At 40.6% G+C, this 144179-nt stretch overlaps 4 protein-coding genes and 1 long non-coding RNA gene across 16 annotated transcripts; 3 read left to right on the forward strand and 2 right to left on the reverse strand.

The window, feature by feature from the left end:
• Positions 1–7853: 7853 nt before the first annotated feature.
• cldn10e (claudin 10e) lies at positions 7854–10388 on the forward strand. The gene is made up of 5 exons (XM_072683929.1): positions 7854–8085; positions 8390–8551; positions 8649–8727; positions 9680–9793; positions 10087–10388. The coding sequence occupies exons 1-5, from the start codon at positions 7854–7856 to the stop codon at positions 10262–10264; spliced, it is 765 nt and encodes a 254-aa protein (XP_072540030.1). The 3' UTR covers positions 10265–10388.
• A 6777-nt stretch (positions 10389–17165) lies between these two features.
• Positions 17166–19634, forward strand: cldn10d (claudin 10d). Its single transcript, XM_072683933.1, has 5 exons — positions 17166–17409; positions 17552–17713; positions 17795–17876; positions 19121–19228; positions 19373–19634. The coding sequence occupies exons 1-5, from the start codon at positions 17181–17183 to the stop codon at positions 19632–19634; spliced, it is 843 nt and encodes a 280-aa protein (XP_072540034.1). The 5' UTR covers positions 17166–17180.
• Positions 19635–24067: 4433 nt separating this feature from the next.
• On the reverse strand, positions 24068–49456 carry dzip1 (DAZ interacting zinc finger protein 1). 12 transcript variants are annotated; one of them, XM_072683889.1, is made up of 19 exons: positions 49434–49456; positions 43990–44140; positions 43122–43730; positions 41061–41145; positions 40852–40982; positions 40497–40655; positions 40218–40352; positions 39561–39617; positions 39352–39474; positions 37667–37715; positions 37294–37341; positions 31611–31670; positions 30975–31126; positions 30435–30594; positions 29707–29863; positions 29228–29598; positions 28889–29028; positions 26639–26801; positions 24068–24377 (listed from the first exon to the last, which is right to left on the reverse strand). In XM_072683889.1, exons 2-19 carry the CDS (start codon positions 43990–43992, stop codon positions 24295–24297), a joined length of 2685 nt encoding a protein of 894 aa, XP_072539990.1. In that variant the 5' UTR covers positions 43993–44140; positions 49434–49456; the 3' UTR covers positions 24068–24294. The 12 variants fall into 12 exon arrangements, with proteins under 12 accessions (XP_072539990.1, XP_072539993.1, XP_072539988.1 ...); XM_072683892.1 differs by lacking the exon at positions 49434–49456 and adding an exon at positions 44852–44941 and having other exon boundaries at positions 43122–43691; XM_072683887.1 differs by lacking the exon at positions 49434–49456 and adding an exon at positions 44852–44941.
• A 31-nt stretch (positions 49457–49487) lies between these two features.
• LOC140560001 (uncharacterized) lies at positions 49488–59291 on the reverse strand. The gene is made up of 3 exons (XR_011979943.1): positions 59268–59291; positions 49691–49777; positions 49488–49542 (listed from the first exon to the last, which is right to left on the reverse strand). It is a non-coding gene; the product is annotated as an uncharacterized lncRNA (long non-coding RNA).
• Positions 59292–65512: 6221 nt separating this feature from the next.
• Positions 65513–79271, forward strand: fam210b (family with sequence similarity 210 member B). Its single transcript, XM_072683928.1, has 3 exons — positions 65513–66114; positions 76049–76221; positions 78376–79271. The coding sequence occupies exons 1-3, from the start codon at positions 65635–65637 to the stop codon at positions 78590–78592; spliced, it is 870 nt and encodes a 289-aa protein (XP_072540029.1). The 5' UTR covers positions 65513–65634; the 3' UTR covers positions 78593–79271.
• Positions 79272–144179: the final 64908 nt, after the last annotated feature.

Genomic DNA, 144179 nt, shown 5'->3' on the forward strand with positions numbered 1-144179 from the left:
AATCAGACACAAGGTGCAATTTCCTGTGACATATTTATTAGGGGACTATTAGGGGTCTGAAAATACGTTCTTGCCTCAGACACATAAATAGCGCCCCCTTGTGACTTGGTCAAAATGTATTGAACCACAGAAAAATAAACATAAGAGTTGAATTGACAATACAATGCCCATGGGAATAATGTAAACAAATGGGGGGGGGGTCTTTTCCCTGTTGTCTACTATTGTTATTTTCAACCAATGCGCCACACTCTCTTCCACAAAATTTAAGGTCATCTGACCCTTCTGAAAAATGTCTCAACTCTTACATTAACATACTTCTGCAATGTTCCATGGTCTCCAAACGTTAACCCCAGGTGTGACAGGCTTTGTTACCTGAGTCTCAGTGACCTTGCAGTCTCTGTGTACCAAGAATAGTTTTCCAAGTGAGTAATAACTGAGCATGACTGGTTGCTGCCTGTCATGCAATAGAAAATAAGATGAATACCCAGTTGCCTCGCCTCTTGCGCAATTGAATGCATGCACAACGCCAAAGATTTATTTCAGTTTGCTTTGTTCTTAACTGCAAGAGTCCGAAGCATCAGTAATAATGTCTTGATTAAAGCTTTCATCTTGCCCATTTCTTTGGTGGTGTTTGGACACAGACCTGTCAGGAGCCAGGATTCCGGAGAGCGGCTGTGCATGCGCACTGCAGCCACATTACCCTCGTTAACCTCATGCACAACACCTGGGACTGTGGCTGTGGCTATCTCTGTGCAGTCAAGAATTCGTGGAATCTTTTTGGGTCCAGAGTTTTTACTTTACAGAAGGATAGTCCTTCAGTGCCACATCGCTTGTGCTCTGTTTGGTTTTGGGTAAACCTGCTTCTTTAGTTTTGTTGTTTTGCTATTTATCACTGTTTGGAGTTTTGTTTCTCCCTGTCGGTATCTGAAGTGTTGCTTCGCAGTTTTTTGTTATCCTCCCATTTTTGTACACTTAAGCCCTGCTTGTGGTTTTGTTATCCTTGCCAAGCAAATGTTCTTGCTATCTCCTTCGAGAACTCACTGGTCAGTCCATCTGGTGTAGTCATGGATGATCAGTTATTGTTCTTGACTCATGTTCTAAATCTGACTCTGTCATGCACATCTCATTTACAACATCCAAAGAAATTAGACATTTCTCTCGAGAGGCCACCCAGGTGCTTGTTTAGTTTCATGTCATTTTAAAACATTCATTTCTGGCTGGTCTTCCTACTGGCACCATCAGGAACCTGCAATTGATCCAGCTGCTGCACGATTTGTCTTTAATGTTTCTAAATTCAGCCATGTAACTCCTATGCTGCATTCTCTTTAATGACTTCTTGTAGCTGCCTGCATCAGATTCAAAACCTGAACAGCTGGCCTTCAAAGCCAAGAATGGACTAGCACCTCTGTACTTGATGGCATCTGTCCCAAGAGCCCTTCAAGCTTTAAGGACGGCTCGGCTTGACACAACATCCATAAAGATCCTCGGAATACAAGCACCCAGACCTTTTTCTGTCCTGGCCTAAGTGTAGTGTTGTGGTATCCATGCTGACTATACAAACTAAACAGTGAAGCACTTATGTAAGTCGCTCAAACGATTTAGCGTCTGCTAAATGCCTTAAATGTAAATGAGGTCTTCCCTTCAGAAAGGTTTGAAATTCAGACAGAGATTGGTTAGAATTAAGTTTGCCAGGGATGGTTCTGTTAAATGCTGGGCTATGAATATTTTTGTCTGAGTGAGAGCAGTGTAAACTGTGAGGGCAACGGTGCAGCCAATCAGAAATAATTACTGAACTGTGCTTCTGTGCAGGTTTGGATGCTACCATAAAGCTACCATAATTACCCACTGTCTTTCAGTGATATTGATTTACATTACATTTTCTACATTTTTCCATGTGGGGAACTTATGTTGTATTCGTTCTAAGCTTAAGCTGCTTGTTATGAACAAGGTGAAATTGTTTGTAAATCTTTTATTTAAAGAAAGCTATCAGCAGGCTACTTTCTACACACATGCTCCTTGCCACTGCTCCCTTTACAATAACGTCCACATCAGCAACATTGTCAGGAACATGGCTTACTATATCTCTCCTTTTAAATGAGGAATAAAACCCAAAATGAAACGTAGTTGCAAAACAGCAACTGCATTTCATTTACATGATTTGAGATTTTTAGTCACTGGGACAAGGAAAGCTACAACGTGGTGAGTTAAGCTTGTGCATGTGCATGCTAAAGCACACAGCTGAACAGTACAGGGCTTTTTAGGCTTGCACACCAAGGGCTTTGAAAAGTGTTACCACATGCATGTTCCTGAAACTTTCCTACTGGCTCGTGGCATCATCTTCTCTGCACCCCTTCACTCACCACCAGCATGTAGTTACTCCCCCAGACTACCATCTCTTAGGCATGCAGTTGTATTTTTATGTTGTGGTTAACTTCCTGGCCTCAGTTTTAATTGAGTGCAGTTACGCTGGCTGAGTACAGTGTGCAATGTTCACTCTTGCAACTGCAAGTTTAACACAATCATTTGCGGAACAGGAATCTTAACCTGAAACTCTTAACAGCCTGGAGAAAAAAAACCCAATATTGTTTAAACAAGCAAATCTAATACGGCTAAACAAAGAAATCTTCATAAGAATGATAACCAAATCATCTTAATTACCTTGTTTTTTTTTTCAACTCTGTACTTGTAAATTAAGGACTATTGTTTCCAAACACCTGTTTAATGACAAGTAGCTCTTAACTGGCTACGGGCACTAGTTGTAACTGTTGGCATGCAATTTAAATAGTAGTAATAGTAGTAATAGTAATAGTTGTAATCCAAAACAACCAGGTAGTTTTGCTTATTGCGTTTACACTGGTCTATGTTCTCTTCCTTGTCCTATCTAGAAGCGGTGGGATCATCTTAGAAGACCGTTTTGACAAGACCGTTTTCAGGAAAATATACAAGGCCATTACACTGAGATGTAATGCATTGTGCACAGACAGTTCACTACTCACAGAAAAAAACTCAAACAAGTGTGTGTGCTCTTATTGTGCTCTAGCCACCCTGACTCTGCACCTACTCAGATTTTGCAATCTGTTATCTGCAGCAGTGACCGCACCGATGCAGTCCATTTTCTCTTTTGAAATAATGAAATCAAATGGGGATTGAAGTGTAGACATTGAGCATTAATTTAAGGGATTTGCCATAATACCAATAATGCATTAACCATTTAGGAATTACAGACATTTTTTACATAGTCCCATAATTTTGACAATTGAGCAATTGGACAAACTAAATAGAATAATTATTTTTAATACTTGGATGTAATGCTTGATGTGTGGAACCCATGGACATCCCAGGGAAGGAAACTCATTTAGTGATGCTTTGTCAGGCCTTACTATAGCCACCTTCAGTTGTTTGTGGGTCTTTCTTCCTTCAGTTTTGTCCTTCGTTGGCATGCTCAGTTGGGTTAAGGTCAGATAACTGATGCCATTTAATGGCATTAATATATTAGTAATAAAATGGCATAATAATGCAGTTTCACTCAATAAAACTGACTATTTATACTGTTTTCCTCATGTGCATTATACAATTTATTTGCTTCAGTATTTCAAGAACGTACATGGCGAAATAGAACAACGATTTTTATCACCTCAATTCATGAATTTGTTTATGTATTTTCTAGTACACCCTTGCGACACCTTCTGATAGAAAAAAGTATTGCAGACTTGAAAAGCAGGAAGCAGCACGTCTGAACGTGATGGCTGCAATATTACACGACCAGGAGCAACACTTAAACTACTGTTATACAGGTGTGAACACAATTGCAGAATTGTACAACTGTAGGAAAAGGCATGAATGGAGGTTTCTATGATTTGATCGAGGGTGCAAAAATATTTCATAGACGCTGTGAGAGGGGGTTTCAGTCCCTAATCTGGCACCAGAAAGTGGCCAGTGTGCCGTCTGGAAATGGCAACCATTGGCACTTGCCACTTCACGAATAGTATTTGACAGCTCCGTGAAACGAGGAACAGTTGCTGGAAAGTCATGTGATTTTTCCGTCAAAATAAAAGCCAGCTTGTAAAATCGTATATTCCAACAGAAAGAATTCGCTATCGAAAATAATTATAGCGGCAGGATGAGGAAAACGTCAGGTTGAACTCGTTGGCTCGAGTGGCTTTTACTATTACTCTTAGTGTTTTCTTATAACTACTGTTGATTCGCTAATTTTATTGAAAGCTCTGTATTTTAAGTTTGAGCAGAATAATGTTGGCAAATAAAAGCATTTTGCCACTCTGCTTAAGCACCGCCTTCTCACTGCCACTACTGGTCTGCTTGTACCTCCGTCTACATGCAGCCATTGGTGAAACTGGTGACTTTTTAATTTTATTTACGTATTTCTTATAATTGGCATGAAAATCAAAGTCAAACTTTGCTTTTTTATTATTTTACTTGAGAGACACTCTGAAACTGAAAGAAGATAATTTGGCCATATAGGCTGTTTCTCTGTCTTTTATTAATCACTATTTATGTAAAGCTGCTTTGTGACAACAGTTGTAAAAAGCGCTATACAAATAAATCTGACTTGACTTGACTTGACTGTTGTACCACTACTATACTAGTACTAGTAGTCTTGGTAAATGATAAATGTTTGTATTAATGTTTATTGACAAATCTTCCTGATTTTTAAAGATCACAATGTGTAACCATTTAATGTCTGTACTAAAACTAGTGTTGCTGGGAAATACAGTTTTGCGCTGGCACTTTTTGAACAACCACTGACACCATGTTTTATACTAGGCAAATACACAAAATCAGTGAATGTCTGACATTTTCATTGTAATGCCTGTACTAAAAATAATTTAAAGAACGTTGTCATTTCAAATGAACAATGACCAATCACTTGTCCCCCCCCCCCCCCCCCCCCCCCCCACATACACACACACACACACTTGATCCACAGCCATCTCGATGCCTTCTCTGCAGCATGAGATCTATGGCTTTTCTGCTGTGCAACCCTCTGATCCCCAACCTATTGAGAGCCCTGCAGAATGCCTGGCCTACGAAGTCTCTGCACCCGACTTCAATAAGATAACACCAGTTCTTCATTCCCTGCTTCGGTACACATTTGCCATCTCCTCATACTTAGCCCTCTTTCTCTCAAAAGCCTCCTCCATCCGAACTTTAGCCGTTAGCTCCAGTAGGCCCACTTGTCTTGTTGTTTCAGACATCAGTACCATATATTGCCAGAGTGTGGTAGGAAATTTGAGCTGCCTGCCTAGGTCCACCTTCAGCTGCCAGTCCCTTGCTGTTGCCAGAAGCCTCCCTGCCTGGCTTGGACGTTGTTTTTCCTTCTCCCCGGCTTTATTAAAGGTAATGGAATGCTTTGCTGGTTGTTGTTGACTGCTGAAGTAGATGCCCGTGCTGACAACATCTGCTGTGACCCTCAGCACCTGGTCATGGTGCCAGCTATAGCGCCCTTCTCCCAGGGCTTTAGGGCAGCAGCTCAAGATGTTGTTTAGCGATCCTTTTCTCTGGCACAGTGGGTCGTCAGTGTTTCTGCCAGGCCCCAGCAGAAGAGGTTGCATGGACTGGGGAGGACCTCATAGACTGACTGAAATTTTATCTGGTGCGGCTGTGCCCTCCAGAGCTCTGACCATGTGATCTTCCGGTCATGCTCCCATCGCATCCATGCTCTTCAGTACCAGGGATCGGGACTTAGCCGGCTTAAAGTCAATCCAGGCCCAGGTGATGGATCCTTTAAGGCCTGGAACGTCTCATCTGCAACATGGTATTGATGTTGTGGTCACCATCAGATTGTCCATGTAGGCTCTGATGAGGGTCTGTCGTCCATAGCCAGCACAAACAAAATCACTGAAATGGTACATCCCGTGATGATGCCCGTCTCCAACAGATGAACCGCAGATGTTGTTGTTTCAGACTGAAACAGTTGTAATAGTCCAGAATGAGGTCCCTGATCTTGTCTGAGACATGGTGCCGAAGTTGTTCTGATTGGCATTGCAAGTCTACAGTGTAGATTATACTCAAAATCAGACATCTGAAATTTTGAATGTAGAAAGAAAAGAAGGTAAAAATAAAACATATAAATAAAAAACAATAATTTGCCTTGACCTTGAGAGGCAGTTAGGCATCACCAACTCTTGGACATGTAAAAGATTAAAATATAAAGTTAGGGAACTGTCACTGTTGGAGATGCCATCAAAAGATATTGATCCAAATTGCTGAATGTTGAAAGATATAACATCATCTTTATCATCTTCATTTCTGTGATTACTGTAGAACCCAAAATAATCAATTGCAGTTTAATGAAACTGAACATAGTTTTATTGACCGTAATCAGATCAGTAGAAGTTACCATGCAGTTATCCAGAGAGACACTGAGGATTCACCAAATATTGCAAATACCTTCATCATCATCCTCAAACATTGCTATTTTGTTGTGATGGTGTAAAAATATGTAGTTTCATCTGCCCTGTTCAAGAGTTAATGTAGTTGAAATCAATGAGCATTTTGTAATAATTGTAGTAGTAGTAGTAATAATAATAATAATAATAATAATATCAACTTAAGAACCAATTCATGTTTTTATTACATTTAAGTTAAGTTTAAGTGCAACTGGAATGTTAATGACTGAATTGGAGTAGCAATATGAGAACAAAGCAGGGACTGGATTCTGTAAGGTAAGCTCCAGAAGCAGCTTACCACAACAGTACATATGTCTGCCAAATTGCAAAAAATAAAAAATAAAAATAAATACTAAAGCTAATAAAATAACTAGGCATTACTATAAAATAAATCCAAAAATATACTTAAAGCGGATGAATTGTCCAAAATCCTGTTTAATTATTCAGCAACATTTACTGTTAGCCTAATACAAAATGTGGTTCCAGTTATTCAAAGACCTAAAAAATTCAGACATCAAATCCATGTATGAAATCATAAAACATGGTGCCAGTGGCTGAAATCTGCATATTTTCCTTCATCATGCCACTTTTATTAAAGTTTATTAAATGTTAATAAAGTACCAGAGCAAAACTGTATTTCCTAGCAACACTAAGTATAGAATAATTCCTCCCTAATATCTGTTTTGATTTCTAGTTACTAATTTGAGAATTTTAATAAACTTTTAAATTGTTGTTAACACACTTTTTGTAAAATACATGAACTGTGTTTATCCAGTGGTCCATGAGACCGAGCAGCCTGTCTGTGAATAATTTAGTCAAAGGGGCTGAGGGTCCCAGCTAATCATGCTAATCTTTTCCTGCAGTTTCATACCTGGTATTTTTCTTTTTTTTTCCGGCAAGTTGTGTTTTCAAGCTCAAAGCAAAATTTGGAGTCAATTAAAGCCCCACTTTGGTGTCCACAATTCCTCTCACCTTTTACCTTTTTTGAGACTATCTGAAATAAAAACTTATTGTCAAAATACGTAATGCTTTTGACACAAAATATGTTATTTATAAACAACGAGAAAGTGTTAGTGCAGCAGAAATGTGAGCTATATGTCTACATAAGCATTTTTAGTGCAACACATTTCTTATCAGCATGGCCCTGGGAATGTGTACTGAGACTTGCTCACACTAACTCTAAAGGATCACACATCATTTTTCAGTCAGTTCTGCTTTTGGTGGTTTGCAGAATGATCTGACAAGGACTAAGGCAGGAATTGGACTAGGTGATGTCTAGACCAATTAAATGAACCAAACTACTGAAAGAGCAGGGTCAGTAAAACAGCAAAGACGTAGACAAGTACATAGACGGCAATAAATGTAGACAAAAACGGAAGATTAAGAATTGAAATTTAGATTAAGATTAAAAATTGTTTAGATACTTTCAGAGAGCGGAAGGTGAATATGAACATACGTGTGCTACAGATTTGGGGTTTCCTTCAGACTGTTTTGGGCTGGATCTTCATTGCCAGCTCATTAGCCATGGAAGGGTGGAAAGTGGCTGCTACTGGCGGCCAGGGCGGTAGTGCTGTTGTCACCGTGGCCTGGTATTGGTCCAGTCTGTGGAGGGCCTGCTCCACAGATGCTAATGCTGTCTCCAACTGCTACGACTTTCCAGTGCTCTGGTCGGTGGAGAGTAAGTGGTTCTACTCTGCAAGTTCACAAAATTATATATGATGATAAATTGGCTGTTCATACTATATTTGTGCGTACATTAGGTTTTTATCATGTTTTAACATCTAATTGAATTTGTACTGTAGATGTTAGCATGTAGTGCTTTTTTTAGAAGGTTCATGAGTATTTAGAAGTTATTTTTGTTTTTTTGTTGTTTTTTTTTCTTAAGATTTTCTTGTCCATTAATAGGACTCTTTTGTGAGATGTTAGACAGTTCTTTTTTCAGTTATGATACCAGTGCAAAATGAAAAGCATTTTATGTGCAGATCATGTCCAGATTGTGAGGGCCCTGCTTATGAGTGGACTAGCCATTGGTGTGTTGGGGTTTATTCTCAGCATGGTGGGAATGGAATGCACTTATATTGGAGGAAAAGAGAATGAGAAGAATAGGGCCATCTTCTTTGGAGGCCTCTGTCATACCACCAGTGGTATGTTTATCATTCTATATAGAATAAATTAGTGCACTGACAATAATAATGATTTATTAAAGAATGTATTGTTTTTCCTTTTTTTCACTTTTCTAAGGTTTGTTGGCTGCATCAGGCTATGGGGTCTATGCTTGGCATGTCTCTACAGAGTACGTCAGCCCTGGTTTTGAATTAAAGTATGTACTGTTTGTAGTCTTATGCAAACGGTTGGGCACCCTTGGTCATGCTCTTTTCGTCTTCAGGCATTTAACTGATGGTTTGACATTTGTATCAAGGACTTGCTGGTATTTTGTGGAATCCATTCCTCCCTCCATCCATGCAACATTGCCAATGTGACTGGCAGCAACAACACAGTCAAGTCAAATTTATTTGTATAGTGCTTTTTACAACTGTTGTTGTCACAAAGCAACTTTACACAATCAGTAATTATAAACAGACAGAAAAAAAACATAAAAAGACATGAAAAATCTAAGACCCCCAATGAGCAAGCCAACAGCGACAATGGCAAGGAAAAACTCCCTCAGAGCTGGAGGAAGAAACTTTGGGAGACTCGCAAGGGGGACCCATCCTCCTCTGGTCAAAACTAATTATAAATTATTAATGAAAGTTACCAAACCATCTATACTGTTGAACTGCTCTGGGGTGCAACATATTCATAATAATATTATAATAATCAAGGTGTAGCATAACTTAAAATAGTTATGGCAGTGTTGGTAAGAGTAATGAGAATGATAGTTAAAAGTGTCCATATATATATATATATATATATATATATATATATATATATATATATATATATATATATATATATATATATTAGTGGCAGATAGGTAAGCACAACAGATCTTCCCAAAACTCATCTGGCTTGTCTTGATGTCCTATAGCAAACTTCAAATGGTACATTTTGTGATAAGTTAAGGTAACACAGGTATGGTAAGGCCTTAGTGCCCCTGAGTCAACACAAAAAATTATGTTTGTGCAAAAATGCTGCATAAACATAAATACCGTCATTTTGCCAAGGGTGCTCTAACTTTTCAGTTAATAGTGACATTTTGTTATACAACAACAACAGTTTAATATTATATCTCTTGTTTTATTCCCATACTCTCATTAACGAATGATTTTAAGGTATGACTTGGGAGCACCATTGTTCCTTGGATGGGCTGGATGTTTATTTCAGGTCACTGGAGGACTATTCTACCTGGTTTCAGTTAAAAAGCTCTGGTCGATGGAGAACAGCAAGTGAGTTCATATTTCGAGATTCTTCAATATGCATGTGTTTCCACACATAATGTCATCAAATCAAAAAAAGAAATACTATAGAAAACTACACTCATCTATGTTGTGTGGTGCCAAAAGCATCTTACTGAACTTTGCAGAGGCTTTTAAAATGGTAAACGGTACAGTACAGTTGTAGTTCAAGAACTGAAAAATTGAAAACATGATTAGTACATGTGACACAGGTGAAGGACTATTTACTTTAATGATCATGTGTTTTATTATACTTTAATTGTCAACCAAACCTGTCTCTACAGTACTCTGGATCTGATGGTTTCTGCTGAAGAAAGCAAACATTTGCACTCCAGTCCCACGGATCTCTCCATCATCTCTGATCTTTCCACCAGATCCAAAGTGTCCACTTTGTCTGCCCTTTCCATACTGTCATCTTCCACTGTGTCCAAAATCTCACACAAAACTCCTTCTAGTGTTTGATGTAGCTTGAGATTTGAATGAAGTAAACGAGTATTTTTTCCCATCCTTGATATTCCATCTGGGCTTTCATGTCCTCCTAGACAAGTGATTAGGGCAGACAAAAGACAATGACTGGATAAAATGTGCTCCCTAAGAACTTGGAAGTAATTCAGTTGTGGTTGCTATTGGCTAATCTTCCTGTTGCAGTACTCATTCTTTAGTACTCATCATTGACTATTGACAAGGTGCCCCATTGGAGTTTCTGACGGGCCTTGGATGTAGCATGATGAGCATCATTAGTACATTAACAAAACAATCATTAATCATAATAATTAATCATACCATGGCACATCTACATCCTGTACATCCTAATAGCTTTTATCTGCTAATGCAGATGATAAGCAAAACAAAAGAAACATATGGCTATATTAATATGTCTATATTGATAATCTAGTATTTCTTTTGTTTTTGTAACAATCAAATAAAAATGTGAATATCACAATACATGAATGTAAAGGAATGTGGACTTTCATGATCATTATTTCTTAATTGACATTAAATTCTCGCACTCAGCTACTTTAAGTTGCACCTATTGCTAAAACAATTGTGCAAATGCACACACACAGCTTTTCTTGTCCATGTAGTAAAGTATAGTCAGCACAATAGGACTCTCTGAAGAGATAAACATGAACATATTGCCATTATGCCTAATGCAAGGTGTGGGGTAGAGGGGTATGATGCCTCCCTCAGGACTGAGCAGTGGAGCAGTGGAACTGTGTTATATCAAAAGATAGTGCTCCATCCAGTACTCGTGGGATAAGCTGGGGAATTGTGAATAAAGCAGTGTGGTTATGGTCCAACATCCTGGCCTCACTCTCAAATCTTCCCAGCAATAATCCAAATGTAGTAGGAAGCCTTACCTGGACAGTAGAGAGAGTTATTTCAACCATTTTTTAAAATTGATTTTGGAAACACCAATGAATGAACAGGTGTTCCAGTACTTTTGTCCATATGGTGTACATAAAAATGTCAATACTTTAATATTGATATATTTATATTTCAAAATATATGTAGTTACACTTAGTTTAGAACTTTGAGTGTTTTGGTATGATTTGGTATCTGAGTATTGAGTCTAGAATGTTTTTGGTTTATTCTTTTTTTCCTGACCATTCTAAGAACAAAAGAAAACAATGTCCGGTGATCTGTTTTTATATTACACCAATCAGTGCTAACTAGATTTGTAGTTTTCACTAATATTCCAAGGTATGCCTAATATAGCTACAATTTCAAAATATATTGTTTAGCAGAAGAGTCATGGATGATATTAATTATCTGAATACTATATTCTGTCTGCCCATGCCCTGCCTGTAAAAGTTATATGTGAAACATTGATTAATGAGACATGTCAGTGCAGTACTGCACTTAATATGATAGCTGGTACCACGGTACATTTCATGGTTGGTGGATATGAACAAATGCATTAAAGGAAAATACACCCCCTTTATAAGAAATCACAGCATACAAAGGCTTTGTGCAAGTAAGTCTTATAGTTATTGTTTGCAGAAGGCCTTGATATTCTTTGATTATCTTTCATACACACTCATTCAAGTTCTATGATTCAGAATCAGGGAACTGTGCCCTTTCACACGCTTGAGTTTGTGTCTCTTTAGGTAGCTCATGGTGGATTTTGAGGTATATTTGGAGTATTTAATCTGTTGTAGACAGTGTCTACAGACAGTTGTAGAAATGTGCTTTGAAAGGTCCAGGAAGGTTTTGTTGCTTCCTTGGAGTCTTCAAAGTGTATCTCACTTCCATGGCTAGCAATGTGCCTTAATTTATTTACCTTAACCATGAGCAATAAAATATGAAACATGTAAACCAGGGGATGGTTTTCATTCCAACTAAGCAGTAGCACACCTGAAAAGACTGAAACCAACTGACTAAACAAGTGATATCAGGTAAGCCCCTGTTTGTTTAGTATGAAAACTTGCAGCCACACTCACTTTTTGTGGTTAACCATGGACACCACTGACTGAAACTGCCTATAATCTACTTGTTTGTTATACAATGTTTAACATGTTTTTATATTGCAGAAATTATATCATATTAAAGGGTAAAAAACATGGACCGTCTCAGATAAAGGCATAATGAGTCTCAGATAAAGGCAAACACACGCTCCTACTTTCATCTTAACACAGCTGCATTTCTCCTTCCAGAAAAGGGATCTTTTCTTCTGTTTTTTTGGGCTTAAGCAAGAGCTTGACATCCTCATCTGTCCCCTGAAAAGAAAACAATAAGTTAAGTGCCTAGGATAATATTAGATAGCTAAGCATTTCATAGCTTTGGATGTGCTTTTGGGTAAATGTTTTTGGCACTCCACATTTTAGCCAAAAGTTTGTGGACATGGCTCTGTTTGCCAAACATAATGATTGAGCTATTGGACCTGATTCCATTGGTTACAGAAGAATTTGTAAACTACTGGTTCCAGTGAGCACTGTTGGGGCCATAATCCAGAAGTGGAAAGAACAGAATCTTACCATAAACAGGCCATGACTAGGTGCTCTCCACAAGATTTCAGACTCAGAAGTGAAAAGAATGATCAGAAGAGTTGTCCAGGAGCCAGATGTGGAGAGCTACCGAAAGACTTGGAATCAACAGGTACATTTGTTCCAAAGAAAACTAAGTAATGCACACCATGGCCTGTATGCACGCTCACCACGCAAGACTCTATTGCTGAAGAAAAAGCATGTTCAAACGCGTTTAAAGTTTGCTCAACAACATTTAGACAAGCCTGTGAAATTCTGGGAGAATACTGTCTGGTCTAGTCAAAAGGCACTGCATATCACCCGAAAAAACCCATACCAACAGTGAAGTTTGGAGGTAGGAACATCATGATGTGGGGCTCTTTCTCAGCATACGGCACTGGCAGACTTCAAATAATTGAAGGAAGAATGAATGGACAAATGTACAGAGGTATTCTTATACATTCTTGATAAAAATCAGCTGCTATCTACCAGGATGATGAAGATGAAACAAGAGTGGACATTTCAGCAAGACAATGATTCCAAATACACAGCCAGGAAACTCTCAGCTGGTTTTAGAGAAATAAAATAAAGCTGCTAGAATGGACCAGCTCTATAGTTTCACAAGATTTATGAATGGGAGGTCATAAAAGGAGCCCATAGAATTTGAAGAGTGTTTTTTGTGGAATCACAAAATCACACCTGAGTAATGCATGCGACTAGTTTCTCCATACAGGAGGTGCCTTGAAGTTGTCATACCCAAAAAAAGGCTTTTGTACTAAGTATTAGAAAAATGTAAGTAAGCATGTTAATACTTTTTTTCCCTGTCCTTTCTCATTATTACATATAGTTACATATTTACATATGTTACATATATTATATACATAGTTATAATTTAATTTATGTACATCTATGGTTTGATTTCTTTACGTATGTGGATTGGATGGGTTGTTACCGACATCTGGTAAGAATGTAATGTCTATAGCATGTGTTCAATACTTATTTCACCTGATATATACATATTGATGCAGTGAATTCAATTGTCGCTGAGAAATCCGACATCGCTACAAAATGGCACTCTAAATAGAAGTCTAAACAATAAGAATGCTGAATTACACAATAATATAATAAAATGAGCTATGTTATATCGTGGATAATGTAGTTGTAGTAAAAGCGCTAAAGACTATACCACAGTTCTGGTAGTCCTGAAAGTATTAGATTTTTAAACAGACTCGTGATTAACTGAAGACAAAAAAAGGTTTATACAGCCCTCTGTTCTCCTACTCCTGGAGAAACAAGCTCTGTCAAAACCAGTGTTCTGCAGCTGGAGCTGTTATCATGCAATATTAGCACTTATTGAATGTCTCTTAGCCAATTACATTGCAAGATTACAACTGTGGGATAACTTGTGAAAAACCTCCAAAATATGTTACTTTTTTTTCTACTAATATGTATGTTTTATTTACTTTTTTATATATTGCATTGTTACGCTCAACTGTGTAATAATTGTGTTCTCATACCTATAAGTGAAAGACATTTCTGTCTCTTTCTCATTGAGAAAAATCATTTATTAAATTATAATTAAAAAATATTTTCTAATAGCACTTTTGATGAGAGTAGGCAGTACCAAAAGCATAGTGTTTTGTCTCCCAATTTGTACATATTTGTCCTATTTAATTTGATAATCAAAGCACTGACACAAAGCAATCAAAAAGCACATCTGTGCTGTTATTTCCCCGTTATTTATACACTTAAACATGGTGCTATTCTTGTTCTCACCTAGGATTAGTATCAATAACTAAGGAGATTAAGTATGACTATCAATCCTCTATACCCTCGACCAGTATCCTTTTTGTCTGCATCTACTGCCAGAACAGGGGGCCTGGGGCAAACCCTGGAGCCAGGACCTTGGGCATAGACACTGGAACCAAGACCCTGGATGCAGACATGGGAGCTTTGATGGACTCCTCTGGTGCTATGGGTGCCTGCATAAGAAAGTCAAGAAGGTCCCACAAGCTAGGATACTCATAACAGGCGCCCCGGTTAGCCTTGCCTATATTGCCCTCAGACTCAAGGCTAACCGCACCAAGCCCCATCTCTCCCTTAAAGTCCTTCCCATTCCATAGGGGAAAGCCTTCAAATGAGGGAGAGACCTGGGAGCCTCAGGTAAAGGAGGGATCTTTCTCCTTCTATACATACCCAACAAGGGGCCCCGGAAGATGGGTCCGTCTAAGGGCACATCTGGCCCAGGGATTACCCACTATATCCATTATGTCGGTCTGTCCTCCTGTCATGCGGCTTGCTGAGGCAGGAGGCAGAAGCGGACATACTCGCAGGTACTTTATTTACAGATACATGAACTAAGGCAAGACAGGAAACAACAAAACACAAACTAGAGGACTTCTACACACAAACCAGACAAACCCAAGAACATAAACCTAACAAGACTAAGACAAGAAAACATAAGGACAAAAACAAAACAAGGTAACAGACAATGACTAGATACAGACATGAACTGAGCAAGGTAACAAGAACCACATCAAGGACATGCACCATGTGCAAGGACAGACAAAGGCAAGTGTGAAACACAGGGGTAGATATACACAAGAAAGGACGAGGGACACCTAGAGGGAACAAGAGGGCTTGGCAAGGAACGGGGTACATGTGTGAACACTTGTACAAAAGGGACAAAACAGGACAGGTATTACAGGAATGTTAGAAAAAATATTGTTGTAATTTAAGTAGCATTTGTCTATTATACAGGTCCTTATTTGATCTGATTGTGAACAAGAAAAAAATCTAACTTGCTAACACTTTACTGCAGGGGGATTGAATAATTTTGAACACAACGGTATTTATGGCATTTCCAGTACATCTATCAGTACATGTAACTGTGCACACAATCTTACATTTTCATTGATAGAGTGAATAGCAGCATAGGCAGCTACAGCTGACCCTCCCCCAACATTTCTGCAACCAAAAGTATTCAGACACCTGCTTATTCATTGCATTCAATGCATTCCGAAAAGGTATTAAAAAGAGTTGGAGTAACTGTAACTGTTTCTATTGCCCATGAAAGGCATTCTGCTAGACTTAGAAGCACTGCTGCCAGGATTTGACTTCATGCAGTTACAGAAGCATTACTAATGTCAGGATGTTGGATGATCACCACCCCTTCACACACCTCACCACCACACCTTCATGTGTTGTCTTGTGTATTATACAGGCAGTGACTGTGTGGTGGCTCAATCAATCAAATGTGTATTAAAAGTATTAAGTACAGTGTTTTTTCATTCTTCCGGCTCATTATCATTAAAAAATATCCAGGAACATGCTACCATTAATAACATGATTTTGCCCAAAAAGCGAAATATGAAAAGGATCTTCCTTCTAAATATTGAAAATGTAAAGTTAGACACTTGGAGTGAGAAAAAGGCCCCTGAAAATATTATTTGCTAAGATCTTTATTATAAAAAGATTTTTCTCACCAGAATTTTACTGACTAGCTAGCATTCACATTACATGCCAGCTGTCATGACTGTTTGCGAGAATCATGCAATATTTTGGGCAAATGAGTTAGTATTAGAGTTTTGTGAGGTTACATCAACACTTGATAAATTTTGTCATGTGCAACAAATATTTATACATTTTAAATTATCTACACGATACATGCATGTAATATTCACCAGGGGTACCAAAGTCTGCTGTTACAGTTTATTTCCCTCAAGGTACCATAATCACCTTGTACATGCCATCCTTTTGCTTAGATGTTGTTTAGCTTTACAGTAAATGAACAATGCTTTTTGCCTCCCCCAATTTAAATTTGTAAATGTATGGCTTTAACAAAGGAAAGATATCATGGCATTTCATACTGTACTGCTTTCAGTCTGATGAGAGCTGAGAAACAACTACAATATAAGCAGCAGGTATTTTACTGTTTAATGTTTTATTTTATTTTATGTACTCCTATGCAGATAAGGATCATCAGTATTTGCTAGTTTCTTTTAAAGAGCTGAGGCTCTGGGAAAGGACAAGATACAGAATCTTTAGGTTGTTTTTGGTCACAGCTTCAGCCCTTATTACAGGCTGTGCTATAGGGGTAATGTCTTTTTGCACAGTAAACAAGTCCCTGAGTGAAATGGTAATTAGAGAAACTGCCCCCATTTATGAGCTCAGATATAGTAACTTAACCCCCCAGCACTAAGAAGCGACTTACTGTGCAAAACCAACTGCTTACTGTGCAAAACTGAAATTGAGGAGAAAGCTAAGGGAGTGAGAAGGAGTGACCGTCGTCCAGTTTTGGGAATCTTGTCTTTTTTTTTAACGTTAGCCTTGATAGCAGTTTGTGCACAATTGTTAGCATTTGTTTTTACATAAACTATTACCTATTTTGGTTGTACTACAAGACTTGAAAAATGAATCACACAGAAATTATGTATATGGAGATTGGATGCTTTATTTGTTGTCTTTGTGGCTGGATACTGAATTGTTCTACTCTGCCCACTGAGTACTGGAATTTTTCTGAGGTGGGGGAAGCTGTTGTTACCACAGTGAATTATTTTTCCAATCTGTGGATGGACTGTGTTTCTGACACTACTGGTGTGTCCGACTGCAAATATTACCCATCCATGATGGCACTGCCAGGTAAAAAACAGTATACTGTTTGACCTCCAATGTCAGAGGTTTTTAGATTGAATAGGAGGTAAAACAGAGTTGTGAAGTTCAGCAACTAAGTAGAAGCTGAATTTTGTGACCTTATTGATTAAGCTCTGCACTGTTTCTTAAGTTTTCTTGCATGTGTGCCGTGCCCTGGCTATTGTCTCTGTAATCCTGGGATTCTGGGGAGCTGTGCTTGCTTTGATTGGAATGAAATGTACTAAGATTGGAGGTTCCGAACTTGCCAATGCCAGGGTAACTTTTGCAGCTGCCCTGACCTATATGGCATCAGGTAAGATGCCTCCAAACTTCATTCTTGTTCAATTCATAGTAAAATAATTCTAGAAATGATGTAATACTTTTTGTGCCATAGGGTTCAGTGGTATGATACTGTATTCCTGGTGGGGGCATAAAACACGGGTGCAATATGTGGATCCAAACTACAAGCCACAGAAGTAAGCTATTTGTACATGTGGTGAACATTTCTGACTAATATGTTTTAATGCTTTCACACAGAAAATCTAAATTGTTACTTTTCATGAGATAATTCAAAGCTGACTGAAAAGTGATATGTTCAACACATATACTAAATCCATTAAAACAGAATTGCATTTACAGATTGCCCTCATTATATATATATATATATATATATATATATATATATATATATATATATATATATATATATATATATAAAACACACACACACACACACACACACACACACACACACACTTACACTTTAGCAGGCTTATCATTAATAAACACCCTTGAACCTGAAATTGCTCATCATTTATTGATATTTGTTGTTGTTAGATAATCTGTGACATCTAATCTGGTGTGATTGTTTGACCAAAAATCTAATGCAGTCAATAAGCACAGAATTTTCTTTTAAAGTTTGCTGTATATTTTATGTGATCTACTAGTTTAGAAAACACATAAGCAAGTCTATTTATGATTGCATAAGAACTGAAGATTTGAGGTAAATGTTGATATTTTAGGCATGCAGTTTGTCTGCGGGTGAACTATTAGTTATAAGCTTATTATGTTTTTTATTTCCTATACACTGGCATACACATGTTTGGGTTCACCTGCTTAATGTCTGTGCACAGTTAAGAAAGTTATAAACAAATTGTAATTTATTTATTTAAGCCAGATTACTTTTTATTTAGTTTTTTTACCATTTCAAAAAGGTAAAGGCCCGATACAAAGGTTTGGACATCATGCATGGTCTGTACTTAGTTCCCATGACACATCTTCTAGATCGGTCACTTTTTCTCCAGGCAGCAACTTTTCAGGTCCTAGGCATACTACAGCTAAATCCAATTCAACATTTTAGAAGAGCTCAGAAGCAGCTGGTATTAATTTAACTTCAAGTTCTTTGGCTTTTTGACTGTGATGTCCTCCGTTTAACTGTTTAAATCAGTGCTTGGTCTAGCTTGTCTCCTTTCACATTTGTCATTTAGGAATGCATGAAAACCAAAATACGTCTGTTTGCTCGCTAGAACACAATAGAATAACACACTGTTTTTGTTTGTAGTTATGAAGTTATGAAGTAATTTGGGAGAGAGAAGTTTCTCTCAACTTTTTTGTTTTGTGTCATGACATTTTTGCTTCACATCATTATCTCATCTCCTCTCCTTTCTTAAAAGCACTGCACATGGAGAGGTGAGGGCTGAAGATTTTGTTCATTCTTCAGATTTGAAATAGGTGCAGCAGTATTCATAGGCTGGGGAGGGTCATCTCTGATTATAGCTGGAAGTGCTGTTATGTGTTACTTCTCTGGAAAAGAGGGACTCCGCTCCAGGTAAGCCCTGTGTTACTTTGCAATCTTTGAATAATAAATGTACAATATCTACAGACTACGAGATGTAGCAGGTCATAATGATGACAAAATGCTATTGATGACCTGTGACAGAAAGAAAAAAAAACTTTGCAATTCTCTCCTCAGTTCAAATCAAAGACAGCAGTGGACAGAAACTTACAAGAGAGCTCGATCCAGAGGTGGCTACATGACTGCTCAAACCAGAGGGATCTATATGATGCCTGCCTCCTCCAAACATACCACAGCTATCCTGCCATCTGTAGTCCAGACAAGCAAAGACGGCAAGAGGACAAGAAGGACACAAAGGCCACAAACAGAAATCCACAGAACCAACACAAACAGGATAACCAGAGCCTCTATGCCACTGAATATGGATTCATATGTTTGAGCCTACTGCTGGGAAAATGCACAGTGACAAAGCATAAAAGAACTGCTTAAAGATGTCATAAAAGGATCTTGACAGTGCGATCCATGCATATTGCACAAGATCAATTAAATAAACTGTGCAACAGTCTTGGTAAAACATTTTTGAAAGAAATACAACTGTGAATAAGACACACACACACACACACACACACACACACACACACATATATATGTATATACAGTCATGCCCGAAAGTATTCATACCCCTGTCAAAGTTTGACTTAAATTTACTTTTATTTAACCAGAAGTTATATTTTTGCCTTGAAACGACACAGGCATCTCCCAGGAGATAACACGATGATGTACAAGAGGCATCATTGTGGGAAAAAGTATTTCTCAGCTTTTATACACATTTGAACAAAAAGTGGCATGTCCAAAATTATTCATACCCTTTGAAAACTGTCACAGTATATGGGAAAATCCAAAGTTCTATACCATTCCAAATAGTCCAAGCTGTTTTAAAGCATCCTAATTACCCTGATTCATTGGGAACAGCTGTTTTAATCAACTCAACAGGAGAAAAACAGCAGCTCTCTACAGTTGGTTTGTGGACAGTCATGGCTAAGACAAAGGAGCTCACTAAGGACCTGCGGCTGTGCATTGTGGCCACTCACAAGTCAGGAAAGGGCTATAAAGCCATATCAAAATGTTTTCAAGTTCCAGTGGCTACAGTGCAAAGTATTATTAAAAAATACAAGAAGTTCCGCACTGTGGAAAATCTCAGAAGATGTGGTCGGAAGCCAAAAGTGACACCTGTGCTGGCCAGGAGAATAGTGAGAGAGGTGAAGAAAAATCCAAGGATCACCACCAAGGCCATCCTGGTGAATCTGGACTCTGCTGGTGGCGACATCTCAAGGCAGACAGTTCAACGGACACTGCACACTGCTGGGTTCCACAGACGCAGGCCAAGGAGGACACCACTTCTCCAGAAAAGGCACACAAAAGCCCTTTGACCTTTGCAAATGCTCATCTGGACAAAGAAGAAGACTTCTGGTGTTCTGTTTTATGGTCAGATGAAACAAAAATTGAATTGTTTGGCCACAATGATGTGTGCACCATTTGGCGTAAAAAAGGAGAAGCCTTCAACCCTAAGAACACCATCCCCACTGTCAAACATGGTGGTGGGAACCTAATGTTTTGGGGGTGTTTTTCAGCCAATGGACCAGGGAACTTGATCGCAGTAAATGGCACCATGAAAAAAGAGCAATACATCAAGATTCTCAACAACAACATCAGGCAGTCTGCAGAGAAACTTGGCCTTGGGAACCGGTGGACATTTCAGCACGACAACGACCCAAAACACACAGCCAAAGTGGTGAAGAAATGGTTAGCAGACAAAAACATTAATGTTTTGCAGTGGCCCAGCCAGAGTCCTGACTTGAATCCAATTGAGAATCTGTGGAGGGAGCTAAAGATCAGGGTGATGGCAAGGAGACCCTCGAACCTCAAAGAGTTGGAGCTCATCACTAAAGATGAATGGGCAAAAATACCAGTGGAGACATGCAAAAAGCTGGTCAGCAATTACAGGAAGCGTTTGATTGCTGTAATAGCCAATAAAGGCTTTTCTATTAATTATTGAGAAGGGTATGAATTAAATTTTGGACATGCCACTTTTTGTTCAAATGTGTATAAAAGCTGAGAAATATTTTTTCCCACAATGATGCCTCTTGTACATCATCGTGTTATCTCCTGGGAGATGCCTGTGTCATTTCCAGGCAAAAATATAATTTCTGGTTAAATAAAAGTAAATTTAAGTCAAACTTTGACAGGGGTATGAATACTTTCGGGCATGACTGTATATATATATATTTTTTAATTATTTATTTATTTAAAAAAAAATTATTATTATTTATTTATTTTCATCGAAAACTGTCGATGCCAGTCCCCACTTTGACCCAGATGTCTTAGCTTGGACACAGTGCTAGCAGGTCCGGTACTTGAGAAAACATTAATTTTCGTTAAAGTACTTTTCTGTCTACTCAGATGAGGGTAGTAATTTTATTGATGCAAGAAGGGGAGCAGAATCTAAATGCCATTGAATTTCATGCTTTTAGACACAGTTAGCCCTTACAAACCCCTCGGTTAATGAAAGAAAAAAAGGTCACAGAAATAACTTGAATCTGACAAAAGTAATAATAAATAAAAATGCTATGAAAATTAACCAATGAAAGTCAGACATTGCTTTTCAACCATGCTTTAATAGAATTATTACAAAAAATAAACTCATGAAACAGGCCTGGACAGAAATGGTGGTACCCTTAACTTAACATTTTGTTGCACAATCTTTTGAGGCAATCACTGCAATCAAATTATTCCTGTAACAGTCAATGAGACTTCTGCACCTCTCAGCAGGTATTTTGGCCCACTCCTCATGAGCAAACTGCTCCAGTTGTTTCAGGTTTGTAGGGTGCCTTTTGACACACAGCTCTATATATCAGCCAAACCTGACGATAAATTTAGATTAAAGAAAATGGAGGACTGTCTAAAGGATATTTGACTTAGACTTGGCTGATGCTTCCATTATTCCTGGTCTAGCAGCTAAAAACCTTGCCGTCATATTCGATTCAGATTTATCATTTGAGCAACATATAGCTAATATTAGTAGGACAGCCTTTATGCAGCTTAGGAATATCGCCAAACTAAGAAACTTAACTACCTTAAGGCTAGATTACTGTAATGCACACACTGTCAGGTTGATCCAGCAGGAACCTCAATATACTTCAGCTGCTTCAAAATGCAGTCCTTACTAAAACTAGAATGTGACCATCAGTCCAGTTCTATCAGCATTTCATTGGCTTCCAGTTAAATTCTGTATTGAATACAAAATTCTTCTATTAACATATAAAGCCCTACATGGCCTCGCTCCTGAGTACCTGCGGGATCTTATTACATATTACGAACCATCAAGATTACTTAGATCTCAGGGTGCTAGCTTCTTAGTAGTTCCCAAAATTCAGAAAACCTCAGCAGGGGGAAGAGCCCTTTCTTATAAAGCCCCCCAACTCTGGAATAACCTTCCAGATAATGATCAGGACTCAGACACAGTCTCAATCTTTAAATCTAGGCTGAAAACTCATCTGTTTAGTTTAGCTTTTGGCAATTAATGTTTCCTCTTAGATAAAGGTTGTAGGTCTAGGGGTTCGCGGACACAGGGAAATGTAGTACACGGAGATGCTGGAGCTGTCGTCTCGCTGCTTGCACGCGATCACTCAGGTTTGTGGACGGTGGAGCAGATGGGCGCTAGCGTTTCAGGGAGCTCCCGTGTCTGTGTTACCTTCTGGCTCTCTCCTTGAGTCGTCAGACACACTCTGATACTGCTCAACATTTTCTGCTCTCCATAATATCCTCTCAGAACTAACTTTGTCTCTTTACCTTCTCCGAGTAAATGGCCACCCAGCCCGACCTGCTGGAAGATTGTGCACTGAGGTCCTCTCAGACCAGCTGCCACCTACCAGTACAACCAGCAGGCCCTGCCCCCACCACCACCCATGCCAGACCAGCGGCACACCCTCCAATCACTGCTACCTGTCTAATGACCATGTTAAAATCTAATTGGACTTAACTATGTGCCACTATTAATATCACATCACCACTATGATTAATGATTAATATATTATGATTATGATCAGAGCAGTTCAACAGTATAGATGGTTGGGTAACTTATCAATAATTTTTAAATAGTTCTGCCCAAAATTTCTTCCCCCAGCTATGAGGGAGTTTTTTTCTTGCCACTGTCGCTGTTGGCTTGCTCACTGGGGGTCTTGGATCCTTCATGTCTTCTTACATTATTTCTTTTTTTCTGTCTTTTACTAATTATGTAAAGCTGCTTTGTGACAACAGTTGTAAAAAGTGCTATACAAATAAATTTGACTTAATTCTAATTAGTGGACACACCTTGATTTAACATGTCCCTTTGACCAGATTATTTTCAGGGGTACCATCATTTTTGTCAAGGCCTGTTTAATGAGTTTCCTTTTTAAAATAATTCTGTTAAAGCATGGTTCAAAATCAATGTTGGATTTTCATTTGTTCATTTTCATGGAACCTTTGTCAGATTCAAGTTATTTCTGTGACCATTGTGGGTTTTTCTTTCATTAACCGAGTGGTACCAACAATTTTGTCCACGTGTGTACGCACCATACATGCCTCAGAGAGGTCTTTGGATCACGTGCAGTAGTAATACATGTGGGTGTGTTCTGACTTTTTCCTCACAAGAAGACTGCGTTTATATCAATTACATTTTACATTTGAAAAAGGCATTTCTTCAGTTTTATTTGTTTAGTTAGATGACTGCCTCACTCACTCACTCACTCAAAAAATACATGTAAAGGTCAAAATATGGTACAAAATTAATTGTTCAACATTGAATATAAACACACTGTCATATACAAGGAATGAATGGTTATTGCTTTTATTACCCTGAACAGGCCATAACTACACCAGAGGTTCTATGACAGCTGCGTTACAGTTGCTGCCATGTGTATAACCAGTGTATAAAATACAGTAAATTAACAAAGAATCTGACACTTTATCAGCATTAAGATTGTAAAAGCTTGCACATTATTCTTTAAATGCAAGTTTTTAAAGTATATATTTGTTACTGCCTTTAAATACTACTGTTTTTAAATGTCATCTGAATCATCCCAGTCACTAACTATCACAATACTGCTCTTCAGGGTGCTGCCTGTGCCTGCATCATTGAGACCTGGAGAGAAAGAAAACACACATGCAAATATGCACAAACATCAATGTCTATAAAAATAAAAGTTTTGATTAGCAAATACATAATAAATTACATATAACTGACATGGCAAACACAGGTCCAAATTACACGAGGTCTAATATAAAGGGGGCCTGACCAGTTTTTTTGGAAAGGGGCATGAAGTAATTATAAAATGACAGCGCCAAACAAAGCAAAGCAAACCTGATTTTTAAGCCCTTATTTAAATTTTTCCAGAAAGAGAGTGCCCATGTGCTCATTCTCATCCTTCATCCTCCAGTCTCAATCTATAAATCTCTTCTGAAAACTCATCTGTTTAGTTTAGCTTTTGGTAATTAATGTTTCCCCTTAGATAAAAGGTTGCAGTTCCAGGGGTTTGCGGACACAGGGAATTGTAGTACACTGAGATGCTGGAGCTGTCGTCTCGCTGCTTATTAATGACTAATTATGTAAAGCTGCTTTGTGACAACAACCGTTGTAAAAAGCGCAATACAAATAAATCTGACTTGACTTGAATTAAAGATAATGTAGAACAATAGTAATGGCCATTTTGATGACATTGCCATAAAGAGTTTGTTCCTACGCAACGATGAGGACTGAGATATGTAAAAGTGGCATGAGGTCACACTGCTGTGTCAGACACACTGAATTTCAGTTCTACATATGAAAATGGGCCACATCTAACTAAACAATGTCACACTTTTTCATCAACATGTTTTCTGCTGATCCCACAGTTTTGAGGCATAAGCTGCAAAAGCCTGGTCCCCCATTTGATTTTAGTTTGGAGGACAACTAATAGCCCCTGGTTTGAAGACAAGCTGCAGACACGCCACGTCTCTCTGACTCAGACAGGTGAACAGGGTATTACAATACTCCAACCAGGAGTAGACAAAGGCATGAATGAGTATTTCAGTGTCAAAAAATGGTCCTTGTCCAACCTGAGAAAGTTAATACAATTGGTACGACTGACCAGTCTACAAACGTCATACAGCAAGCTAGTGTTGCCAGCATAAAAATAAAAGAAAACTACAAAAAACTCTGTAGAGCTGGGTCAGTGCTGCGCATTGGACTAGCCTTTACAATATGCAGTAGACAGGCAGGGGTTAAAAAAAAAAAAAAAAAAGATGGGTTGACATCAAAAGGACAGGAGAAGTATTACAAGGGGGAGGGAGCACAACTGAGCTAGTATCATGTAAAAGAAAACTCTAGTTAATAGAGTGTTTACTTTGCTTACAAAAAAGAATTGACTGTAAAGAAAGTCAATTTCAGAGGCTGGAATAGCAAAGGAAACACCATTTATGAGACAATCAACGGTGGAAAACAAAAATCTAAGATTATGCTTACTAACAGCAATATATTTTTATTAGCCCCTCTTGCATCCCTATCATATGAATTAAAAGCAACTAATAGATTAAATCGTGATACTGAACTTGCAGTTTATAGTGATTACACCTAAGTTTCTTCTTCAGCACTACATTTTATTGTTTAACCAGCTATTTAACTCTAGTTCTAATGGGGGCAGTCTCATCGAAAACAGTGGTGCACAAAGTATTAAAGTATTATTAAAACAGCTCATCAAATCATTTAGCTAACTAAAACTTCAGCTAACAAAACAGGAGTCTTCTGCATGGACAGCCAGACCCAAAGTAAAAAAAAACAGATTTAAAGTATGCCCTATATTCTGAGGTTACAAAAATGTAAAGACACTGTTACTTTAAACCTCTAGGACAAACACAACAGTGTCTACATGCACATTAAAACCACCAACTAATAAAAGCCTTTTGGAGGGGGGTAAACAATAATACATTAAACTGGGTTGGCATGCATAATCCTAAAAGCCACAATTTTACATCTTAAATTCTCCAAAGCTTAGAGAATAGTTTATGCAGTTTCTATACAAGCAGGCTATTTTCTCCTACTTTAAGACAGGTTTCCATAAGAAATAAAAAGTCCTGGGAAAATATGAAATCCATCACTACAAATGACTTATTAAAGATTTTACATTAAACAATGCCAGCTTGCAGTGTTTTTTCCCCAAAAGGTTATATGCAAGACCTCACACCAGTTACTAAAATATTAACTTAAAATTGTTAAACTAAAATTGTTTACATACTTTTTCAGACAACAATATTTAATGTTGGATCAATTACCTCAATATATATATGTAAACAATGTTTTTGCATCATTTGTTTAATTGGGCTCTCTACTAGCCTCTCTACTTTGAGAACCTTGAGCATCCTAAGTACCTGGCTTCTGTCCTTTGCCTGTGGATGTGTCCCACACACTAGTGCTGGAGTCAACACTCTTGTCTGTGCATTTCCTCACAGAGGCAGGACTGGGTTTGAGTGCAGCAGGAATGTCCTCCAGAAGGGAGATTTCCCAGTCGTCGTCTTTATCAATCTCTGTGTACTAAAAGATCAGAACAGTCCCACAGTGTCTTAATCATGCATCCACTTCAGTTTCAACAAGTGTACCATTAAAATTTAGATTTCAAGTCTTGCAATCTATTTAAAAATATTCCATAAAATAATTGCTCTACACATCTGTAGTATGTCAATACACAGTTTTTCAATTTGATGTGTGAATGCATTGGCTACATTTTATTGCATTTGTAAGCTTTTAAAAATACATTTTTCATTATTATGTAATGGGTACATACACACGTGGACAGAATTGTTGGTACCCCTCGGTTAATGAAAGAAAAACCCACAATGGTCACAGAAATAACTTGAATCTGACAAAGGTTCTATGAAAATGACCAAATGAAAATCAAACATTGATTTTTTAACATGCTTTATCAGAATTAATTAAAAAAATAAACTCATAAAACAGACCTGGACAAAAATGACTTAATATTTTGTTGCACATGGTCAATGAGACTTCTGCACCTCTCAGCAGGTTTTTGTCATCAATTTTCCTCCTGCGGCCACGTCCAGGGAGGTTGGCTACAGTCCCATGGATTTTAAATTTCTGAATAATATGTGCAACTGTAGTCACAGGAACATCATGCTGCTTAGAGATGGTCTTATAGCCTTTACCTTTAACATGATTGTCTATAATTTTCTTTCTAATCTCCTAAGACAACTTTTTTCTTCGCTTCCTCTGGTCCATGTTGAGTGTGGTACACACCATGTCACCAAACAGCACAGTGATACCTGTAGCCCTATATATAGGCCCACTGACTGATTACAAGATGTGATGCTAATTAGTGGACACACCAGGGGTACCATCATTTTTGTCCAGGCCTGTTTAATAAGTTTACTTTTTAAAGTAATTCTTTTGAAGCATTGTTCAAAATCAATGTTGGATTTTCATTTGTTCATTTTCATAGAAGTTTTATTTATCATTACTTTTGTCGGTTTCAAGTTATTTCTGTGACCTTTGTGGGTTGTTCTTTCATTAACCGAGGGGTACCAACAATTATGTCCACGTGTGTATATGTTATATCAACTATTGACAAATACAGTTGTATGCAATGTCTGGGCACCCATCTCAGACCTCAGACCATGATTAACATTCACAGTCAAACATAAACTAGGCTTGCAACGGTATGAAAGTTTCACCATATGATAAACGTCTCAGAAAACTTCATTCTTTGTAATAAGGTCTGGGTGTTGATCGAAGTCTAAAAATAAAGCACATGCCAAAAAAAACTAAGGTGGGTTGCAAATGAACTCTTTAGTCACAGTAAAGTCACGGCCTCTGAAAGATCTTTCTTTTAGCTCTTGCACCACATTGGTTGTTTTAAGGACTTCTGTATGTTTCCCCGAGATGGTGTTAATATATCCTGCTGTTTTTGTCGGGCCTCGCCCTGTAAGTTGTTGCTCCAGATTCTTGGTCAGAACAAAGCACTAGTTGAATTGCTATTTATACATCAAGCGTTTGAAATGGCCCTCACAGTCTTTAACCTAAACTAGGGCTGCAACGGTATGAGATTTTCAGAGCATGATAAACATTTCAGAAAATAGCATATTTTTTACATTATCACAGAACACATTATTTCACAATTCTTCCTCTTCTTCTTCTTCTTATATTCCTTCAAGGAATGAAAACAGGTTTCTGTAAATAAAATATGCTGTGGTGTACGTACTTCTCTACTGCAGGACAACAAATTCTCAACAACAAACAGCTTAAAAGATCAGATAATGACATGCAGAATCCCTTTAGAAGAAGTGACATGCCGTCACTTCTTCTAAAGGGATTCTGCATGTCATTATCTTTTAAGCTTTCATTCAAAGTCAGCCTAAGTGGACAGTGTTTAGAAATCTGACTTCATTAAGTGAATGAAGAAATTCAATCATTCAACAGAAATCATTTAACAATCATTTTGTTTTGAAGATACACAATTTGTAGTCATTCTTTGTAAAAACGAGTGTTGTTCAAAGGCTAATAATAAAGCACATACAAATAGAAAATTAAGTTGCAAATGAACACAGTCACTTTACAGTAAAGTCACCGTCTCAGATTGAAGGTGACAGGAAATTAACAGATCTTACTTTCAGCTCTTGCACCACATTGTTTGTGTTAAGGACTTCTGTACGCTTCCCTGAGATGGTGTTAATACTTTCTGCTGTTTTTTTCAGGCCTCGGTCTGCAAGTTGTTGCTCCAGATTCTTGGTTAGGATTTTTACATTACCTAAGGACAAAGCAACACTAGTTAATTTGCCATTTTTACATCAAAGAACAACTTACTAAACTCAATAAATGCTTCCTATGACACTTTTAAAAAACAAGGAAGGACACTATGGACTGACACTGAAACTAGAAAAATAATCACTGGTCATACTGAACTAAGATAACATAGCACTAATGAACTGAGGAAACAAGCTTCTTACTGAGAGATATCTTCTGAATATTTACATTCTGGTCTGTGTGCTTCTGCAGCCGTTTTACAGAAATCTCTTCCATTTCACTGCCTTCAGTCCACTCGCTCTCACTGTCCACCACAGTCACCTCTGTTCTGTTCACACTGACCACAGGGGCCTGGTAAACTCCAGGGCGCTGGGCTGAAGATTGAGGGGCCGCAGAGCATGGTGCTAGAGCCTGAGGGGAATCTACTGCTTGGAGGGTAGTGAGCAGCTGGGCTCTCCGTGGCTGAGATTTCACAGTGGTGGTTTTCACCTGAGGGCCTTTGTTATGAGAAGCATTCTGTGCCTGAGGAGATTCTTCCTCAGACTCTTCTTCCTCTGAAAAGTCTTCATCTGAACTGAATGAAGAGGTTGAAACAGCAAGAATAATGGGTTCAAAAATAAATCTCTTTGGATAATATAAAATAATTTTGCGCAGAAAAAAGCGGAAACATTTTTTTGCTTACTTTTGGTATAGCACTAGTGTGGAGGTCCTAGACAGAGTGCCAGTCCGATGTGCTGGTTGCGTTATGTGTTGTTGTCTGGAGGAAGGGCCTGAAGCTACTTTTGTGACTGTGGTGGGTAAACTACTAGACCACGGCCTAGACTGAGCTACTGCCATGGCTGAAAGAGAAAAAATATGTTTAATTGGTATGTTAAGCTCTGTCAAGAGCCAAATATGGAGCACTGCTAATACAAAATAATTGATAGGTCAATCTGCTGGAACTGCCAATAATAATAATAATAATAATATCACACTGACGAGGGTTGCACAATAAATCACTTGCTAATTGATATTTTGTGATATTTGTTATTGACAAATAGAGGAATTTAAATAATAGACATTCAGAATTTAAAACATTAAATTCTGAATCAATTACATTGATTTAAAATGTTACCTGCAAGATATTAAGTTCTATATGCAATATCACATAAAGATTTACATCTGATGAAAATGTGCAAAACATTCCAGAACTGACTGCTAATGCTCCTGCCCTCCCTCTCCTTTCTTACTTACTTTCTACCCCAGAGGAATTCAAAGAAGAGTGCAGGAGCAGGAGGATAAGGGAGAACAAGCAAGCTAAATACAGGCTGAATCTTTATCATTTAACAACTGTGCCAGTTGAAAATAATTAAAGCTGACACAGCAAATTACTTGCCCCACTTATCTATAAGAAAAATGCAGTGTGCCAACCTTGTACTACTTGTGGCTTGGTGAGCCTCTGCTCCAGATTTCCCCAGACCACCTTCTGCACCTTGCTGTATACTGGATTTTCCCTCTGTTGCTGCTGCCTATTCGAAACCACATGGGCCATGGCACTCTTATAGGCTGTATTAGAGAGCTCACAGACACCCTGGACAAAACAGAATTCAAACATTGGTCAGACTTTGGTGCTTGATGGTAACACACAGAAATGCACCAAAATAAAGATATAATAAAAAGAATAATAACACATGCAAGCTGCATACATTGTCTTATCGGTTTCTTTCTAGTCAGGGTCACAGTTCCTGAGCCTACTTGGAATCATTAGGCACAAGGCAGGAATATCACATGGACAGTGTGCCAGTTCATCGCATTATACCACATTATACCACCTATTCAGTTACACCTACGGGCAATTTAGCAGATCAATTTCACCGTCCATGTGTGTTTAGGAATGGACATGGCACCTGTCACTCTGCCTACCCTCATGGGGCCTTAGATAGCATACAAGTACAAGAATGAAGAACTTACAGGATGAATGCCTAAGCTGAGCATCTTGCCATGGAGGCTTTCCTGCACAGCCATTCGCATGTCCCTCTTGAGGCCAGGTTTCTTTAGCAGATCAGCCACTTTCTTCTGCCATGACTGGGTGTCAGGAAGGCTTTCTGAGATGCTTGAAGAATCTGGAGAAAGATCAATTACAACTTCCCATTCCCATTTTTATGTCTAAACGTGACGTAGGCACAATTCAGAGAACAGCTTGAACAAGGATACCACTAATACCTCTCATTACAGCATCTTTTTATAATATACATTAAACATGGAAGGCAAAAAGAAATAAACAACACTGAAAAAACAAACAGTACTTAAATAAAAATCAGTAGTGCTGCATTTAAAGAAGGCTATAAGTAAAAAAAAAAAAAAAAAGTAATACTTTCTTGTCAAGTCCAAAAAAAACTGATAATAAAATTTCAATTTCAACAAATAAAAGAAACGTGGAATGTTGATCTAGAGTTCAGAATCACACTCTACATATTTTATCTCCCACTCTTGCCAATGTAGTTTGCAATTACTGCAACATGCTCACTGACTGGTCAAGACAGAGAGACACAGCATCCATGCAGGGTATGTGCAGGCATGCCACACATGTCTACAAGCATCTTTTACCTTTGTCCTCCTGTGATAGCTCCATTATAGGATCCAATTTATGGACCGAACCGGACTGCTCTACTAGGAAATCACAAAATGGGTCAAACAAGAGAGGACACTGGGAGAAATCTAGATTTGTTTTTGGGGTACAGGCACTTATATGAGACCCAAAGGCAATTTGTGTGTTCTAGTTCATTTCTAACTTATTTTATGCAAGTATACTGTTTAATCAGGCCAATCCCTTGCAAAGCTCAAAAACAGCTTGCATTTAGAGTTATCAGAATACAAGACTGGACAAAGCCTTCCAGTTACATATAAGCACTTTTACCTGTTCATCCCTATGTAGGCCATGTATTGGTGCTGGGCAAATCCGAAAGAAATAATGCAGTGTTTGTGTATTAACTTTGTCAAATCTTGCTAGAAACTCTTTTTTTCTGAAAGCTGAAACTACAAATCCCATTGCAGAAACAGAGGTTGAATTAATTTAGAAATTAATAAAAGGTACAAACGTTTACCAAAAGGTGCCCAACTTTACAAAAAAAAAACAACTTAAATATGCATAATACAGCACACCAATCATACTGTAAGTAAGCTTTAAATGTTACCAGTTATTAAACATAAGGTTAAGATTACAACTACTGTTCCCTGAAAGAGAGGAACGAAGTACAGTACATACTGTATGGAATATCACACCCTTTAAAACATGCCAGAAGACAGCAGAAGACTTTTACCGAGGAGGGCAGGTGCCCTTATTTCAAGTGTCTATCCTACTTCTAAGACTCTGCTCTTCACAAGCTCCTAAATTAAGTCCCTGCACCCCTAAAGATGATAGTAAAAAAAAAAAAAAAAAAAAAAAAAAAAAAAACACCAAACCCAAAAACATAGTATATGGTTAAACCAATTATTTTAATACAGCATATTAAATAAATACAGCAGCCCCCCTCCCCGCAAAATGGTATGATCCAGATTCTCCTTCTCTCAGTGCAGCATCACATACACACAGTGTGTCAGTGCTGTTTTTGACTGTGTCGTGTGTCTAGTAAGTTTTGCAAAGGAGTATTTTTGTACTTTATCACTCAGAACCAACACATTGCAGTCATTATCAGCAGTCCATATTTCTGATGCACTCTTTATTGTTATTGTTAGCTAGGAGTGACTGATCTGATTTTTTTATGTAGCAGGCTAATGATGCAGATGGTCTGTTAACTGTTTAAAAATGTATTTGCTAATTAATGTTACAAAATAATAAGATATGAACACTACGTAACTCCGTGTGTGTGTGTGTGTGTGTGTGTGTGTGGTCAGCCAGTCAGGATGGATATTCGATTCTTTTTCCAGAAAAAAGAGGTAGGTTCACCTGAGAGAGTAAGGCCAACTTGATCTTGATCATATGCCCAGAATCCGTTGATAATCGTAAAAATATTGATAATGGATTATTATTATTATTATCAGCAATTTTAGTTAAATATATCATATAGCAGACGAACACAGTGATATTTGAGAAGTGAAATGAAGTTTATAAGATTTACAGAAAGTGTGCAATAATTATTTAAACAAAATTAGGCAGGTGCATAAATTTGGGCTCCCTTGTCATTTTATTGATTTGAATACCTATTGCACCACAATTTTTTTTGTAAGCTCATTCACTCTTGACCTACATACACAGGTGAATCCAATTATGAGAAGGAGGATTAAGGTGGCCAATTGCAAATTTTCCTCCCCTGTGCATTATTTCACAGATTTTAGCTGTCAGTTTCCACTGTAAGGAACATGGTGAGGAAATTGAAGACCACAGGCACAGATCTAGTTAAAGCCTGAAGTGGCAGGCCAAGAAAAATCTCAGATAGGCAGAGGCAATGAATGGTGAGAACGGTCATAGTCAACCCACAAACCAGCTCCAAGGACCTACATCATCATCTTGCTGCAGATGGTGTCACTGTGCATCATTTAACTATTTAGCGCACTTTGCACAAGGAGAAGCTGTATGGAAGAGTAACTCAGAAGAAGCCTTTTCTGCGTACACGCCACAAACCGAATCGCTTGAGGTATGCTAAAGCACATTTGGACAAGCCAGCTTCATTTTGGAATAAGGTGCTGTGGACGGATGAAATAAAATTTTAGTTATTTGAGTTATTTGGACATAACAAGGGGCTGTATAAATGGTGAAAAAGAAAACAGCATTCCAAGACAAACACTTGCTACCCACATTAAAATTGGGTGGTGGTTCCATCATGCTGTGGGGCTGAGTGGCCAGTGCAGATACTGGGAATCTTGTTAAAATTGAGGGTTGCATGGATTCCAGTCAATATTGGCAGATTCTTGAGAACAATGTTCAGGAATCAGTGACAAATTTGAAGTTGCCCGGGCTGGATACTTCAAGACCCTAAACACTGCTCAAAATAAGATAAGATAATCCTTTATTAGTCCCGCAGTGGGGAAATTCTCAAAAAATCTACTAAGTACAACGTTCTGGAATGACAGAATCTCAGTCCCAAGACCTGAATATTACTGAAAATCTGTGGTGTGATTTAAAGCGGGCTGTCCATGCTCGGAAACCATCAAACCTGACTGAACTGGAGATGTTCTGTAAAGAAAAATGGTCCAAAATACCTTCAACCAAAATCCAGACTCTCATTGGAAGCTATAGGAAGCATTTAGAGGCGGTCGTTTCTGCAAAAAGAGGATCTCCTTAATATTGATGTCACTTTTCTGTTGGGGTGCCCAAATTTATGAACCTGCCCAGGTTCGTTTAAATAATTATTGCACACTTTCTGTAAATCCTATGAACTTCATTTCACTTCTCAAATATCACTGTGTTCGTCTGCTATATGATATTTAACTGAAACAACCAATGATTTATAAAAAAAACTTTTTCATACGTCAAGTCAAAAGTTTAAATACATTTCATTACTATTTGGTACCGTTGCCCTTAAACTGTATGACTTGGGTCGGACATCCTTTCACAAGCTTCTCACAATAGAAATTCGGGCCCATTCCTCCTGACAGAACTGGCATAACTGAGCCATGTTTGTAGGCTGCCTTGCTTGCACATGCCTTTTCAGCTTTGCCCAATCAATAGGATTGAGATCAGGGCTTTGTGATGGCCACTCCAAAACATTGACTTTGATATCTTTAAGCCACTTCGGGTTATTGTCCATTTGGAAGACCCATTTGCACCCAAGCTTTAACTTCCTGGCTGATGTCTTGATGTTGCTGTAGTATTTCCACATAATGTTCTTTCCTCATAATACCATCTATTTTGTGAAGTGCACCAGTCCCTCCTGCAGCAAAACAACCCAACAACATGATGCTACCACCCCTATGTTTCACAGTTGGGATAGTGTTCTCATGCATGCAAGTTTTCCTCTTTTTTTTTTCAAACATAATGATGGTCATTATGACCAAACTTGTATATGAAATTTTAGTTTCGTCAGACCACAGAACATGTCTCCAAAAGTTACAGTATTTGTCCCTGTGTGCATTTGCAAACATTATTCTGGCTTTTTTATATTTCCTTAGAAGTAATGGCTTCTTCCTGGCAGAGTGGCCTTTCAGCCCATGTCGATACAGTACTCATTTCACTGTGGATAATGACACACTCTTACCAGCGTCAGCCAGCATCTTCACAAGATATTTTGCTTTTGTTCTTGGGTTGATATGCACATTTTGGACCAAAGCACATTCATCTCTGGGACACAGAACCGATCCTTCCTGAGCAGTATGGCTGGACATTTCCATCTTGTTTGTACTTGCATATAATTGTTTGTACAGATGAACGAGGCACCTTTTTGGCTCTGTCTTTTATTAATCACTATTTATGTAAAGCTGCTTTGTGACGACAACAACAGTTGTAAAAAGCACTATACAAATAAATCTGACTTGAATTGACTTGACTTTAGGCATCTGGAAATTGCACCCAAGGATGAGCCAGACTTGTGCAAGTCCACAATTCTCTTCCTAACATCCTGGCAGATTTCTTTCGACTTTCCCATGCTGTTACACAAAGAAGCAGTGTGTTTCAGGTGTGCCTTAAAATACATCCACAGGTGTTTCTCTAATTAATGATGTTGCCAATAAACCCTGTAGAAGCTTCCAAAGACATGACATCATCATATGGGCTGTCCCAAATTGTTTAAAAGGTAGAGTAATCTTAGTGTATTTAAACTTTTGACTTTAAAGAAAGTAATAAAAATGCCTTAAATTCCCTCTCTCATTATTTTGGAATTTAGCAAACAGAAACCATTTTGGTAATCCTAATTGACCTAAAACGGGAAATGGTTATTTTAAATTCATTTCAGACAGTGAGAAAAAAAATGCATGTGTGTCTTTTTATATAGTGCATGTAAACTTCTGGTTTCAACTGTATAGTGTATTTTTTTTATGAGCTGTTCTCATTTAGGTGCTCAGCACATCTAAACCTCTAAGCCTACAATCACCCTTGCTCAGCTATACAGCAAAGCTGGGCAACATGTGTGCACAATTATTAGGCAAGTGAGTATTTTGACCATATTATCATTAGCATTTCTAACTCCAAGCTGGATAAACTTGAATGCTTAATAGATTTTAGCATACCAGGTGATGTGTGTCTGTGTAATGAGGGAGGGTGTGGCCTAAGGAGGTCAACACCCTATATCAAGGTGTGCACAATTATTAGACAGCTTTTTTCCTTAGGCAAAAGATAGATATAAGATATTGGGGCATGATAACAGAATTATCAAACATTTTGTTGCAAATAGTCAACAGGGTCGCAAGAAACGTGTTGAGAAAAAAGACGCAAATTAACCAAGGCTTTGAGAAGAAACGAGCGTGAAGCTACCAGGAACCCATTATCTTCCAGTTCTGTCATATTCCAGAACTGCAGCCAAACTGGAGTACAGAGAAGTACAAGATGTTCAGTGCTCAGAGACATGGCCAAGGTAAGGAAGGCTGAAACCCGACCACCACTGAACAAGACACATAAGCTGATGCGTCTAGACTGGTTCAGGAAATATCTGATGACAAATATCAAAAGTTTTATGGGCAGATGAAATAGGTGTGACTCCTGACTGACCCGATAAGACATGGGCACATATGCTGTATTAGGGCACAGTGTAACCTTGGTGTCCCCTGGTGCAAGATGAGTACATGAAGGATGACAGAAACCTCAGGCTTACTAGGGGGAGCTGGCAATAGCAAGTCCAATTCATACATTTCCTCCAAACTCTCCATGTGCTCAGCCCAGTTAGGGCAAGGCTCCCCTTCATATTTAGCTGAGTGACGTCTAGGTGGGATTGTTCAGACTTTTCAGAAAACATGGAGTCACAATCTTCCTGTCCAAGATGTTTTCTGCCTAATGCCTATTTTTGCCTACTGGAACAGTAAAGTATTTGAAGTTTCTTTGCTAAAAAACTGGACTAGGTAGCTTCTTAGCTGGGTAAAGAGCATAAAAACTAAGGAGAGACACTGGTGATGAAAGGTTATAAGTAGGGGGCAGGCTTAACTGCCATCATCACTTTGCATCATCTGCCTTGCAAGTGTCTTCAGCTAGAAGCACAGGGGTGTGATATCACATACAGTATGTGTTGTATTGAATAAATTAATAATGATCCTGGCACCAAGGACATATGAGGAACATTTGAACATGGGGAAGGACAGGTCACTTTGAGAAGGACTATGGTAGAAGGAAAAGCACATGAATGAAAGTCTTTGAGAGGTTACGTACCACTGACCACCACTTTGAGTTTAGGCTCTGGAGCTGGTGGAACAACCACTAAGACAAAACAAGATAAAAATGTTATTGAAAATTAAACATCATCAAAACTTAGTAGTAACATTAAAACAAATAAGCAACCACCAAGGACTTTATTAGGAATTCTCTACTTATACTGGGTAGGGACTCAATTTGTTCTTAAAACAGCTTCAATATTTCATGGAATTCTGTGTTGGAAATGTTGGAAAGATTCCTTTAAAACATGTTGACATGACTACATCACATAATTCCTGCAGATTTTAATCACACAATAAGCTGATTAAATATGTTAATGTATGAGTAGGTGTACAGGTGCTCAGTGAGTGTACAAACGAATCCTTCAAACCTTCTTGTTGTACCACTGCAGTAGGTGGATTTGAAGAGCTCGGTCCCATCTGCAAGGCAAACAATTTCACACTGTTAAGTCAAATACATGCTGGGACCGGGCACATCATGATGTGGCTTTTGTGTGCTTTTCAAATTAAACTGAAAGAGACCCTGTGAATATTTCCAATACTGTATTCGGAGTACTGACAGAACTGATATTAAATTAATTTCTTCTTCCAATAACAAAATTGCTGCTAAATTTACCACAATTTTAAATATACAGCCTTTTGTTTAAAAGGCATGTTTATTTCATTGCAAATACCGATACAACAGTTTTGTGACACCCCAAGTAAAACAGAAGAACAGGTAAAACTTAATATAATAAGTTATAAAATAATAATACCTCTGCTATTATAATCATTAATATGCACTCTTCTCCTATTCATTGCCACTGGTTAAACTATTAAAGCGACACTATTTTGCATGAGTCATGTTTGTGTAAAATCCTGTAATATTACTCCACCACCTCACTCCACATGCTTCTTTCACTTTCAGTGACTGTTCACCTTCAGGGAAGCGCCCCAGAAAAACTTTATAGGAACCTCATGGCTACAGGTTCAACATAGCTTGAAGGCGGCTGTGACTGATGACATTAATGAATGAAATGCGCCAGTCCAATCCTCTGAAAATGAGCCAGCAACAGATTTGGCTGCTATTGACAAACTGACTCAACCTAAACTACAGTTGATCCTGGGAACAGTAGTTTCAGACAAGTCACGCTGTTTTTTGGTGAAATTCAACAAATTAAACGACTTGAGCACAGCCCAGCAAAAAATGCAGTGTCAGATGAGCAATCCAGCAAAAAACACAAATGATTATTATTACAGCTGGATAGTTTTTTCTGGGTACTGTTCTATGCAGTCAAATACAAGCAGGATTAAAATGTATATATATGAAAGTGTTAAGTACTATAGGGTTTTACCCAGTCCCATAGCTGCAACCTTTTTAGGAAATGGTCCTAGCGCTTGCTTGACTTTCTTGGGCGCCGTAAAGCCTGCAACTAAACCTCTCGAGTCTGCTCTTCTAATCAGCATGACAGAGCGACTGTCCTCGTTAACACCTCCTGAACTAACAAGAATATCACTGAAGTGATGTTAGCAGGCCATGAAATGGTGTTTTGTGGCAGGGCTGAAATGCAGTGAATAGAATGCAGTGATTTTTAGTTTTTAGTTAGTTAGTGTTAAATTTTGTTGTGCACTTTTTTTATTGCATACCATTATGGTATACATGATATATTATGGTATATAAGAAACACAGTAGGATTCATTTTAAAATATTTACAGAATGAACTGGCATACTCCCCAGCACATTCTTAACTAGGTGTTTCCCTGTCTCAGGTCATTGTATTCCCTGTTCTAACAATATTTCTGCAAATGTTTCAGGTTTACATAAAAAGGAGAACACAACAAAATGTGCATTATATTGCCACAAAAAAAAGAGTTTAATTAATTTTCAAATTGCCTTCAATTGCTGTAGCAAAAAGCAACAAAACACATTTGAAGTCACTTTATGATACACTCAGAAGTCTTCAAACTCACAACCAAGTAAGTCCAAAAAGCTAATTCTCAAAGACTGCACAGGCGCTGCTAATTCATGAAGTCCCATACAAGTCTCGGATATCTTGTGTTGCGCTGCAGTACTGACCTGCTTGCTGTTGAAATTAATTATTTGCCGCTGTTCCTGGAGCATGAGCTTCAGTTCTTGAATCTGTCGTTGCATCTCTGCCTCCCTATCAAACCTGGAAACATTGGCCTGAATGGCTTGGAGCTGAGTAGAGGGGACACAGGTGTCAAGACAACACACTGGAACAGACATGAACAGGAACAAAGTCAACATATGGTTCTCAAACCTACTTGACTCTTCTCGTATTCTTCTTTCATGTTTTGCATTTTAGCTGCCCACTTAATTTCCTAGGAAACAAAACAATTTTAATATGATAATGAATTATAATAGGCCTCAGCAACAGGCTGATTTAATCGGATATTGGCCATGATAGACAACTAACCCGATAACAATGCTTTAAAGGCAATTACTGTAGAATTGATGTTAATGAATTTTAATTTGGCAAACTTAAATAATAACAAATATTATAACACTGCACATGATTTTTTCATTTCAGTGTTGCCCTGCCCATTTCACCAAAGTTACCAAACATACTGCAGCTGGTCGGGTGCTGAGCCCAGAGTAGCAATGACAGCAATTCTTGTTCTTCTTATTACAGGTCAGTGAAGCATCTCAATGATTTTGTAACTGTTATTGCAAGTAGAAAATGCTACATAATTTTGCAGTTCAAGTCCAGTTAATAACCTAAATGAAGTCCAGGGAAAAGGGGGTTACAAGTGAACACAGATGGTCCTCATAGCAAAGTAAAGTGCAGAAAGTCAATGTATTTTTTCTGGGATAATATCAAAGCTCACCCTGCAAAATAATTGTGCAAAAAAATAATCATTTGTCTAAATTATATTTTGGCTTTAAGTATAACTATACTTGTTTCCATTGAAGAGACTCGCCTGTTTGTGGAGTTTCTGCTGGAGCTGGAGGGCCTCCTGCAAGGGCTGCTCCTCACTGTTCTGATTTGAATTCACCTGTGCCTGTATAGTCTGCATGCCCTGTGTCTTACTGCTCTGCTGCAACATTAGTATTTCCTGAAGTGCAAAAGCAAATAGAGCATGTTCTGCATTGACCTGGGCAGTTTAAGAATAATTATATACTCTTGTGAGGAAAATTATGTTCATACAAAGAACGTATTTCCTCAATATTGTTTCCTTATCACAAATATATAAGCTCACTTTCTCTAGATTTCTATTCCTCTGGTGCAGGGAGTCCATCTCTCTCTGGCAGGCCTGCTTGACTTTATCTATTTTGCTGTTCATGCATACCCTCTCATCCTCCTTCCAGATTTCCAGCTGTTTCATAAACTTCTCCTCTTTTTGAGTAAAATCCTTTTCCTGAAGAGCAGTGCATATGATTAAATATTAATATAATACATAGCTGAAGAAATCAAATTGAGCCAGGTGGTAAACTATAAATTTGATATGAAACTATCATTAAACAATGATCATAACAACAACAACAACAACACTTAACACCATTCACCTTACAAGAACAAAGGCTTAAAGAAAGCAGAGTGTTCTCTACTCTGACCTGCTTGGCAGAACAGTCTTTCTGCTGCATCTCCATTTGGGACCTAGCCAGGGTCAGCTGTTCCTGGAGTCTGTTGATCTCTTCCTGTAACTTTATAGTCTGAACTTTCTTCTGATTATCAGTCATCACCTCTGTGAATAGTGAGAATATAAATAAATCTGAATATCAATTTACATGTTGAAAAGCTTTAGAAATGCACAGAAACTCACTGAGGTCATACTCCATAGGATGTCTGCGTTCCATGTGACTTTGAAGAAAAGAGGCATTCAAGAAGGCTTTTTCACAATGATGGCACTGGAAAATAAGTAGAATAAAAGTAACAAAATGGCTTGTGTCTCTAAAACAGCTTTATTAAAAAAATACTTCAGTTTCTGTAAAGGCAACTCAACTACAGCATGGGCGTTGCTAATTAAGGCCTAGCTATGCTTTTTTGGCTAAGGCAGCATTCAGGAATGTGATACCTTTTTTTTTTTTTTTTTTAAAGTGGTCAAATACCGACTAGAAAAAAAAATGTATTAATTAGAGGGTATGCACATGATATCAGTGGAGGCAGATGTCACTGCAGCCACACCCACTGAGTGGCAAAAAAAGACTTCCTGTGTTAATGCCACTAAAACACAAAAACAAGAAAAGAGCTATTGTGCGACTAACTGTGCAAACAGATTTAGCAAGAATTCTGAGCCATCCTTTTAGAGACTTTTAAAGAAGAAAAGAGAAACAAATGGATTGATGCAAGTCTGTAATCCAGGCACCGAAAAGTGTGGGAGTTCAATGAGTGGGGAAGTCACGGGGGGGGGGGATATATTTAGGATATATTAAAACAGGCTGAAAAGCCACATTGCTAAAATGATACTCTCTGTCGTCCTGCCAGGTCTTTGACCTCCGCCCCTTGCCCCTTGCCTGTGCAGTTTGCTACAGGGCTCTTCAGGGGATAAAAGGTAAGAAAATCCAGAGACAGTCTCACCATACACTTTAAATCATTGCTGTATTTAACTAGAGCTCTGTTTGTGGACTTCAGCTTGGCTTTTAAAACAAACTTTCTGAGCTGTCAGTGCCAGATTCCATCTGCCTGTGGATCACAGATTTCTGTTGACAGCAGACACAGCTAAGGAAATGCATCAGACACATGGACCCTACACTACTACTAGCACAAGACTGTGAGCTGTGAACCATTTTTCTCAGCCTCTACACCAACAACTACATCTCCAGCTCAGCATAGCAATCACTGCGATCCTTACATCATCCACAATCATCTAGTTTGGATCTTCATCCTCACAAGAACAAGCCAAACTAACCAGGACAGCAGAGAAAATCATCAGGTGCACTGTGCTTAATGACAATACCTAAAGACATATATCAAGCTAATGAAGCACACTGGAAATCTGCTTACTGTGGTCCAAAACTCCACTCTATGCCAGAAATACACCTTTGCTGTTGCCATGGAAATGAGCAGTGGTACTAGTGTCTCCTCTGACCTCAACATTAGCAGGCTTCAGTTAACAGAGATACAGACAAGAGATGTAAACCAGACTGTGTTTGCCAGACTGCCTCCATAAGACCCTGTTTGTGTGACATAACTGAGTTGCTGGTCTTCCATAGAAACCCAAATGTGAACTGTAATTATTTGTTTGAAGAATCTTTACAGCTAGGGATTCACATGCATTCACACACTCTCTGTGTAATCATTAATCATTAATTAAAAGGTAAAGGTCTATTTGTATGTCACTGTACAGTGTACACTGTACAGCGAAATGTGTCGTCCGCATTTAACCCATCTGGTAGAAAACACACACCCAGGGGCAGTGGGCAGCCAACTCCAGCGCCCGGGGAGCAGAGAGGGTAAAGGGCCTTGCTCAAGGGCCCAACACTTGCCAAGCCCGGGAATCGAACCCACAACCCTGTTATCGATATCCCGGCGCTCTAACCGCCGAGCCACCACTGCCCCATTAATTAGAAAGACAGGGACGGGGGAGGGTGCCTTTGTTTTGGCAACCGCTCTTCAGGCTTTTTGTAAGTGGATTGAGAAAAGTCATTGTAAGCAACACCATCTGTTTAAGCTCAAAATCCAAAAAAATGCCTCCAAAAGGAGCGATTTGTGAGCTAAACAATTCCAAGGACACAACAGAGATACTGTTCCTTCACACTACAAAAATTACATAACACCCATCTTCCTCTCTAAACGGAGACAATAATTGGAGGAGGAGACAGCACATCACCAATGAGAATCATAATAAAGGCATCCTTACATGTCAGAATAACGTCACACCAACCTTATGGTAATTAGCTATGCCTGCAGTGATCATGGCTTGTTGACAGGCAATGATCTTCTTCCTTTGCTTCAGCTCTTCCTTCAAGGACTTGGCATCCTGGTTCTGTTTCTGCAGCTGCGCCCTAAGCTGGTCCCTCTCTTGTGCTTCAGCATGAAGCCGCTCCTCAGCTGCCTGCAAGCTGAGGGTCAGGCAGTCCTGGGAGTGCAGCAAGTATTCCACAGTGAGTTGGGCGAGCCTGAAGAGCTTGAGCAGAGCTGGGTCCACTTGGCTCTGGCAGCAGGGGCACCTTTCACCCTCTATGTTGCAGAATGTCACTGCTGTGATGTGGGCTTGCAGTGTCTGGAAATCTAACTCACAGGCCACTTGGTTCACATCAACGGTGTTGATCTGACGCCAGTCCACTCTCTCGCGACGGGCACGAAATTTAAATGGTGCAGGGACAGCAGCAGTTCCACAGCTGAGGATTCTGAACATGGCTGAGCCAGTAGGTCTGCTCTGGGTGAAGGATGGCACACTCTGGGGTGAGCTCAGCAGGGATGGAATCCCTGCTGATGAATGAGCCCCCTGGGCCTGCATTGGAAGAGGATAGTAGATGTTGTTGTAAAATGGCTGAAAAGGACAAGAAATAGTTGTCAAAATAATAAACAATGAAATGCTAAACACAATGAAATACATGAATGAACTAATAAATCCATCAGCTACAGCAAATCAGGCAAACGCACGGTAATTGCAGAGAAAATCACCTCTAGATCAATCATATAGTAATGCAGCATTTAAGGAAGCAATGTAGCTAGTTTAAATGTCAAATTCTGCCATCGACAGCAATCCACCTTATGATGCGGGTCCGATGTCACCTTTCTGTCCTTACCATGTTGCGCTTTTGTTCTTGAGAAATAAATTGGAAGAACTCTCAGTGGTTCCTCCTCCCTGCGTGTGGCAACACCGAATCAGGGCGTCCTTGCAGTATCCATGGAAACAGTGCCGCGTGCCCCACTTTGTTAGCTGTTAGCTAAGGTAAGCTAAAATACAAATAAGAATTACGCAACGGCTGTACCTGACAACTAACACAACCCAGTTTTTAAAACATCATAGTGGACATTCCACTTCGTGGAAACTGTACTGATACGTTCTGAGGACATTGCACAAGCCAAGCTTTACGCTGAGCTAACGTTAGGTTAGTGTTAGCTTATGTAGCTAGCTAGCTATTTAGCTGTTTATTTGGCTAGCTAGCTAGCTGACTGGTTGATGTGAGAAAGCAGTTAAAATTCCCACGTGTACAAGTATAGCTAAGTGTATTGTACTATTTTATAGAGATGTTCATTGTGATTCACGCAGCCACCACTAGCGCTAGCTAGCTAGCTTACATTCTGATTTGAATGATTTCGACCTTTAACTAGCTAGCTATGATTCCGTTTTTTTCTTAAAACCGGTTTCTTTAGTGTGTTTCTGTTTATAATCTATAACCCTGAATGCATACATTAAAGGAACAGTTTCAGTTTTGCTCTAAAGAAAGCTGTACAGTTACCTAAAATCCCTGCTTTTATGTAGCTAGCTAGCCCTAGCTGCTGTTCACTACCGCACTGTAATACTCATTCTCTAACCAAGTACGAGGTAAGATAACGGAGATGGAAAACAGCATAAAAAAATCTGACCTAAAACATTTCTTCGACGCCAAGCCAAATGATTATGTGACGAGAGGAATTCAAAAGAACAGAAGAAGGAAAACTCACACTTTTCTACTTCGCTAGCTAGCTAGCTACTTCTTTTCGAAAGAAGCGTATTGTGCCCGACCGCGTTACGTAGTACATTCCAAAAGCGGCTCATCATTGCAGCGAGAGGGGGTAGATAGACTGCATGCTGCACACCGCAGTTGTCCTTCATGTACCCTTAAAACAGTGTTTCAACAATTCAGGCTTTTTAATGTCAACGCTCGTTTTATTATGCCCGGCACCGACTGTCAAACGGTAATTTCAGATTTAAAGCATGATTAAATATAGACTTTAAGAATACTATTACCTTGGTATATTTAATTATAATGAGCAAGCGCTTGACTGAGATGTAGTTAGCTAAGTTTTTTAGTCTATAGCGCCTCTCAGTGGAAATATCAAGAGGCCAAACTTATTTTTCGGTTTTGTGCGAACCAGAAGGGAATGTAAAATAGTCAACATCTTAAGGAAAGGTACTAGAGGCTAAAACGCATTTAAAACAATTATGTTTGAAAATGCAGTAATTAAATAGTTAATGTATGGATCAATACCTAACGTATCTGTTATATATGTAAATATACATGCATATATAAATATATGTAAATACACATGCATAAACGCATATGTGGCATATATTTTAAATTATTTGTACACATATTGCAATTATACATGTAGGTAGGAATACAATACACATACAATATACAGACACATGTGTTCTATGTGATTATTTTGTTGCACCATGGGTCTGAGAGTAACCCAGTTTTAAATTCTGTGTATGTCCTGTACATATTACAGTTTTAACAATAAAGCTGTAGATAAAGCAAAATATTTTTCATTTGTAAGTAAATACATACATGGATATATATGCAGTAAACATAAGTAATTATCAATTATGGAACATAATTACATGGATCATATTTAGTTTAAAAAATTGACTGTCACTAGTAGTTTTCCTGAAAACATTACCATTTTGTTTAGTTTTGTGTTCAAATGTATGTTCTGGTGTGGTTAGATGAGTGTTGTAGGGCAGTTCTGAGTGGTCAGCGTCATGGTGTCCACACACCGTGGGGGGATGGGGTTGTTTTAGGTTGGGGCTACTTAAGTGTAAAGGTTCCAAATGAAAATGTATTTTTCAATTGTCTTTGATAGTTCATAATTTACTACTAATAACTACATGAATAATATGTAATTTTGTTGGTGACAATGTGAATTTGGCAGTTGTTTATACAGTGCATCCGGAAAGTATTCACAGCGCTTCACTTTTTCCACATTTTGTTAGGTTACAGCCTTATTCCAAATTGTATTAAATTAATCTCTTTCCTCAAAATTCTACACAAAATACCCTATTATGACCATGTGAAAAAAGTTTTCTTGAGAGTTCTGAAAATTTATTAAAAATAAAAAACTAAGAAATCACATTTACGTAAGTATTCACAGCCTTCGCCATGAAGCTCAAAATTGAGCTCAGGTGCATCCTGTTTCCACTGATCATCCTTGAGATGTTTCTACAGCTTAAATGGAGTCCCCCTGTGGTAAATCCAGTTGATTGGACATGATTTGGAAAGGCACACACCTGTCTATATAAGGTCCCACAGTTGACTGCATGTCAGAGCGCAAACACCAAGCATGAAGTCAAAGGAATTGTCTGTAGACCTCCGAGACAAAATAGTCTCGAGGCACAAATCTGGGGAAGGATACAGAAAAAATTCTGCTGCTTTGAAGGTCCCAATGAGCACAGTGGCCTCCATCATCCGTAAATGGAAGAAGTTTGGAACCACCAGGACTCTTCCTAGAGCTGGCCGGCCATCTAAATTGAGCGATCGGGGGAGAAGGGCCTTGGTCAGGGAGGTGACCAAGAACCCGATGGTCACTCTGTCAGAGCTCCAGCGTTCCTCCGTGGAGAGAGGAGAACCTTGCAGAAGGACAACCATCTCTGCAGCAATCCACCAATCAGGCCTGTATGGCAGAGTGGCCAGGCGAAAGCCACTCCTTAGTAAAAGGCACAAGGCAGCCCGTCTGGAATTTGCCAAAAGGCACCTGAAGGACTCTCAGACCATGAGAAACAAAATTCTCTGGTCTGATGAGACAAAGATTGAACTCTTTGGTGTGAATGCCAGGCGTCATGTTTGGAGGAAACCAGGCACTGCTCATCACAAGGCCAATACCATCCCTACAGTCAAGCATGGTGGTGGCAGCATCATGCTATGGGGATGTTTTTCAGCAGCAGGAACTGCCAGACTAGTCAGGATAGAGGGAAAGATGAATGCAGCAATGTACAGAGACATCCTGGATGAAAACCTACTCCATAGCGCTCTTGACCTCAGACTGGGGCGACGGTTAATTTTTCAGCAGGACAACGATCCGAAGCACACAGCCAAGATCTCAAAGGAGTGGCTTCAGGACCACTCTGTGATCTGAAAATGGCTGTGCACAGACGTCTCCCATCCAACCTGATGGAGCTTCAGAGGTACTGCAAAGAAGAATGGGCAAAACTGCCTAAAGAGAGGTGTGCCAAGCTTGTGGCATCATATTCAAAAAGACTTGAGGCTGTAGTTGCTGCCAAGGGTGGTTCTACAAAGTATTAAGCAAAGGCTGTGAATACTTATGTAAATATGATTTCTTAGTTTTTTAATTTTAATACATTTTCAGAACTCTCAAGAAAACTTTTTTCACATGGTCATAATGGGGTATTTTGTGTAGAATTTTGAGGAAAGAGATTAATTTAATACAATTTGGAATAAGGCTGTAACCTAACAAAATGTGGAAAAAGTGAAGCGCTGTGAATACTTTCCGGATGCACTGTATATACTTACTAAACACAACATATACACATAGAACATACTTAATCAAAAAAGACCTTTGAATAGAGTAATAATGAATTAGGTTAAAGTCATCATAGTGATATGAAAGTGAATGATAATCTTGCAGAATCATCTTTTTATGGGGGGTGAACTCATACAGTCAAGGTCATAAATATTGGCACCTCTGCACTTATATCAGAAGACGCACAACTTTTTAAATAAATTTGTTGCAATTACAAATGTTTTGGGATTCACATGTTTATTGATTTAGTGTAAATTGGAAAAAAAAGCTAAGGAAAAAAAGTTAAATCAGACACAATTCTAAACAGAACCCTGGAAATGGACAGGACAAACTTAGCTTCCATTCAAAAGGTAAGGAAGAATTTTTTTTTGATGCTTCCTATTTTTGTATTTGTGGCAAGTACCTGGGGCCGGTAATATATACATCACACATTCTAACATCTAGTAATCTTCAAAGATCTTAATGATCCTGTGTTTACTGTGCACAATTTCATTAACAGTGCCCATAGCACTCTAGCTAAACTCTCTGGATATGGATGGCACAGAAACATTGATGGAAGAATGCAATAAAGAGTTGTTTAAATTGTGCCTAAAGAACCTCAGTCTACTGTCAAACAAATTTGAGTTGCCCTGCTGCCACTACAACTCTGTCAGTTCAAACTGTCGCCTTCTAAATAAAACAGGGCTCTATGGTAGTAGAGCCAGGAGGCACAGAGTCATAGAAAATGCCAGACAGACCATAACTGAGGAAGCCAAATTCCTTCTGGATGATGTGGACAGATGAGATAAAAAATTTGGTAAAGCACATCATTGTAGCATTTACAGAAAATATAATGAGGCCTTTAAAGAAAAGAAGTATGTGCATGGCATTATGAAATCTAAATAAGTAGCACCCAGTGTCAGAAACTGGGTTTCTATCAGATATCATGGGTCCTACAGCAGGACAATGACCAAAAGCATACCTCAAAAAGTACCCAAAATGGTTTAAGACAAAGCACTGGAGAGTTCTGAAGTAGCCAGTGTTACGACCCTTGGTTAACACTTTACAAAACTAGGAAAAAATGATGATGTAAATGCTTATATTAAGCAAAAAAAACTGCCAATTGGGCAAGCAAATTTTACTTTAAGATGTCTTAAAATAAGCAATAATATCTTATTTTAAATCTTCAAATCACACTAAATGTTTTAAAACTAGGATGGACTAATAAGAAATATGGACTCAATATAATATATAATAATAAAAGAATGCACTTCATACTCAAATTAAGCCAGATTTGCAAAGTAGAAATAGAAACAGAAAACTGTGCTGTCATTAGATTTTTTTAAATTAAGTTTAACAAGTGTTATCAAGACTGAATCTGAATACACCACAAGCGCATTAACATGGCAGCTATATGCAAATACAAATTTAGGCAGCATCTGTGATTGTATCAAAAAACATAAATCCCAGATTTCAAGGCTCATAACAAGTCTCTTTGCTGAAAACTAAAACTAATTAGAAAACTTTTTGCAACAGAATCATGCTAACACATTATATCACCTAACAGTTTGCAACATAGCTTAAAGGGTGACAATTCACTAAACATGTAAAATGTGGGGCATAACATTATTTAATATTCAGTCCTCTTTGCTGAATATTAATTTGCAAATGTTTTCCATTTTGACAGTGCTCTCTTGTAAGATGCAGCACATCACCTAACACTTCAGTCTGCAACACCGAAAGAAGTGTAACAATGCACTTGGGATATGTCAAATGTAGTGCAGAATAGTAGGCCAAGACATACTATGGGAAATGTTGTCACTGTGGTTTTCCCAATACTGATCATCTAGTTCTCCTGGTCAATGAGAAGAAGGGGGGCTTCACAGAGGGTGTCTACCTGCATTTTCTGAGGGCTGCAAAAACCCAAAGGCACGATAAACCACAGGCATGGACAGAGCAAATTATATTCAATGACAATGTTTCTTTGCAAGCAGGTCAGTTTTTACTCAACGAACTATAAAACAATAAATAAATAAATAAATAACATTTGAAAACACTTACCATGAGAATATGGAACAGAGCCTCACTTGGCTGCCCCAGTTTCTTTGGTGGTGGAATTCCTGATGGGTAGAGTGCTGGAAGGCTTTTCTGTTAAAAAAAACTACTACTAAAACTGAAATCGCACAACAGATATTTCCATGTTTTTGTTCTAGCCCTTCAGTCACCAAAGCCCCCAAAACCTCAAAATTCACACAGAGAAAAACACACATATTGAACATGGTTTAAATCTACAAGTCTAAACCAATCGAAGATCTCACATAATTTCTCAGGAACAAACTGACTTTAGACAGGGCTTAAGACTAATGCTCTCCTGTTGATCCAGGAACAATGAGGCTATATTTAAACCATTTTGGGATACTACATGGTCAATTAACTTAAGTGCATAAACTTAACACTCAGTGTCTGTACAACAATCATAATGCCAGCCATGACTTGAGTTTTACCGTGTCTCTGGAATACGGTCAAACTTGGTACTATTCACAGACTGCAGTGGAATGGTTGTGTTCAGTGATCAGCTGACGATTTGTAGCACCAAATGTTTTACCATTTTAAAACCCAAATTAGGCTCCAAGGCACAAAACAAAAATGAACTATTCTTTTTCTAAACTCTCTTCTAAATGCTAAATCAAATGTTAACTGTTTAGCTATTCATGATGTCCAATACAATTCATACTGATTTCAGTATTTACATGTAGTTATTTTAAGAGTTACTAAAAGAAAATCTGATCCCAATTTGTATTTACAGAGAAGTGTTCTGCATAATAAATGCAGTTCATTATAAATAATAAAAAAGTTTTGCTTTAAAACATATTTAGTTAGAGTATTTAATATATTAGAGTATTTAACAGACATTCTCATACACATAAATACATTTTTAAATCATACATTGTTTGTATGTTGAGTGCATGCTTTTGTGTGCTTGTGTCCGTGTTTGGCAGTCAGACATTTATCATTCTTGGTCATATTGTTATTCAACAATTCCAAAGAAAGTCATCTAAACAAAGCAGTTTAATATGCTGGACAGTTGATTTTCACTTTGGTACGGAGGAGTGGAATACTGGATTATATACCCTCCACACACAGGATAATTTGGAAACTTAATCTTTAAACAGTGGTTCCTTGCCCTTCACAGGGCACATATTTCCACAACTCATATCCTTGCCCTTCACATAACTCACATATTTACTACTTCATTCTCTTTTAGCAAAGAATATGACAAATTAGAGTGCTACTAGAACCGAACTAGGTTATTATGTGCATCATCAAAAGGGATGTAACTAGTATGGAATCACAGCAGCAATCTCTCAAATGTACACACATTGAGGCATGCTTGTAGCCCCAGTCGATGTCTTTGGTCACTTGAGCAAAGCAAATAAGGGGAACCGCATGCTCAGTATTACACAATTGTTGTCAAAAGTGCAGAGGCTGCATTATCTATGGTATTTTTTATTTAAACTGCATTACGAAAATAATTTAAATACTAATAGCCTTAATAAGCAGTAGGCAAAGCATATTTTAAATGTTCTGTATATTAAATAGAGACCTAATATAATGAACAGGTGAGCATGCTCTTCACCAGTGTAACAGTATCCTTAACAGTATCCAGTATCCTTATGATATGCTTAGAAAAGAAAAATTTTTCACGATATGATAAAATCATCGTCATATTGCCCAGCTCTAGTTGCAAACAATAAAAATAGGATGTCTTCAGGATATTCGAATGAAAATAGTAAGGATGCACAATATCAGAATCACATTGAACTCAGCCAATATTTGCTTTTAAAAAAAACATCGGCATCAGGCCGATATTTATTTATTTATTTATTTATTTATATATTTGACAGATATTTTAAACCAATATTTGACAATGCATTTATTATATACAGAGCACCAATAACGTTTAGGCAACACTGACTGCGCTACGACAGCACAGTTCAATGGTTTCCGCCACACTGTGCACACACAAACCCTGCAGCTACTCAAGTAGGCAGCTCCATTCATAAAACTCTAGATAGAATGTTTTGATAGCTTCAATCTCCTTATTTATATATATATTTTGATAAGGCACCGGGAGGAAGAGCTGATAAAAGCTCGCTTCAAGTTCATTTTTACACTGTGCTTGTATAACCTGAATGTCCAGAGAGAGGAACATAGTCTTCAAAGCGCAGCAAAGAATAAAGGTGAGATCATGAAGAGAGACTGTCCGCGATCACTAGCTCATTTGCTTGAGCAAGGTAGGGAAAGTGTATAACAAAAATTCTTAAAGAAAAAAATAAGATTGCCTTGATGTAAGATTATTTGACTTGCTAAGATTTATTTATTTTTTGTATTGAAGTCTTGGGGAGGTTGGGGTTAGTTGATGTAAAAAGTGTGGTGGAATATTCTCCCCAAAGTCAACTACCTTTTTGCCATGACACCTGTTAACCCACCCCTGGACTGGTTTCCCTTTCTGAATTTAGAAAAAAAACCTGGATCAAATTAACCATCCTTCAAAATCCAAAACAGTATGGCAGACTAAACATTTTTAGTCAGTTAATAAAAGAAAACCCCACAATGGTCACAGAAATAACTTGAATCTGACAAAAGAAAAAATTATATGAAAATGAACAAATGAAAATCCGACATTGATTTTAAACCATGCTTCAACAGAATTATTTTAAAAAATAAACTCATGAAACAGGACTGGACAAAAATGATGGTACCCCTGAAAATAATGTGACCAAAAGGACATGTTAAATCAAGGTGTGTCCACTAATTAGCATCACAGGTGTCTACAATCTTGTAATCAGTCAGTGGGCCTATATATAGGGCCACAGGTAGTCATTGTGCTGTTGGTGACATGGTGTGTACCACACTCAACATGGACCAGAGGAAGCAAAGGAAAGAGTCGTCTCAGGAGATTAGAAAGAAAATTATAGACAAGCATGTTAAAGATAAAGTTTATAAGACCATCTCAAAGCAGCTGTCCCTGTGACTACAGTTGCACATATTATTCAGAAATTTAAGATCCATGGGACTGTAGCTAACCTCCCTGGCTAACCTTACAATATATTTGGCAAAAAATAAATGAAATTGCAATGTCAGGTTTTTTTTTTCTTTTTCATTATAGTGCAGCCCTACTGTAGTACAGCTCTACTCCTCTACAACTCTGTCTGTCCCTCCACAGCTTTACATCTCTCTGCCTGTATTTGGCAAAACAGTCCCTTTGCAACTGCTTCTGTGTCTGTCTGTCTACTTATTCCTCTACCACTTTGTCTGTATATGCCTTTCAACTCTCTATCGGTCTGTCCGTCTTACTGTACTGTGTATAGTTGTTTTGCACAAATTTTTTTTGCTAAGACTCCCTCTACAGGTAAAGGGGTGTTCCAAGATCTTTAATGCATCCAGCAATCAGGATTCTTCAACCAAGAACCCAAAAGGCTTCAAGTACTTCACCAGTAAGTTCATTACATGAATTTAGAGTTGACTTTTATAGCTAGATAAATTGATCCATTGATATTTTAAATACTGATGTGGACTGGGAACACATGGAAGTGGAACATAGGCTCTGTTTTGTGCTTTATTGGGGATTTAGAGACCTTTCTGGTGAGAAAGTGTAATTAAGTATGCGGAGGAGAAATGTGGAAGTGTGTTGAGGTCCGGTCTTCTTTTAGAGCAGATGAATCAGTTAAAGTGTTTATGGGAATTGTTGACCATACTTCCAGAAGTGCATTTGTGAGGTCAGATACTGATGTTGGATACTGAAGACCTGGCTCGCAGTCTCCGCTCTAATTCATCCCAAAGGTGTTCTATCGGTTAAAGTCAGGACTCTGCACAGGCCAGTCAAATTTTTCTACAGCAAACTCTCTCATCCCTGTCTTTGTGGACCTTGCTTTGTGCTCTGGTGCGCAGTCATGTTGGAACAGGAAGGGACCGTCCCCAAACTGTTCCCACAAAGTTGGGAGCATAAAATTGACAAATTTCTTGGTATGCTGAAGCATTAAGAGTTCCTTTCACTGGAACTAAGGGAAGCATATTTCGTCACTCCGGAGAACACGTCTCCACTGCTCTAGAGTTCAGTGGTGGGTGCTTTACAGCACTGCATCAGACACTTTGCATTGCTCTTGGTGATGTAAGGCTTGGATACATCTGCTCGGCCATGGAAACCCATTCCATTAAGCTCTCAACGCACTGTTCTTGAGTTAATCTAAAGGCCACATGAAGCTATAGATAGTACTGTACAAAGCTATATCAAAACATGCATGTACATGTCTGTGCTTTTAAACCATCATTTTTTTCAGCAATGAAGTCTTGAGTGGTGTGCATGCATACAGGCCATGGCGGTTGAGTGCACTACTTTTTCAAAACATTTGTGCCTGCTGATTCCAGGTCTTTCTGTAGCTCTCCGTAGGTGGTTCTTGGACAATTCGTCTGATAATTCTTCTCACTCCTTGGCCTGAAATCTCCAGGGAGCACCTGGTTGTGGCTGGTTTATGGTGAAATAATTTTCTTTCTAGTTTTGGATTATGGCCCCAACAGTGCTCATTGGAATCTTCAGTAGTTTAGAAATTATTCTGTAACCAATGCACTTATGTTTTGCAACAATAAGGTTGCAGAGGTCTTGAGAGAGCGCATTGTTTCTACCCATCATGAGATACTTTTTGTATGGCACCTTGGTAATGAGACACCTTTTTATAGGCCATCAGTTGAACCAGCTGATATTAATTTGTACTAAGTGACAGGATTGCTTTCTAAGTACCGATAGATTTTAGCTGGTGTCATGCCTTTCCATGGCTTTTCCCACCTATCCCTATCTTTCTTTGTGTTTAATACTTCAATAATCCTGTGTCATTTCTCATTATTACACATAATTAATAGACATCTATGGTTTGATTTCTTTGCATGGGTTACCAATATCTGGTGAGAATTTAATGTCAGTAGCACACATGTTTTGGAGCATTTATATTGGTAACGAGGAGTGTAAAATATGCAAAAATATGATGCATGTTTATCTAGATCACACCAATATAGATTTCTGAAGGGTTGCTGTGTAGGATGTATAAATAAATTAAAATGCACTTAGTCTGAGAAGAAAGAAGGTTAACAAAAAGTAGGAGTAAGAATATCAGTATATTTACAACATTTAAAAACTGTTATAAGTCACATTTTATCCAACTTGTATGGATCTCAGGGTCTCTAAAAGCAAAGCTCCTTCTCTGGCAACATGCTGCATCAGGATGAACAGAAATCGCTGAGAGAGGTGTCAAGAAGTCAGATAAATCTTCATTGAAGGTCTCTTGAGTCTTTATCAATTTGATACCAGTTATTCCCATGTCAACTTAATCTCAGCTGAAAATGAACTGCGAATACAAAAAATAGAGCTTATCAGGTGAGTTAATTTCAGAAGATGCGTTAGGACCTAGAAAACTGGGCAACGATCACTGAAATTTTAAAGTTTACCTCCCCACTTGGATTCTTCTTGGGTCATTTGGTCTCATTGTTTGTTCTTCTCTGTAACCCAGTTTCAGAACTCTGCCTCTGCCTCAACATCAAAACAGTTCTTTGCAGGTTTGGGATGTAAGTGTAGTCCTTTGCTATTTTTAGTGTATGAACATTCCTGCATTTTGACTTCAACAAAACAAGTAGAAAATGCAATTTACTCTTAGGAATAAATAATATTGGGCATGCACTTTTAGTCAGCATAGTTGGTGTGTTGAATTCGAAAAATGAATTGCCTTCAGAACTCACTACTTGTTTCCATCGGCATAACAACTAATAGTAAGGTAATCATGGTAATTTCCTATACTGAACAAAAAGTCAAAGGAAAGACCTGAATTTTAGATACTTGTGGACTGTTTTCGACCATTTATAATCAAGAACTACCTTCATCATTGCATGAAGTACAGCAGAGCGCCCATTCTTTAATATGACTGCCATGTTGACATTTTCCACAAGTCCAGGTATGCAACCACATGGTGAAACACACCAGTCCCAAAAACACCGAAAATATAAATGAATGGATGCATCCATAACACAACTTGCGCAACTGACGCAATGCAGGTTTAAGTTTACGTATTACTATGAACTGATCTTTGTTCTCAGTAGTCTTACAGCAGTACCAAAAATGGTTCACTTAATATAGACCAGGATGATGTGTTGGCCAGTACAACACAACATTTGCTTAAATGTATTTTTATATATTTTTTTATATATTTATCTCTAATGTTGATTTTCAGAAACATTCCTGCCTCAATTATATTTAAGATAAACATGCTACAAAAAAGAAAAGTTAAATGTGAAACTAATCAAAACACTCACAGCATGTAGATGTGGATCACACTCCATTCCAGTTGTGCTGTTCTTGTAATTACATACTTGAAATGAAAACTGTAGAAAATTAGGAAGCTGCCTCATGTTGTCATCATAAACAACTGAAGCCAATAAGGTCATCCTCACAAGACACACATTGCTGTTCAGAAAAGGTCAGAACTGGGCAGTCAATGTGATTCTCATGCTCAGTTTCATCAAGCCCGACTACAGGCAAGTTCTCAATTTGGACTGAATTCGGTAACAAGACGTAGAGACATAATTTCTCTTTAGCCTAATACAAACAGAAATGACCTGTGTGCCTTTTATCAAAAGAAATTTAATATGAGACCAAAGACAAAAACAATGTGAACTAACCTTTCATGTAATGCCTGCTAGTCATCACAGCTCTCTAACACACAAATCCCAGGTATTAAAAATGGTTCCTTCTTGTATTGTGTAAGATGAAAATTTACAATGATTACTGCCATTAAAGAAATCTAATGGCAGACATACATAACAGTTTATATTACAGTTAGATGTGAAACAAGGCATCATCTAGAGACATATAAATAGTAAAATCACTGATATTGGTATATCACATCTACTGAAAAAAACATGAGTAAATCATATATATACACAAATAAAAACATTACTGATCAGATTCAGCTCCAATTTTTGACAAAGGTGGAGCAGGAAGCATATGTAGCTATACTGGTATGGAAACAACCATTATTTATAATGTACAGCTGATTAGCACAAGTCCAGTGGCTAGTGCAAAATAAAGAATCCATTCAGTCAGCTATCCATTTAGGTGGTCATATAGGTTCTGTTTACAAAACAACAATGATAATTGCATTTGAAATGGTCTGAGTATATTAACTAGCTCATTACATTATGTTACAGGTAACAAATTCCAAAATATTTTAGTAGCTAGTCATAAAAAACTAAATATTATATTTGTCCAGCAGGATCTGCATCACTTTTAAACCCATTCAGGTCATGGAGCTCTTGCTACCTTTCAAAAGCCAAGCCAATGTCAGCAGACAGGATCTCAGGAAAACTGTTACAGAATGCTCCTGCACGTTTTCTTTCTAAAGAGACATTTATTTTAGATTTTTGAAGAGGAGACATTTTATACATACCTGTCATTAAAAATGGTTTTAAAGTTTACAAACATCAAACAGCTCATTTTGCTACTGACACTGGTTTTGAGCTTCTGGTACCAGGTGCTGTCTGATTGGCACCTGATTGGCTGTACCTGTGAGCTGCTTCGAGCCGTGTTGCTCTCTCACATGAACTGCTCCTTAAATACCTCCCATTTCCTGGAAGATACCATCTTAAGGGACCACTCAGAGAAACTATTCATAATATTACTACTCATAATATTATTTACAGTATTTAAATCTTATACAAATTAATTAGATTTCTGTGTACATATTTCTTACCAATATGTATGTTAAGATTATTATTATTCCGACTCATAAATCTTATCAATAAGAGTGTGAAAATGAGTTGGTGATGAGTCTGGCGCCTTGACATCACCTCCCCCCCACTTAATATTTTGTTGCACAACCTTTTGAGGCAATCACAGCGATCAAACAATTCCTGTAACTGTCAATGAGACTTCTGCACCTTTCAGCCGGTATTTTGACCTACTCCTCAGGTTTGAAGGGTGCCTTTTCCAGACGGCATGTTTCAGCTCCTTCCAAATGATCTAAATCTTATTGAGCATCTGGGTCAGGGCTCATAGGAGGCCACTTCAGAATAGTCCAGTGTTTTCCTCTTAGCCATTCTTGTTTTTTTTTAGCTGTGTGTTTTGGATAATTATCCTATTGCAAGACCCATGAGCGACTGAGACCAAGCTTTCTGACACTGGGCAGCACATTTCTCTCTAGAATCCCTTGATAGTCTTGAGATTTTATTGTACCCTGTGCCAGATGCGGCAAAGTAGCCCCAGAACATAACAGAGCCTCCTCCATGTTTCACAGTAGGGACAGTGTGCTTTTCTTGATATGTTTCATTTTTCCATCTGTGAACATAGAGCTGATGTGCTTTGGCAAAAAGTTAAATTTTTGTCTCATCTGTCCATAGGACATTCTCCCAGAAGCTTTGGGGCTTGTCAACATGTAGTTTGGCAAATTTCAGTCTTTTTATGATTTTCAACAATGGTGTCCTCCTTGTTCATCTCCCATGGTGTCCACTTTGGTTCAAACAATGACGGATGGTGTGATCTGACACTGATGTTCCTTGAGCTTAAAGTTCACCTTTAATCTCTTTAGAAGTTTTTCTGGGCTCTTTTGTTACCATTCGTATTATTTGTCTCTTTGATACGTCATCAATTTTCCTCCTGTGGCCATGTCCAGGGAGGTTGGCTACAGTCCCATGGATCTTAAATTTCTCAATAATATGTGCAACTGTAGTCACAGGAACATCATGCTGCTTGGAGATGGTCTTATAGCCTTTAACCTGCTTGTCTATAATTTTCTTTCTAACTCTTTCCTTCGCTTCCTCTGGTCCATGTTGAGTGTGATACACACCATGTCACCAAACAGCACAGTGACTGATTACAAGATTGTAGACACCTGTGATGCTAATTTGTGGACACACCTTGATTTAACATGTCCCTTTGGTCACATTATTTTCAGAGGTACCATCATTTCTGTCCAGACCGGTATCATGAGTTTATTTATTTTTTTAAATAATTCTGTTGAAGCATGGTTTAAAATCAATGTCGGGTTTTCATTTGTTCCTTTTTAAAGAATTTTTATTTATTATTATTTTTTGTCAGATTCAAGTTATTTCTGTGACCATTGTGGGTTTTTCTTTCATTAACCAAGGGGTACCAACAATTTTGTCCACATGTGTACATGCCATCCACTGCAGTGCGCTGTGGTTTGTTTCATGAATAAACTCAGCCCCTTTACTTTAAAGAATCTAAAGCCCACTTTACAGCTAGCGCCTCCTTCTTGAATATCTAGTTTCCCTTGGGAATAACTTCCGATTGATATACAAGATAGTCTTTTGCTGTTCACCGCAAAACCCAGCGCCTAGACCTCGGCCAGAAGCATCAGTTTGCACTGTGAAAGGTTTACTGAAATCTTGGCTTTTCAGTACAGGTTAAGAACACATACAATTCTTGATGTCCTGAAATGCAGTTTCACTTCCTGCATTTCCACCTTACTTACTGGGACATGTCCTTATTTGTGAAGTCTGTTAATACCGCTGTGTGACTGGCAAAGTCCGGTATGAACTGTCTGTACCATCCAACTAACCCCAGAAATGACCTCACCCTTTTCCTGGTTGTTGGAACTGGGCTTGCCCTGATGGCTTCAACCTTGTCCACCTGTGGCCTAATGACTCGGTTTCCCAGCACATACCCCAAGTAGGAGACCTCAGACTCAGACAGCTGCAAGTTTCTGGAAAACATTAGTTTCAAATGGCCCTCCCATGTCATACTTTAAATAATTACATCAGCAATATAACATGCAGTGTATTCTTTTATGCCTCTTAATATTTTGTCCATAAGTCTCTGGAAAGTTGCGACAGAACTGTGAAAACCAAAAGCCATAACTTTAAAATGGTACAGTCCATCCAACAGGACATGTAAATATACTTTACATAAATTCAGGGTGATAAGAAAACTTGCCTTACCCAACCTCTCACTGATGGCTCAACCCATCTCCAGCGCTGCCTTCACCTCATTCTTGAGGTCAGGGATTAGACGTGCCGGGTCTCTGCTATCTGCCCCTGTTGTTCCTCACTGAGGTATGACACATCAGGTATAACTGGTGCTGTACTTAGGCTTTGGGAAAACTGCTTTTGGTGCTCCGCCTCTTCACCACCTTACCCACAGGTTGTGAGCTGTCCTGAGCATGTTAATATGGAAACTCTGCATCCCCTTCTTAAGATCCGCCATCAATATTTCATGATCTAATTGATTTTGATTCTAATTGATTTGGTGGTGAGCCGCCATCCAAGAAGAGACGTCGGCGAGGCATGCTGAGATGCGGGCAGAAACCTGTGTGTCAGACGGGGGGAGAGAGAGCATGAGTTGAGTGTCATCGGCGTAACAGTGGTAAGAGAATCCATGGGAGGATATCACTTTACCAAGAGAGCTGGTGTAACGTGAGAAAAGAAGAGGACCAAGAACCGAGCCTTGTGGAACGCCAGTGGAGAGACTACAAGGAGCGGACATGTCGCCCTGCCACGTTACCTGGTATGAGCGTCCCTGCAGGTATGATGCAAACCATTGCCATCCAGAGCCGGTAAGGCCGGCAAGGATAGACAGGAGGATCTTGTGGTCCACTGTGTCGATGGTACCTGACCTGACAACAAAGAGCTGTTTATGATAGAGAAGATGAAAGGAAGGAGGTTTGGAGCGATTGTCAACCTTTTCTTCAAAGAAGGAGACAAAATCTTCTGCAGACAGGGTGGGGGAGTAGGAGGGTTGAGGAGAAGATGGTGAAAAGTTTGCGTGGGTCAGATGCGGATGATTCCAATTTCCCCCTGTAGTAAGATGCTTTAGCGGCAGCAACTTCCGTTCTAAACCTGGAGAGAAGAGTGATAGGAGTGGAGGTCGAAGTCGTGTTGTGACTTCCGCCCATTCCTTTCAGCCAGTCTTAGCTCTCTACGGATGTTGCGGAGAACATCTGACAGCCACGGGGAAGGTGGAGAAGAATTTGCTGACCTAGGGGAAAAAAAGGCAGAGAAGGTCGACAGAGTTGGAGATAGATGAGAGGAGAGTGTCTGTAGCAGTTTCAGGTGGGAGAGAGGAGAAAGATTCAAGATGAGGAAGAGTGGTCAGGACAGCTAAGGCAAGAGCTGAAGGGGAAACAGAGCGAAGATTGCGGTGAAGAGTGGAAGAGCTTGCAGAAGTGGTGGTTGAAGGAGCAGAGAGGGGGAGTGAGAAGGAGAGAAAGTGGTGATCAGAGAAGTCCAAAGGAGTCACAGCCACATCCAGAGCAGGGACAGGTCTGCTGAAGATCAGGTCCAGAGTGTTCCCAGCTCTGTGTGTTGGTGCAGACTGGTTGAACGCAAGATTAAAAGAGGATAGGATTGGGAGAAGGCATGATGACTGGAGTTTCTCTGATGGAAGGTTGAAGTCGCTGAGTAGAATAAGTGGGGTGTCAACAGGGAGTCCACTCAAGAGAACATCCAGTTCATCAACGAAACTGCCCAAAGGACCAGGACGATAGAGAACAATGATGTGAAGTCTAGTGGGAGAAGAGACAGCATGGTATTCAAAAGAGGAAATGTCAAGATTAGAAAAAGATAGCGGGGTGAATCGCCACAGAGGAGAGAGAAGTAAACCGGTGCCGCCGCCCCTGCCAGTCCTTCGTGGAGAGTGGGAAAAGGCAAAGGCAGACGACAAGGCAGCTGGAGTTGCAGAGTTGTCCGGGGTGATCCACGGCTCAGTCAGTGCCAGGAAGTTTAGAGACCGAGCAGAAGCAAAAGCTGAAATGAAATCTGCCTTCTGCACTGCAGACTGGCAATTCCAGAGTCCCCCAGTCACCATCACATTGGTATTAGAACAAGGTGGGTAAATGAGGTTACCGGAATTGCGGCGTCTGCATCGGTGTCTGCACCTCCGGCTGCTGTCAGAAGTGTGGACAGGAATTGCAAAGCACATCTTCAAGTACAATACAAATAGAGTTAGGTAAAAAAAGTTGCAACTGATATTCTAGTTAGGAGTCATAACGTCTAACAAACCCGTGCACGTCTGTAGCGGCTCCACACCTAATTTATCAAGATTGGAGGCACTTGGCTCCTCCTCTGCAATTCACACTTCTAGCTGGCCTGAAACTACATCTGAATCAGCACCTCAATCAACTAGTGAGCACCAAGCTTCTATGTTAACCTTAAGACAAGAGTGTTAGCAGAATCTAGTTAGAAGTATATTTAAAAACCAGCCTACCTTACAAGCTAAAGATGACCCCAAGTAAAAAGCAAGCACTCTGATTTCTGAGTGGCTCCACACCTAATTTATCAAGATTGGAGGCACTTGGCTCCTCCTCTGCAATTCACACTTCTAGCTGGCCTGAAACTACACCCGAGTCAGCACCTCAATCAACTAGTGAGCACCAAGCTTCTATGTTAACCTTAAGACAAGAGTGTTAGCAGAATCTAGTTAGAAGTATATTTAAAAACCAGCCTACCTTACAAGCTAAAGATGACCCCACGTAAAAAGCAAGCACACAAATACCCATCTATACACATTTCACTGTGAAGTTCCAGTGCCCTGGTCTGTAAGAATTTCTCTTAAAATTCCTACTCTTAAAATGAGCTGAATCAGTGCATTGACTATTTGCCTGGCTTTAACCTTTTTGAGGGGTAAAGCTTCAAGATACCTAGTAGCATAATCACATACAACTAAAATGTAGTGATTACCCTGTCTGCTTCTGGTTAAAGGGCCAACTATGTTCATAGCTACTCTTGAGAAAGGTATGTCAATTATTGCCATATTAATCAATGGTATTACATCTGACTTTCTGGTAGGATCAGTTAGCTGACATTCATGTTCCTATATTGGTGTGGCCAGTAGAATCTTCTACCAATCCTGCTCAGAGGGTCTGAATAACATCATTTTACAAACTTTTTCTATTAAGCAAGAAGGGAAGACTAATTGCTCTATTAAAATTTTCACTCTGTACAAGCGGTCACCTTTATTCACTCGCCTTTTTGTACACCATCTTTAGGACTATGAACCATGGCAAACAAAGGTTCCAAAGCTTTATCTTGTTTCTGTAGCATAGCTCTATTAGATGGAAGTTTCTACAACAGATTTTTGGCTCCCTTCCTGAATTTTGTGCCACTTTCACCTGTCTAGCTACTTAACTGAGCTGGTTTCACTTGTTTTTTATGAAGTCCAGTTCTGGGAAGACTGCACAGAGTTTATATGACATGTGCTCCCCTGTTCCAACACTTACAGTTTGTTTTTGGTTTGCTAACGATACTCAACTCACAAGAAAATAAAACCTATGTGACTGCACTTCCACACTATATAATAATATAAACTGTTCAGTGACAAAAAAAACTGAAACATAACTGATTTGGCCAATTTATTTGCTATAACAAGTCTCCAACCGTTACCATGGAGCAAAGAAACAGAAATATCCCTAGAGAGGCGAAAACACAGCTCTTCATTCCAGTCTCTCCCTCTGCTCTCTTAAGCCCACCCATCCACATTGCTGATTGGCTAGTAACATTGAAATCACACTGTAAGGTCACCAGAATGGAAAACCACCAAATAAATGGCATGAAATGAAAAAAATAATCTGGGAAATTTAGTTCTGAAATGCATAACATGAAAAACAAAGAAAGAAATACATACATGGTATTTTTAGGGGGCCTCTACTCTTTTTAGTTGTCATACTCTCACAAACTAAATAACCAGCATGTCCCCATGCTGGGCTCACATTTCTCAAAAATAAATCCTTTATACACTTGTCAAAGGTAGCTTACAACAACTGTACGATGAAATACTACAAGTATGTGCATCTACAGATCATGTATAAAGCTTGGAAAGTACCATGTGCGATAACTATTGAAATGCAAGGGAAAACACATGTTCTCATCTTTTGGCAATCTGGCAATCTAGCAAGCCAAAGGCAACAGTTGCAAGGACAAACCCAGAGTTCAGAGGAGGAAGATACTTCAGAAGGAACCAAGACCAAGAATGTTAAACAGTATCAGAGTGTGGCTGACAACTCCAACAGGTCTGACTATAACAGCCTAATTAAAAGGAGAGAGCCAGAAGGTAACAGCAACGGGAGCACCCTGAAACACTGGCATCCATCTGCTCCACCATCCACAAACCTGAGGGATTGTGTGCAAACAGCTGTAGGACAGCTGCAGCATCTTAGTTTACCACAATTCCCTGTGTCAATGAATCCAGGGATCTGCAACCTTTATATAAAGGGTAACATTAATTACCAAAAGCTAAACTAAAAGTTGGCCACACTCTGATACTATTCAACGTTCTCCGCACACCATTTATCCAAACAGAACTGATGGAAAATGGACAACTGGTCTCCCCTGCCACCTTCATCAGACCAGCTGCCCAACCACCAGACTGTTTGCCGGGTTCCCCTACTATGTGCAGCAAACCAGCAGGCCACCCTCCTGCCACTGCTATTTGCCTAAGTTTACATGGACTCAAACTATTTCCTATTATCATTACCACCATTAACAATGAGTACTTTCATTATTTTCCCACCTGTACAATGATTATATTAGTCACATTATATTATAATTATATCAGCAGAAGAAAGTGGCCAGTCACATTCACCACAAGAGATGATTGTGGGTCCTCTTTTCAATCTGCAACAGACTTCAGCTTCAGAGATTCACGGACTTCAACAGGCAAGCTGGCATCCTGGACTGCATTAATTCCATTAAGTCCAATCTTTGCATACTGGAGTCTCATTTGCAACCTGGCTGTGCAATTCTGTATAAAAACAGCTTAACAAATGTCACAACAATTTAAAAAATTGCGTTAAAATTTAGACTGGACATTCTGAAAGAGTAATAATATAAAAAAAACTGCACTGTAAGCAGTGAGCCAGCAGAGTGATCAGACCTGTACTGGCAGATAATGTATGTACTCATTTAATACTGGTAATGATAAACCGATTAGCTACATTACAATAACCTGTACATTCTCAGCAACATTAACTTCTCATATTTCATACCATCAGTTAAACTGTGGCTAAGGCACGAACAATTCGTGACCGAATAAATATAAAAATAAAGATGCACATCAAATGCAACTAAGGACTGAATCGTATCAACAACGAAAAAACATCGACGAGTTTCCTGCCGTGTGAATGTAGCCTGGACTCAATTGAAATCTCTCATCGCGCGTTTCTTGAAAGACGATGGCATAAAACGGCGACGAATGAATCTGTGCTCGTTTGCTTTTCCTAAGTACCCGGATGTGTCGTTTACTTGAATCTGAATTTGATTAACTGAATTTGAAACTCCACTGTGTATATTTTTCGTTAGAATTGTCCACAATAGATTACTATTTTACTTAAATAAAACTTACATTTAAAGTCGTATATATACATTCAAATTATGCAAAGCATGTTCAGACAGACCTAATTTAACATCAAACCTTCATATTCATATTCAAATTAAATTCAGATTTCTGATATTTAAATTTAAATATAATTGGCACAAAAAAAACCCGAAATCTATAAATATGTAACCAGACATTACTTTTTTGATTGTGGGGACCAAAAAAATAACATACAGTTGACATACGTTGACATGTGTTTTTAATTACATATTAGTTTTGGTAACAGGATTGGAAATGTACCCCTTTCCACTTTCCAAGTTGCCCGAGCATAGTTCGAACAGTTAAATAAGTTATTAGATTCAGTAGTGAACAAAGACAACAATAAGTTTAATTTTAAAGAGTTTATTTTACGATTCGGCTTGGAAGTTCTTCAACCGATTCGTTAAAAAGAACCTGTTCAAAAACCCGATTCCTTAATGAATCGGGCACCAGTGTCCTTAACGAAGACAAGGGTTCAATGTTTGGCATAGGGAATCCGTGATGCTTTGCTGGGCATGACTTGCAGTTTTTATTATTACCAGCGCTGAGCTATACAGGCGCTGGTTAGGCGCCATTGAAGAAAGGAAGCGAAGCGACAATGTTTCTTTGCCGAACAGCAAATTCTGTTGGATGGAAATATCGTTGTAACTTTGCGGGAACAGCGGAAGTAGGAATAAACCTACGACAGTACATTACATGGGCATTGCGTGACGAACTAGATAGAGTACGTTACACCCGAGACCATGATAAATGTTTTAAAAAAAGCTATACTTTATGCTGGCATAGTGAAACGCTAGAAAATGATTTCGTTAAACGCACAGAATTTGAATTTACTTCTGGAAAATTGACCCAGGCTCAGAGCGTCTCTGTGTTTACCTCGAAGTTGGTTTCAACCACAGTATCGGAATTCACCACTTTTCGTTTCCCACGAATGAGAACGAGTCGAAAGACAAGCGATGACGTTAGCCTAAATGTGCCTGGATATTTTTTCATGGATAAAGTTCCATCAGGAGCTTCATCCTCTAGTCAGAAGCAAGCTACTTGGACGAAGGACGAACCAACCATTGAAGTCAAAAAGGTAAAACGCTTTTTAAATAGACATTGTTTATTAACAAGCGAATAAACCAGCTTGTCGGCTCGTGTTTGTTCTTACACGGCGCATGTGTTTACATATTTTCTTCGGGGCTATTTAGCTGCGTAGTTATTTTGTCATTTAGTCCACAATATCTAACCGTTCTATATGGCTGCGTTACATGGTCCCAAAGATAAAGACAACGCCTTCTCTGTAATCTACAAATGCACACTTCTCTTAAAAAGTATTGAACCAGTGGTTGTGGTGAAAATGTTTACTAGATAACAGTGTCATTCTTTCAGCATGAACACCACAGTCACCCCTTAAATTTTACACGAGGCATCCCAGTTAGCAAAATCTGTCCGCATGTTTGACTTTGTTTTGCCTCCAGCCAGGTGAGACAATTACCTTTTAGCTGCTGTCATATACTGCCAATATAAGCAATTTCAACGCAAATCGACTTACTGAGCTGGCCGATATACTGTAAAACGACAACTAATGGATGTGGTCCAGATCTTGCCCATATAAAATAATTGTGTATATATCTTAGTAAAATAGTAAAATAACAAACACAGCACCACACTACCATCTAGCAACATCTTAGCAATCATTTGGGATCATATAGCAACAGGCTAACACCACAATAGCAACCACTTGGGAGACCAGAGTAACTGCCTGGGACCCACCTGGTAAAGAAATATAGCTATTACTGTGAGTAGTTAAACGAGTAAAAATGAGTGTTAATGATCTATTTCAATAACTTAAAATAGACAACTACTTTTTATATTGACTGCTCATATGCATTATGCATTACTTGTGTGGGAAGTAAATAGAGAAATCTATAAATGCAGAAATAATAGTAATAAAGTGTATAAATAAAAATATATATACATTTTTGAATGTGTGTAACTGTATTAATATATTTCAAGTATTTAAACAGTGTACACCAGCAATACAGGTTATGTTTAATAATTAGGTAGGATGTTAAATTACTTTGTAAAAAAAAAAAATATTTATATGTAATGGGCAGTTGCATATAACAGTATGAAATCCAAAATGCACATTACAATCATGTCGGTAATGCTCATCAGTTGTTCAAAATACACTACACTGAGTTTTGTATGGAATGTTGATGGTAAAGTAGTGGAAAATCTAAAACAAAGGGAAGTATTTTGCTGGCCTAGATAATAAAATAAGGAAAAATAGCTGTGAGATTCCATACAGCTACTCCTTATTCATCATTCTTGTCTTTCTTCCTCATTTCCAGTGTGAAAATGTTCTTTCGTACAGCAGCTGGTGAACATAAACAAAAAAAAGCCATTATTTGTTGCTACAATAGAATACTCATGGGCCCTGAATTAACAAGATATCACATGCTAATTTGATTTGAATGCTAATTTAATTGTATATTGTTTTTTGTTTTTTTGCAAAATATTTTACAAAGATAATGAAAGTAATGATGGTTAATAGTGGTAATAATGATAGTGGCAAATAATGAATGGGCAGATAGCAGTTGGATGGGAAACTTGTCTGATACGGGTCCAGAAGAGCCCAGCAGTCAGTCTTCCATGGGAGACCAAATTTTTAGAGAGTGTGTGTGTGTATGTATATATATACAGTCATGCCCGAAAGTATTCATACCCCTGGCAAAGTTTGACTTAAATTTACTTTTATTTAACCAGAAGTTATATTTTTGCCTTGAAATGACACAGGCATCTCTCAGGAGATAACACGATGATGTACAAGAGGCATCATTGTGGGAAAAAGTATTTCTCAGCTTTTATACACATTTGAACAAAAAGTGGCATGTCCAAAATTATTCATACCCTTTGAAAACTGTCACAGTATATGGGAAAATCCAAAGTTCTATACCATTCCAAATAGTCCAAGCTGTTTTAAAGCATCCTAATTACCCTGATTCATTGGGAACAGCTGTTTTAATCAACTCAACAGGAGAAAAACAGCAGCTCTCTGCAGTTGGTTTGTGGACAGTCATGGCTAAGACAAAGGAGCTCACTAAGGACCTGCGGCTGTGCATTGTGGCCGCTCACAAGTCAGGAAAGGGCTATAAAGCCATATCAAAATGTTTTCAAGTTCCAGTGGCTACAGTGCAAAGTATTATTAAAAAATACAAGAAGTTCCGCACTGTGGAAAATCTCAGAAGATGTGGTCGGAAGCCAAAAGTGACACCTGTGCTGGCCAGGAGAATAGTGAGAGAGGTGAAGAAAAATCCAAGGATCACCACCAAGGCCATCCTGGTGAATCTGGACTCTGCTGGTGGCGACATCTCAAGGCAGACAGTTCAACGGACACTGCACACTGCTGGGTTCCACGGACGCAGGCCAAGGAGGACACCACTTCTCCAGAAAAGGCACACAAAAGCCCTTTGACCTTTGCAAATGCTCATCTGGACAAAGAAGAAGACTTCTGGTGTTCTGTTTTATGGTCAGATGAAACAAAAATTGAATTGTTTGGCCACAATGATGTGTGCACCATTTGGCGTAAAAAAGGAGAAGCCTTCAACCCTAAGAACACCATCCCCACTGTCAAACATGGTGGTGGGAACCTAATGTTTTGGGGGTGTTTTTCAGCCAATGGACCAGGGAACTTGATCGCAGTAAATGGCACAATGAAAAAAGAGCAATACATCAAGATTCTCAACAACAACATCAGGCAGTCTGCAGAGAAACTTGGCCTTGGGAACCGGTGGACATTTCAGCACGACAACGACCCAAAACACACAGCCAAAGTGGTGAAGAAATGGTTAGCAGACAAAAACATTAATGTTTTGCAGTGGCCCAGCCAGAGTCCTGACTTGAATCCAATTGAGAATCTGTGGAGGGAGCTAAAGATCAGGGTGATGGCAAGGAGACCCTCGAACCTCAAAGAGTTGGAGCTCATCACTAAAGATGAATGGGCAAAAATACCAGTGGAGACATGCAAAAAGCTGGTCAGCAATTACAGGAAGCGTTTGATTGCTGTAATAGCCAATAAAGGCTTTTCTATTAATTATTGAGAAGGGTATGAATAATTTTGGACATGCCACTTTTTGTTCAAATGTGTATAAAAGCTGAGAAATATTTTTTCCCACAATGATGCCTCTTGTACATCATCGTGTTATCTCCTGGGAGATGCCTGTGTCATTTCCAGGCAAAAATATAACTTCTGGTTAAATAAAAGTAAATTTAAGTCAAACTTTGACAGGGGTATGAATACTTTCGGGCATGACTGTATATATATATATATATATATATATATATATATATATATATATATATATATATATATATATATATATACACACATACATACATACATACATACTTTTTCCAAAAATTATTTATATTTGCTAAATGGCAGAATAATATAAGGGGGGAATTGTAAGGCAATTGTTTTTTGTAACATTGCCCTTAAGCTGTATGACTTGGGTCAACTGTTTTGTATATCCTTCCACAAGCTTCTCACAATAGTTGGCAGGTATTTTGGCTTGTTCCTCCAAACAGAACTGGTGTAAATGAGCCAAGTTTGTAGGCGTCCTTGCTCGCACATGCCTTTTCAGCTTTGCCCATAAATTTTCAATAGGACAGAGATCAGGGCTTTGTGATGGCCACTCCAAAAACATTGATATTGTTATCCTTAAGCCACTTTGTAACCAGTTTGGCAGTGTGCTTCGGGTCATTGTCTATTTGGAAGACTTATTTGCGCCCAAGCTTTAACTTCCTGGCTGATGTCTTGAGATTTTGCTTCAGTATTTCCACATAATGTTCTTTCTTTATGATGCCATATATTTTGTGAAGTGCACCAGTCCCTCCTGCAGCAAACCCACAACATGAAGCTGCCACCCGTGTTTCACGGTTGAGATGGTGTTCTCAGGCTTGCAAGCTTCCTTCTTTTTCCTCCAAACGTAACAATGGTCATTATGACCAAACAGTTCAATTTTAGTTTCGTCAGACCAACAGACATATCTCTTGGTCTTTGTCCCAGTGTGCATTTGCAAACATTAATCAGGCTTTTATATGTTTATTTTGGACTAATGGCTTCTTTCTGGCAGAGTGGCCTTTCAGTCCATGTTGATACAGTACTTGAATCACTGTGGATAATGACACACTTTTATCAGCTTCAGCCAGCATCTTCACAAGGTCTTTTGCTTTTGTTCTTGGGTTGATATGGACTTTTTGGACCAAAGCACATTCATCTCTGGGACACAGAACCTGTCTCCTTCCTGAGCAGTATGATGGCCAGACTTGTGCAAGTCCACAGTTCTCTTCCTGATATCTTTTTTTTTTTTTTCTTGACTTTCCCATGCTGTTACAAAAAGAAGCAGTGTGTTTCAGGTGTACCTTAAAATACATCAACAGGTGTGTTTACTACTAATTACTCTCATTTAAGGCATAGTAATCTTGGTGTATTTAAACCTTTGACCTTGAAGAAAGTATTAAAAATTGCCAAAAAATCCTTCTCTCATTATTCTGGCATTTAGCAAATAGAAATAATTTTGGTAATCCTAATTGACCTAAAATGTGAAAAGTTCATTCTAAATTCATGTCAGACAGTGAGAAAGAAATGTATATGTGTCTTTTTATATGCCTCTCTCTCTTGCTCATATATATAATACACACACACACACAGCCTAACTAAAAGAAAGGTAACACAGCCGCAGGAGCACTCTGAAATACTGGCATTCATCTGCTTCACCGTCCATAAACCTGAGTGATTGCGGCGGGACGCCAGCTCCAATATCTCAGTTTATCACAACAAACCCCTTAATCTGCAACCTTTATTTAAAGGTAAACATTAATTACAAAATAAACTAGCTAAACTACACGAATGAGTTTTCAGCCTATATTTGAAAATTAAGACTGTGTATAAGCCCTGAATATTATCTGGAAGCTAATTCCAGAGTTTGGGAGCTTTATATGGAAAAGCCCCTACTGAAGCTTTCTAAATTTTGGGAACCTTTAAGAAGCCAGCACCCTGAGTAATTGTTATGGTTCCTAATAGGAAAGGAGATCTTTCAGGTACTTAGGTGCCGTGTAGGGCTTTTAATGGCAACAGTAGAATTTTATAATCAATATGACATGTAACTGGAAGCCAATGCAATGCTGATTTTCTAGTTTTTATAAGATAATGTCTGTAACTTTATTGACCCCAAAGAACATTGCAGTATACAATACAGGACCCTGGCTGCAGCATTTTGAACAATTTAAGGTTTACTAAGGTAACTGTTGGAACATCCTGACAATAGTTCAATAGACAATATGCAATAGTCTAGCCTTGAGGTAATAAAGGATTGTACTAATCTTTCTGCATCATGCAGGAATAATGCATTTATTATCTTGGCAATGTAGAAAAGCGGTCCTAGTAATATTAGCTATATGTTGGCCTTGAGCCTTGTGGAATTCCACATCTCACTTTTGTATACCTTTAAATATACATCCTTTATCTTTATGAGCTCATAAATGAACCATGATGAGGCTGTCCCTGTGATTCCAATCGTGTTCTTTAACCTTTCTAGGAGGATAGAGTGGTCTATTATATCAAAAGCTGCACTAAGCTTAGGTAGTACTAATGATTCACCGCAATGGCTAGAGGCAAGAAAAATATCTTAACTAAAGTTGTCTTGGTGCTATGATGGGGTCTGAATCCAGATTTGTTGTACATGTGGTTCTTATGCAGGAGCAGAGTTGTAAGTCCTGACCTAAATCCCATTGAGCATCTGGGCACAAATCTTGTAATATTTGTTAACAGTCTATGTATTTGTTACATGTCACACCTTGTTGTCGTACTTTGTTACATGGCTTTGCCAGGTGCTTGCTTAGCTGAGACTATTTTATAGGTGTTGATTGTTAGTGTTGCTAGGTGGATGCTAAGTTTTTTTCTACAAGCTGAATGTTTTGGTGTCATGGTAATGTTGTTGCAAACATTACTTCATGTTGCATTGACAGGTAGATGTTATGGAAACAGTTTGGTAGCTAAGCTGTTGCTAGGTTGTTGCTATAGAATAGGGATGTATGCTACAGAGTTGCTAAAAGGTTTTTCTAGGCAGTTGCTAATGTGTTGCTATAACCTAAAATCTGTTTAAATGTTTTAACTGTAATGGTACAAATGTTTAAATAATTGAATGTTGTTCAATAGCTGTTAATAGTTTAGGATGGTATACAGTGGAGATTAAAATTTGAGAACAACCCACAATTTCCTAAATGTCAAGGTCACTGTGTAGTCTTATTTAAAATTATACAAACAGGAGTAAAAAAGCAGTGGTGCAAATCTCCTTAATTATCTGACAAATTCTTTTTAACTTTTTAACCAGTTTACACTGATTTTGCAAAATGGTGAGATGTTCCAAGGTGACTGAAACCCTCCCCCAGCAGGTTTTTCAGATGAAGGCCGAAGGGATGACCATCAGCCACGTCGTTCCAAATCTGTGATTTATAGAATATTGTGTTTTTTCAACGTCGCAAAAAGACAAATGCAAGAGAGCACAGAATTATTCAGATAATCTCAATGGGCAATCTCTTTAACACTGTAGCTGACTGCTTGCCAGTTCAGCACTGAACAGGGTAAGAATCTGTCTCGCCATACAGTGTCTGGACATTTAGCATTTGGACCACTCTGCAGTGATCAAACCTCTCATTAGCAGAAGAAATCAATAGGCTAAACTAACCTGTGCTGTTTGTGGACAGAGGAGAAGTGGTCCAAAGTTTATTTTAGTGATGAAAGCAAGTTTAATTGATTTGGGTCAGATGGGAAACATTATATTCATCACTAAACTGGAGAACGACTGAACCCAAAGTGTGTAAAGATGTCAGTGAAAGGTGGAGGAGGAAGTGTCATGATTTGGGAAATGTTTTTGGCAGCAAGAGTTGTACAGCTACATGATGGAGTGAATGCAAATGTTTATCAGAACCTTTGTCGACAACATATGGTTCCTTCACTGCTTTTATCACCCAGTCACACCGCAGCACAGGCAAAGTTCCTTGAAACCGAAAACAGCCAGCCCAGATTCCTGATTTAAACCCAATAGAAAACAACAATATTATGGCCGAGAAACATATGATAGTCACTGAACTGTGGAAGTCACTCAAAGTAATGGCCTGTACACTTCCTACTAATTTTATTACTGTTGTGACCGTCAAAAACGTTGTTATCTTTCTCTGTGCTACAGTCATTGCTGTTTTTGGCAAAATAAAGTTTTTTGTTTGTGCCTTGGTTATTTTGTAAACAGTGTTCTAGTAGCATGGTAAAGACACAACAAAAATGACTACAAATATTGAGCAATAAAGGTTACATTATTTCTGAAATGTTTATTAATTGTTCTCTAATTTTGATCTCCAGTGTAGGTGTTTGTTGCCAAGGAGACGCTAAGCAGTTGGTAAGCAGTTGCTAGGTGGTTATCAAGGTGTGGCAATGCAGTTGCTATGGTGTTTCTAAGTTGTTACTGTGGTATCCCAGGTGGTTGCTATGGTGTTGGTAAAATATAAAAACATAATTTTATATATATACATACACTGCTCAAAAAAAAATTAAGGGAACACTCAAATAACACATCCTAGATCTGAATGAATGAAATATTCTCATTGAATACTTTGTTCTGTACAAAGTTAAATGTGCTGACAACAAAATCACACAGAAATCATCAATGGAAATCAAATTCAATTAACCAATGGAGGCCTGGATTTGGAGTCACACAAAATTAAAGTGGAAAAACACACTACAGGCTGATCCAACTTTGATGTAATGTCCTTAAAACAAGTCACAATGAGGCTTAGTATTGTGTGTGGCCTCCACGTGCCTGTATGATCTCCCTACAACACCTGGGCATGCTCCTGATGAGGTGGCGGATGGTCTCCTGAGAGATCTCCTCCCAGACCTGGACTAAAGCATCCGCCAACTCCTGGACAGTCTGTGGTGCAATGTGACGTTGGTGGATGGAGCGAGACATGATGTCCCAGATGTGCTCAATCGGATTCAGGTCTGGGAAACGGGAGGGTCAATCCATAGCTTCAATGCCTTCATCTTGTAGGAACTGCTGACACACTCCAGCCACATGAGGTCTAGCATTGTCCTGCATTAGGAGGAACCCAGGGCCAACCGCACCAGCAAATGGTCTCACAAGGGGTCTAAGGATCTCATCTCGGTACCTAATGGCAGTCAGGCTACCTCTGGCGAGCACATGGAGGGCTGTGTGGCCCTCCAAAGAAATGCCACCCCACACCCCATTACTGACCCACTGCCAAACTGGTCATGCTGAAGGATGTTGCAGGCAGCAGATCGCTCTCCATGGCATCTCCAGACTCTGTCACGTCTGTCACGTGCTCAGTGTGAACTTGCTTTCATCTGTGAAGAGCACAGGGCACCAGTGGCGAATTTGCCAATCCTGGTGTTCTCTAGCAAATATGCCAAGCGTCCTGCACGGTGTTGGGCTGTGAGCACAACCACCATCTGTGGACGTCGGCCCCTCATACCATCCTCATGGGGTCGGTTTCTAACCGTTTGTGCAGACACATGCACATTTGTGGCCTGCTGGAGGTAATTTTGCTCCTCCTTGCACAAAGTCGGAGGTAGCAGTCCTGCTGCTGGGTTGTTGCCCTCCTATGGCCTCCTCCACGTCTCCTGGTGTACTGGCCTGTCTCCTGGTAGCGCCTCCAGCCTCTGGATGCTACGCTGACAGCCACCGCAAACCTTGCCACAGCTCGCATTGATGCATATTGATGATGTGCCATCCTGGATCATCTGTGCATAAGATATCCCTCAGCAAAAATAATTAGAAGAATATTATCCTTCCTTCTTTAAACTTTATTAAGATTATTTTCAAATTTCAAATTTGTTTTTAATTATTACTTTATATTCAATTTGTTAAATATGTATAGCACCACCTGATTGCGTAAAAAGAACACACATATGAGAATGCTGTTTATCGACTAAATGCTGTTTATTCAACACCCCAGTCAGTCAGAATTGGCAGCTGCACATCCAGCACAAGAACTGTTAGCATTGGGACCCCCCAGGGCTGTTTGCTGAGTCCTCTGCTGTATACACACTCTTCACTAATGACTGCATGGCCTCCCAGAGCAACACCATTATCATTAAGTTTGCTACAGTCATCGCACTGATCACTGGTGGGGACGAGACTGCGTACAGAAGGGAGGTGGCTGATCTGGTGGACTGGTGTGGTGACAAAAATCTTTCCTTGAACACAGACAAGACTAAGGAAATGATTGTTGATCTGAGGAGGAGGCAGGAGCTACACATAGGTCAGACAAAGATGTAGATGTGTTCACATCAGTGACAATCTATCCTGGTAACACAACACGCACCACATCGTCCGGAAGTCCCAGCAGCAGTTGTATTTTCTGAGAAGGCTGAGGAAATTTGGCATGTCAGCCAAAATTCTCAGTAACTTCTACAGGAGTACAATCGAGAACGTTCTTACCAGATCCATCACGGTCTGGTACGGAAACTTCACCGTTCAGGTAAGGCTCTCCAGCGTGTGATCAAGACTGCACAGTCCATTTCCGAAGAAGCCTTCCCCTCACTGCAGGATATATACAGGACCAGGCAAATTAGGAGGGCCCACAGCATTATCAGGGACTGTACACACCCTCAACACAACACTTCACACACTGTAAACACCTCTTTGGTAAAATATATTGTATTTCTATGTCTCTACTATTGATGTGAACTATGTTTACCCACAGAATTATGTAAAGCATAATTTTTTTCTCAAGACCACCTTTTATTACAAGGTTTTCATGGACTTGTTGCCATTTAATAAGGAGCCTCTACATGCACACAAACAGTTCAGGTCAGAACTTAAACCTTGCATGTAATGCTTTTGTTTAATGAAAAGCCAACTTATTATTATTTTTTTTTTTTATCCTTCGTTTGTATGAGTAGTTAAAATGCCATTGTTCACTTTTAATTTTCTGCCTCTCATTAGGTCCAGCCTACTAAGATCTCACAAGGGGGGGGTGAAGATTCAGGGCCCGAAAAGAAGCAAACGAAAACAAAGCAATTGAAGATGATGTTTAAGGAATACGGGGCTGTTGGTGTGTCATTTCACATTGGAACATCCCTAATTTCCCTCGGAATTGCATACCTTGCTCTGTCTAGGTGAGATGATTATTTTCATGTGTACATGTCTTACGTGAATTATATATGGGGGGCCTGATGGTCGGACTGGTAGGTGGCAGCTGGTCTGACGCAGATAGAGGGGACCTCAGGGGGCAATCTTCCAGCAGGTCGGGCTGGGTGGCCATTTACTCAGAAAAGGTAAAAAGAGAGAGTTAGTTCTGGGAGGATTTTATTGAGCAGAGAATGTTAAGCAGTATCAGTGTTTCGGATAACTCCGGCAGGTCTGACTATAACAGCCTAATTAAAAGGAGAGAGCCAGAAGGTAACACGGACACGGGAGCACCCTGAAACGCTAGCGTCCATCTGCTCCACCGTCCACAAACCTGAGTGATCGTGTGTAAGCAGCGAGACGACAGCTCCAGCATCTCAGTGTACTACAATTCCCTGTGTCCTGCAACCTGCAACCTTTATCTTAGGGGAAACATTAATTACCAAAAGCTAAACTAAACAGATGAGTTTTCAGCTTAGATTTAAAAATTGAGACTGCGTCTGGGTCCCGAACATTATCTAGAAGGTTATTCCAGAGTTGGGGGCTTTATATGAAAAGGCTCTTCCCCCTGCTGAGGTTTTCTGAATTTTGGGAACGAGTAAGAAGCCAGCACCCTTAGATCTAAGAAATCTTGATTGTTCGTAATATGTAATAAGATCCCGCAGGTACTTAGGAGCGAGGCCATGTAGGGCTTTATATGTTAATAGAAGAATTTTGTATTTAATACGGAATTTAACTGGAAGCCAATGAAGTGCTGATAGAACTGGACTGATATGGTCAAATTTTCTAGTTTTAGTAAGGACCCTGGCTGCAGCATTTTGAACCAGCTGAAGTTTATTGAGGTTCCTGCTGGAACAACCTGACAAACATGCATTACAGTAATCTAGACTTGAGGTAATAAAAGCGGGTACTAGCTTTTCTGCATTCTGTAGAGATAAGGAGTTTCTTAGTTTGGCAATGTTCCTAAGCTGCATAAAGGCTGTCCTACTAATATTAGCTATATGTTGCTCAAATGATAAATCTGAGTCGAATGTGTTTAGCTGCTAGACCTGGAATAATGGAAGCATCAGCCAAGTCTAACATTAAGTCGGATAATTTATTTCTAGTGTCTTTTGGACCTAAAAGGAGAACCTTGGTTTTATCACTGTTAAGAAGAAGGAAGTTATGTGTCATCAAGAGTTTTATATCCTTTACACAGTCCTCCATTTTCTGTAATCTAAATTTATCGTCAGGTTTGGCTGATATAAAGAGCTGTGTGTCATCCGCATAAAAATGGAAATTAACGGCATGTCTGCTTATAACTGAACCCAGTGATAACATGTATAATGTAAATAATAGTGGTCCTAAAATTGAGCCTTGTGGAACTCCATATCTTACTTCTGTGTAATTTGAAGATAATCTTTTATCTTTACCAACTGATACGGTTCCATTAGATAGATTGAACCACGATAGGGCTGTTCCTGTGATTCCAACCATTTTCTCTAATCTTTCTAGTAATAAAGTATGATCTATTGTATCAAAGGCTGCACTAAGGTCTAGTAGGGCTAATAAAGATACATCTGGACAATTGGTCCTTATTTTAAACCAAGTTGGACATATAGATCTCTGAGACATTCAGAAAGAAGGTTGTGGAAGCATATGAGTCTGAGAAGAATTAAAAAAGAAAGAAAACCATTCCAATGTCTGGAAATAAATTCACAAGTAAAGAACCTTGCCAGCATACACACAATGCAAGATGTTAAAGCCACTCCTCTTATTAGACCATTGCATATACCTGTTAGAGCAAGCACACATTTTCTCTCTACCACTCTTTTGCCTGCACACATAATTACATGCATGCATTCCTTCCTCTTTTTGTAATGTTGGTGCCCCTGCTGTTTTGCAAATAATTAGGGGAAAGAATGGTTCTGTACATATGTAAAACTGAAAATCTGTGTGTTTCACAAACAAATTACAATGCTTCATGTTTCCCCTGCTACCAGGAATATGTTTTATTTTTCAATGGAAAAATGTTTAGGGTAAAATAATTATTTATGAAAGGGAATTTGTTTGGTATTCCAATATGTGATATTGTTGACTTTGTGTGTTGTACTATTGTTTTTTTTATATATTTAACCCTAATTCATGTTTATTCCTCTCTTCAGTGGGATCAATATGGCTGCTGTCCTGTGTAAGATGGGGTTCAGTGAATCTGTTGTTCAGTCAAAGCTGGCTGCTGGCACTAGCACATTTCTGTTGGCATATGCTGTTCACAAGTTGTTTGCCCCACTTCGGATTAGTGTCACTCTTGTATCTGTACCACTAATAGTACGATACCTTCGGAGGACTGGACTCTTCAAACCTCCACCATCTAATTTGTGAATATCTAATGATGTATGTTTCAAGGGAAGCCTTTTTTCTGTTCTATGTAAATATAAATTTAAGGAACAATGGTGTGTTGTTGCATAATTTATCAAGTTTTCAATAAATTTTGAATAATAATACAGGTTTGTAATTTGACTGGGCAAAGACATTCATTATCTTAAACATATAGTTGGAAGAGTTTTTATTTAGTAGCATGCTTCTATAAACAATTTAAATAAGATAATTAATTTTTATTTATGAAAATGTGATGAATCTTGGACTATTTGGGCTTGGGTTCATTTTCTCTCAGAACATGTTTTCAGAACAATTTTAATATGTATGTTTGAATAGTTTTGTACTGTTTTAAACTTAAACTGAAACTGATTTTTTTTTTTTAATGGAGAGAAGTTGATGTGGAGAGAAGTAAATGTGGGTATCCACTACAGTGACAATTAAAACTACAATTGCAAACTTTAATTTACAGTATATTTTAGTAAACCTTCATTAGTTTCTGTAGTATATGAATGAAGTACCTGAAAATAAATGTATGTCCTACACTGCTGTTGTACCTTGTAATATTAACAGACTATACAGTGGGAAAATTTCAATTAACTTAGCCCTCTGGCTTTACAAATGTGTGCTCTGGAATAATTCAGACAATAATGTTGTTATTATTAAAAATAATATTATATAAAAACCAAGTGTTGTGTTTGTGATGTACCAAATGGGCAGGTCTGGCAGCTTAAAATTTTCTTGAGACCTGCCAACCAGAAGCTAAAACAAGCCCAATCGCGTTAGTCATAAGTATTATTTTAGGATCATGTATGTACCTTTTTCCGAATGGTAAGGACATTGCGTTAAGCTGGCCATTAGATGGTCATGCGGTCAAGTCAATTTTGTGCCTCTCTTCTCTTTCTTGCACTAGCTATTCAGCACCACAATTCTCTCTTCATTAGTTTAAGCCAAATGACCCAATACTCACTTTAGTTGTTGAGATGATTTTTTTTTATTAACTTATGTTTTTTGTCAACTGTAACCACATAAAAGTGAATGTAGCTTGTCTTTAAAGAAAAATGGTAAAAAAAAAAAAACAGATTACCTTACCAAGACTTATGGTGCTTATGGTGACTGTGTCAAGCCTTATGCATTAATTGTGATAAAATGGAAAATGTTTTTAGAGGCATTTACTTTTACTTCATTGTATCTCTAATGGGAATTTGTTCTGGAAATTACATTTAAACATCACAGGCATTAAAAATATATAAATAAATAACAATGCCAGCCATTCTGTGCTATGATTAAATTTAGAGGTTGTGTTTATGGGAATGTTTTACCATTATTCAAGAAGCGCATATGTGAGTTGGGAGCATGGAATTTACCAAAATCTAAAGCATTAAGAATTCCTTTCACTGGAACTAAGGGGCTGAAACCAACTCCTGAAAACAACCCCACATCATAATCCCACCTTCACCAAATATTACTTTTGGCACAATGCAGTCAGACAAGTACTGTTCTACTTGTTCCACTCAACTCTGTCTCATCCATCGGATTGCCAGAAGGAGAAGCGTGATTCGTCACTCTAGAGAACACGTGTCCACTGCACTAGAGTCCAGTGGCGGCATGCTTTACACCACTGCATCCAATGCAGCTGCTCGGCCATGGAAACCCTTTCCATGAAGCTCTCTATGCACTGTTCTGGAGGTAATCTGAAGGCCACATGATGTTTGGAGGGCTGTAGCGATTGCCTCTGTAGAAAGTTAGCGACCACTTTGCGCCTCAGCATTCGCTGACACTGCTCTGCCATTTTACCTGGCCTACCACTTTCTGTCATTCCCAATCATTTGTGACAGTTGACTGTGGAATATTTAGTTGCAAGGAAATTTCACTGGATTTGTTGCACAGGTGGCATCCTATCACGGTACTACGCTGGAATTCACTGAGCTCCTGAGAGTGACCCATTCTTTCACAAATGTTTATAGAAGCAGTCTGCATGCCTAGGGGCTTGGTTTTATACACCTGTGGCCATGGAATTGATCGGAACACCTGAAGTTAATGATTTGGATATGTGAGTGAATCCTTTTGGCGATATAGTGTATATTAATTTGATTTTTTTGCTTAACTACTCCTATAGGGAACAATGGACATTATTACATGAAAGCTTACTTTATTTTCCTTTTTGGTGGCTTCAAAGACTCATTCTCAGCTTTTGACTGAATATCTATCTGTTGCTCTGCAAGTGGAAGTTTTCTTCGTGCTTCAACGTAATTATCGGTCAATAATGGCAAAACATTTATGATTATTAATGAATATATTACTTTACTATGCTACCTCACTATGACTATGCTCACTTTATCAAATAATGTGTATTTATACATACTTGCTTACACTTTTATGTTGTATGGAGTTCAGTTCTCACATGGCTGCTCTTGAGACTTGTTTGCACTCTGGACACCTTCACTCTTATATGAAGGCCACAGACAAACACCGTCCTTCACCCAGATGGCAGAGACAACTTCTATTTCATATGTATCCACAAGGCTCACTATGTGGTACATATTTTTTGTTCTAACATGCAAATAGGGGATAAACATACCTCCTGTTCAGTTACTACAAATGCAGTAGAGGGAAAACAACAAACCTACCCTGAACCTCAAGTTGCATTCTAAAATATTTGATCATATGCACATCTTTCTCAAGCCTTGCATATTTGAGATCTGAGGACAAATGTGAAACTCAGAAGAATCAACAAGGTAATCAAAAAAACATCTCCTTTCTGGTGTATTTCTTATAATGTGCAGTTTGCCTTGATGTTTTTTTACTAAAACAACTGCATTATTTAGCCTAATGCAGTTATCTCCTTCCGACATCATGACAACCACACCATCAGAAACTAGTAGTCTTGTGTCAAGAAAACCACTTATTCACAATATCCATATCAGTTAAATATAGAATATGCAATAAATAGAATGTTTAATATAGACGTTTTAATAGAACTACAACATTAAGAACCCTTAAAGAACTGTCTCTTTTAAGAGTGATATCATTTTAAAGTATTTAACAGCAAATTGCATTTGAAATCATTTCCACTGAAATGAGGGAACATTTCAGTGAAAATAAAAAAATGTATTAAGTTGAGGCAACAGAATATTAAACTGACAGAACAAATCATTTTTGCTGCCTTCATATTTTAGGGGCTTGGTATAACCCAAAGAATTTAAAAGTTCATTTAATAGTAACTAGCTAAAAACACACACTAAACTATGGCTAAATTAGCTTTTGGGTGATATGCTGTGGCTGGGGATGAGGCTGAAGCTTCAGTTTGAATTCTCTGTTCCACCTTAAATGTTGTGACAGTTACAGTCTGGTGCCCCAGCCACACTATTGAAGGCGGAACTGAGAATTCGAATAAGAACATCAACTTTGTTGGCTGGGGGTCTGTTAAATTAATAATTAAACATTTTACAGTTATGTCGTGTGGTTGATAAGATAAGATAATCCTTTATTAGTCCCACAGTGGGGGAATTCACAGTGTCAGACATTCAGATGCTAAATGTAGATAAATTACCAACATATACACAATATAAATAATAGAAGTCAAAAACAGATAATTGCAAATTGACCCTTAATTGCACGGGGGTATCGCACATTGTATTGTTACAATGATTGCTTGAACAAGTTTCTTCAGTCGCTTCTTCGCTTCTTGTCTGCCGTCGAGATGCTACTGCCCCAGCAGACCACAGCATGTGAAATAGCAGATGCCACCACTGTGTCGAAGAAAGTGCTCAGTAGTTTTTTTAGTAGTACAAAAATCTACCAGAAATAAAACATGTATTATAGCCTATATGACGGTCAGTCTGAAACAGTGGAAATTAAAACCTCCTCTGTTATTAAACATAATATTGTCAGCCCAGCGGCGCCGCGACTGTTGGTTTCTTTGAGTTCTAGCCTTCCTCCCTTTGTTTGATTTGCCCATTCTCACTTTGCTCCCGGGCTACGTTCCAGCCTCAGGTAGTCTTCCCAGGTTTAGCCCCTATTCTGTTGTCACCTGTTTGTTTTCTGTTTCCGGTTTTTGGAAACTTATGGAATCACACCACCAAGTTCTTGAACAGTACCCTAACGTATTCATGGCATGAGATTCAGACATTATTACTGTAGGAACTTGAAGTAATAGGATAGCAAACATATGCAAAGTGTCAGTTCGGTATTGGGCAGACCAGAATTTGAAGCCCCAGAAATTGAAAAGGAAATGAAATGATCAAATCACACCTCTACATTTCTAAAGAGCACTTTTTACGTGTTCATGTTATGAGTTTCAGCCATTTTTACCTTAAGAATCTGGTGTAATGGGATAGCAAACTTGTTCTTCATGTAAAGTGCTTATTCTTGTACTCCTGTTAAACTCCTGTACTGTTTAACAATGGATAAAAACACTTTTTGTTTTTGCATTTTCTGTTTTCATGTGGTCATTTGCAGCTTGTTGTCTGTACTTTAACATTTTAACTTTATTCCACCTAAGTTTGCACCTTTCATTTGGTCAGCACTGTACAAGTGAGGGCATATAGGTAATGTTGCTATGGCAACCAGATTGGTAACAAGCCTTTGTGTGAGGTCAAGGAGCTCTTACCTCCTGTCTTTCACGCGGGACCACCAAACTGCATTACATTTGTTTTTTTGTTTTATGTAACCATAATTAAAGCTCTGTGTTTGGTCAGACTGTTCACAAACACGTAACCCTGTCTAATATGGTATAGAAAAAGCAGCTTGTGTTCCTATTGTACGACACCCTCTAACAAATTGTGCATTATGTCAACAGCATAGCTGTCAGAGCTATGGAAATTGTGTAAAGAATTGAAAACACAATACCTTTTAACACCAAATACTGAAAGTAGAGAAGGATTTTCATTTAGTACCTTACAATGTTCAGTGTGAAGTTTTTTTGAACGGAAACTTAGACCAGGAGGATCCTCAGTAAATACAGATTGTACTTCTTCCTTACTAGTCAAACAAAACCTACAGAAATGTGTCCCACTGAAGGATTCCACAAAACCATACCATTTAAAGCAAGGTTATCTCCTGTTGCTTGAATTACTGAGCCAAACAAAGTTTTTTTTTTTTAAAAAAAGGAAGATGTATTCCTTTTGTTTCCAAAATGTTTAGATCATCAATAAGAGGCTCCAATCTTTCAGCAAAACTATACCTATTCAGAACGTTAGTGTAAAAAAGAGTTGCAAGATGTACATTCATTAGCACAGAGTTACATTTAGAGTGGGGCAAAAAAGTATTTAGTCAACCACTGATTGTGCAAGTTATCCTACTTAGAAAGATGAGAGAGGTCTGTAAAAATGAGGAAAAAAAATCCAGGAAATCACATTGTAGGATTTTTAAAGAATGTATTTGTAAATTATGGTGGAAAATATGTATTTGGTCACCCACAAACAAGCAGGATTTCTGGCTCTCACAGACCTGTAACTGTAACCTAAGAAGCTCTTCTGTCCTCCACTTGTTACCTGTATTAATGGCACCTGTTTGACACATTATCTGTATAAAAGACACCTGTCCACAGCCTCAAACAGTCAGACTTCAAACTTAACCATGGACAAGACCAAAGAGCTGGTAAAGAACACTGCAGAAGAGTGAATCTAGAATAGGCAAGCAGGTTAGTGTGAAAAAATCAACTGTGGGAGCCATTGTAAGAAAATGGAAGACATATAAGACCATTGATAATCTCCCTCGATCTGGGGCCCCATGCAAGATCTCATCCCGTAGGGTCAAAATGATCATGAGAACAGTGAACAAAATTCCCAGAACTACACGGAGGGACCTGATGAATGACCTGCAGAGAGCTGTGACCAAAGTAACAAAGGCTACAATCAGTAACACACTAAGCCGAGAGAGACTCAAATCCTGCAGTGCCAGGCGTGTCCCCCTGCTTAAAGCCAGTACATGTCCAGGCCTGTTTGAAGTTTGCCAGAGAGCATATGGATGATCCAGAAGAGAATTCGGAGATCATCATGTGGTCAGATGATAGAAATATAGAAATATTTGGTAAAAACTCGTCGTGTTTGGAGGAAGAAGAATGCTGAGTTGCATCCCAAGATCACCATACCTACTGTGAAGCATGGGGGTGTAAACATCATGCTTTGGGGCTGTTCTGCAAAGGGGACAGGACGACCGATCCGTGTTAAGGGAAGAATGAATGGGGCCATGTAACGTGAGATTTTAAGCCAAAACCTCCTGCCATCAGTGAGAGCATTGAAGATGGAACGTGGCTGGGTCTTCCAGCATGACAATGATCCCAAACACCCCTTGGGCAACGAAGGAGTGGCTCTGTAAAAAAGCAATTCAAGGTCCTGGAGTGGCCTAGCCAGTACACTGACCTCAACCCCACCGAAAATTTGTGGAGAGAGATGAAAGTCTGTGTTGCCCAGCGACAGCCCCAAAACATCACTGCTCTAGAGGAGATCTGCATGGAGTAATGGGCCAAAATACCAGCTACAGTGTGTGCAAACCTGGTGAAGGCTTACAGGAAACGTTTGACCTCTGTCATTGCCAACAAAGGTTATGGTTTGAGTTGAAACTTGAAAGTTTGAGTTGAACTTTTGTTATTGACCAAATACTTATTTTCCACCATAATTTACAATTCTTAAAAAATACTATAATGTGATTTACTGGATTTTTTTCTCATTTTGCCTTTCATAGTTGAAGTGTACCTATGATGAAAATTACAGACCTCTCTCATCTTTCTAAGAAGGAGAACTTGCACAATCAGTGGCTGACTAAATACTTTTTTGCCCCACTGTAGGTGGAAGCTTTAAAATAGACATCACTAATTTTGTGTACACCCTTCTCGAAACCTAAAGGGTTGGCTGTTTCAAAATCATAATAAAGCAAAAGCTGTAGAGCATGCCTTTCTTGTGAGAATATGGAATGATTTTGGAAATATGAGCCATTATTAATGTCTTTAATTAATGTGTTTTTGAAAATAGTTTTGAAAGTACCAAGAATGGGCACATACATATACTTGTCTGTAACAGGGAACTGGCTAACTAGCTAATAATTGTTTGGACAGTGTTTTCAGAGAGACCTGCTGCTTGTAAATGTGCAACAATTGAACGACACATCGATGACAGCTGAGACATATCAGAGCTCTCTGAAGTAAAACACTTCCAAAGTGGCAACAGAAGTTGAACATCAAAATTGCACCACATCTTCAATTTGAGTAGTGACATCCTGGCTAGTATCCACATGGGGAACTGTGGCGTGCATATATGTACATTGTTGAGGTGCTTTCTGAAGCCATTGTAAGTATAAAAAGATAAAGAACATCCTCGCTCTCCATATTTCAAACATAAACTTCTGCCAGGATATACAGTGAGGAAAATAAATATTTGAACACCCTGCGACTTTGCAAGTTTTCTCACTTGGAAATCATGGAGGGGTCTGAATTTTTTGTCTTAGGTGCATGTTCACTGAGAGACATAATCTAAAAAAAAATAATCCGGAAATCACAATGTATGTTTTTTTAAAAATTACTTGTGTGTTACTGCTGCAAATAAGTATTTGAACACCTGTGAAAATTATTGTTAATATTTGGTACAGTCGCCTTTGTTTGCAATTACAGAGGTCAAACGTTTCCTGTAGTTTTTCACCAGGTTTGCACACACTGCAGCAGGGATTTTGGCCCATTCCTCCACACAGATCTTCTCCAGATCAGCCAGGTTTCTGGGCTGTCGCTGAGAAACACAGAGTTTGAGCTCCCTCCAAAGATTTTCTACAGGATTTAGGTCTGGAGACGGGGTAGGCCACTCCAGAACCTTGATATGCTTCTTACGGAGCCACTCCATGGTTATCCTGGCTGTGTGCTTTGGGTCATTGTCATGTTTAAAGACCCAGCCACGACCCATCTTCAGTGCTCTAACTGAGGGAAGGAGGTTGTTCCCCAAAATCTTGCAATACATGGCCCCGGTCATCCTCTCCTTAATACAGTGCAGTTGTCCTGTCCCATATGCAGAAAAACACCCCCAAAGCATGATGCTTCCACCCCCATGTTTCACAGTAGGGATGGTGTTTTTGGGATGGTACTCATCATTCTTCGTCCTCCAAACACAACGAGTGGAATTAAGACCAAAAAGTTCTATTTTGGTCTCATCTGACCACAGAACTTTCTTCCATGACTCCTCTGGATCATCCAAATGGTCATGGGCAAACTTAAGACGGGCCTGGACGTGTGCTGATTTAAGCAGGGGAACCTTCCATGCCATGCATGACTTTAAACTATGACGTCTTAGTGTACTTACCCACAGTAACCTTGGAAACAGTGGTGCCAGCTCTCTTCAGTTCATTGACCATCTCATCCCGTGTAGTTCTGGGCTGATTCCTCACCTTTCTTAGGATCATTATTACGCCACGAGGTGAGATCTTGCATGGAGCCCCAGTCCGAGGGAGATTGATAGTCATGTTTAGCTTCTTCCATTTTTTAATAATTGCTCCAACAGTTGATCTTTTTTCACCAAGCTGCTTGGCAATTGCCCGTAGCCCTTTCCAGCCTTGTGGAGGTCTACAATTTTGTCTCTGGTGTCTTTGGACAGCTCTTTGGTTTTAGCCATGTTAGTAGTTGGAGTCTTACTGATTGGAGTGGAGGCGGACTAACAGGTCTTTGAGGGCCAGAATTTTTGCTGATTGGCAGGTGTTCAAATACTTATTTGCAGCAGTAACACAAAAATAAATTATTAAATGATTTCCGTTAGATTATGTCTCTCACAGTGGACATGCACCTAAGATGACAATTTCAGACCCATCCATGATTTCTAAGTGGGAGAACTTGCAAAGTTGCAGGGTGTTCAAATACTTTTTTTCCTCACTGTAAGCCATGGTGAAATTTTAAATGCTGACAAAGAAGCAAACAACTTTTGTGGTGCACTTTACAAACAAAACATGTTAACATTATTTATCAAAAAACTCTTAGTTCAGGCCTTGTGCTGCAGCAGTCTTGCTCTACATTTCTTAACACGGGGGCTCTCCTTTGCATTTCCAACATCAATGTTATACACTGCGGTTTGCACAAATGTATAGAGCTTCATCATAGGAGAGCCTGAAAACAAACTGAGCTTTAAATAGCTCATCAAAAGCAGCCATTGATGTCTGAGCCTTATGGTCAATGATGATAAGGAACTTAAAGATTCTGTTCTTTTGCTCACCAATGCAGAGGAGGAAGGGCTGTCTCATTTCAGCTTTCCCAAGGAAGGTAGTAGGATTGCCCCCTTCCTATAGGTTAGAAATGGAGGACATGTTACAAGTCAGTGCAAGAAGACATTTTCAGATAGTGATGACACAAACATTTTCTCCTTGAGGATTATTTCTGATGGTACCATTACATGATTAGACCACCATATTGCAAAATAAATGGCATTAGAAAATAAACTAAATTAAATAACATTTCCTGTTCAACCTCTAAAGCAGTGGTTTTCAATTCTGGTTTGTTGGGCCACCCTGCACATTTTAGAGATTCCTTTGCTCCCAACACACCTGATGCAACTAAAGAGCTAACCCTTACGGACGAGGGAAATTCCAAAGACGATGGGATATACGTAAAGATGACAAACCTGACATCCTCCGGGCGTGATGATGATGATGAAACTGCGGTGAGCGACGGATCTGAGGATGTAGAAATTGTGGATGGTAAAAAAACGGAGGTTCTTGATAATGATGAGGTGGAGGATGAGTAGATTGGTCAACATGAAGAAGAAAAAGTTTCTAAAACGTGTCTGGAGAGTGAAATGGGGGAACCAAGAAATGATAAAATGACAGAAATGTCAAAGCTTTTGGAAACGATCTGCGCACGAGCTCTCAAGGATGTGATCAGAGAATGGAATGAGCAACAGTGTAAGGAAGGTGGAAGGTGGCCCAGTGGAAGGTGTGGCGGTTCGTTTCCTAGATGTGTTAAAACAAAAGTGGTTCAGCGTTCTGGACGAATGCGAGACCATCCTTCGCAAAACCATGCTTCTGGAGTTTGGAGTTACCGACCAGCTGGATGGATTTGTAATAAGCATCCTGAAAAAGTTTTACGAGCTGCGAGATGATTTGACGCCTGAAGAATCTTTGTCTTTCCAAAAATCCCTTTGAGGCGTTGATTTGTTATTTTCACACTGAGGAGCTTAGTGATCAGTGTGGAGAGGCTGTTGCATCCCTGTATAGAATTCTAATAAAAGCCTGATATTGGTGAAAAATAAAAAATGCTGCTGCTACTGTTACCGCTTTGTTTTTCTGCACGCTGTCATTTCGTTTATTAAATTAGTAAATGGTGTACTCCCCCGACCTGCTCACGCACGTTCGCCATGTTTGCCTGGTCCTGGCAAAACTCAGGTCCCACCTGCTTTATGCTAAATTAGAGAAATGTGTGTTTTTATGTCTCCAAAATCCCTTTCTTGGGATATATCATTAGTGAGCAGGGGGTTCAGATGGACCAGGCCAAGGTTTAAGTGGTCCTAGATTGGCTGTCACCTGGCTCTGTAAAGGAGGTCCAGCGCTTCTTAGAGACCGCACCTGCACCAATCCTACTGTCGAGTGTAACCGCCGCGGCGAATCAGTGGGACCTGGACGCGGAGATAGTCGAGCCCCTCATGCTTACACCGTGCCCCCCAAGTGCCCCATGGACAGGGTCTACGTGCCGGAGGTACTTCAGGAGAAGCTCATTGGCCGGGCGTACGCTTCCCCAGCTTCAGGTCACCCAGGTGAGATGCGTTCGTACCATCTGCTCTCACCCAAGTATTGGTGGGAGGGGATGAGAGCAGATATTCGGTAGCGTCATGCAGCGAATGCGCACAGTCTAAGATCCCCAGGACACTCCCTTCGGGGAAGCTCATGCCACTACCCGTCCCTGAACGCCCGTGGTCTCACCGGGCTATAGATTTTGTCACAGACCTGCCCAAGTCAGAGGGGAACACGGTGGTGATGACCGTGGTGGATCAGTTTTCTAAGGGGGTTAAATTTATACCATACCATAGCTCAGGCCTTGTTAGACCATGTCCTCCGGAATTTCGGGATTCCGATATCAGACCGGGGGGCTCAATTCGCGTTAAGCGTTTGGGGGGCCTTTAGCGCTTCTGTGAGCACCTGGGGGTGAGCATGAGTCTCTCTTCTGGGTACTACTCACAATCCAACGGCCAGTGCGAGCGTACTTACCAGGAGCTGGGGAAGTTTTTGCGGCTCTACTGCCACGATCACCCCAGCGACTGGTCTCAGTATCTGGTCTGGGCCGAAATGGCCCAGAACTCACTGAGGTGCGCGGCCACTGGCCTGACCCCATATCAGTGTTTTCTGGGTTATCAGCCCCCATTGGCCCCCTGGACAGCCACGGAGACCCGAGTTCCAACAGTGAAATAGGAAATAAGGGGACCCGGAGGCCGCGTCTGGGTGTCCACTAAGGACCTCCGGACGGGGAACCCTTCCCACAAGCTAGCAGCTAAGTACATGGGCCTTTTGTTATAGTTAAGCATGTTAACGATGTTGCTTTCAAAATTCAGTTGCACCCTCATTCACGTATCCACCCTGTTTTCCGTGTTTCTCAGCTGAAGCCTGTGGTGCCGGGACCCCTGGACGAGGCCACCCCGGTGGACATGCCGCCAGAGCCAGCGGAGGTCGAGGGGACCCCTACTATTTAAGAATTAAATATACATTCTTATGGAGGTATTCACGGTAGCCAATACACATAGGGGATCTAGTGTGTTGGTGATCTAGTTCTAGGTTCGATAAACGCTCAAGTACGACGGAGAGGTTTCCTCAAGCTCAGGTTTGTATTCCAGTTCATGAGCGAGCCAGTATCAGGTCTGTTTAGCGTTTTGACTTTTGGTTCTGCAGCTGATCTCTCAGCTCCCTAGTCTACCTCCTTTAGTTTCCCTAGCGCCTGACGAGCGCCGTCCTAGTTTCTCCCCCCCATCCCCCCGGCACTGCTTGTTGGTTTTTGTTATCCCTCCTCATTGTTTCTACCCAAAGCGAGATTCGAACCCAGGCCGCCGCATCACGGGACCGACGCTCTGCGGCTTCACTAAAGCAGCAGTTATAAATGCGACCAATGAGGGGTGGATTTAATAAACAAAGCAGACGTCGCGTCTATCGCGGGAAAAAAGCGGGAAAACTACAAAGGATGCCAGGGGAGAACGCTGACTACCTCAAAAAGCTTGAGGAAAAATGGAAACTAAAGGCAAAAGGATCTCCCAAAAGAAACAAAAGAACTGAGAAGTTACAGGGAAGGCAGACACTCCTGCCTTCCTCTGCTAAACAAGTGTATGTGTGCACACAGAGGGCCCCCTGGTGGCAGTAGGAGGCCTTGCCCTAGAGCGACCCCTTACACTTTCTGGCTCTCTTTCACTATATATCTTTCTGCACTCTCTATTGTGTCCAATTCGTTTCCCATTTTAACAGTCATAACATGGATGTTGAATGAGACATGAACAGATTCTGTCTTACTTGACCCAGATCCATGAGAGATATTGACAGATGGACAGCTACCAAATTTAGAATGTTTTACTGTAAATTGGGCCAGTCATTCTGCCCTAATTTCTTGAAGCAAATCTATCACAATTTCATGCTACTATTCTCTGCCATTTCTATTTTGGTTAGCCCCAAACTTTTATTGTTGTATTGGCAATATGTTCACACTTTGCACATGATGTGAAACAGTATGGTTCCCTAGATCAGATTTCAGCATTGTCTCACGTCAATCACATTCAAAAGCTTAAGAAACTAGTGGGAAAATCTGAACGCCCTCTTGCTTAGATTTGGGGCAAATTTGTCTCAGCAAACTATTCTGAGATATGCTATTTCAAGTACATTAAAAAAGTCACACTTTGTTGAGCCTGCTCCTGCAGAGCTTGCAATAAAGGAGTTAAGGACAATACAGGGAAATGCACACTGAGTAGTGGCACATCAAAGCCTTGGCATCATGCTTTTTATCACTGGAGATCATGGAGAACCTTTTCAGAGAAGTCTCTCTTCTTTACTTATCTATTTAATTCAGCTGTCTTTGGTCAAGTTGTAGGCATTACACACAAATGCATTGCTCTACCTTATGAAGACAACTTTTTTCCAATGCCAATTCTACACACACTGTAATACTAGATGAGTTATTTTGTGGTGTGTATTGTTTGCAGTATTTTACAGTATGTATTTTGTGCTTTGTGTAGATTGTTTTCAGTGGTTAATGCTATGGATTCTCCACAATTAGGCTTCAAATTTGTCAAGGTTGGTATTATGATAGTATATTATAGGGTGTCAAGTCGTCTTTTGCATCTCTATATGCTGCCGTCTGGATATGTAAGTATAATTTCCTTTGTATGTAAATTTAAGTGTTTAATGAGTCTTTAGAATACACCCCCTCCATGTTTTCTTTCTCTGATTATTGACTTCGTGAGAGCCACTCGCCTCACTTTCTGATGTTCTGATGTAGCATTATTTTTTCACTTCATTCTTAATCCTTTTTGTTAAATGCTGTTTTTCTTATTTGTCTCTTTTACAATGCCTTGAAAAGAAATTCAGTAGCTCATTTTAAGCCACTTGTGTTCTAATTAGGGCAGTATCTTTCATCTCTGTAAATTCCAAGCTTCCACTGCACAGAATACTTATGCAAATATTTTTTGTGACTTTCAATTTGTTACTTAACACTAAGCACTTATTATGGCACATTTAAGTGAATCTAAGTAACAACAGAATGTTCCATGGTCTGGATGCCTTAGAGCAGGCTCTAGACTAACTTTTCGCACTGGTTGCACTGGTGCGCCTAACGTTTTTTTTTCTTAGGTGCACCACCACAAAAATTAGGTGCAGCCAATTTTTCGCATTGCATTTAACAACACAGTTTTACAGGTTCTCTTTTTTATCACTGTTTATATAGCCAATATTGAATTGTAAACTAACAATCTGGTCAACATAAAGTTCTTCATTTGAAGCACAATTCTACAAGAAAGGTAACTTACTAAAGTGTTGGTGCTTAAAGTGCTTCACTGAGCTGAAATTTAAACTTATAGCATCACAATATAAATGAAATAAAGAAAAAATCTTTACTTAAACAAATGATAAATGTAATGCCATTTGCTTTCCAGATCAAGAGTTTATAATACAATCTACTTTTTATTTTTGATTTAAGTAGATTTATTTTTACATTTTCAATGATAAAATATTTTTTCTTTTTCTTTTATTTTTTTATGCAGTAAGGAGACATTAGGCATATTATTGGTGTAGGCTGCATGACATGACATGGCTGAATGGACCAATAGAAATGCTCTAAAATAACTTGATGTGTCTAATCAGTTTAATCATTTAATCAGTCCAATCACTTTTTTTCAGTGTATCTATGAATGCTAATATAAACTGGTCGCACGTGACATCATTGCTGTAGGTTGGGTTTACGTTCAAGCCATTTTTCTTCTAAATAATTATTTCGGACTTGAACTTGTGAATGGAAGTTCTTCTTTTGCAATATTGTATGCAACGGTAAAATTAATTATCATCTCAGCCTCGTCTGATGACCTGTTTGCTGCTGCCTGCCATATGTATACACTTTTTTAATTTCTGTGGGCTCTGGCTGGGACTCAATCGTTTGTGGCTCATTATCTGATGCCGTCTCCGGACCAGGGCTTGACATAACCTGGAAGGTTGATGGCTCCGTGTTAAAGCGCTGGGTAGGATCAGGCCATAACTGCACAAGCGTTTTCAAATGTACACACAACTACAGGAATATCTGGATCAAGGCCGATCAGAGGTAGTCCCTTCATTATTTCTGATTGATTTAGACCACAATGTGATCTAATGTGTGTCTGTTTTTGAACAACAGGGAGTCGCAAAGACTTTTTCTTTTTTTTTCCTTCAAACGGCTGGTCGCACTGGTGCAAACTCAGAATAGAGCCCTGACAGCACAGCGAATGTGTGACGTCTCGGCGGCATAGCCGGAAAGCTAAGGCAAATGCTAGTGCCAAAGGCCAAAGGCAGCCCTCCAGAGCAAAAAGGTGTGGGACAGTCTTATTGAGTATAGAAGGGTACTCATTAAATCATGTATTTGGTCTCTAATTTCAGCTACTTTAACCAGCAATGGTTTTTATGGACTTTTTCAATAATAAAATTTAAACATCAAATCTTATTAAATGGAACATGTATGCCACCTGGTGTAGCTGATTTAGAGCACAACTTTTTGTACAAATTGTACAACCTGTACGCTCGACTCAATTACCTCAAAAATACTAAAAGAAGTACTCCCAATTAAAATCAGACCTCTTTTAACAATAGTAAATTTGTTACTCATTATGAACCATCACAATTACTTAGATCACAGGGTGCTGGCTTCTTTGTAGTTCCCACAATTCAGAAATGTTTCCCCTTAGATAAAGGTTGCAGATTTAGGCTTTCATGGACACAGGGAATTATAGTATGCTGTTGTCCTGCTGCTTGCACGTGATCACTTAGTGTTTTAGGGTGCTCCCGTGGCTCTGCTACCCTCTGGCTTTCTCCTTTTAATCAGGCTGTTATAGTCAAACCTGCAGGAGTTGTCAGCCACACTCTGATACTGCTCAACGTTCTCTGCTCTCCATAAACAGATACTGCTAAGCATTCTCTGCTCTCTATTAATCCATTCAGAACTAACTCTGTCTCTTTACCTTTTCAAAGTAAATGACCACCCTCTCATCCAGCCCAACCTGTTCAAAGATTGACCGCTGAGGTCCCCTTTACCTGCGTCAGACCAGCTGCCACCCACCAGTCCGGCCACAAGACTCCCCCCGACACCTTGTGTATAACCAGCTGCACACCCTCCAGCCTCTGCTATCTGTCTAATGACCATGTTAAAATCTAAATGTACTCTATCAATTAATGGAACTATCTGCCACTACTAGTATTACCACCATTAACTATCATTACTTTCATTATTATTATCACTACTATGTTTATATTATATTATAGTTATACTATATTATATTACAGTTATACTATACCATTATTATTTTGATTATCATATTATGATATTATGTTTATGTTGCACACCTGAGCAGTAGAACAGTCTTTCTAGTGCTTTCTACTACTGGGGCAGTGGTGGCTCAGCGGTTAGAGCCCCGGGCTATCAGTAACAGCGTTGTGGGATCAAATCCCAGGCTCAGCAAGCTGCCACTGATGGGCCCTTGAGCAAGGCCCTTTATCCTCTCTGCTCTCTGGGCGCTGGAGTTGGCTGCCCACCACTCTGGGTGTGTGTGTACTCACTGCCCCTAGATCACTAGTGTGTGTGTGTGTGTTCACTACCACAGATGGGTTAAATGTGGAGGACACATTTCAGCTGTTCAGTGACTTTTATCAATAATTTATAAATAGTTCTGATCAGAGGAGGATGGATCCCCCTTGTGATCCTTGGTTCCTCTCAAGGTTTCTTCCTCCAGCTCTCTTGCTTACTGGGGGTCTTCGATTTTCATGTCTTCTTATGTTGTTGATATCTTGTCTTTTTACTTTTTAGTTTTAAATACAAGTCAGCTTCTTCATTAGCACCAGCCAACACATTGTCAAGTCCTGCATCCTACACTTCTCCACTACAGCCAACCTCCTCCTATACCTCTCTCATCATTAGCAGCCACTTGTACCTCTCCACCAGGTGCAGCCTCATACACTGCTTCACCAGGCCCAAACTCCAACACCTGTTCAAGGCCAGATGCCCACACCTCTTCAGCATGGCCGACCTCCTACACCTCTTTACCAGGAGCAGCCTTGCATGTTTTCAGACAGCGTAGCTGGCATCCAAGGGTGTTTGTACGTGTAAGTAATTTGGGCGAAGATGCTTTTATGAAATTAAACCATTACTCCCATCAGCCTAGTTTTAGAAACCCTGTAAGGTTTTATATTTCCAGAGTTTCAGTCATGTGATTGTTCTGTAGTGTCTGTAGGACTATATATAGGACTGAATTTGCAGATTTAAGATCATAGTGATTTCCAAAGCCTCATCCAATTATTTCACTATTGTTTTAAATTTGTCATATGAATATTAGTCTGATCTGGAACATTTAAATACTGAGAACTCAAAATGCAGACGACCTGGGAGCCGGAACTGGAGCAGGTACCTTGGACTCCCCATCCGGCTTGCAGCGTGCCATTCTGCTATTGACCCCAGCAGTGATAACCTTTAAGGACTGACTTTTTTCAACATTTGGAACAAATGTATATATTGTTTTGTTTTTTGAAGAGTAAAAATGCCAGAACCGATTCTTGGTTGATATATACTACAAATAAAAAGTTTGGAATCTCATTATTTTTGCTAGTTTTTACAATAGCAATTTGAAAATTTTTTATTTAAATATTCTAAACTAGAAACATAAAGGTATTTATAGAGGTTTATTTAAAATTTTGAAAGTACTAGTCTAGAAACAGGTTACTAAATACCTACTAATTATTTAAACCTGACGCTTCACTGTATTAATCTGTTGGTGGTGTTCCATATATTTTTATGTAAACAAATTAATTTTACATTATTGGAACACTATTCTGAATTTTGTTGTATAGGTTGTATAATGTATATAATGTATATGTATGCGGTAGATACACTATATGGACAGAATTATTGGAACACAATACTGGGGTTTATTCATGGTTTCTTTTCCAACCAAGGGTATTAAAAAGACTATCCTGTATCTATTCATGAAATGAATACTGAAATGTCCTCTAATACTTTTCTTCATGTCAGTGGTTTGTTGATTCTTTATTAGCAGTTTTTGTTTCTGATCTGATTTTTTTCCACTTTTCAGGAAAAATTAATTAGTAAACATTGATGTTAAATAATGTGAATATTCATATGGTTGTATTGTTCTACTTTATTTTTTTTTTGTACAAAAACTATAATGCATGATTTTAGCATGTTATGATGCACGATAATAATACATGAATGTAGAAGGGATCCAGCACAAAAAAGGCAGATGTGGATGTTTTGGGCCAGATATGAATAAAATATCTGCGTATGGGTCAGATGTAATGATGATTTTTGCTAACATGGACCAATTTTGAATCTCTTTTGGTTCAGATCATTCATTCCAGTTGCAGTGCTAAATCTGAGTAAATCAGGAGTGCTGGCGCCTGAGAGGACACATTGTCCGGGTTGAGAGGTTACTAGCAGGTCAAGATAGGCTGTAAATACGTCAGGTGCACTCCCAATGCAGATGTAATCTATGTTAGGAAAAACAATAGTGTTTCATGGAAAGAGAAGAGAGATTTAACATATGCCGTACAGGCAGTTGCAAGGCCAACACATGATTACAGTTAGCACACACTATCACCAGGCTAACCATGATTACAATGAATGAGTGGATTTTAAATGAGTCTATTATGAATCATTATAATGTGGTTATAATATATTATATTTTCCATAACACTTCCCCCTTTTATTCTTAATAAATAATTTAAACTTGATTATGAAACATTTCTCTAAGGCCTTTAAATTGGCCATCATTCTCAGAATTGGACGTCTCTAAGAAAAAGGCTGCAGCTTGTACTTGTACTCTACAGCGTCCCACCAAGGAGAAAAAACATGGGCCTAGAATCAAAATGGTCAATATCAACATTACAATTGGAGCTACCAGTGACCACAATCTGAGTACCTCATGCCCTAATAGGGCTGACAACCAATCCCACCATCCCCCTTGCATAGTGTCCGGAGGAATCACTGCTTTACGCATGTGGCTCATGTAGTCTGTGATGTTTGTACTGAAATCGTGAAGATAAAAACAGCATGAAGTATTTATCATTTTACAGATCCCCCCTTGGTGTGCTGTGAGTAAATCTAACACCATACAATGCTGTACCATGGCCGCTCGTATGGCCTGTTGTTCTTGAGCTCCTACAGCACCAGCGGTGTCATTCACTGTTACCATGAGTTCGTATGCCAGTCCATTGATCTTCATTAGAGTCGCTGCTGTTCCGATCCCAGGCAGAAGTGACCACCCGATGGCACCTGTGAGTGTGGTGAATGGCTCCATCAGGCGATACTGGCCGTAGTGTGTCTGTTGAAGTGACCTCTTCATCCTTGTGTGAGAAGCTTGAGGTTGTTCAGTGTTGTGTAGGCTGAAAACTGTGGACCTGGGAAGAACAGCCCCAGCATAGCAGCAGCCGGTCCAGTTCCTGGGGAGCTGTCCATAGGCCTTATCCCCACAAATCCATAACACATTTTTGGTGCCCTGAGGTTTAGTCATTGTGCAGTCATATTTAGTGATGTTCTCCTTGCATTTGATGTCTCCATCTTGGCAAGCCCAATGCCTGAGGCAGGTCCCTCAGTCTCCCATTGGACAGTGACAGTTGCATGTTTGTGCTGTTGCCATCCGGAAGCAGTAGATGAGCAGAAACACAGTCACACCCCACCCCGGTGTTCTTGACAGTCCCCAAGTGCCCATAGTGGCCGGCATTGCCGAAAACGCCCTATAGCACAGGTCCTGACCTAAGACGGGGTATGCTGTGTTTCGCTGTCCTCCACCGGTGGTGCCCTCTTGCAGTGTGTGTGATGTACCCACGTCGCTCGTCCTTCAATCTTCACAGCTGTGTGTGTGACCAGCAGCACGTGATGCGGTCCGTCCACCTTGATAGGTTCCACCTCCTTCTCGCAGGTCCTTCATGAGGATCCAGTCTCCTGGCTGGAAGTCGTGCAGCGGACTCTGCTGGGCTCGGCAGCACTGCTTTCACCTGTGTGCACGAATGGGGTCCTGTTGTCACTTGAAACTCGTCTTGGGATGATTTCTCTTAGGAACGCCTTTGTGACTGCTGCTCCATCCTGTTTGTTCTGTTGGAAAAGCCTCAGACCACATACTAAACATGCATTCACAAACCAGCAAGTATTTTTCCCCTTCAGCCAGAGTAAGTTCTACAAAATAAATTTGCCAGTGCTGAAATGGTCCAGTTGCTGGGGGGTGACCAGCAGGTGGGGCTCTTGTGAGTCCCTGGCCACGAGTTGTGTTTTGTGCACACACTAGACATTTTGAACAAAAATTTTGGGTGAGTGTAGTGATGCCTGGTGCATACCAATGTTTTGTTATGCTATCAACTATTCCCCCTTTGGACATGTGGCTACGCCCATGTACAATTTCCACTAGGCCCCTCATGTATGCTCTAGGCAAGCAGGGGCGATTTGTTTGTGTGTGTTTCCAAACAGAATTTAGTTTGCTGCATCCGGCTTTTCCCCATTGCTTAATTTCTGTTGCAGTAGCCATGGACTGAATTTCAGTGATGCTTGCAGGCTGTGGTGTCAGATAGCTGTGAAGCTTGTACGGCGGCTGTAGTGGCTGTGTGTTTGGCAACTGCATCTGCAAATGCGTTACCTTTGCTAACAGGATCTTGGGCTGCTGTATGAGCAGCACATTTCATTACTGCAACCTCAGCTGGTAGCATAACAGCTTCCAGAAGATCCTTGACTAATGCATGGTGTTTGATTTTGCTCCCTGAGCTGGTTAGGAAGTTCCTGTGCTTCCAAATATTCCCGAAATCATGCAGAATGCCCCAAGAGTACCTGCTGTCGCAAAAAATGTTTACTCTTTTGCCTTCAGCTAATTTGCATGCTTCAGTCAGAGCTACAAGTTCTGCAGCTTGAGCAGAGTATGATGGGGCAGTGGCTGTGTTTTGAGCACTTCTGTTTCTGAGACCACAGCACTCTGTTAGTACCTGTGTTGTCTCTGCGAGCAGAGCCATCCACAAAAAGCTCCATTTCCGCATTCTGTAATGGCTAATGACTAATTCTCTTCTGTCTAAGAGTGTGGTGTGATACCTCAACCACCTTTGTGCAGATAGGTGGGACACCTTCTGGTCCTGCAGGATGCGGTGAACCGCGTGTGGGACCATCACTGTCAGTGGAGCATAAGCAACAATGTTCCTGGAAGCTGTAATTGCCTTCTCCGCTGCTCCTACTGCTCTGAGACACATTGGTAAACCCTGTGCTACAGTGTCTAACTTGCCTGAGAAATACGCCACCGGGTATTGTTTATTACCATGTGTTTGAGTGAGCACAGATGTCATGTATTTGTCCTTAGCATCTACCATTTGAGTGAATGGTTTTGTTGGATCAGGGATTCCCAGAGCAGGCATTGTTTGTAAGGCCTTTTTTAACTCATTAAAAGCTTGCTCTGCTTCTGGAGTCCACTTTAAGACTGAGCTGCTGCTTCCCTTATTGGGAATAATATCTCTCAAAAGGCCCTCTTTTTCTGCATAAGAAAGGATAAATGTTCTGCAGTATGAACACATTCCCAAGAAGGAGAGCAGCTGCTTCTTTGTTTTGGGTTTGGGGAGAGAGACTATGGCCTGTATGTGATCTGCTGACAATGCCTGAGTACCTCGGGACAGTATGTGACCCAGGAATGTAGCTTCCTGTTTGCAATATTGCAAGTTGTTTTTGCTGGCCTTGTGCCCCTCATTGGCTAAATGATTGAGGAGTGCCAGGGTGCCTGCTTGAAACAATTTCCGCGTGGGGGGTGCTAACGAGCAGGTCATGCACGTACTGAACTAGTCACCTGCTCAGGTAGGATCAAGGAACTCAAACTTTGATGCAAGGCTGAGTTGTAAATGGTGGGTGATTCACAGTACCCTTGACAAAGCCTTGTAAAGGTATACGTCTGACCTTCGAATGAAAATGCAAACCAGAATTGGCTGTCTGGGTGGACAGGTATGCTGAAAAAAACATTTGCCAGGTCAACTACTGAAAACCACCCATGATCGCTTGGTATCTGAGAGAGTATGGTGTGTGGGTTGGGTACTTCCGGCGCTCGTGGATGTACAGCTGCATTTACAGCTTGTAAATCCTGCACAAATCTCCAGTCATCTCTGCCTGATTTCTTAACTGGGAAGATTGGAGTTCGCACAGGAGAGGAGGGGCATGGAATAATTACTCCAGTTTCTTTCAAAGACTGAAACACAGGCCTAATGCCCTCCAAAGCCTCCTTTTTTTTAAAGGATACTGATGTTGTTTGGGCCTGTAATCTGACTTTGGCACAATACAGACTGGTTCACAGATCTTAACCAACCACACATCATGTTTCCCACACGCCCTGAGTGTGGGAGGCACAGATGACAACTCCTCCTCCTCGGTTGGGGTGAGCGCAACACCGGTGAAGAGCTCATTCTGTGTGAGCAGCTCTACAGTTCGGTTGCCAGTCCGACAGTCGACTGAGCCATGCAGCCCATGGCCCCACCTCCTCCCAGTGCATTGTGTCCTCCGACCTCCCCAATGCAATGTGAGGAGTCGAATCCGACACATCAAACAACTCACTCTGTAGTTCACACAACTGAACCAGGGCAGCAGCCCACCGATCACTCCACACGAGTGCACACACATTCAGCATTTCTCTGTCTACTCTAGAAAAATCAGGTCCATCAGAAACATGGGCCATACAATACAAATCATCCGGCTTTTTCCAAACCAAATGGGTTGAGACTGTGCTTTTCACCTCTCTGAGGAAGTGTTTCATTGTTTCTCCTGTGTTGTCCAAACACTGCCACTCATAGGCATACCCCGGTGTACCTGGGTCATCCTGAAACATCTGAGGTTCCCCAAAAGAAATAGAGAGCCCCTTTGGGGTGCTCTGGAGTGTGCAATTCAGTTTGCACATCAATTCTTGTGCCATGAGGTTGACTGTACAGACAGGTGAAACAATGAAACAATGTTCAAACTCTTTGCATTGGAGGGGAGTGGACACCCTTTCTGTTACCGTATTACCCCCTACACCTATAATAGTTACAGTTATGTCAGGTTGAAGTGGACACACAATCTGTTCTTTTTGTATTACTGAGTGGGCTGTCCCACTATCTACCAAAAACTTCAATTTCTTCCCATTTATTACAATTTCAATTTGTGTCAAAGCTGTGGGGTTTTTTCTGAGTTGCTGAGCTAACGAATAGTATGGACTTTTTACTTCCCTGTTTGGTGCATCTCCGTCTGTGTCCTCGCCATCCCGCCCCTCCGCCGCACGTCAGTTGCTGCCCGCTCCTTCCAGTGTCAGCTGGTGCTGTACAGTTATCCAAGCTTACGCAACAGCAGTCGTCTTAGCTCCATAGCTGTGGGTTGGCAGGATCTCACAAAGTTCTGTTACTCTTGGCTGAAACGTTCTCCCCCCACTGTAGCTGGGTGGGGGAGACTGGAAGCTACCTCTGCAAATATCAGCTTCAGTCCAGTGTCTGTGTACCATAATCACTCCTTCTGCTCCAGCCACCTCAATCATAGGGAACTGTCCAGCTGGTGTGGGTGGAGGTGGGGGAGGCCAGTATTCCTCTATGGAATCGCTTGCATTGCAAATACCGGTCCTGGTGGTGGATCGCTGCTGGGGGGTGGTAGGCCCGTCTTCTGCTGCTGGAAGCGGGTATGTCCACTCACTGGGATGTTTCCTGAGGCCTGTTCCACTCGCCCTCGTTCTTCCACAGTCAGGCCTTGGTCCTGTTCACGGGTCAGTGGAGCATATGGTCCCTCTGAAGTGGTTTAGATGCCAGTTCCTGTGTAGTCCTATCTAGCGCCCCCTCAAAGTCCTGTAGTTGGTCTCGCAATTGGGCTTGTAGTGGCGGCTGATGCGGTGCGTCTTCAGCTGGGTATGGAGGGGGTTCTGCTGCGGGTGTCGATGCTTGCATTCCAGCCGCTGGTGGATCTGCTGGTCGGGCCGTTGGTTGAACCGTTTGCTGAGTCGCCGGGTGAGCCACTGGTTGAGCTGCTGGCTGCTGGCGGGGCACTGGAGGTGTGGCATCGAGGTCGGGATCGGCTGTGAAAGACACACACTGAGAGACCCCGTTAGTTCCCCCTTTTCCCTCCCTAGCTTGTATCTGGCCTTGACGCTTCTCTGCTTCTCACAGCCAGAAATTCAGCATGCTCAGCATTCCCACACTGTGATTTGACCAATAATCTAAAGCTTTTTTATCTGTTGTATTTGGCATATTGCCCAGTCTAGTTTTGAGTTTCTGCAAATATTTCTTCTGATATTTAACACTTATTATCATTATGAGGAAAACCAAAATATTTAATCCAGAAGGGCACATATTGTGTGACATCCTCCGCATACTCTTTTCGCATTTGAAAAAATGCTGCTTCTTTTTATTATATTATATATCGTATATATATATAAATTAAATAAAAAATTTAAAAAAACTTACTATGATGGGATCCCATTTTGCTCTCTCAATGCACTGTACCTTCTGCAATTTAGTCCCAAAAAGTTTTACTGTGAGTTTTTTTTCCTAAATTTCTCACTACGTCCCCACCACCTGGACCCGGGTCACTAATCACTATCGATACGTCTAAAGATAGAGGACTTAAAACCCATCCGTCTAATAATAGCGGACTAAAAAACCCGTCCGTCTACTACCAGAGGACTAACATCCGTCTAACGATAGAGGACTAACATCCGTCTAATGATAGAGGACCAACATCCGTCTAATAATAGAGGACTAACGTCCGTCTACTAATAGAGGACAAAACCGCAGCAGTCTACTGCGCCTATTTCACAGTACGTCGTGAAATATACACTATAGAATAAGAATCTCTCTAGTAATACAATAAATAAATGTACAAAATATGCATTTACAACCTAACCAGAGCGCAGTAATAAAGAATGAATAATGTGCAAGAGGAGTATTCCTTCGACTTCCAGTTCCTACAAGTTTGTTTGTGTTGATTCATGTTCAGTTGGGTTCACTAATTGTTCATTGTCAGTTCATGTGTTTCACCTGGGACTGGGAGTATTTACGGAGCATTATCCACTTTGTTCACAGGTCAGCCCTGGTTTTGCGGTCCATGTTTAGGAGAGATTCTCCATCCGACTTGAGTAAGTTCCAAGGCATCCTACGTTCTAGGCATTACTCTGCAGGTTCAGATTAGGTCGACCTCGCTTTCTTATCTAGCAGCTGGTTCCCCAGCTACCTTAATACACAGGTCTTGGCTCTGTCCTTAGTTTTGTATCTTTTTATAATCCATGCTCAGCTCCCTGCCTCCACCCAGTCCCAGGTTTGTTTTGTTTGCCGTCTTGTTTGTAACATTTTGGTTCTGTTCATGGTTTTGCCCACGTTGCTGCACTTCACGTTTTTATTCCTTTGTTTGATTTTTGTTAATAAACTGTCTTGCTTTGATTTCCATCTCTGTGAGTGTTCATCCTTTCAGGTCTGGCCGTACACGCTATGACAGAATTCACGGCCAAATACCTCCAAACAGCGGGGATGGAAACCCTGAATCAGGCAACTCACTCTGCAGAGTGTGTCGGAGTCTGTCGCCTGGCGCAGCAACAAGTTGACCAACAGCAGCTGGTCACCCAACTAGAGGGTGACATTCAGGGGCTCTCGAAGCTGGTGCAAACTTCGTTGGAAACCACTAGTTCTAAACTGGATGTTTTCTGGCTATCCAGAGCTTTGCGAGGGGTTCCTGTTTCAGTGCTCGGTTTACCTCTGTAATCAACCAGCCGGCACTGACCAGGCGAAGATCGCCTTTCTGGTCTCCCATCTCATGGGTGAAGCTCTGTATTGGGCCACTGCCACTTGAGAGGAGTACTCCTTCTCTGAGTACCTGAGACACTTCAAAGCAGTGTTTCAGCATCCTCAAGAGGGGCTCACAAAGGGCGACCTACTGCTGCGGTTGGAAAAGGGCAGCGGTTCGGCTGCTCACTATGCACTAGAGTTCCATATTCTGACTGCAGGGAGTGGTTGGAACGGAGCCGCTCTGGTCGCCCTGTTTCGCAATGGATTGAGTCCCTGTCTGCAGCAGGAGTTGGCATGCCGGAGCCTATGGAGGTTGAGGGGATCCCTTCTTACGCGGCCAGGCAGGTACTGTATTCCCAGAGGAGTGGGGGCCGGATGCAGTACCTCATAGACTGGGAGGTGTATGGTCCAGAGGAGCGCTCTGGAACGGACGCGGCGGGCACCCCCTTCGCAGGAACAGGGGCGAGGGGCGCTGCCTTCACAGGAACAGGGGCGGTGAGCATCGCCTTCACAAGAACAGAAGCTGTTGGCCCACAGGCCCAAATAAGGACTTCTCCATCACTTCCGGTTCCTTCGAGTTCGTTTGTGTTGATAAGATAAGATAAGATAAGATAGTCCTTTATTAGTCCCGCAGTGGGGAAATTCACAGTGTAACAGCAGAAAGGGATAGCAGGACACTCAGTTACAAAAATTTAGATAAATAAATAATTTACACTATATACACACAATATAGATAAGAATTAAAAAAGCAATAAACAATATTATTTACAGTAAAAGACTCTTAATTGCACATGGGGGTGGGATATTGCACATAGTATTCCCTGAACATGAACATGTGTGTGTAGTTAAGTGTGTGTGTATGTGGTTAAGTGTGTGTGTATGTGGTCCGCTGGGAGCAGTGCTGGTTGTGTAGTCTGACGGCAGCAGGAAGGAAGGACCTGCGATACCGCTCCTTCACACACTTGGGGTGAAGCAGCCTGTCGCTAAAGGAGCTGCCCAGTGCTGCCAGAGTCTCATGCATGGGGTGGGAGCTGTTCTCCAGCATGGATGCCAGCTTGGTTGTCATCCTCCTGTCTCCCACCACCTGCACTGGGTCTAAGAAGCACCCCAGGACAGAGCCGGCCCTCTTTATGAGTTTGTCCAGTCTCTTCTTATCTGCCGTCGAGATGCTACTGCCCCAGCAGACCACTCCATAAAAGATGGCAGATGCCACCACTGTGTCGAAGAACGTCCTCAGGAGCGCTCCCTGCACTCCAAAGGACCTCAATCTCCTCAGCAGGTAGAGTCTGCTCTGGCCTTTCTTGTAGAGAGCTGCAGTGTTGACTGACCAGTCCAGTTTGTTGTTCAGATGAACACCCAGGTATTTATAAGAGTCCACACTCTCGATGTTCATACCGTGGATGTTCACTGATGGAGGGGGGTGTCTGCACCTGCGGAAATCCACCACCAGTTCTTTGGTTTTTCCAGCGTTTATCTGCAGATGGTTCTGCAGACACCAGTCCACAAAGTCCTGAATAAGTTCTCTGTACTCGCTGTCCTCCTCATTGGATATGAGGCCGACGATCGCTGAGTCATCAGAGAACTTCTGGAGGTGACAGGTCGGTGAGCTGTACATGAAGTCAGCAGTGTACAGGGTGAAGAGGAACGGTGCCAAGACCGTTCCTTGAGGGGCTCCTGTGCTGCTGACCACCAAGTCAGAGACACAGTCCCGTGCCCTCATATACTGGGGTCGGTTGGTGAGGTAGTCCAGTATCCAGTTTGACAGGTGACTGTCCACTCCACAATGTCCCAACTTGTCCTTTAGAAGCCCTGGCTGTATGGTGTTAAAAGCACTGGAGAAATCAAAGAAGGTGATCCTCACAGTGCTGCCGGGCTTCTCCAGGTGAGAAAGAGCTCTGTGTAGAAGATAGATGACAGCATCATCCACCCCGACACCAGGCTGGTAGGCGAACTGAAGAGGGTCCATGGATGGGCTCACCAGAGGGCGGATGTGGTTGAGGACCAGCCTCTCCAGTGACTTCATCAGATGGGAAGTCAGTGCCACCGGCCTGTAGCTGTTTAGGTCCTTTGGGTGCTGTGTTTTGGGCACAGGTACCACACAAGATGTTTTCCACAGCTGTGGTACTCTTCCCAGTTTCAGGCTCAGGTTGAACATATGCTCAACTACCCTGCACAGCTGATCTGCGCAGGACTTGAGGAGCCTGGCACTGATTCCATCAGGACCTGTAGCTTTCTTAGGCTTGATCTTCCTCAGCTCATTTCTCACCTGGGTTGTTGTGAAGGACAGGTTGGAGCAGGGGGGCTGGGTGCTGGAAAGTGTGAATGGGTGGTTGATGCTGCCAGACGATGAGCCATTAGGGGATGATGATGGTGATGATTGTGAGCCAGAAGTTCTGAGAGAAGAAGAAGGGGGAGGGCAGCATGATGGTAGTGCTGCTGAGTGAGGATACAGCAGGGGTGTCTGTGTGGGGGCAGGGCTAGGTGATTGATCAAATCTGTTGAAAAATAGATTGAGATCATTCACCCACTTCTGGTCCCCCACCACCTGGGAGTTGGACTTTGTGTGGCCAGAGATGGTTTGAAGGCCTTTCCACACTCCCCTGATGTTGTTCTGCTGCAACTGTTCCTCCAGCTTCCTCTTGTAGCTGGCTTTCCCCTCCCTGATCTTCCTTCTCAGTTCCCTCTGCACAGCTTTCAGCTCATCCTTGTCACCAGATCTGAAGGCCCTCTTTTTCGCTTTTAGGAGAGCCTTTATATCTGGATTAATCCATGGCTTGTTGTTGGAAAAACACCGAACAGTCTTGGTGGGCACGGTGTTATCCACACAGAAGTTGACGTAGTCTGTAATGCAGTGAGTGAGATTGTCAATGTCCTCCCCATTAGGATCACACAGTTCTTCCCACACTGTTGTTTCGAAGCAGTCCTTCAGAGCCTCCTCAGACTCCTTAGACCACTTCTTCACTGTACGGGTGACAGCTGGTTCCCTATGTACAATGGGTTTGTACACAGGCAGAAGATGAACCAGACAGTGATCAGATCTTCCAAGGGGAGGGAGAGGTGATGAGTTGTATGCCTCCTTTGTGTTGGCAAAAAACAGGTCCAGTGTTTTCATGTCTCTGGTGTGGCAGGTTACATACTGGGTGAAGGTGGACAGAGTGGAGGACGGAGAAGCATGGTTGAAGTCTCTGGAGATAAGAAGGAGGGCCTGCGGGTGCTGTGTCTGCAGCCTGCACACAGCTGAGTGCAGGACATCACAAGCCGAGTCAGCGTTAGCAGAAGGGGGGACGTACGCAGCTATCATGATAACGTGCGAGAATTCCCTCGGCAGATAGTACGGCCTCATGCTAACGGCCAACAGTTCAATGTTCTTACAGCAGATCTGCTCCTTAATAGTGATGTGCCCAGAGTTACACCATCTATCATTCACAAATACTGCCAGTCCGCCTCCCTTCCTCTTACCGCTCTCCTCCGTCCTGTCCGCCCGGCTGAGGTGAAATCCTTCCACAGATACGGGCGTGTCTGGAGTCAGCGTGGTTAGCCAGGTCTCTGTGAACACCATGATGCTGCACTCCCGGTATTCCCTCTGATGTCGCGTTAGCGCCGCCAGCTCGACCATCTTATTGGGGAGCGACCTCACATTCCCCATGACTACAGAAGGAAGAGCGGGCTTGTAGCGTCTCCTCTGGGCGCGACACAGAGCTCCAGCCCGGCTCCCCCGCCGCCTCCTCCTCAGCTCGCGGGGGATGTCGTGCCTCTCGCGCGGCAGCGCTGCTGAGCGCTAACAGCTGGTCCCTGGTGTAAACAATAGGACTCTGCACGGGATCTCCAGACACGGTCGTAAACAAGGAAAAAAGTAGCGTAGAAACCAGAAAAATCACCACGTTTTTGTTGTCCATTGTGCCTAGAGTCATAAGAAACACTAAACTACCAAAGAAACTTAACTTAAAAACTTCTAAATTGGAAAAAAGTTAGAAAAAGCTCAGAAGTGAGCAGGAGCTGCTGCAACAGGCTGCCACCTCCGCGGCGCCATCTTCAAGATTCATGTTCAGTTGGGTTCACATATTGTTTATTGTCCGTTCATGCATTTCACTTGGGACTGGGAGTACTTAAGCAGCGTTATCCCCTTTGTTTACTGCCGTGAATTGACTTTACAGGAATTTCTGTGACACTTTGTGGATTCCTCGCGCATTACCGGCGTGTTCAGGTCAGCTCTGGTTTTGCGGTCCATGTTTAGGAGAGATTCTCCATCCAACTTGAGAGGCAAGTGAGGTACGTTTGCTTCCTATTTGCTTCCTGCTTTCAAGGCGACCTATGCTCTAGGCAGTACTCTGCATGTTCAGGTTAGCTTTCTTGTACTCGTACGCTTGTTTTGGCAGGTAGCTTCCCCTCCGTCGGACCGGTTCGGTCATCTAGGTTTGGCGGCTGACTCTCACGAGTCGTGTAAGTTCAGCGCGCCTGACTAGCGCACCTCTTTTGTCTCAGTTGAGTTTTTCCCAGGCTCTGCCTGATGGTTTGTTTCCGTATAGAGGTTCAGGCTCAGCCCCGGCAGCTAGCACAGACCTAGTGCCTCGCCAGCCCCGGGTGTGTTCTTTTGTTTTGCCCCTCTTGGTTGTCACAGTTGTTGTTTCTGTTCCTCTTTGCCCCACATAATTCTTGCTGCTATTTCTGTTTTGTTTATGGTTTATTGTTATCAATAAACTCAAAACAGAGGTAATGTGATGAATCTACACATACTTTGCATGAAGTATCCTCTATCTGCCAGAAGAACCCGGGCATCTTAGTCTAGTGAACTAGTCAGTGTTGGCCCTTCTTATAATAGTCAATACAAATGTGTTTGATTTTGTCATTAATATATGGAGCTATGCTGTTCTTGTGTCTGACAGTCTTAGTGGACATAGTTCTGTTGCGTCTGCCAGATGAGAGCAGCTGAAAGAGGTTGTGATCAGGGTGCAAGGAGTCTGTAAGTATTTTCTCTGCCCGTTTTCTGGTTCTTGAGTAGTACAAGTCCTGAATGAAGGGCAGTGAATCACTGATAATTCTCTAAGCAGTCCTCACTGTTCACTGCAGTCTGTTCCTGTCCAGCTTTGTGGCTGCCCCAAACCAGATAGTGATGAATGTACACAGGATGGATTCAATGACTGCAGTGCAGAACTGGCTCAACAGCTCCTGAGGCAACCCAACCCGGTACCCAGGAACCCGAAGGTCTCTGCAGCTGACACAGGGTTGTATCTTAGTCTAGTGAACTAGTCAGTGTTGGCCCTTCTTATAATAGTCAATACAAATGTGTTTGATTTTGTCATTAATATACGGAGCTCCTGAAGTCAAATGGTAGAAAAAAATAGACACGTAATTTGTTTCTAAATCCTTCAGTTTAAATTACATTGGTATCAGAAGGATGCAGCAAGGGGCACCAACCAAAAGCTCTGTATGTTGTGTTGAGGCAGGGATTTAGGGACTTTTGAAGTTAGATTTGGAATGGAAACTTAGTGCATACTACTTTTGTTGTATGAAAGGGTCAAGCCATAAAAGAGACAGTCAGTGTTGAGTACAATAGATAAGAAGAAGGGTAGACTATGACGGATGTAAGTCACACTGTTTTAGAGAAGATTAAGACATATACCATCCATCTTGGAATTCTTTGCAGAACAATATTATGCTTAATCCTGTCACAGTTTAAAATTATAGTTTAATTTGATCCCACTTCCAATTAATTATTTTCCTTGAGTGTTAGTTTAGCTGTGTAATGTTTTATATGCTGTTGAGACCTAGGACACAGGATTTAAAAGTACACAGTGCTATTATTTTACTATGACCAGGAACCCTACACTTTTGGTCTTAGAGAGACTGTTAGTGAGACTCTAGTGTTAACAATATACAGCTACTCTGCATATAATTTACAGACAATACACAACATACGGAGAACAATAGTATACACAGTATACATAGACTTTAAGAGGACATTTCTATACAGTGTGCTTGACAGTGTTATTCACAGAATAGCAGTATGCAATACTATACAGATTAAATATTGTGCAACCACAGCAGTGTACACAAGAAACGAGTAATGGTGCAGTAATGCAGTAACTGTAGGACAAGAGTGATACTAGTTTATCAGTAATATCTATGGCCTGTAGCTGATGATGGTGATCAGCTGCTGATGAAGGTGATGGCCTGAGGGTAAAAACTGTTCTTGTGTCTGACAGTCTTAGTGGACATAGTTCTGTTGCGTCTGCCAGATGGGAGCAGCTGAAAGAGGTTGTGATCAGGGTGCAAGGAGTCTGTAAGTATTTTCTCTGCCCGTTTTCTGGTTCTTGAGTAGTACAAGTCCTGAATGAAGGGCAGTGAATCACTGATAATTCTCTAAGCAGTCCTCACTGTTCACTGCAGTCTGTTCCTGTCCAGCTTTGTGGCTGCCCCAAACCAGATAGTGATGAATGTACACAGGATGGATTCAATGACTGCAGTGCAGAACTGGCTCAACAGCTCCTGAGGCAACCCAACCCGGTACCCAGGAACCCGAAGGTCTCTGCAGCTGACACAGGGTTGTTGAAGATAGTGAGGGGCAGCAGAGCTGGGGGTGTTTCCTAAAGTCCACTGTCATCTCTTTAGTTTTGAGCATGTTCAGCTCCAGGTTGTTCTGACTGCACCAGAGTACTATCCATTTAACCTCCTACCGATATACAGACTCGTCATAATCCCGGATGAGACCAATGACTGTAATGCCATCTGCAAACGTCCGTAGTTTAACAGATGGGTCATTAGAGGTGCAGTCATTGGTGTAGAGAGAGAAGAGCAGTGGGGAGAGAACACATCCTTGAGGAGCACCAATGTTGACAGTCTGTTTGCAGGACATGACTTTCTGCTTTCTGCCTGTCAGAAAGCTAGTGGTCCACTGACACATGGCAGGTGAAACAGTGAGCTGGGAGACTTTGGAGAACAGAATGTCTGGGACAATGGTGTTAAACGCTGCGTTGAAGTCAAGAAACAGAATTCTTGCATATGTCCCTGGGCAGTCAAGATGTTGCAGGACGTAATGCAGACCCATGTCGACTGCATCATCCACTGTTTGCACGATATGCAAACTGTAGGTGTCCTGTGACATCCTTCAGGTGGGACAGCACCAGAAATTCAAAGGACTTTCAGATATTAGAGAGACAGGCCTGCAGTCATTCAGTCCAGTGATGGAGGATTTCTTGGGGACTGGGATGATGGTGGAGCGTTTGAAGCAGGAAGGAACTTGATCTGAACTTTTCCAGTGATCTGATGAAAATGTTTGTGAAGATTGGAGCCAGTTGTACAGCACAGGTTTTAAGGCAGAAAGGTGAAATACCGTCGGGGCCTGGTGCTTTCCTGGTGTTTTGTCACTGGAAGAGACAGCTCACATCAGCTTCACATACCTTCAGTGCAGCTTGAGTTGTTCAGGTCGTCAGCCAGGCCTTTGTTTGCCACAGCAGGGGGGTGGTCTTCTGTCATTTGCTGAAAGCTGACTTTTCAGCTTTTCAGAATAGCGTTTTTTAGCCACTCTGATCTCCTCTGTGTTTCTTGCCTTTTTATAAAGATTCCTGTCTCCCTTGTTGTAGACTTCTGCTTTAGCCTGACGAAGCTGAGTTTAGTTGTGAATCATGGCTGGCAGAAGGTCTTGGTTGGCACACACAGTTTCTCACAAAAGCTGATGTGTCAGTGTCAGTCATTACATCCAGGTTGTCAGTAGCAGCTTTGAAAACACTCCAATTAGTGCAGTCAAAACAGTCCTGCAGTTCTTGCTTTGCTTCTCTGTTCCACTTTTTTACTGTCTTTACTACAGGCTTTGCAGATTTAAGTTTCTGCTTGTAGGTTGGAATTATATGAACCAGACAATGATCAGTGTCCCAAAGCTGCATGGGGGACAGAGCGATCCTTCAGTACAGTGTAACAGTGGGCTAGTGTGTTAATATCCCTGGTGGGACAATTAACATGTTGCTTAAGTTTTGGGAGTTCGGCGTTAAGTTTTTAGGTCCCCGAGAATAATGAAAAGTGATTCTAGATATTTTTGTTCCAGACTAGTTATTTGCTCTGCCAGGTTTTGCAGTGCGTCAATCATGTGGGTTCGAGGTGGAATGTTAACACCGACCAGAATTAATGATGAATATTCTCCTGCGATGAATAAAAAGGTTTATAAACAGAGTCTCTAAGTTAGAGCTGCAGTGTTTATTCAGCACTGAGACATCTGTACACCAACCTTTGTTAATATAAAAGCAGATTCCGCCACCTCTCACTTTCCCCGATAGCTCCGTTACACGGTCTGCGCGGTGTAGATGAAAGCCCGGCAGATGTAGCACGCTGTCCGGGATGCACTCGCTGAGCCAGGTCTCAGCGAAGGAGAGGGCAGCTGAGCATGCGAAACTCTTGTTAGTCCTGTTGAGAAGTTCATCCACTTTGTTGGGTAAAGAGCGGAGATTCGCTAGATCAATAGATGGGGGAGCGGTTCTGAATCCTTACTGTCAGAGCTTTACGTCCACGCTGGCATGCGTACCCCGTACGTTCTGCATTCTTGAAAACTGGCGAAAAAGTATCAGATGTGGACTGTCTTATGTTAAGCAGTTGTTCTCTTGGTAAACAATGGGTCTTGAGTTGCACAACATACAAAACAAGTGAAAACATACAAATTACTAGAGAGCTCTGTGCCGAGGTGGCCACTCGCACCGCAATCTTGATGCTATCTTGATTATACAGGACACTAACCCCCTGATATGTTACTCAATGCGCAGACCCGATATTGAAGGCCAGAGAATTATGACCCTGAAAACAAATGCAAAAACCTGCAAAGCAGGCAATGCAATACAGACAGAGAAAGCATTGTCTATGCACGATATATACAGAGGAAAAGAATGAGTTGCAGATAGATAAACAAACAGTAAGCCTGAGTTCTAAATGTATAGATGGACAGAAAGAGAGTTGTGGAGTTATATGAAGACTGACAGAGAGATGAATGTACTGTCTGCACTCAAGACTGAGCACTCCTCTAGCATTCTGTTGCCAACTCTCATGGGTCTTAAAACAAAAGAACTAAATTCCTGGCATCAACAGGAAATTGCTGGGACCTTATCTCTGACAGTTTCAGCTTGTAATACATTTCCTTGTGTCTTGAAATGTAGGCAGCAGGGCACATAATTAGGGGAACAGGCTACTAGACTTTGGGGTAAAACAAATACTTCATACTTCATCCAGAGAGATGGACATACTCTGTCTATGTCTGCACTCTCTTTCTGAGTGTCTTTTTGTTTATCCCTGCACAACTCACTATCTGTCTGCCTCTCTAAAATTCTCTCACTGTCTATTCCACTACGTTTTTCTATCGATCCATCTCTCTATAATTCTGTCTGTCTCACCTGGAGGTGGATTAGAACCACCAACTTCTTGGGTGGGAGACCAGTATGAACTGAGTGAGACATTGAGAGTGGGACCAGAATCAGAGAACAAATGTAAATGTAAATGTATCTATTCTAATTTAAATCTATCTATCTATCTATTTCACTAAATTAACAGACATACAGTTATTGAGATATAGATAGACAGAAAAACTGACAAGGAGTCAAAGAGAGAGACAGATAGAAAGCTGTAGTGGGATGGATAGACAGATAGACAAACAGAGAGCTGTAGAGTGTAGAGGACCAATCTGAAAAACAAATGGTTATATGGAAATAGATAAAAGTGGGCCGCAAGTGGGCGACATTCAGGGGCTCACGAAGCGGTTTTAAGCTTCGTTGGAGCCCGCTAGTTCGACCCCTGCTACGACGATGACGCCCTCCGCGTCGGCCCGTCCTATGACGACGCACTCCGCACCAGCCTCTGCTACAACGGCGGCGCCCTCCGCGTCGGCCCCTGCTACGATGGCCCCCTCCGCGTCCGTACCCGCTACAACAGAGCCAAGCGCGTCAGTTCCAGAGCCTGCGGCCCCTCGGATTGAGACTACCTGGGGTACCAATCATCAGTGGACTCCAAAGACACTCGATTCGTTAAGTTAACGGTTTTGGTCCTTGTTTGATTTCTAGTTTTCATGTCACATTCATTTTCACGGTTTCACTCCAGTCTTGTTTGTGTTTCATGTGTTCTAGTTCACCCTGTGGTGCCCGGCCCCCAGGACGTGGCCACCCCGGCGGATACGTCACCGGAGCCTGCGGAGGCGAGGGGACCCCATTCACGCGTTGGGGGGGGGGGTACTGTCAGCACCTCGGTAGATGAGTGGGGTATGAAAGACTGTGCTTGGGTCTTCTGTGTGTTTATGTGTCTACAGTGTTGCCTGATGCATGCTGTCCCCTCATGCTCCATTGAAAATACTCGCTGAAACATTTAACAATTTGTCTTGTAATCATCTCCACTGACGCTGCCCAGCCAAGGATGTGCCTCTTCCCACTCATGTCTGTACTTTTGCTAGCGTTTTTGCTTTTAAGGACGTGATGAAGTATCGGGCGTAGTTGACTTTTTTTGAGAGGCGCAGGTTTTGTGAGCAGCGGTGTGTGGCGTCTCTCTCTAAGAAGCTGTGACATCATCACATGCAGGCAGCTAGGCACAGACAAACAGATTTAGTGCTGGTGTGTGTGTGTGTGACAGACATGTGTATTGGACATTCATGGAAATACGGAACAAATCAACATTTAATTGCCAAATAAAGGACAATTCAGTATTTCGCGGGTCGGGTGGCAACCCTAGTTGTCATTTAGGTATGCTAGCATTAGCGGTAGCAATGATAACCAGAGCCAGGATCCACACCGGGCAAAAACAACACAATCAAAGGCATAAATGATGAAGTTTGCAGAGAAATAGAAAGACATGCACAAAGATTTTCATCTTTGCAATAAGAAAAATTGACTATTTTCAGACAGTCTCTAAGGATCCCCGGTACTTAGGAGAGTAATCCCTCTCTCTCGTTCGGCTCTGTCGTTCAGGTTCGGTAGCGGTTCCCTCAGCTCTGGAATCTCGTAAGTTCTGAAGCGCCTGACTAGCGCGGTTTTCAGTTTATGTCCCTGTTTTCTCCCAGGCACTGCCTGTTGGTTTAGGTTAGCGGTTTCTCTAGCTCAGACCTCTCCCTGGCTCGCCAAGCCTAGCCCTCGTCTCGAGTCAGCCCCAGGTGTGCTCTTTTGGTTAACGCTTGCTGCTTTGTTTTCTGTTCTGCCCTGTTTATTCTCAAATAAACGCTCTCGCTTTGGTCCATCCCCTGCGAGTATTCACCCTCTTTGAGTCAGTCCCAGCGGATCATGACATGCGTAGTTACTTGTCTAAATGTTCTCTTGTTGCTTTTTGTCAGCAGCGTTAAATGGCGTGAAGCAGTGTAGTAAAGTGGAATGTATTATAAGTGCGTTAATAAACATCTATAAAGCATTCATACGTACTCTTGGTGTTTATGTTCGTTTTGTTGAATAAATCCTCTTGCTTAGATCTCCATCTCTGCGAGTGTTCATCCCATCTTGGTCTGGCCTAACACATTTACATTTATGGCATTTAGCTGACGCTCTTATCCAGAGCAACTTCCACGGTTACTCATATTACAGAGGAGGGCCAATGTAGTGTTAGGAGTCTTGCCCAAGGACTCTTATTGGTGTAGCACAGCATAGTCACCCAGACCAGGAATCGAACCCCAGTCTCCCACGTGGTGTGGTAGCTCAGCAGCAGGTAGTGGTGTTATCTCTTGCGCCACACCAACCACACGCTATGACAATCTCATTAAGTAGGATTGCTATACATATAAAATGCCCAAACGAGTACAGGAATCACAAGTTTGTTTGTAAAACATGAGTTTATTTATTGTCAAATGTACATAGTGTGTAAAACAGTATAAACAAGTTATGTACAGTATATTATTCTTAGTTATTCTAAGATGCATTTTATGTAACAAACATTCTGACTAACCTGAACTTTGATCATTTAGGACAATTTGCCTCCAAAACAACTTCACTTGCCATTATCAATACATCTGAATAGATAGTTTCTCTACATTGTATTTTATCAGTAAAAGTTAGACAGACATCAGGTGGTCAGGGCCGCAAAATTTTGAATGCTGATCAAAACTTTACTGTAACATCTCAGCTTGGTTGTAAGGATTGCTGAATTAGAACCGGTTTATGGAAAGCCTAAACACTTTCTATCTCCGCCGTTATATCAGAAAATTACTGCAAACCACTAGAGGAAGCCCGCGAGTGAGTCCTCAATGAATAGAGGTGAACGGAGCTAAACTGCTAAAACTCAAATTAAAAATAGATTGTAACTAACCACTTGGCCAGCATATTCCTTTAATTTAAGAAAGTAAAATGATTTTGCCCAAGAAAACGTACCTATATATTTTGGTTTTCCAAGTAAACGGTGTTTAGACAGTATAGGCGCTACTATGAGCTGAATGGTTCGTGAGCTGATGCTGGAGTGCCCTCTGGTGGTCACAAAAACCTGGAAGAGATCACAAGTGGGTATCCTCTCTATTAGAGATTAATATGTGAGTTAATGCTCTAATAAATATACACTGAGTTATCAGTTTATTAGGTACACATACCTTGCACTTAAACTTCTGTGGAACACCTATTATTTACATGTATTCTGTAATTGTAAAACTATGTGCATGATAAATGGAGCTGATGAGATGGGTAATTAACACAGCTATTTAACCTTGGTGACCACTGTATTGTCATGAGAGTTTTTTCTTGCCACGGTCACCACTGGCTTGCTCAGCGATGGGGTTTATGTATTTTATGTATTTCTATTGTACTGTATGCATCTTCGTTCTGATTTTGCATTATTAATGTATTTATGTACAGCTGCTTTGTGGAAACCCCAGTGTAAAAAGCACTATACAAATAAATTTGACTTGACTCGTGCAGACCATGCAGAGAACATAGGCACATGGCAGTGGGACAAAACTGTCAACATTCAAAATATTTTTTTATATATGGGCTTTTCTATATATATTTTAATTGCAGTTGGCAGACACATTCAATTATCAATAATAACTATTATTCTAGTGAAATTTACTTGTATAGCGCTTTTTACAATTGTTGTCATCACAAAGCAGCTTTACATAATTATTAATCCATTTACGAGTCCATTTAAGGTATTAACATGGTCAATTAAACAGGTAGCAGTGGTAGGAAGGTGTGCCACTGGTATGGTATGGATGGTGGTGGGTGGGGGGCCTGATGCTCGGACTGGTAGGTGGCAGCTGGTCTGACGCAGGTAGAGGGGACATCAGCGGGCAATCTTCTAGCAGGTCAGGCTGGGTGGCCATTTTACTCGGAGAAGATAAAAAGAGAGTTAGTTCTTGGAGCATTTTATGGAGAGCAGAGAATGTTGAGAGGTATCATAGTGTTTTAGACAACTCAGGCAGGTCTGACTAGAACAGCCTAATTAAAAGGAGAGAGCCAGAAAGTAACACAGACACGGGAGCACCCTGAAACGCTAGCGTCCATCTGCTCCACCGTCCACAAACCTGAGTGACAGCTCCAGAATCTCAGTGTACTACAATTCCCTGTGTCAGCGAACCCCTGGACCTGCAACCTTTATCTAAGGGGAAACATTAATTTCCAAAAGTTAAACTAAACAGATGAGTTTTCAGCTTATATTTAAAGATTGAGACTGTGTCTGAGTCCCGAATGTTATCTGGAAGGTTATTCCAGAGTTGGGTTGCTTTATAAGAAAAGGCTCTTCCCCCTGCTGAAGTTTTCTGAATTTTAGGAACGAGTAAGAAGCCAGCACCCTGAGATCTAAGTAATCTTGATGGTTTGTAGTGTGTAATAAGATCCAGCAGGTACTCAGGAGCGAGGCCATGTTGGGCTTTATATGTTAATAAAAGAATTTTGTATTCTAAAAGAGTGAACAGTTAGTGGATATAGTTTTAAATATTCCAGCAGCAGTGATATGTCCTTTAGGTTGGGTGGGGGGTCCTGACCATTGAACAACAAGGTAATAAAGAAATAAAAAGTCCACCTATATGATAAGTAGAGCTAATAAAATAGACAGTGAGTGTAGAAACAAGGAGGTGTACACAAGAGGTGGCTGGTGGGTGTAAATATATTCTTTCTAGAGAAGGTTTTAACTTAATTTAATTTTGGAAATAAAATTAATAAAAATAAAATTCAATACGACCAAGTTGATTAAATCTTACACATTTAAGGTTACAAACCTTTCTTTTGTGTGAAAATGGACTTTCTTCTATCATCACTAAATGGTGTGGGCCATCAACATGCAGTCTTCCATGCTAAAAGTTGTCATCCCTGAGATGCACACTTTGAGCACATGTTGCCAAGGTAAGAACATTGTTAATACTACTTAATTCTACTTTAACTGGAAAATCATTTGACATGAGGTTAAATACTAGCCAGGATTGTAAAAATACCTTTACGTTTCTCAATGTGGATGTCATTGTCATGGCGTGTTAGGCCATGGAATCCAATGGAAGAGGGTTTATTTAACGAAACGAACATAAACACAAGAGGTATGAAAAATATGAGCAACAAACAAAGGGCAAAACTGTGAACACAACCAAAATGTGACAACCGAAGCTGAGAGCAGAGAGAGACTGGGAGCTGACAGGCATGAAGGGGAGACCAACGATGGAAAAATCAAACGGGAACTAGAACTAAATTGTCACGCCCGCGCCGCCGCGCCCGCCCCAGGGGCAGTCTCGGGCCGCGGCTCACAGGCGATTAAGAACTCCCCCTTCAAAGTCATGTCATGTTTTGTTATGCTCTGGACTTTTATGTTGAAAAGGACTCTTGTGTTGACACCCATCGTCGCCATCTTGGTTTTAGGTTGTGTTTGTCATGTGTCTGTTCATTGTTTGGTTAATGTGTTACACCTGTGGGCTGGTGTATTTAAGTAGGGCTAGTGTCAGCTGCCGGTTGCCGAGAAATACTCAGTGTTCACCGGTCTAGTCTGTGAGTCCGTCTGTATCTAGAGGACTCTTCTGGCCGTAGCTAGTTGAGTATAGCAAGCTAACTAGCTAGGCAGTATTATTCTCAGGGTCTGTTTGGGGGCTACTGCAGGTCTGCGGCGATCTCGCCAGGCTTCACGGTTTTAGCGTGCTCAGGTTCAGGAGCTCCGGTAGTGAGCAACTCTCAAGCTCGTTTTGGCAGGTAGCTTCCCCTCCGTTGGACCGGTTCGGTCGTCTAGGTTTGGCGGCTGACTCCCCACTCCCACGAGTCGTTTAAGTTCAGCGCGCCTGACTAGTGCACCTCTTTTGTCTCAGTTGAGAGTTTTTCCCAGGCTCTGCCTGGTGGTTTATGTTTCCGTATAGTGGTTCAGGCTCAGCCCCGGCAGCTTGCACAGCCCTAGTGCCTCGCCAGCCCCAGGTGTGTTCTTTTGTTTTGCCCCTCTTGGTTGTCCACACCTCCGGGAATCCAGCTTCCGCACACCCGGTGAAAGGGATGAAAAAACATAGACCCTTTTTGGACAGAAGCTGTAACATAGGTATGATGATGTGCATTCACTGTGCAGCACTTAGCAATATTTGTTTGGTCAACCAAAGCAACAAAGCTTAAGTGAAGTAGCTTACATTGAATGCATCTAACACATTGCTGTCATGACTGGCTAGGTCGTGACTATGGGGGTGAACACTCGCAGGGGATGGCTTGATGCGAGAATGTTTTATTATAGGTAAAACAAAACAGGGGGTAAACACAAGAAAATGCAGCGACGTTACAGGGACAAATGATCAACAGAAATATAACCGTGACAAAGGAACTTGGGCAAAACAAAGACACACCTGAGGCTACAAGCCGGGGACTAGGCTAGCGTGCCGGGAATGAGTAGGAAGAAAACGTTAAACCCAAACCTACAGGCAGTGCTTGGGGAAACTAGGAATAACCAAACTGCGCTCGTCAGGCGCTAGGGAACTTGCATGACTTGAGAGCTGAGAGATCAGCTGCAGAACCCAAAAGGCAAAACCGACTTGAATAACGAGGCACGCCCATGAATGGTACAACCTGAACCTGGATAGAGAGAGGAAGCCTCCCTCTCTGACGGCCTTGTGGAATAGGACCGTGAACTTGAACCTAGCTGTCCTTGGCTAGTACGGCTTCATCAATGCGAACTGTACCTGAAATACTTTCACTACCTTGACCGTATTTAGAAGGATTAGCTCACTACCATGAGTACCTTCGGTACGGTAAGCTCACTACCATTAATAATTTTGGTACGTTCAGCTCGCTACCATAAATACCTTCGGTACGTTCAACTCGCTATCTTGAGTATGATCAAAAGGTTCACAAAGCTCACTAAGCTCAATAGGTTCACTTCTGTTCACTAAGTCCAATTCTCGGCAAAGGGCAGCTAATTATCTCGACTCGGGTGTGACAATTGCAACGCATTTCTACTGTCAGGTTTTAAAAAAACCCATCAAAATCTCACCACTGATATCGGTCTTCCTGAAACCGTTTGTGTAATACATTTTTTTTTTGTTGCATGAGTTCTTTTTTTTCTGCATCCATCACGCAATTTTGCATCTATTTCGAAGGTTATCCTTTCCTTGTAACATGCCAAGAATTTTGCATTGGGTTAATGACCTCTTCCAAGTTGCTATGAGCTGTTCAAAATTTATCCTGAGTCTGTATGGAAATTGCTTGGTTTGACATTAAGGTACAACCTGTAACCACGTGATAGAGTAACGCACTGTACAATGTCTTTTCAGATACAGAGAGTAAAGTAGACCTTTTTGCTGCTAAAATGAGTCAAAAATATGATGATATTTGGCTTATTATTATTATTATTATTATTATTGTGCTAAATTATGTAAACGTAAAAACTCTTGTTCTTTAATCTGACTGATTCAACATAAGCAGCTGTAACAAGGCTCTAGAATAACTTTTGTATATCTTGTCAACATAAAGTTCCTTATCTGAAGCACAATTCTTCAAGAAAGGTAACTAAAAATGTGTTGGTGCTTAAAGTGCTTCACTTAGCTGAAATGTAAACTTAAAGCATCTCAAAATAATTAAAATAAAAAGAAAATCTAATTAAACAAATGAAAAAGATAATACCATTTACCTCCCAGATCAAATGTTTATAATGCAATCTACGTTTTACTTTTTTAATTATTTTTTTATTTATTTACAATGATAAAAATATTTTATATACAGTAACGAGACGGTAGGCATATATTGGCTGTATGTTGGGTTTACGTTCATTTTTCTTCTGAATAATTATTTTAGACTTCAACTTAGTGAAGGGAAGATCTTATTTTGCAATATCATAATGAATTCATGAATCATACCAGCCACGTCTGATGACCTGTTTGCTGCTTCCAGCTGCTGAAAGGCAGCAGGGACAGGGGACACTTGGGCGGCATTTATTGTCAAGTCAAATCAGGTCAAATTTATTTGTATAGTGCTTTTTACAACTGTTGTCGTCACAAAGCAGCTTTACACAATTAGTAATTAGTAAAAGACAGAGACAAAAAAAGAAATAACGGCGATGGCGACGGTGGCAAGGAAAAACTCCCTCAGAGCTGGAGGAAGAAACCTTGGGAGGAACCAAGACTCACAAGGGGGACCAATCCTCCTTTGGTCAGAGCTATTTAAACATTATTGATAAAAAGATTACCAAACCAGATACAACAGATAGTTAATAGTGGTGATATTAATAGTGGCAGATAGTTATGAGTCCTTTTAGGTTTTAACATGGTCAGGTAGTAGTGGTAGGAGGGTGTGCCGCTGGTGTGGTATGGGGGTGGGTGGGAGGCCTGATGGTCGAACTGGTAGGTGGCAGCTGGTCTGACGCAGGTAGAGGGGACCTCAGCGGGCAATCTTCCCAGCAGGTCGGGCTGGATGGCCATTTACTCAGAGTAAGTAAAGAGACAGAGTTAGTTCTGAGTATTCTGAGTATTGCAGCATTGTGCTTTTTCAGTGTTTTAGATGTATTAGAACCAGTCACAAACGCACGGCCGTCCATGATCTTCCCACTCTTTACAGTAAATGCTGTGCATTATATGATCGCCTTTTTTGTATCTTTGTGTATCTTTGTGTCTTTTATATGAGTTTCTAACGGATCAGGCCCTAACCTCACATTCTTAACTAAAATGTTGTAAATCATTCTTTTCATCATCTCATCATCCAAGGCTTCATCCGCTTTTATCTTACGATCCTAGGCTACTCATTTCTCTAACCTGGTCGTGACACTTTTCACACCACAGGATTTCCACTCGCAGACAGGTCTAGATATTTAACGTGCTAGCTTTTTTTTTTTACTTGGGTCGCGTATTTGAACAATTCACACATAGCGATCTAGACGATATTTGAGCTCTGAGCAAACACCGATACGCCTCCAAGCTGATGTGTTTCTCGGCAACTTTTTGGCATTAGCATCAAAGGCATTAGCATTAATCTTAGTTTCTGTCGGTGTTATCCAAAACGTAACTGGACCTACACATTACTGTAATCATACCCTACAGCCGTAGAGTTTACTGAAAACTTCCTAGACCTATTGACCTTAGCTTACGCTCCATCAGACCAAACAGAGCTAGATAGATTAACAAACGCTCTAGAAAAAACCCTTTGATCAAGATTAGATAAAGTGGCACCGCTTCAATGTAAAATGAAAAAAGGCTTGCACCGTGGCTGACACCTGGTGTAGCTGATTTAGAACATAACTAAGTTGTAGAACAAAGGCTGGAAGTTTATTAGCCCTACTTGACTTTAGTGCAGCCTTTGATCACACTACTCTTAGAAAGGTTAAAGAACATGGTTGGAATTGCTATAGTGGTTCAAATCATATTTAACCAAACATTCAGTTCATAAAGGTAAAAGATTTATCTTCAAATTATACAAACTGAGATATGGAGTTCCGCAAAGGCTTGATTTTAGTACCACTATTATTTACATTATACATATTACTACTGGGCACAGTTATAAGCAGACATGATGTTAACTTCCATTGTTATGCAGATGACATGCAGCTCTATATATCAGCCAAACCTGACGATAGATCTAGATTAAAGACAAATGAGGACTGTGTAAAGGATGTAAAACTCTGGAAGACTTCTTAACAGTTACAACAGGGTCCAAAAGCTATCTATCAGACTTAATGTTAAACTTGACTGATTTTCACATTGTTCCTGGTCCTGCAGCTCATTTGAGCAACATATATCATATTTTACTAGGACAACCTTTCTACATCTTAGGAAGTCAACTCTGGACACTTAGACACAGTCTCAATCTTCAAGTCTAGGCTGAAAACTCAGTTTAGTTTAGCTTTTGGTAATTAATGCCCCCCCCCCTCCCCCCTTAGAAGTTGCAGATCCAGGGGTTCATGGACACAGGGAATTGTTGTATACTGAGATGCTGGAGCCATCGTCCTACTGCATGTGATCACTCAGGTTTGTAAACAGTGGAGCAGATGGACACCAGTGTTTCAGTGTGTCACCTTCTGGCTCTCTCTCCTTTTATTTAGGTTGTGGCAGTCAGACCTACTGGAGTTGTCAGCCACACTCTAATACTGCTTAACATGCTCTCTATAAACTGATATTGCTTAACATTCTGTGCTCTCCATAAATCCATTTAGAACTAACTCTGCTGGAGGACTGACTGCTGGGGTCCACTCTACCTGTGTCAGACCAGCTGCCACCCACCAGTACGACCATTAGGCTCCCCTACCACCCATGCCAGATCAGCTGCACACCCTCTTATCACTGCTACCTGCCAAATTACCATATCAAAACTTTTAGAAAAGATAAAAAAAAAATTATCTCTTAACTATCTTCCACTTCTAATATTTCCACTATCAACTAACATTACTCTCTCATTACCATCTCTGCTATGACTATATTACATTATACTACACCATGATTATTATATTATGATTAAGAACATGCACACCTGAGCAGTACAACAGACTTGGTGGTTCCATGAATTTTATCAATTTGTCAATTTTTAAGTAGTTCTGACCAGAGGAGAATGGGCCCCCCTTGTGAATCTTGGTTCCTCCCAAGATTTCTTCCTCCATGTCATGAGTGGCTAGGTCTGACTATGAGGGTGAACACTCACAGGGGATGGTCCAAAGCGAGAACGTTTATTAAAACAATAAACAGGAAAAAGCAGCAAACTTACAGGGACAAAGGATAAACCAAAATACAACCATGACAAATGAACTTGGCCAAAACAAAGGCGCACACCTGAGGCTGGCGAGACACTAGGGGCTAGGCTAGCGTGCCGGGAATGAGAACAGCGCTCGTCAGGTGCTCTTGAACTTATGTGACTTAAGAGCTGAGAGATCAGCTGCCGAACCCAAAAGACAGAACCGATACGATAACGAGGCTCGCCCATGAACGGCACCACTAGCGTGAACCTGGATAGAGAGGAAGCCTCTCTCCGACGACCTCGTGGGTAATAGGACCGTGAACTTGACCCTTGACGTCCTTGGTTAGTTAGGCTATGCCTAAGCAAACAATACCGAAACTACCTTAGCTGTGTACCGTCTGTACACTGAGTGTGGCTCTATGAGATCCAATCACTACCATGAACAACATCCGTAAGTTCTACTCAATGAGTACGGCTCTGTGGCTATGGCTCAGTGAAACCGGTTCAGTGACTACGGCTAAGTGACTTCGGCTCAGTGAAACCGGTTCGGTGACTATGGCTAAGTAACTTCGGCTCAGTGAAACCGGTTCAGTGACTACAGCTCAGTGAATCCGGCTCAGTGACTACAGCTCAGTGAATCTGGCTCACTACCATGAATAACTTAAGTACGTTCAGCTCGCTACCATGAATACCTTCAGTACGTTCAGCTCGCTACCATGAATACCTTAGGTACGTTCAGCTCGCTACCGTGAATACCTTCAGTATGTTCAGCTCGCTACCGTGAATACCTTTGGTACGTTCACAACGCTACCTGAGCTCAAGACCATGAATCTGTTCAGTGAGTTAAGCTCAATTCTTGGCAGCAGGCAGCTAGCGCTAGCCCCTTAAATAATCCAGCCTCAGGTGAAACGTATTAATCAAACAATGAACTTAACTGAACACACACATGACACCAACTCAAACGTAAGGAAAGACATGAACATAAGTTTCAACCATCCGTGAAGTGTGACAAGAACGTGAGCGGCAACGTAAGAGTCCATGAAGCATGACTTGAATGTGACTGTCAACATAAAAGTCCTCATGAGAGCCTGCAGGCCGCGGGCGTGACACTGCAGCGGAGTTTTTCCTTGTCACTGTCACCTTTGGCTTGCTTACTGGGGGTTGTTGACTGCCCTGGGGGCGGTCTCAAGCTGTGGCCTGCCGACTCTCATGAGGACTTTTATGTTCACAGTCACGTTCAAGTCAGGCTTCAGACTCACACGTCACCACTCACGTTTTGGTCACGCTTATGTCACGGACTCTTATGTTGACACAGACTTTTATGTTGACACGTATGTTCATGTCTTCCCTCACGTTTGTGTTGGCGTCAGGTGTTAGTTCATTGTTTGATTAATACGTTCCACCTGAGGCTGGGATATTTAAGTTGGGGTAGCGCTAGCTGCCAGTTGCCAAGAATTGCACCTATTTGATTCATGGTAGTGAGCTTAACTCACTGAGCTTCACTCACGGAGCATATTCCCGGTCTTGAGCTCAGGCAGCGAGCTGAACGTACCGAAGATACCCATGGTAGCGAGCTGAATGTACTGGAGGTATTCATGGTAGCGAGCTAAACGTACTGGAAGTATTCATGGTAGCGAGACCCGTGATCATATCGATTCTGTCTTTTGGGTCCGGCAGCTGATCTCTCAGCTCTCTCTTCACGTAAGTTCAAGAGCGCCTGACGAGCGCAGTCTTTTGTTATCACTTGTTTACCCAGGAAGTGCCTATAGGTTTTGGTTAGCGTTATAGTTCCTGCTCAGCAACAGGTGGACCAACGGCAGTAAGTCGCCCAACTAGTGGGAGAAAGAACACTGTGGAGTTCCGCTCCCTAGCCACGCGTTGTGGGTCAAGGCGGCACCCGCGGTCCCGGTTCAAGTCAAGGCGGTGCCTGCGGTCCTGGTTCAAGTCAGGGCGGCACCCAGTGCCCCCTCTCAAGTCATCTCTCAGCTCTCTCTTTACGTAAGTTCAAGTCACGACGGCGGCCCCATCCGCATCTGCGCCTCCTGTCAGGCAGGCAGTGCCAGCTGCCCCAGTTTCAAGGTCTGGTCAGGCGATGGTACCCGTGACTGCCCCAGGGCAAGCGGTGCCGGCTGCTCCAGTACCCACAAAGACGGCGGCCTCAGCGTCGGCCCCGTGATGGCTACGGCGTCCGCAGTGTCGGCCCCCGCGATGGCTACGGCACCCTCAGCGTCGGCCCCCACAATGACCCTCTGCATCCATACACGAGACGACGGCGCCCACCAGCTATAGAGCCTGTGGGCCCTACCATCAACTCAAAACAATTGGTATTATCTCATCATTAAATGATGTCCTCTAAGGTCCAGTTACTAACTTTACAATCCCAATATACATTATAAAAAAGCACAATAGCTAAACATAAATTCATAAACCAAAAAAGTACTTGTATGTAACATGATGCCACTTAACGCAACCATGAGTCCAGCACAGTACCGAACATGTCTACACGAATAATTTACTATGCCTTACCATCAGCACACCTCACTCATAATATAAATAATGAACAAATAAATTGAAAAAATGAAAAAATAATAACAATAATTCTAATACTTTAATGTGATTTTTCTACCCAGAAAAGAAGGCTATTGAAACAGAGGAGGAAAAGTCAAGGGATGAGACAGCAGGGAAGATGGAAGAATATATCACAAGTAGCAATAAATGTTTTTCTTTTTCTGTGAAAAAGTATTTAAGCAGTCATGTGTAATAAAACTATAGCAGAATTCCAATTTTCCAATTTTAGCATAAATAGTCAATCAGATACATTCTAGCATCTGAGGTGTTATAACTGATTCAGTTTTTAAAGTGAAATGGGAAAATTGAACAAAACGCTGGTTTACAATGATGGGTCTTGTGAAGAAACAAAGTTATAATTTATCATTCCATAACTTGGCTTTAATACCTCAGAGGTGGTAAAAACAAACTGGTGCTCTGCCTCAGCGAAACCCTCAGTTCTGCTGCTACTTCATAATTCCTAGAGTTGCATTCTTTGCCCAAGAATGGCAGTTCTGTCCATCAAAATAGAAGTTCCTGTAACAAAAATCTGTATACTCTGTATTGATATGGTACATACGCTTATCAGGGGAAAGTAGTATTGATGAGATGAATGAAAATAAATAAATAAATGCACCCTGTAAAACTCTGATAAACACATGCTTGGTATGGCCATTCAACTGTGGTTCAACTTGGCTAAATGATTTCAGTATGTCTGGCTGTACTTTTTAAACAATTTCAGTAGATTTTAAAAGTACTACAGTAATATTGATAATGATTATTTTGGTCAGGCAAATGGTGGTATTGCTTTTTTATACCATTGCATCTCTAAGTTTCAAGAGTATGAACAGTTTGAGTATGGATTAATATTTCAAATAACCTAATTAAAGACATCCAGCAAATCCAAATGTCTTGTTTTGGCAAGTTAAGAAGATCCCGCAAAAGAAAAGTAAGCAAGATCAACAAAGCAAGATGACCTGGGTCGAACTAGAGGTAATAACTAATAGTAATTTGTGAAGAATTGTAAAAACATTGTATTACTTTCAAAATGTGTTTTCAGCAAGAAAAATGGATTAAAATACACTTAAATGAAGGTCTAATCATTTTGTGCAGACAATAGACATAATATTCACTTGGTTCTTTTCTCAAGGTGAAAAGACATTTCTACAGAAGGCACAGTGAAACACAGGCTAAACAGTATGGTTAATCTGCAAAAAAAGCAGGAAAAAATGTGAAACTCTAGATTACTCACAAAAATGTCTTCAAACAGTGTTTTCAGTAAGAGAACTGAAAATTATATTTTAATGGAAACCCAGTAAATTGTGTTCTTTTGCGTGATTAATAGTGGTAAGGTAACACACAGGTAATTAGTGTTATAAATGTTCTTCTTTAATTATTCATCACTATAATATCCTAAGTTTAAGTAATCAGTAACCAGTCTTCAGTTATTGTAGTAACTATACATTTAAAAGGCCTCCTAACTAATGGTTAAGTGCTTACTAACTTATTATGTGTTCAAGAATTAGTATATAAGTCCTACACTAATTACTTATCCATATAATGAATTGCAGATGTTAGAAGAAGTATAACAATTAAGTGACCAATTGTGGACCATTGTACTAACTACAAGTTTAAAGTTTCCTTAAGTAATTATTACCTACACAGTGATATCATTCATGAATTACCATTTCAAATTAACCGTTACTAAAATAAATTCTTATGACCATTGGTTAGCTATAGGGTGTGTATTAGACAGCGAACACAACAAATCACATGTAGTGCCCTCCATAATGTTTTGAACAAAGACACATTTTTGCTTGATCTGTCCCTCTGTGCCACAGTTTACAATTTCTGTCCCACTTGTTAATAATCAACTATTTGTTGCAAAATCAGAACCAATTCAGTACAAAACAATTTAGGTAGTGGCAGTAAAGTTTTCCCCTAGTAGATGAATTATGTAAGGTGTTCTTCCAGCATTTTGGCAATAACAAGGCCTGCTTACACCTAGAAGCACCAGGTCATCTGCCCGATCATTATCCGTGACTATCTACAACTACCATGACTATCTACAGCTTACTAAATATTGTTTTTGAAAAATATAATTGTTGATAAAATTACTATAAAGCTCCAACATTAACAGGTGAATGTGATTATTTAAATATTAATTTATTGTATTTATTAAGTATTATGAAGTTATGTATAAAACAATGTGAACATTGCGTTCTTTTACTTTTATTTATTAATGTATTGCTCTTAATTTTACTCATACAGTTAAGGTTATGCAAGTTTAAATTATAGGATTTAATTACTGTGTTTGTTTAGTTCTTTTCATCCAACTTTAGTTTCATGATTTAAAAAATATATGAACAAAACGTTAATGATATGAGTAACATAATAAAGAGCAATCATAAACAAAAGTATTTTGGGGCTGATGATTAACTTTTGATTGATATTAATGTTGATGGTAAAATCCTTAATAACAATAATAATATGTATAAAATGTATACCTCTAAAACAGTATAGTTTTTTTCCCCTTTTTTAATGAAAAAAGAATGACCAGTAAAACGCACATAGATCCTGCACCAACAATCAACCCAAACAGTCTTTAGTTTGTTCAGTGAAATGCAATTACACTTGCTAAAAAAAATGTGAAATTCTCTCAGAAATCCCTTCTAAAATAATCTGGCATGATTTTGCATAAGACCTTTTCTATAAAAAAGAATACAATAAAACACCATTGTTCTAAATGTTTTAATTAATATGAGGAATAATGTGTGTCACTGTCATGACGGGTTATGGCCAGACACAGAGGGATGAACACTCGCAGAGATGGTCCAATGCAAGCAGATTTATTAGCAGAATATAACGTAACCAAAAAGGGGGAAACGTAGCAAAAGACAGCAAGTACAGGGCCAAAGGGAAAAACCAAATACAACCGTGACAACTCAAATGAGCAAAACACACCTGAGGCTGGTGGGACTACGGGAGCTGGTGGTCTTTTTGGACGACATTTTGGTCTACTCCCCCGACCTGCCTACTCACGTGCACCAGGTCCGCCTGGTCATGGCGAAGCTTAGGTCCCACCAGCTCTTCATTTAATTGGAGAAGTGTGTGTTTCACGCATCTGAGATCCCCTTCCTGGGATACATCATTAGCGAGCGGGGGGTTCAGATGGACCAGGCCAAGGTCCAAGCAGTCTTGGATTGGCTGTCTCAGGGTTCTGTTAAAGAGGTCCAGCTTTACGGTGTTACGTTTTTTCACGTAACATCAAGGAAGACGCACTCTCTCACATCCACCATGGCTGATGAGGGAGAGTCCGTATAATCCAACCTGAGGGAGATAACCCATGCTCTCGCGCGTACCACCATGCACCCCTCTTGCCCCTTAGACAAAGTGTTTATTCTGGCGGTGCTCCGGGAGAAACTCGTGGTCTGAGCGCATGCATCTCCGTCTTCGGGGCACCCAGGTGAGGCCCGCATTTACCACCTGCTCGCACCCAAGTACTGGTGGGAGGGGATGCGAGCAGACATCCACCAGGTTGTAGCCTCGTATAGTGAGTGTGCTCAGTGTAAAACCCCGAGAACGCTACCGTCAGGAAAGCTGATGCCACTCCCTATACCCGAGCGCCCGTGGTCTCACATGGCGATTGATTTATATGATATGCCCAAGTCAGAGTGGAACATGATGGTGATGACCGTGATAAATCGGTTCTCTTGGGGGGCGGATAAGGTTCATCCCATTCTCTGCATTGCTGTCTGCAATGCACACCGCTTGAGTCTGGTTGGCCACCAAGGACCTATGGATGGGGATCCCCCCTCATAAACTATCAGTTAAGTTTTCTGGACCTTATTTAATAGTCAAACGAGTCAAAAATGTGTCTTATGAGTTACAGTTGCCCCCTCAGTCACGTGTTCACCCTGTGTTTTCCAGCTTTAGCCTGTGGTGCCCAGGCCCCTGGACGAGGCCATCCCTGTGGAGGTTGAGGGGACCACATACACGGCCCGGCAGGTGCTGGATTCACAAAGGCAAGGGGGACGGTTGCAGTACCTCCTGGACTGGGAGGGGTACGGCCCGGAGGAGCGCTCCCAGGACTTGCGGATGCCTGAGGAAGAAACGCCCCTCCTCTCGTGCGCGGGGGTCGAGTGCTGGCTTGTCGTATCGGCAGGGTCCCCCTGCTGCCGAGCCTGCCCGGGTGCCTCGGGGTGAGGTACTGTCAGGCCCTCGTTATCGCACAATCCCGAGCCGCCACCCACCGGCCCAAACAAGGACTTCCGCCTTAGTTATGTCACGTTCGTGTTCATATGTGTTTCCTTCAGTTGAGTCAGTTCATGTGTTTCACCTGGGACTGAGGGTACTTAAGGAGCCTCAACCCCATGGTTCAATGCAGAGAATTGTTCATCATACTGTGTCTGGTCTAGCATGCCATGACAGTAATTTAAGGAGCCAATTATATTATTTTTATGTAACTTGAATAGTGATTAACTGTTTAGCATGACCAGTAGTTTTAATAGGGTTTCATTTAGATTGTAATTTAAGAGATTTTTAAAATGTAAAAGTTTTTTATTTAAAATTTAAACTTCCAGTATACAGTTTTAACATTTTATTATGATGCATGTAAACAGTATGTTTAAATTATAAATAAATAATAAAAAAGTGTACTTCCTATCCCCCAACAGGTGTCACTTACAAAAAAAGAAAAAGTCACTGTCAGGCCCTCTTTATCGTGCCCTCCCCCGGGGCGATCCCGGGCCGCCGCCCACAGGCCCATGTAAGGACTTCCACCTTGTTTCCTGTTCATTTGTGTTCATTCATGTTCATGTGTTGCACCTGGGACTGGGAGCATTTAAGGAGCTGGCTGATGACTCCTTGGCGCCGTGAATTGATTTTCCATGCGTTGGTGGTGTGTTCATGTTGGCAAGTGTTCTGATCTGATTCAAGACATATCTAAGTCTGGTTCTGATTTACTATTCTAGATATAAAAGCCTTATTGTTTTAGTTTAACATTATATTTATAGCTATAAAAGAAGGAAGGGAGAGGGACAGATTGTGAACACCCCAGTAGCAGAGCTCTTTAAACAGAATCAGGAAAAGATGGGGGAGAGGTGGAAGGAGTACCAGAGATAAAAAGGGGAGGTGATATGTTTTAAAGCTTAATCCCTTTTAAATGAAATATGATAAATGACATGAATATATATTAAAATATCTAATTCAGTTAACCTTGACTATTTTCTGTGTCAATTTCTTGTATTTTTGCTGTAGATGTTTTATGGTCAGTTGGTGTAACCACTTTGTCAGCTGTCTAATCTTGTCTAAAATACTAATATTGTGATTAAACTATTTGACAATTGAACAGGCTGTCAGTTCTATCTTTTCTTTAAAAATAGTATTAATGTAATCTTATATGGATACAAGAGAAATATTCTGCTAGTAGACTGAAAATGTTGTTTTTGTGTAAATGTATATATTTCTTTATGTATGTATTTTAAAAACAGAATTGTAAAGCCTGCTTTGAATATACTTGAATATGAATATACCATTTGTCAAGTATTTTTGTAAGCAAACTCTAGGTACACCTCCTTGTCCATTTTTATCAGCTCTACCTTTCATATAGGAGAACTTTGTAGTTCTATAATTACTTATTGTAGTTCTTCTGTTTCTCTGCATACTTTATTACATAAAGTGCCCTATATGATCAGTGAAGCTGAAAAAACAAGTGTAACTCATAACATCTAGTGTGTGTGTGTGTGTGTGTGTGTGTGTGTGTGTGTGTGTGTGTTTATACACATACATACATAGTGTGTGTGTGTGTGTTCTTGGGGGTTTACTGTATCACATAAGAGTCAGGGGCAGTATGGTCAAATGGACATTTGGGTTAAGCCCCGGATGTTTAAAATGTTTGGCTTGGTCCCTGGGTGGAAGGAGAGAGAGGAAAGGGGTGGCAGGAGAGAAGAAAGAGAAGGATTGGGTGGAAGGAGAGAGAGAATAGGTGGAAGGAAAGAGAAGAGAATGATTAGATGGAAGGAGAGAGAAATGAGGTTTGAAGGAGAGATCAAACAGAAGGACAAGCATATTTGTTTTTTAATGTCTCTTCTTTTGTATATACAGTATAAATCTTTTCAATCTACAGAGGGACAAATGGGGAGAATGTGTGTTCTGAGTAAACAGAAAAAGTGATGATCAGTACCTTGTTTGACTGCCATGATAGATTTATTTCTACAGTGTATTTATGCACACCTTAGTACAGCTCAGTCCATAGATCTTCATGGGTATGTTTTTCTTTGGATATTTTCTTCTTGTACAAATGCTGCCTGCAACACTGCCATTCTGACACATTCAAAAACAGTTTACTTTTCCTCTCACATCTGCCACTCCTCACGTGTCTTACATTAAAGTCTTTCTTTTGACAATGCCCGCCTACAGTAGTGTAACCTCCTCTTAAGTGAGATCACACTGTGTGGTCACTTATTCCTTACATGAACTTTTTCACATTAAACTTTAAATGGGTTTGTAAATGGTACCCCATGTCCCTTTGTAGTGTGTACATACTATTGCTTATCAAACTGTGATTAAATTAATTTATAAACACGCATGTCTGCCATATGTTGCTACCGCTCAAAAAATCTGGACGGCCAGTATTCTGAAGGAACGAAATAAATATAAAAATATATATGGGGGTGGCGGGGGGGGGTTTGAGGGGTAGCAACATATGGCAGACATGCGATATTTCGGAATATTTCGTTCCTTCGGAATACTGGCCGTCCGAAAATGTCGTTTCAAGTGTAAAACCTCCGGGGGATAAACGTAATAAAAAGGATTATGCGAAACAAAACGTCACGCTGGGGAAAAGAAGGCCAAGCTACAAACTACACGAGATTAAATACTTTGAGGGAAAATGGTCTCTGATGACTGAGAAAGAGCTGTACATGCTCAATCAAACCATCCCTAAAATTAAATTAATTTTATACTGGTTCAGACACGAAACAGAGACCCACCGTCCACGATTCGGCTTCTCTGTATCTGTAAGAAAAGGTGGAGTGATAAGCGTTAAGGTGAGACCCGTCTTTTAACAACGATGCATAACTCTGATCATCTCACGCTACACGGACCACAACAACGCCTACAGAGTTCAGCTGGTGGTGCGAACGGCTGAGGTCGTACGTCAAGAAAGCTTGTGTAAAAATGAAGAGGAGCAATCGATTTACTTTTTCGCTCCACTCGAAAATGAGACCGAAGAGATCATTGAAGGTTCGCTGCTGAAATCTGAACTTTCAGACATCTATGAAACGACCCGTCACATTTTGACCGGTAAGTAAAACGTTTTTTTGTTTGTTTTACCTTAATCAGCTTACATAGTTCATGTGTAAGAGATGCATTATGTTTGACGATTCAAATTACAGTAATCACGTACGATCCTTTCAACAGTTTTCTTTCTCTGTCACCAGCGAGCGACAGGTGCACCTGCATCGACTGCGACGTACCTGGGATGAGAGTGCTGCTGACCAGTCAAAACGACCAGGACGATGAATTTGAAAACAACAAACGGGTGAGGTTGTCCTCATCTTCGCTAAGCGAGAAGCAAAAGCGGGTCGGTTCACCCGTTACGGACGAGGAAAGTCCCGTACGTAAAGATGAAAAACAAAGCGGTAACAGTAGCAGCAGCATTTTTTATTTTATTTTTTATTTTCACCAGCATCAGGCTTTCATTAAAATTCTATACAGGGATGCAGCAGCCTCTTCACACTGATCACTAAGCTCCCCAGTGTGAAAATAACGAATCAACGCAAAGGGATTTGGGGAAAAATAGTCGGAGGAAGATTCTTCAGCCGTCAAATCATCTAGCAGCTGGTCGAAAATACGCATTTCAAATACATCCGGCTGGTCGGTAACTACAAACTCCAGAAGCATGGTTTTGCGAAGGATTGTCTCCTCCAGAACGCTGAACCACTTTTGTTTTAACACAGGAAATGAACCGGCACACCTTTCAGGCATCATCATCGCGCCCGGAAAATGTCAGGTTTGTCATCTTTATGCATATCCCATTGTCTTTGGAACATTCCTCGTCCGTAACGGGTAAACCGACCGGACTTTCGATGCCGTTTTGTTTCTCGCTTAGCGAAGGTGAGGACAGCCGCACCCGTTTGTTTTCGAATTCATCGTCGTCCTGGTAGTTTTGACTGGTCAGCAGCACTCTCATCCCAGGTACGTCGCAGTCGATGCAGGTGCACTTGTCGCTTGCTGGTGACAGAAAGAAAATTTTTGAAAGCATTCATACGTGATTACTGTGATTTGAATCTTTAAACATAAGGCATCTCTTACACATGAACTATGTATGCTTATTAAGGTCAAACAAACAAACAAAAAAAAAACGTTTTATTTACTGGTCAGAATGCAACGGGTCATTTTATAGATGTCTAAAAGTTTAGATTCCATTTTCACACAAGCTTTCTTGACGTACGACCTCAGCCGTTCCACCTCCAGGTGAACTCTGTATGCGTTGTTGTGGTCCGTATAGCGTGAGATGATCAGAGTTTAGAGTTATGCGTCGTTATTGACAGATGGATCTCATCTTAACGCTTATCAGTCCACCTTTACTTACAGACACAGAGAAGCCCGAATTGTGGACGGTGGGTCTCTGTTTCGTGTCTGAACCAACATAGAATGGATTTCACCAACCTGTTTTGTTTTCGGTATGGTTTGATTGAGCGTGAACAGCTCTCTCTCAATCAGCGTCACATTGGTAAGGTTACAGTTCTTTTCCTTCTCAGGAGAGGTGTACTTGCGAAAAACAACGTAACGTTCCCCGTTTTTGTTCTTTTTCGGTAAAATGACCAGATACCATTTTCCCTCAAAGTATTTAATCTGGCGGTCTTTCGCTGGTGATGTGTGGAACACCTACGGTCAGAGGGGGCTTTTTGAAACAATTCTGTACCGCTACTTTTCCCCCCTAACGTCATGCCCGACCATTTACGATTATGTTTTTGTCACGTTTTACAGAAACAGCGGTCCCGAGCCGTGGTCCACAGGCTTCAAGGACTTTTAAGTTGATGTTCAGTTGATTTCCTGGTTCACGGGCTTCCTGTTTAGTATTTATGTTCATGTTAAGCTTCACGGACTGTGAAGCTCGTCTGCGACGATGACACCCACCGCGTCAATACCTGAGTCTGTGGACCCTAGGATTGCGCCTACCTCGGGTACCAATCATCACCAACCCCTGGGTAGGCTGCAGTGGACTCAAGCCATGGACTGCTAGACTGTTACTGTATTCAAGTTAAGTTGTTTTGGTCCCAGGTTAGTTTCTTGTTTTCATGTCATGTTCTTGTTCACGTTTTCACCCCAGTCATGTCCTGTTTTCATTGTTTTCTAGTTCTGCCTGTGGGCCCGGGCCTCTGGACGTGGCCACCCCGGCGGACACGCCACCGGAGCCTGCGGACCCCCTATTCACATGGTCAGGCAGGTGCTGGGGTCCCGAAGACTTGGGGGCCGGACGCAGCGCTTCATGGTCCTGCCGATCAGGGTGTTGGCACCGCACGTCGGCGGGATCTTTATGGACGTAGCCCAAGTAGGCCAGTCCCCAGGCCCTGTGGCCGCCCCGGGATGGTCGCCTCTCCACTGGTGCTGCACCCTCGCGTCTTTGGCAGTCACGTCCCGGCACTCCTGGCCCCCCGTTAGGGGACCCACCCGGCCGCCTCGGGGGGGTACTGTCAGGTCCCAAGCTGCGGGAGGGGGGGGGGTGTACGGGGGTGGTCGTAAGCCGTGGTCCTTTCAGTACAAGGACATTTAAGTTGACATTCTCATGCCCATGTTCACGGACTTTTCAGTTAAAGTTCACGGCTCCGGTCTCAGACTCTTATGTTGACATTCTGTTCATGTCTCATGTCACATTTTAAGTTGTATTCACGTGTATTTGATTTGCGTTCTTTGTTTCATTGATTTGGTTCACCTGAGGCTGGGGTATTTAGGGAGCCAGCGCTAACCGTTTCACTGCCGAGAATTGACCGTTCTGAGCCAACCTGGTGAGTTGGCGTCTGCATCTGGTCCATCTGGTCAAGTGTCTAGTTAGCTCTTCACGAGGATGCTTAGTATCCACATCTAGTAAGTTCTGTTACGCCTGACGAGCGCTGTTTATATTCTCCCTAGTATTTCCGCTGGCACGGCCAGTTGTTATATCTCCCCGTTTCTGTTTTCCCCGTTCAAGCGTAGCTCCCTAGGTTTCCACCAGCCTCAGGTGTGCGTTTTGTGTTGCCCATGTTCTGTTGTCACATTTGTTTTGGTTGTTAATTAGTCCCTGTATTATTGCTGCATTTTCTTGTTTACCCTTGTTTTTGTTGCTTATGAAAGCATTCTTGCATCGCACCGTCCCTGCGAGTGTTCACCCGTCATTGTCTGACCTAGCCAGTCATGACAGTTTCACATAGGTGTTGTGTGTTTGTATTTGTGTTCACTACTGGCCACTACTTTTGGTGATGTGGAGAAAAGACACAGAGTTGGTGATGTGGAGAAAAGACACAGAGTCTTGGGGATTTACACGATTCAAAGGGATGGTATGGAAGATGATGGTGAGCCACAGGATTTTGTCATTATTATAGAGGACATTAAGGTGTAATTTTTGTAGGTGTAACTTTTGCATTCATCTTGGTTTTAGGGCTCATTTATTCCCTTGATCACTGTGTTCCTGACAATCTGATGACATATTTGCTTGGTCCTGGAAATCCTGATTAATTTAAATGCATATAATAAACACACAAAAACTTACAGTATTTGCTCATGTTGTCAGATTTCAGTCTTTATGCCCATGTTATTTTTTAAAATAATATTTCAAATATATTTTTCCAGTGTGTCATAACTGGGGTCAAGCAAGGAGGGGATATTAGTATTATGAAAATATTCTACAGTTGTCTTTACAACCTGAACAGTTTTTGACAACATTTTTGCATAGTCTTTATACTCTGGTAACTGTCTGTTAGGAAAATAACATTTCTTTGATTTGAACTACATATTATTTTATCTTGTTAATTTAGTGTTTATTTAAGTCGATTTATTAATTCTGTTCAACAACACATTAGAACTTAATTGTGTCCATCTCCTGACTTTGCAGCATTATCATTTAATTGAAAGAGTTTGATCATAACAATTTAGGAATACCTTTAAAATCTTCCTATGCAGAATGTTTAGTGCCATCATTATACTCAAAGTGTTTTATCATAATAATTCAGGAAAAATCTGTAAACCTATGGTGCTGACACTTTATTTAAAGTGCTTAATTGTAGTAATTCAAGAAAATATTATAAAATAAAGTTATTTCTCTGTAAAACATTTAGTGTCAATTTATTGAAAGTGCATGATTGTAATGGTCCAGAACAAATCTGTTTTTCTATATACCCTTTATTAAAATGTTCTGTATTTTTTTTTCCACTAATTTTAATTCAATTAAATCAGTTAGTGTCACTGCAGTGCTGAGAATGACCCACTAGCCAAATACAACCTACAACCTGGTGGTCCTGTGGAGTTCTGACCATTGAAAATCGGGATGAAAAGAGACTAACAAAGTATGCAGAGAAACAGATGGACTACAGTATGAAATTATAGAGCTACACAGTGCTCCTATATGGTAAGCTGATAAACCAGACAATGAATATAGAAACAAGCAGGTGTTGTTAATGTTATGGCTGATCAGTGTAGCTGTACTCTTTAGTCACTGTAGTCTGTAGGGCTGTAGTTCATCTGTTGCTGAGAACGGTTCACCGCCCAAACATCTAAATGAGGATAAGGCGGTTGTTAAAATGTTCATTTTGAGCTACAGCCTCTAACAGCAGACCAGTAAAGTCTTACCTTTTTTGTTTGACATATTTACATTTACATTTACATTTAAGGCATTTAGCATACACTCTTATCCAGAACAAATTACAAAAGTGTTTTTTACCCAAGAAAAACCTTAGCTAGTTAGAATAGACTAATAGTTCAAAGATACCTTTAAGCTTTAGACATTACTAAGCACAAGTCAATAAGGTGACTATAGTACTCAGCTATTCGTCCAAGTATTCTCTGAAGAGGTGGGTCTTTAGTCTGCGTTTGAAGACAGCGAGCGACTCAGCCATTCGGACACCCAGGGGAAGCTCGTTCCACCACTTTGGTGCCAGGACAGAAAAGAGCCTGGACGCTTGTCTTCCGCGGATTTTGAGGGATGGCGGGTCAAGCCGAGCCATACTTGAAGCTCGAAGGACTCTAGGTGCGGATCGACTTTTGACCATTGCCATTAAGTATGGAGGGGCTGGTCTGTTCTTGGCTTTGTAGGCCAGCGTCAGGGTTTTGAATCTGATGCGGGCAGCTACAGGAAGCCAGTAAAGAGAACTTTAAATCTCATGTAAATCTTGTTTAAATCTCATGTATTCAAAGATCTGTTTTTTTGTACCGTATGAAAAAGTAAGTAAAATCTATGTATCCCTTGGACTTCTGTTTATAAAGTAAACAGTAGGTAATCATTTCATGTCATATGTTTCATACTGAAAATAATGAGTGTTAGGATTGCTGCAACATGCATTTAACTCAGAAAATTGTAGCAGCATTTTTCTTTACAGTGTACCATATACAAAGAAATCAGTGCACTCTTCTGCAGAACATGTAGTCTTTTATGTGAACATGTATTGTGTATTTTATTGGTTGTTAATAACGTGAATGGATTTCCAAGTAACTAAATGTGAATATACATTTGAAAGAACGGTGGTTGGTGTGGCACAACAGATAAAACCACTATCTGCCTGTAAGCTATTAGACCATGTGGGAGAGCAGGGTTTGATTCCCAGTCTGGATGACCGTATGCTGCGCTACACCAATAAGAGTCCCTGGGCAAGACTCCTAACACTACATTGGCCCACCTCTGTAATACGAGTTACCTGGTAAGTCGCTCTGGATAAAAGCGTCAGCTAAATGCCGTAAATGTAAATGTAAGAACGATATCTTCTCATTATTATTAATAGTAGCATAAATAACCAGCAATCTGTTACTGCTAGTTTTTTAGTAGTTACTAGCGAGTTAATAGTATGTGTAAGATCACAGACTTTTCACTTTACTTCGCGTGTCAAACAGGTTCGTGTGTCAAACAGGTTTGCCCCGCTCAGCGAAACACCCGCTGAGGAGCCTGTTCAAAGTACTCTGGTAATAGGAGACTCTATTGTTCGACACGTGAAGATAGCTAGTCCTTTAGGGGCTGTTTACCGGGAGCCAGAGCGCCGGACATTAGCGGCAACCTTAAGCGGCTAGCAAACAGGAGATATTCGAGGATAGTGATTCATGTAGGGGTCAATGATATTCGTCTGCGGCAGTCAGAAATAACTAAGGATAATATTAAAGAGGTGGTTAAACTGGCCCAGACGATGTCCGATGCCATAATTTGCTCTGGTCCCATCCCAATGAGGCGCGGCGCTGAGTCTTACAGCCGACTCACAGCGCTGAACCGCTGGATGTCCAAGTGGTGTTCCGAAAATCATGTGGGCTTCTTAGATAATTGGTTAAAGTTTGAGGGCAAGCCTGGTTTTTTAGGTAGGGATGGTGTCCACCCCACGCGGGAGGGTGCTGCCTTACTTTCGTGCAGCATAGCGCATAGTCTGCAAGTTAGTCGGCAGAGGAGTGTAAAATGCTGCTGACAATCCAGAGCCGGGACCAGGCCGCAGACAGACAGGCTAAACCGACAGTCTGTGAGCTGCTTTGAGGCGTCACCCAGGTTTCACTGTATTGAGACTGTGTCTGTGCCCCGAATTAAAGCCAAACATAGAATATCTAGATCAGCTCGTTTTAATAATTTAATCAGTGTTAAGTGTCAGTGAAATCTCTCATTTCAACGATAACAGCAGCACCTCAGACCTAAAGCTTGGTCTACTTAACATTAGATCACTATCCTCGAAAGCAGTGATCATAAATGAAATGATATGTAATCAGAAACTAGATGTTTTCTGCCTAACCGAAACCTGGATTAGACCTGATCAATATATAGCTCTAAATGAAGCCACCCCACAGGCTATAAATATGTACATAGCCCTAGATTATCAGGCAGAGGAGTCAGAATACACTAGAGATTATTCAACAGCACTGTAACACCTTCACTTCTTTTGATCTTATCTACATTAATATATCAAATCCGGCCACAAATAAGTTTTCTCACTGATTAATATTTATAGGCCTCCAGGGCCCTACTCTGAATTTTTAAAAGAATTTAGTAATTTTGCTGTTATAGTTATAATAGTAGGAGACTTTAATATTCACTTTGAAAAAGCAGACGATCCATTAACAAAGGCGTTTGTATCAATTTTAGATTCTGTTGGCATTATACAAAACGTAACTGGACCCACACATTACTGTAATCATACCCTAGATTTAGTCCTGACCCTGGGTGTTAGCATTGATCAGCTAAATATTCTACCTCAAAGCTCAGTAATATCGGATCATTATCTAATCTCCTTTGAGCTACATCTAAGGCAAAATGTTAATTCTTCTCCCCAACACTGTCTAAAGCGCACAATAACACCAATGACAGCTGTACAGTTTACTAAAAATCTCCCACCCCTATCGACCTTAGCTTACACTCCGTCAGACCAAACGGAGCTCGTTAAATTAACAAACAATCTAGAAAATACCCTAAGATCAACATTAGACAAAGTAGCACCGTTTAAAAATAAAATGATGAGGCAAAAAAGGCTCGCACCGTGGTACAGTAATCATACTCATACTTAAAACAAACAGTGCGGAAACTAGAGCGTAAATGGCGGACGACCAAACTAGAGGTGTTTCACTCTGAGTGGAAGGACAGCCTTGGTCAATATAGAAAGGCACTCATTAAAGCTTACTCAGTGTATTTGGCCTCGCTGATCGAGAAAAACAAAAACAATCCCAGAATTCTTTTTAATGAGATCTCTAAACTTACTAAAAGCCAGGCAGATACTCAACCCCAGATCCCAACATCTTTAACCAGTCACGGTTTAATAATAAAATAGAAAATATTAGACAACAAATCCAACCCTGCTTATTAAATCAAACATGGCCATCACCTGATGTAGTTGCTTTAGAACATAACTTAGTTGTAGAACAAAGGCTGGAAGCCTTCTACCCACTTCCTGAACTAGAAAAAATTATATCCTCAGCTAATTGTACAACATGTACACTCGACCCGATTCCCTCTAAATTGCTAAAAGGAATTCTCCCAATTATAATCAGACCTCTTTTAACAATTGTAAATTCATCCCTTAGCCTTGGGCATGTACCCCAAACCCTTAAAATAGCAGTTATAAAACCTTTAATCAAGAAACCAAATCTTGATCCTAGCGTATTATCTAATTATAGACCCATCTCAAATTTAACATTCGTATCTAAGATATTAGAAAAAGCTGTGGCCCAACAACTGAGTAAAAATTACATGTATGAGAAATTCCAGTCTGGATTTAGACCCAATCACAGCACAGAGACAGCCCTAGTGAAGATTACGAATGATCTCCTTCTTGCCTCTGATCAAGGCTACGTATCTTTATTAGTCCTACTAGACCTTAGTGCAGCCTTTGATACAATAGATCATACTATATTACTAGAAAGATTAGAGAAAATGGTTGGAATCACAGGGACAACCCTATCATGGTTCCAATCATATCTAACGGGACGCTATCAATTTGTAAAGATAAAAGATTTATCTTCAAGCTACGCAGAAATAAGATATGGAGTTCCGCAAGGCTCAATTTTAGGACCGCTATTATTTACATTATACATGTTACCACTGGGCTCAGTTAATTTCCATTTCTATGCAGATGACACACAGCTCTATATATCAGCCAAACCTGACGATAAATTTAGATTACAGAAAATGGAGGACTGTGTAAAGGATATAAAACTCTGGATGTCACATAACTTCCTTCTCCTCAACAGTGACAAAACCGAAGTTCTCCTTTTAGGTCCAAAAGACTCTAGAAATAAACTATCAGACTTAATGTTAGACTTGGCTGATTCTTCCATCATTCCTGGTTTAGCAGCAAAAAATCTTGGCGTCACATTCAACTCAAATTTATCATTTGAGCAACATATAGCTAATATTAGTAGAACAGCCTTTATGCAGCTTAGGAACATCTCCAAACTAAGAAACTCCTTATCACTACAAGACACAGAAAAGCTAGTACATGCTTTTATTACCTCAAGGCTAGATTATTGTAACGCACTACTGTCAGGTTGTTCCAGCAGGAACCTCAATAAACTTCAGCTGGTGCAAAATGCTGCAGCCAGGGTCCTTACTAAAACTAGAAAATTTGACCATATCAGTCCAGTTCTATCAGCACTTCATTGGCTCCCAGTTAAATTCCGTATCGAATACAAAATTCTTCTATTAACATATAAGGCCCTACATGGCCTCGCTCCTGAGTACCTGCAGGATCTTATTGTATATTACGAACCATCAAGACTACTTAGATCTCAGGGTGCTGGCCTCTTACTCGTTCCCAAAATTCAGAAAACCTCAGCAGGGGGAAGAGCCTTTTCTTATAAAGCCCCCCAGCTCTGGAATAACCTTCCAGATAATGTTCGGGACTCAGACACAGTCTCAATCTTTAAATCTAAGCTGAAAACTTAGATGTTTAGTTTAGCTTTTGGTAATTAATGTTTTTTTTAGATAAGGGCTGCAGGTCCAGGGGTTCGCGGACCCAGGGAATTGTAGTACACTGAGATGCTGGAGCTGTCGTCTCGCTGCTTACACGCGATCACTCAGGTTTGTTGACGGTGGAGCAGATAGATGCTGGTGTTCTCAGGGTGCGCCCGTGTCCGTGTTACCTTCTGGCTCTCTCCTTTTAATTATGCTGTGATAATCAGACCTGCCGGAGTCGTCAGACATACCCAGATGCTGATTCTCAACATTCTCTGCCCTCCATAAAATTCCTCTTAGAACTAACTTTTCTCTTTTTACCTTCTTCGAGTAAATTGCCACCCAGCCCGACCTGCTGGAAAATTGCCCGCTGAGGTCCCCTCTACCTGCGTCTAACCAGCTGCCACCTACCAGTCCGGCCAGCGGGTCCAACCCGCCACCACCCATGGCTCACCCGCCTGCCGCTGCTGCCTGTTTGGTGGCCGTGCTGAAACCTAGATGGACTCGTGTCTGTCTGACACTATTAATATCACCACTATCAACTTTCTGTTGTATCTGCTTTGGTAATTTTTACCATTAATGTTTAAATAGTCTGACCAGAGGAGGATGGGTCCCCCTTGTGAGTCTTGGTTCCTCCCAAGGTTTCTTCCTCCAGCTCTGAGGGAGTTTTTCCTTGCCACTGTCGCCGTTGGCTTGCTCACGGGGGTCTTTGACCCTTCATGTTATTTCTTCTTTCTTCTCTGTCTCTATCCTTTATTAAGTACTAATTATGCAAAGCTGCTTTGTGATGACAGCAGTTGTAAAAAGCGCTATACAAATAAATTTGACTTGACTGACGACTTGCAGGGTCACAAAGAATAATAAGTAGCATGTATATGTATAGTGATTTGAAAACATCTCCTTTTCTCTTGGTTGCATTTGATTGTATGCTTTACTTTTAGTGTTTTACATAGTTTGTTTCTCTTGACACACAATATCATCTGCAGTA

The sequence above is a fragment of the Salminus brasiliensis genome, chromosome 7, assembly GCF_030463535.1.
Source record: "Salminus brasiliensis chromosome 7, fSalBra1.hap2, whole genome shotgun sequence".
NCBI lineage: Eukaryota > Metazoa > Chordata > Actinopteri > Characiformes > Bryconidae > Salminus > Salminus brasiliensis.

Excerpts from the sequence above, each read along its gene's own strand:
- cldn10d (XM_072683933.1), top strand. The coding sequence starts at position 17,181 with ATGAATCACACAGAAATTATGTATATGGAGATTGGATGCTTTATTTGT. Across the intron at positions 17,714-17,794 it reads CCTGACCTATATGGCATCAG|GGTTCAGTGGTATGATACTG; the intron begins GTAAGATGCCTC and ends TTTGTGCCATAG. Across the intron at positions 17,877-19,120 it reads CCAAACTACAAGCCACAGAA|ATTTGAAATAGGTGCAGCAG; the intron begins GTAAGCTATTTG and ends TTCATTCTTCAG.
- fam210b (XM_072683928.1), top strand. The coding sequence starts at position 65,635 with ATGTTTCTTTGCCGAACAGCAAATTCTGTTGGATGGAAATATCGTTGT. Across the intron at positions 66,115-76,048 it reads CAACCATTGAAGTCAAAAAG|GTCCAGCCTACTAAGATCTC; the intron begins GTAAAACGCTTT and ends GCCTCTCATTAG. Across the intron at positions 76,222-78,375 it reads GCATACCTTGCTCTGTCTAG|TGGGATCAATATGGCTGCTG; the intron begins GTGAGATGATTA and ends TCCTCTCTTCAG.
- cldn10e (XM_072683929.1), top strand. The coding sequence starts at position 7,854 with ATGAACATACGTGTGCTACAGATTTGGGGTTTCCTTCAGACTGTTTTG. Across the intron at positions 8,552-8,648 it reads CCTCTGTCATACCACCAGTG|GTTTGTTGGCTGCATCAGGC; the intron begins GTATGTTTATCA and ends CACTTTTCTAAG. Across the intron at positions 9,794-10,086 it reads TGGTCGATGGAGAACAGCAA|TACTCTGGATCTGATGGTTT; the intron begins GTGAGTTCATAT and ends CTGTCTCTACAG.
- dzip1 (XM_072683889.1), bottom strand. Across the intron at positions 31,127-31,610 it reads GCTATCACAGGAGGACAAAG|ATTCTTCAAGCATCTCAGAA; the intron begins GTAAAAGATGCT and ends ATCTTTCTCCAG. Across the intron at positions 24,378-26,638 it reads AGGCAAAGGACAGAAGCCAG|GTCTCAATGATGCAGGCACA; the intron begins GTACTTAGGATG and ends CTTTCTCTCCAG.